At 39.3% G+C, this 110,929-nt stretch overlaps 1 protein-coding gene across 1 annotated transcript; it reads left to right on the top strand.

Moving 5' to 3' along the window:
• Window positions 1-11,917: 11,917 nt before the first annotated feature.
• ABCB1 (ATP binding cassette subfamily B member 1) lies at window positions 11,918-91,685 on the top strand. Its single transcript, XM_081147614.1, has 28 exons — window positions 11,918-12,068; window positions 12,617-12,687; window positions 18,255-18,306; window positions 30,389-30,560; window positions 39,724-39,775; window positions 41,759-41,950; window positions 42,358-42,529; window positions 47,911-48,035; window positions 55,422-55,593; window positions 57,539-57,652; window positions 57,797-57,907; window positions 58,088-58,213; window positions 58,329-58,532; window positions 58,838-59,008; window positions 61,188-61,349; window positions 62,118-62,294; window positions 62,776-62,922; window positions 65,394-65,501; window positions 68,790-68,867; window positions 71,593-71,676; window positions 74,207-74,410; window positions 76,795-76,895; window positions 78,088-78,228; window positions 80,485-80,641; window positions 81,367-81,564; window positions 87,556-87,762; window positions 90,132-90,278; window positions 91,085-91,685. Exons 2-28 carry the CDS (start codon window positions 12,623-12,625, stop codon window positions 91,289-91,291), a joined length of 3,846 nt encoding a protein of 1,281 aa, XP_081003740.1. The 5' UTR covers window positions 11,918-12,068; window positions 12,617-12,622; the 3' UTR covers window positions 91,292-91,685.
• The last annotated feature ends 19,244 nt before the right edge of the window (window positions 91,686-110,929 follow it).

The following is a 110,929-nucleotide window of genomic DNA, read 5'->3' as shown; positions in this document are numbered from 1 at the left end:
GTGAATTAGAAGTGTGTAGGATGGATGTAGAGAAACCAGTCAGGAAGCTCTGATAGTCCAAATAAGAGAGGGTATAGGGGTTTGGACAAGGTTTTTGTCACTATTGAGAAGAAGATAGACCCAGATTGGACATAGAGAGTAAGGCAGAAGGGGTTCCAGGATGACTCCTTGTACCACCCCACCAGGTTTTTGACACAAAGTAAATGGTGGTTCTGTGTACTTAGATGTGCATGTTGAAAGAGAAGCCAATTTGGAAACAAGATCAAAAGTTCAGTGCTCAGCGTGAGATGTGTTGAGCCACCCAGGTGGCAATTTCCACAGCATGATCATTAGAACGACTGTCTTTAACAGTAACAAAGATTATGAGAATGAGGAAAGCTTGATGACAGAGTACTGAGAAGATTCCCCTTTGCCATGTGACGAAACGGTAATAGGGATGAGAGACTGGGCTTGGATAAGCACTATTTGGTTGTAATGCATAGTAATCAGTAAAATAAAAGGAACAAAGCTAGAAACGATAGAAGAATATTAACTGCAAATTAAATGCCAGTTTCTTAAAAGGAGCACTGCAGTATGACTTGCCAGTTAGAAGGAATACAAGTACAAGGTCACGGCATGCTATGTCGGGCAAGAGAGACAATACAGGCAAGTATTTGTCAGAGTTACAGATTACACCCCTGGGAAGGGCTAATGCAAGGGAAACCAACTAAAGATAAGAAAAGGAATCCATCAGTGTCTCACGAAAAGGTCACACCATAAAAGTTTTGCAATTTTCTTTTTTACGTTACTGTGGTTAGCATCATCCCCTCATTTTCTATGTGTTAATGTCACTTAAGGCATTTTAGTAGATAATTTTATTATTAATCACAAAAAATGCAACTTGTAATGAGCAATATTTATTCCATCCTTTGTTGCACAATAGAATAAACCTTGGGCCTCAGTTGGCCAGCTTTAAAATCTTAGATAGTTGGACTGCAGGTACTACTAGGGCAAATAAAATAAACTGGAAAACCTATAGCCCTTCTCCTGGGTTCTGAAGAATGGCAGTTAAAACAGGCTGCTCTGACTGATCAAGGGCAAAAAGAAAATCAAGGCGAGAGAAACTTTACACAAGGGTGAAGTAAACAGCTAGAGAATATGATTGCACCTGTCCCCCTAACGAGTATCCCACACTAGCTGACCTGAAATCTCCAGCATTAGAATCTCCTCTCAACGTGGCAGAAAGAACAGCACACCCACTGTGAGAAAATCTACATTGTTAACCTGATCCTCTTTCTAACTGATTGTGTGGCCTTGGGCAAGTTCTTTAGCATTTCAAAGACTTGGTGTAATGAAGGAACAATATGAAATGTCCTCTGAATACTCTTACAAGCCTAAGCATCCATGAATTCAGAGAGAAACACTGGAGCATGGGAGTTACCCTACAGAAAAAAAAAAACACAAAAACATTTTACAGAAATAATTTTACAAGCTTTAATATTCAAGGATTTCCAAGATCTTTAATACACCATTCAAAACTTTCCTCTGCTCTATTCTGTCTTGGCACAAATTAGGACATCCTACTTAAGATTGTAATCTTCCCTGACCAGCACACCCAGTCTTCCTCTGCTATTTTCCCCCATATCACTTTCCAATTTTTAACATACTAAATCACTTTTTTGTTTGTTTGTTTTCGTGCTTTTATCCATCTGCCTAATCCCACCACCAAATAGAAGTTCTACCTGGGCAAGGAGTTTTGTTTGTTTTGTTCATGGATGTATGCCAAACACCTGGAATAGCACATAACATACAGTAGGCACTCAATACTGTTGAATGGATGAATGAATGAATTCTTAATATAAATTTTAAATGAGACATTGCCACCTTAAATAACAGTCATGAAAGCAGATCTGACCAACTATTCATTGGTCTATTAGCACAATGTTCCTTTCATATGGAAGTATATTTTAAGTAGATTTGTCTTTTGAAATAACACAAACCTTTAAAAAAAAAAAAAAAAGTAGTTCTGTGAACACTGGCTCATTGAACTGATTTGACCTTGTTCCCAGGAGGGAGTTCATTTAAGATCAGGAAAGTTCAAAGTCAGTGAATCATAAAGCAATTAAAAGACTAAAGAGGAAATGACATTTTTTATGATCTCTGCAAATTCAAAGCCATTTAGGGTAATATTATTATGTTAGGAATTCCTCAGAGCTGATGTCTTAGGGCGAAAAGTTTGGCTATAATGATAAATAGATATATACTAGGATTGATCCAACCAAACATGTATTGAACTTCTAAGGCATTTCCCTTGTTGAATAATCTTCAGAACAAATTTACTGAGCACACGAGAAAATTGGGCTCCTTACTTTATAACCATATTTCATTTTTAACTGAAACTTCTCTCAAGTAAGTTGCTCACTGGTCTATAAATAATAATAATAACAAGAACAACAGAAGAAAAGTTTCAGAACTTATACATGCAGGTAGTAAGCTAACTGCTCTACATTTACAAATGAGGAATTTCAGTTGTAGTGAGAATAAATAAACTTTTCAACGCCAAATAACTAGAACTTAAATTCAATCTGCTTAATGCTAAAGTCCATGTTTTTCACAGAAATGCTAGCTTGTCTCTTGTTACTAAAACTTAAATTTATCAGCAAAAGGCAAAATTTGATACTATTGAGAACATCCAAAACATATTTCTGTATATTCTGAAGACAAATACAAAAATAGTTCAAACTACTTTGTTTCTTGGCAGGCCTCCTTGAAATCGATTCATAGCTCCCTTCAGTATTTACTTTACTTTTTAAAAAATTATTATTGATTTTAGAGAGAGGAAGAGAGAGAAACATCAATGTGAGAGAGAAACATCGATTGGTTGCCTCCTGCACACTCCTGATCTGGGATCCAACCCACAACCTGGGCATGTGCCCTGACCAGGAATCAAATCCACTACCTTCCAGTGTACAGGATGACGCTCCAACCAACTGGAGAGGGCAATAGTGCTCATTTTAAATGTAAAAGTTCAGTTTTGTTTGTAAAAAACAAAAACAAAACAATCACCCCGTATACTACAATTGCTGAACACACTCACACAACTGAGGGACCGTGTGCCCATTCATCTTCATATTGTCAGCATCTAGCAGAGTGCCTGCCACACAGTTAGTGCTCAATAAAAATATTAAGAATCAAGAAATATTTGCTTCAGCTAAATTAATTTTTACTTGTGTGAATATGCTTTAAAATGTCAAATAATGCTGTTAATGGGAATTTCTCTCTGTCTATTCAATAATTCAACAGACAGAAATTGAGCACAGTACCTACTATCTCTGCTCCACTTTGTATCAGGCACTAGCAGCACAGGCCCCCTAAAAGACAAGATTCCTACCCTCATAGATATCTGCTCTTCAGGGGAATGACAATTAAGTCCTTAATTGGTCTTCCCTCATTATCTTCCTCAGGTGGAGGTATGAAGTGGGTTAAAGGAAAAGTATCTTTAGATCTTTGATCTCCTGGATGATTCTTTGAGGTTGATATGGAAGCAGCAATTAGATAAAATGCATCCAAGGTACACAGACAGTTAATGGCAAAACCAAAGCTAAAATCATTGTTTCAGTCTGCTATGTATTTTTTTATTTGCTTAAGGATCATCTCTATGTTTATCTCTGTCTTTCTTTTCTTTGAAACATGCTACAGAAATTTTCAGGAATATGAGAATTTTCTAAGAAATGTAAAATATTGGGAGTTTTTAATGTTACTTTTTTCAGCCAGTTAATTTTGGCCTTCACTAAATTTGTTTGCTTTTTAATAAACAATAAATCCCACTGAGAGATGAATAACTGTAATTAGGATCCTGGACCCTCTTCCTTATTTCCATCTCCATGCCTTATAAAAATTTTAATTTTTTTCCATTGTAAAAATAATATACTTTTAATATAGGAAATTTATAAAATAAAGAAATTTTTAAAAAGCACACCGACCTAACTTTCATCACAAAAAACCCATTCTTGTCTATCTACTGAACTTCTAGTGAATCTTCCAAACCCAACTGTGCTTGCTATAAAAAAGAATTTGTCTCATCTTGGTCCAGGATTCCTGGCATGGAGCTCCTAAAGGCTTCAGAATTTCCCCAAGTGATGTCTTTGTTATGCCAATGAGGTGACTCGGGGTGGGCCTCTAGGATGGGGTTTATCACCAGAAAGTCCAACTACATGATTAGAGGATTGAAACTTTGGGCCAGTCCTATCTCTGAGGAGGGGTTATAGGGCTAGAGATTGAGTTTAATCACATGGCCAATGATATAATCAATCATGCCTTATAATGAAACCTCAATAAAAAACCTGGACTAAAAGCTTAGAGCTTTGTGGTTAGTGAACACATCAATATGCTTGAATCGATATACCCTTGCTTCATAGAGGGCACAGAAACCCTGCAGCCATCCCATACCTCATCCTACGTGTATCCTTTATAATAAAGCCACAAGAATAAATAGAAACAAAAACAAAATATTCTTCATATTTTGAAATATTTCTTTCTAGTATTACAGCAATTAATTTGCTTTACATAGCTAATATTATGCAGTCACAATTTCCCCCTGCCTTTTTCCTTGTATATTAATATACGTATTTTCCAATGTTATTACAAACTCTTTGTAAGCACATTTTATATTATACTTTCTTTAAGTGAATGTATCATAATTTACTCAGCATTCATCTGTGGTTAAGGATTTAGATCACTTCTCACTTTTCACTGTAAAGCAGCAATGAACATCTTTTTGCCTGATTTTCCTCCCTGTACTTTGGAATATTTCTTTAAGACAAATTTCCTAAAATCAAATTGAGAAAAACATATTTAAGGTATATGTTGCCACATTGTTTCCTTATTCATTTTAATAATTTTCACTTCCCATCTATTTTACTTCACTTTTGTGAATACTTGATAGTCTCATTTTTCAAAGTGTATCTGCTGTTTTAATTTACATTTCTTTGTAATCAGTGTGAACATTTCACTATCTCCTTCTTTGTTCGCCTTTTGTGTGTGCGTTCTTTTAGTCTTTGAGTTTTTTTGTCCATTGATATGAGCTCTTTAACTATTAAGAATATTAACTCATTGTGCTATTTGCAAGAAATAGCTATTTGGTTAGCCATTGACTTTAAATTTGAATATATTCAAGATAATTTTTATGTTCTTTTTAGCTGTATTTAAAATAATTATTTATAATTATTTCCATATCATTATTTATTTTCAGTACCCATCATTAGCCCTTTCTAGTATTAAAAAACAATATTCAACTGAGTAAATTCGAAGGTTTAATTGGCTTTATTAAGTGATTCATGAATAAGGCAACATCCCATCTAGCGACTAGGAGGGCCCACTGAGGAGTTGTTCAAAATGGAAGGATTTTATAGGAAGAAGGGTGGGGCAGTGGAGATATAGCTGTAGGTGTAGGAATGTGGGAAGAAAGGATTATTTTGGGGTCTGGACGTCTTTTCCTTGGGGGAATAGAAGGGAAGTGTTTTTATCATGTAGATTGCCTCTTCGTTCTATGGGGGACTGAGAGGGCCTATGTGATGATTACTGCTGCTTGACAAGATTAAGATTATGGTTGATTAAGATTATATTTCTGGGAGAGGTTGAAATTGCAATTAGATCATGTATTGAGTCTAGGTTTGGTATCGTAGGCTTTTAGCACAAGTGATGCCATTTTGGGCCCGTGGGTTTTTGCTTTTTCTTTAACATTAATCATTACGCTTTTATTCTTAAATTCTTCCTTTTTATTTCTGTTGTGATATTCCATTGGTCATCTTTGTTAGGGTATCTGGGTAAAAAATACTATTTACTCAATACCAAACACCACTCAAGTCTCACCCGATTTACTTCTTACAAAAACCCTAGGTGGCTTCTGTCATTGTGTCCATTTTAACGATGCAGAAAGGAAGTTATGAAAGGCTGAGTAACCTGTCCAAAGCCACTCAGCTGCGGCACAAAATTGGAATTCAATCTTTCCCGAGCCTCCCTTTATTCTCATTTTTTTTCTTGACCTTACTCCTTTACTCTCTCCCATTAATCCTGTAATTCATTTAAAAAATATTCTGTGCATTTAAGGTAGATTTATTTTAATAGAGGACAGTGACATGCTCAGAGGGGTGATTCTGTAGCGAAGTTTAAGGCTGATGGAGACTATAGAATTTTCCAAGTCCCTAATGATAACTTAGGCAGCTACTCCACTAGTCTAACTTCTATAAAGTTGTCTCTGGTATCAGACTCTTGACACTTAATATTTTCAACAAGCATTTATTGAATCTTTATTTTTTGTAAGTTGTGGTACTGTTAAAATATAAAAAAGAAATTCCTAATCATAAAAAACATTAATAATAAATACCAAATGAGAAGTACAGATAATGAGCAGTAGGACTGGGGAGGGTTAGAAATCACTTCTGACCAGTGTAGACAGGAGTAAAATTCAGGGTTTTATTTGCCCTTGACTTGACATGTGGCTAAATTGCTTAGATTAAGTCAATTTATTATCATCTGATTACCATTTCAATGTTGCAGTATTGGCTAAATAATGTTAAGAGAAATAACCTCTTTGGAGATGATTAGAGTATTATAGTTACACTGAGAGTCATTTTTTTCTCTTAAGTGCACGTGTGCATAGAATCATTCTGATGCGATTCAACGTGAGTTTAGGTACAGTCATTCAATGTCCCTTTACAGTCATCAAGATAATCCCCTGCCCTTTATGTATAAAAATCAATTACACCTAAATGGGTGGAGAGTGTGTGGGGCCTTTATTGTTGTTGCCACAACTGAGTCACTTGTCTTGCCCTTTGGACTGGAAATCTTAGGTATATGCTTTCTTTGACTCAGGTCAATTAAGTTCATCAAGGTGAACTTCTTTCAGAGTATTAAACTTTACTTCAGACTCAGATTGGCTAAGTAAAGAATCTAGGAGAAATAGGGGAAATGAATTACTGGAGTAATCAGGGAAAGAAACACAGGACTTATAACAAAAGAGGCATGGGAAGACCCACCTGAAGAATTAAAAATTCCTTTTTGAGGAGAAGTGGAAAAAGTAGGTGGAAAACATAATAGATAAGTTATACATTTACTAACAACACATTTACAGAAATTAAAAAGGAAGAAATTGGGATTAAGATTCATTTGTGCATTGTTTCATAGACTATAAGATAAAGAGAACTAATGAGTATAGCTAAAACACTGGTGGACCTTCCACATCTAATATCTAATATTTCAATGCACTGGGAGAAATTCACTGTTTATGGAACTTAAATACTCTTTTACATTTAAGATTGTTGTTTGATAGATCTTTGCATATTAGATTTGCTTAAGGTGGGGTAGAGAGGTATGTTTCAGAAAAGGTTAATGTTATTTGGGTGGCAAAAAAGATTCAAAGAAAATAAGGCAACTAGTCTGACAATAGCATTTCTAGAATTCTTACCACTGGAAAAGCACTGTACTATTATGCAAACAAATAAACAAAACACAATTTCAGTCTATCTGGGATTAAACTGATACAAATAAAATAATCTACAATCTCCTTGAAGGAAGAGTGCAATGTTCAAATCATCTACCACTAAAATTTAGCACAACGTTTAGCGTATGGACAGCACTTAGTAAATGTTTGTGGAATAAATATTGACTGAACTGAAGCCTGAATTTCTGGAGAAATATCCCAATAAGTATAAGTTCAAATCATTTAAAATATTTTAAACAGAATACAAAATAAGAACAATGTTCTTAGAATCAAAAACCTTTGTATAATTTTATACTTAGACCATACTTTCCTGGGTCAACCTGCTTATTCATTTTTTTCCATTCATTCACTGCATACATATTTATTGAGCATTTACTATGTGTCAGATACTGTTTCTAGGTGGTTCAAGTAAAATAGCATGACATTTGAGTTAAGACCTGAAAAAAATGAGGAAATGAGTTACACTGTACAGCTGATTTAAGGGGAGAGGGTTTCAGGCAGATGGAATGTTAAATGCAAATGCTCTAAGCTGGGAACATGCTTGGGTGTTTAAGGAACAAATGGCTGATGAGACTGGAACAGAATTAATGAGAAAAGAGTAACAGGAGATGAGGTCAGAGTTAAGAGGGGGCCAGATCATATGGGAATTTAGGAAAAACCTTGGATTTACTCTGAGTAAGGGGGGAAAATGGTTGGATAGTGACAGAATTTGACTTGACTCTCAACAGTAGACCCTGGGGAGGGAGGGCGGGGAGAGACTGTTAAAGGAGGGTAAAGGTGGAAGCAGAGAGACCAGTGTTGATGTTATTGCAATATTCATGGTGACAGATGCTGGGGGAAGGGGCACTGAAGGCATAAAATAGCATTGTATTTGCTCATTTCTTTATTATTTAGGTACTGGTCCCCCCCCCCTCTATTATTCTATTGAAAGTAATAGAGAATATATGTAGCTAAATCTAGGAGGGCTGAAGAATGCCAAGGAAGGCCAAAAACTGATTGAGATGAGGATTTTATTACTGATATAGAGAAATTGTTGATTGTTTAGATGTTTCAGGCACTGCAAAAGTCTTCTAAATACACAAATCACTTAATCTTGCAATAACACTATAAGGTACAATAAGTCCTCACTTAACATTGTTGATAGATTCTGTGCCTTTATGCAAAATAACATACAAAGAAACCCATTTACTGTAGGCTAATTGATATAAATGAGTTAAGTTCCTACAGCATCTCATAAACATTATAGCTAAAGGCTGTGGAATGAAACGATGTTGAACAAATTACGTTATCTGAGAACTTGCTGTACCATTAATACCACCTCTTTACCAAGGAGATAACTGAGGGAAAGAAAAGTTAAGTAACCTGTTCAAACTTACACAGCAAAGCAGCAGAAATGGTGCTGGAATCTAAGTTTGTCTGACTCTAAAGTCCAAACTGTGCAGTAAAGTCAGGTACTAAAAAAGACAATTGTAAATTAATTTAAAGATTTACACGTGGAGCCCAGCCGGGCGTGGCTCAGCAGCTGAGCGTCGACCTAGGGTCCAGGCGATTGGGGTTCGATTCCAGGTCAGGGCACATGCCCGGGTTGCTGGCTTGATCTCCAGTCGAGGGCATGCGGGAGGCAGCGGATCAATGACTCATCATTGATGTTTCTGTCTCTCTCTCTCCCTCTCCTTTCCTCTCTCTGAAATCAATAAAGATATATTAAAAAAAAAAAAAGATTTACACGTGGAAAGGCATAGAGTGAAAAAAAAGAGTGAATCATCTGAGAGGTGAGTTTGGTTGAAATGGAATGAACATGTATGTATTTTGGGGGGGCAAGAGGAGGGGAACATAAAGAAGGGAGGTGGGTGAAGATGGTCAGTGAAGTAATGTGTTGTAGTCCTTAAAAATTAAGTGGACAATCTTAAATCTGATACAGCTGGTGGTAGGGAGCTGTTGCAGGTTTTCTAAAATGGAGTCAAAATATTTCATGGGGCTTGAAAAGGCAGCGTAGTAAAGTGTACTATAATATATACTATAGTGTCGGCTAATCATTAAGAGAGCTTTCAGCTACTTACCCACCATGTGACTTTAGGCAAATAATGTAAACCTCAGTTTCTTCCACTATAAAATGGGCGTAAGAATAATAATACCTACTTGATGGGGTTCTTGTGAGGATTAAATAAATTCATCTCTTTCAAGTGCTTGAGACAGTTTCTGGTACATGGCCAGTGCTTAGTAAATGTTTATTATTATGATGATTATTCCTACAGATAAGTATAGGATAGACTGCAGCAGGGATGCAAACCTTGAGTACTGGGAGAGTACATACAGGTTTGTGAAAGGACTGCATGCTGGTGGAAGACAGGAAGATGCAGAGTTATGAGGAAGCACACTTCAAAAAGGGAAAATAGCCACTTGAATGAAACTTGGAAAGGGACTGCTTGGGTTCCCCTGACGAACTGCTAAGTGTAGCGGTAATGTATTACCAGAAGTGGTGGGCAGTAATGTGAGACAGGACTCAGTGTTTAAAGGTCAAGGACTGTGGCTTGGAAGTAGCTAGCACCGTCCATTATTTTAGGTCCATCATATTTTATATCCATATTTTCATGACAGTGGAGCAAAGAAACTAAAAAATATGTAATAGAAAAACAGAGCTTTATTGAAAACTCTGAGCTGTTCTGATCCTTAAACTATGTATGTCCTTGATAGAGATTTTCACTTGAAGCTCAAGCCTGTAGGCATAGTATAAGCAGAACAATATTATACTTTTAAAATATCTTGCATTGTTTCAGGGAGGACTTAAGGCAGTTTACAAGCATACATAAAATATAACAAGATCACAAACTAAAAGTGGCACAAAGTAAAACAGAAGTGGAAACAGAGCAGAGGCATAAATCAGATTAAAAATCCATGTGATGAAGAGGAAAGCTTTCCCCATTTGCTCCAGGTGGACCACAGGGTTGGCGTTAAGCCTTTAAGCGGTGAACTGCAGCTGTACACATGTGTATCCAATTAGAACACAGAGAAAATTAGTGGCTTGTTAGAAAGTCGAATTAACAGTTTGTAAAGAAAGAAACCTGGTTGAATGGCTAAAAATAAAAATAAATAAAAATCAAGGAAAATTTGGAGTAAAGAATGGAAAGAAAATTATGGCTTTGAAGTATGACTTAAAGAAGCAGGGAAATACACTATGCAATAAGAAATAAAAGGGTTTTCTTTTAAACTTTTGTGCTGAGCTGAGAGGCAACAGGTGTAAGGCAGAGAGTGCAGACTAAAGGTCACTAAAACACTTATTTCCCCTAGGTTTATAAGAAGTATGAAAAACTCTGATGTGAGTAAACACTGCTTTCTGAATTTGAACTGTGAAGATTGCACTTACTTTTTATCAACTTGAGGAAGATAGTGGACAAGAAAAATAGTAAAATGGTAGCAGTAAACATGGAATTCAATTACAACTGAAGTAATATGCTAAAGTATTTAAAATGTAAGAGTTTTGAAACCACTTAGGAAAAACAAGGCCATTGATTTGATGACTGAAAATATTACATACTTTTTAAGTACCATTTCTATCCTAAAATCTCCGTTTCAATTTACATATTAAAATGTTTCCCTATTTATTTCCTTTCCTTTATCTTCAAATAAAAGATGGATGAACAGATAATCTCAGAAACTGTCAAACCTACTGAAGAAAGACTCCTGGAAAAAAATTTCACCTGACTTTTTAAAGGTGTTCCTAGGAAGGAAAGTTTAACTCGTTTTAACTACAAAATGAGCGAGGTCGGAGATTGTTTTATTAACTGTATTATATGCGATGCCAAAGAAAGTTTCCCTTATCAACTCGAGACACGGGGAGCCAAGTGCATATCTATATTTATCATCTATCTCTCTCTCTCTCTCTCTCTCTCTCTCTCTCTCTCTCTCTATCTATCTATCTATCTATCTATCATCTATCATCTGTCTATCTATCATCATCTATCTCTCTCTCTATCATCTATCTATCGATCTATCTATCTATCTATCTATCTATCTATCTATCTATCTATATCTATCATCTATCATCTATCTATCTATCTATCTATCATCTATCTATCTATCTATCTATCTATCTATCTATCTATCATCTATCTATATCTATCTATATCTATCTATCATCTATCTATCAATATCTTCATCTATTTCTGCGGATATGGAGACTTTTCTGGACCTGTAGGGACATAACTCTAAACGTAAGCGCCCCCATGACTCAGCGGGTAGGCGGTTCTCTTCTTGCCCTTCTGAGGAGGGGCACGGGCAGCAAGGACATTCCTCCGGGAAATTCAACCTGTTTCATAACGCGTCGCGCGGGCCGCGTTCCCCGCGCCGGGCGGGGAGCCGTCCTCGCTGGGCCCGCTGATTGGCTGGGCGGGAGGGCCCCGGGGTACAGGCCGCGCGCTCCGGCCGCCGCGCTCCCTTCGCCGCGGGACGCCGGGGCGCAGTCGAGCTTTGGCTCCTCCTAGCTCGCGGAAGCCCGGGTTCCTATTCTCATCAGCCTGGGCTTTCCGCTAAAGTCGGCCCCTTTCCTACCCAAATTCACGTCTTGGCGGACGATCCTGGAAAGCCCGAGGTAGGGGCGTGCGAGGTTGGGGACTGGATGGGGACAGTTCGCTGGAAGGGTAGGGCTCTCCAGTTTTCTTGAGTTTCGTTCCAGTGGGAGAAGGGCTTCGAGGGGATGGAGGGGTGATCCCAATTGGGAAGCCCGAGGAGACCCAGTCGGGGGGGAGACCTAGAGTCGCTCGGGGAGCTCCTGGAGCAGCCCCAGCCGAAGTTTTCGGCGCTAGCCACGCGTCCTGGACGCCGTCGTTCCGAGCGCGCAGAGGCGGGTGTGCGAGCCCGGGGCGGGTGGACGGAGGAGCATTGTCGGCGGCAAGGGGAACCTGCAGGGAGATCCTCCACGGTGGCGGGCAAAGTCCGGGACGCGCCGCTCGCTGCCCTCCAGCTCTGCTCGCCCGCGGAGGCTGGAGGCGGGCGCGCGGGCAGCTCCCCCGCAGCGCCCGGAGCGCCTGGGCGCGGGCCACCGCCCTCCCGCTCGCCGGCTCCGCGCGCGGGCTCAGCCTCCCCTCCGCGCCCCGCGGGTCACCGCTTGGGCTCATCGGGGCTGTGGTTTCTCCGCAGGTCGCGATGGATGTTGAAGAGGGCAGCAATGGAGGAGCAGGGAAGAACTTCTTGAAAATGGACAAAAAAAGGTAGCTATTTTGTTTCAGTTTCATAGTTTACATGGCCCGAGAGATTTGGGCGATCTGCTCGTAGCCTCTAGCGCTGGAATCTGAAGAGGTGATGATGCTGCTGATTTTAATCTTAAACGCCAGCGATCGCTCTGCAGAAGTTCCCTGGCAGAGTTGAGCGCCGCGTTTGCGTTTCCCTCTCTGCCCCGGTGAGAGGCTTCCTCGCCATTTGGGCTTTAGGACAAGGCTCACATCTTCTTCTGTGTTTTATAACCTTCTGCTTTACAAGCCATGCTGCTCGGCCATGTTGATCGTCTCAGTGCCTGAATGTTGCGCCGCTTGTGCTCTGCTCCGTGGTCCTGTCCCTTGCTTCTGGTAAAAGTCACAAGCTTTTGCATGGTTGGTGGCATGGCAGGTGGCACAGAAGGCCAAAACTACATTTAGGTGTTAGTGTTGTTGTTTAAAAGCAAATGAGTATCTGACGCTTGTAGAAGAAATTGTGAAAGGAGAAGACGGCAGTACCAAAGAAGCTACTGGCCTGGTGTGAAATTATCCTGATCTATATAAAACTGGCAGTGTAACCACTCAGGGAAATTAAGTAAGTTTTGGTCGAAGTGCAGCGTCTACGCAGGAAATGTTCAACTTCACACAGTAGGCTCACTGTTAGTAGTAAATTGTAAAATAAAACAAATTAGTAAATGTATTATTATTAGAAAATGAGATTTTTAGTGTAAGAGAAAAGAAATACAAATGTGGACATCAAATACATTTTTTTAAAAAGAATGTTAAATTGCAGTTGAAAGCTTCAGTATTAGCTCATGGTTTTTTTTAATAGTTCAATTTCTGGGACACTAGCAGTGAGCACACTGAGTGCCAGATCTTGGTTTCTAAATACCATTCCTCACTAAAAGGACTGGGAACCCCATAGGAAAATGGCTAATTCCAACCAGGTGTGGGGAAGGAATTAGGGGGCCTGGAGTATCTTGTGCTATGCCAAAACAAGAAAATGGAGTTTAAGTTGTCAAAGGCACAGGAGTTGGCGTGAAGGGGCTTCCAATGGCCAAATAGGGGACAGCATGGGAAGCAAAAAGAATAATGACTGAACTTGATTGTGAAATAGTGAGTAGGGTCCATGAATCCTTAATAAAATTCTGAGAGGAGGAGGAATGCTAAAAGGATGAGAGAGGTATAGAGAATAAAGGAACATTCTTTACAGAAAAATGCCAGTGATCATTTTTGAACCTGCATTATTATAATTGATTCAGGCAAGGATTGTTAATGGATCCTAAACCATTAGAGAAAAGTTGTATCTAAGAATTATCCAAAATTCTTACTAATTGGAAAAAGAAAAGTGTGCTTTTCTAGTGGGAAAGTTTGTAGTTTGTTCTTGAACCAACTAATCAGGCCTGATATCACTCATGGTGGAATACACTGTGTTAGTGACAAGATACCACCTAGGAAGTATGTTAGCAAAAACATTTAGTCTGAGTCCCATCAAGCTTCTGGACTGATGTTGTCCAATAGAAATATAATGTGAGCCACATTTGTTACTGTTTCTAATAGCAACATTGAGAAAAGTAAAAAGGAACAGGTGAACTTAATTTTGAAAATATATTTTAAGGTACCCCGTATATCCAAAATATTATCATTTCAACCTATAATCAGAATTATTAATTAGATAATTTACATTCTCTTTTTCATACACTAGTCTCCTCTTAACTGCAGGGGATATGTTCCAAGACCCCTGCTGGATGCCTGAAACCAAGGATAGTACCTAATCCTATATATACAGTGATCCTTGAACAGCGCAGGTTTGAGCTACACAGTTCTACTTATACTCATTATTTTTTCTGTTGACCCACACAGTTCAAACCTGTGTTGTTTAAGGGTCAACTGATGATTGTAATCCAAGTATGCAGAGGGCTGACTAAAGTTATATGCAGATTCTGCTCAGGCAGTTGGCGTCTTTAAGCCTCCTGAGTTGTTTAGGGGTCAACCATACCATATTTTTTCCTATACATACATACCTGTGATAAAATTTAATGTATAAATTAAGCACAGTAAGAGATTAACAATAACTAATAATAAAATAGAACAATTATAATAATAATACTCTAATAAGAGTTGTATGAATGGCTTTGCAACCATTATTAAATAAAATAAGGGTTACCATGACAGTTGATCTGATAGACAGCTACTAAATAACTAACAGGCAGGTAGCAACACAGTTTGGGGACTCTGGACAAAGGGATGATTCATTTCTACAGTGGGTGGGAGCTAAATTTCACCCCTCTATTCAAAGTGGCGCACAATTTAGAACTTATAAATTATTTATTTCTGGAATTTTCCATTTATTACTTTTGGACCACAGTTGACCACAGGTAACTGAAACCATGGAAAGCAAAACCACAGATATGGGGGGACTATTAAATATTCAAATCTGCTGTGTATTTTATACTTAACCACATATCAATTTGAATTCAGTTTGAAACAGACATATCCAAGATGTGGGACATTCTATGAGATACCTGTTCTTGTTCCTACAAAAAGTCATTGGGGTGAGGGTGAGGAGCAGAAGGATTTCCAGATTTAGAAAAAGAGACTAAAGAGACAAAAACCACTGCATGTTATTGTTATGTGTGAATCAGTTTCATAAAAGGAAAAACCTATGGAAAACTTGCTGTTCATTTTTTTAGAGGTGATAATAGTAGGAAAGCATGTGAAGGGCCATGATTTTGGCAATTTCCTTTAAAATGGTTCAACAAAATATTAACAATGAGTCCTGGCTGAGTAGCTCAGTTGACTGGAGCTTTGTCCCATGCACCAAAAGGCTGCAAGTTTGATTCCCAGTGAGGACACATACTTAGGCTGCAGGGTGGGAGGCAAATGATCGAAGTTTCTCTCTCTCTCTCCCTCCCCCTCCCTCCCTCTCCCTCTCATCCCTCTTCCTCTCTCTAAAGTCAATAAAAACATATCCTTGAGTGAGGATTAAAAAAAAATTAATAATAATATATAAGGAAAATATGGTCAAAATGTTAACAGTTATTGAATCTAGGTGAATGTTATGTGGGTAGTCATTATTATAGTTCAGTTTTTCTACTTAAAAAATTTTTGAATAAAAAAAATTCATATAAACAAAAAGAAAAAAGTCTCCATAGAGTGGGAAGTAGATATTTTCCTTTTGCTTTTAACTTTTTAAAAAAAAAACAAACTTGGTACTTTAAAGGACTTATGACACAAACAAGAATATTGGAGTAAGAAATACTGAGGGTACGTGGAGAGAAATGGCAAAGAAATTGGTTCAGGCCTGCACATGCCTTCATGTTATTATTGGTTCTTATTATAGGCCTACAGACTTTTTTTCAAACTAGATTTTTGTTTTTAGTTAAATTATGCTCATCATCATTGATAGGAATATGTCCTTAATAAAATTATATTCTTTTTCCCTAGTTTTATTGAGATGTAATTGACATACAGCACTGTATAAATTTAAGTTGTACAACATAATGGTTTAACTTACATATATTATGAAATGATTACCACAATAAATTTATAAGTTTAATTAACATCCATCATCTCATACAGGTGCAATAAAAAGAAAAAGCAAAACATACAGTTTTTCTTTTGACTCTTAGGACCTACTTTCTTAACAACTTTTCTAAGTATCATTGTTAACTATAGTCATTGTATTGTATACTACACCCCTGGTACTTCATCTTACAACGCGAAGTTTGTATCTTTGGGCCACCTTTCTAACCCTACTCCCCACCCTGTAACTACAAATCTGATCTCTTTTTCTGAGTTTGGGTTTTTGTTTCTTTTAAACTATATATTCTAATTTGTAATGAAAAAGAAGCATGTAGCTTTGTTAGTAGGTATAACGCTTGGTAGATCGTACCATTTGGAATATCTGTATTTATAAAGATACTTCATTAAAATGAGGTTTGATGAGTGATCTGCCTTTGGTCAGCACTGTGTTTCAAGCTGATGGGGTAGTTGAGCAGTCTGGTAGTGGTGAGAATCATCGTGGAAGTACATGTCCTCGCAGTGCAGTACCTCAGAAGGCTGAGGTTGCACTGAATATCTGGTGTTGAGGGGCTAGGCTTTTCAGTTTAAATCATGGCTTTGTTCTAGCCCTGTGACCTTGGACAAGCTAGTTAACTCCTCTCACCTACAGTTTCCTTATCTTTAAAAGGACAAAAATGTGCCTGCCTGACAGATTAAAATTAAATGACTTTGGATGGTGAGCACGCAATGCAATATACAGATAACATGTTATAAAATTGTATGCTGAAACCTGTATAATTTTATTAACCAATGTCACCCCAATAAGTTTAATACAATTAAAAAATATATTAAATAAGATTATGGATGGGAAGTGTTTACTTAGCCAGAGCCTCAGGAACATTATTCTGTAACTTCTTCAAAGCAGCAGCAGTTTTAGAGAGGTAAAAATAAAAGTTAAAAGCTAAGAGCTCAAATTCAATTATGTGTGGCTACTTTTCTCCTCTCATCCTGGTTCCAGGGTTACTGAAACTGGGCCTCTACTGGGAATAGCGTGGGACCACATTGGAAGAGTTATGTTTGTGTATTTTGTCTGTTTATGTCTGTCTAACATCACTCCAAAGCCAAATTAGGGGAATTTTTTCTTTAGAAGATTTTTTTCTTTAGAAATCTCTTTCAGTCTTTGACCTTGCTTAGTGTAAAGTACAAAGACAAAGATGAATTTTCTTTTTGACCATGAAACTCTGTGTAAAAATAATGCCATTCTTCTCTGAAATAGTCTTTCTTTTGTACATTTGAAAATATAGATGCAGTGGCTGGTGATGGTGTGTTTGCCTGCATGTCCTGGGTGGCAGTTATGTAGAGTGGGAAATGGGTTGCAGTTAGATTCATTTGAATCTAGGCTCAAGATAATAATTGACTTTCTTATTATGCCTAAGGAGAAGGCAGATTTTTTTTTTTTTTTTTTTTCAGTTTACAAACTATCTTCCTTGACCTTGACTGTAGTTTTCTAGGTTGTATTTATTGCCATAATGGTCCATTTAGGGCTCCAGATATCCTTTCAGAATTAGATTTGCTCATGGTGATTTAATTACTTTTCTTTTTAGGTTATTTTATACCCTGCATCTGATTCCCACTATCCTCCATTAGTAGAGAGAATGATTAAGTAGATAGAATATCTACTTGTAGAATCACTTAGATGATAATTAAGGGGATTAGCTTGGGAGAGCATGAACAATTTTCTAATTAGAGTAAAAATAGGAAGCTCTCCTTTTTCAGTATTTTTTTTCTAGTTGCAAAAGTTCTGTGTCTGTGTATGTGTTTATCATAGAAAATTAGGAAATACCAAAGGTATAAGGAAGAAAATATATTGATAAATATCTCAACAGCCAGTGGTAACCACACATATAGATTTCTAAGATACATATAAACATGTTTAAACTTCATAAATGGGATCATACTATTAACCTGATTTTTTACTGAATAATATATTGTAGACACGTTATAAGCTCTATGCTAATTTAGTAACTTAAAATTTATATAATTTTAAAAGTTTTGTGTAATTCTATTGCTATGTTTTTCAGTAAAAAAAAAGAGAAGAAAGAAAAGAAACCAACTGTCAGTGTATTTGCAATGGTGAGTTTTGAATTTATTTACTATTCAGAATACTTAGGAAATTGACTTCTCCTTACCTGGAGAAGAAATATTTTACCTTGTATAATTATTTCTTGGAGAGTATTTTAATGGAGAGGTAAAATGTATTGGTTTAATTTAGCTTATTTTCAGGATAATGCCAATCATGACTTGCCATGTGAATTGAGCCTCAATAGCCACCCCTCTAGTCCTAGATTTCAGTATTCTCTTACTTAGTTATGTCACCAGTGATTGTTATCTTCGGTGAGCACTGGGAGAGGTGCTTGCCATAGATAGCAGATCTCTCAACCACCTGGGTGAGACCAGCCACATAGAGTATGATTCAGATAGGACACAAGATTCCCTGTCATCATTGGCTCTGGTCAGAATCCTGGCAGGTTTGAGGTCAAAGTCCCAGGTACTCAAATAATAAAAGCTTACAATGAATTGTGTATTACTGTGACTTAGTACATGTAGTCATTCCTCTGTTCTGAACAGCTGACAATTCTAGAATTTGGAAACCTTAATATAATTCTTTGTCTCATTTTCTGGTTGCACAGTGGTTGCTTAGAAACTCTTTTTTCATCAATTGGGAATAAGACAGGGGTTTTATAGATATGGCTGGTTGATGGTCTCTCTTTACCTGAATTGAAATTAAATTCATTTTGAGACCAAAACATTTCTGTCTTTTGTAGTTTAGTTTTTATTATTTGTAGCTTAAGTTTTAGAATAAATCTTACATTTTAGAAAATTTAACAGACCTAATACACAGAGGTAACACTATCAATACAATTCAAGCCACAAAAGAATAAAAATGTAGAATTTCAATGTGAGGTAATAATAATAACACACATAAAGCTCTATATGCCATGTATTTTCCTAAGCACTTTATATATAACCTCATTTCTTCCTTACAGAGATAATACTGTTCTTTTGAGATAGATATTATTATTATTCTAATTCGACAGATGAAGAAACTGAGGCCAGACATATTAACTTGCCCAAGGAATACATAGTAGGGCCAGGATTCAGACCTGGGAAATTCATGTTCTAAATCAGTGCTCAGGATGGCATAGAAAGAATGTATTCTAAGCCTTTGGACAAAGTGCTATACTACTAATGTGATGTTTTCTTCTGTCTTTTTCCTGAAGAGTTGACATGAAAACTGCAAACTTAACTTGTATGTAAAACCTATAAACACAACGACACATTAAGAAAGTTTAACAGTAAAATGCTGATGTTATTGCCCTTGCTTATTAATAACAGTGTCCAGCTAAGACAAAAACTCATGTGTGTCAGGGGGTTTCCAAGAACCCCAGGTTTGATGATTCTCTAGAAGAATTCACAGGACTCAGGATATAGTTATACTCATGGTTAAGATTTATTACCGCAGGATACAAAGCAGAATCAGCCGTGGGAAAAGGCACATAGAGTGACATCTAGGAGAAACCAGGCACAAGCTCCCACAGTCCTCTCCCAGTGGAGTCACACTTCATTCCCCCAGCAATGAGTTGTGACAACACATGTGAAAGGCTGTCTATCAGAGAAACTCAGAGACTCAGTGTGCAAGATTTTTACTGGGGGCTGATCCTGGAGGCACAACACATACTAAAATTCCAAACTCACAGAAGGAAGGAAGGTTTTCAGGATACACCACATTGTACAAATAGTTCTGGCCTCTTTATCAGTTAGGGTGGTCATAACCCTCCCCAAATCCAAGTTTTAGATGCCAGCTAAGGGCCAATCTTATATGCAGGCCTTTCTAAATAGCTCATAGCTAACAATGTTAAGTGTTTCCTCTCTGCTAGGCATTTATGAAGCACTCCATATAATTTTATTTAATCCTCAAAGTAACTTGATGATGTAGGCGCTTGTGTTACCCTTATGCTCCCAATGATGACACAGACTCAGAAAGGTTAAGCAATACATTCAAAATCACAAAGCTAGTAAGGGGGTGAGACTAGAATTTTGCCCAGATCTCCATACACTAGAGCCAGAGCTTTTAACAACTTTAATTATTTATGATAGTTTATCACTGGGTAAACTATTATCTGCCTAGAATTAAAGAGTCCTTTGTTGATACTGTTATCTTCTGATCACCTGGTCATTTCTCAGTCATTGAAGACCACCTGGCTTAGTGTCTTCCTTTTCACCCCTGGTGCCCCTACTAGCTTGGGTGACCCTTATGGTGTTATGGATAACCACTCCTCGACTGTCACAGCTGCAATAATCTTTTCCTCCCCTTCACCCCAGCCATCCACTCATATACTCACATCCTGGATTTTGTTATTTGAAACTGTTCTATCTCCAAAGTGACCCACTGAAGCAGCCAGCTTGAATTAGCCAGCCATCTCCTCTCTTTTCAATCTGCTCCCTGTTCTCTCTGGATCTTGAGTCCACTGACCCATCAGTTTCTCTCAGCCCCTTCCTGCCTTTTTTCTTACCCAGCTTAAAGTAATGACTCTAGTTATTCTCCTGCCCAAACTATAAACCTCCTTTTACCTGTCGTTTGTCGTATACAGCCCAGGCAAACGCAGCCATCTGCTTTCTTGGTGCCTGAACCCCTACATCTGATGGGTGCTGGAGAAAATATCCCAACAGGATGTACCCAGCACCGACTGGGCACTGTTTTTCTCCTGTTCTTTTCACCATGTCAAACCTCTACTCTTCCAATTTCCAGTTCTTCCTCCCTCATCCTCAACACCTCCTCTCATCCTTGGTGGATAACCTCTTCTTTTATTTCACAGACAAAATGGAAGCCACATGACAGAAGTTTCTCAGCTCTTCTCTTCCAATCTACAGACATACCTATCTGGTCCCTCTTCCTTCACCCCCCTGTTATAACAGGAAGCATCTGGTCCTTAAAACTCACTACTCACTTGAGCTTGGGCTCCCATATCCTCTGCCTTCTCAAGAACCTTATATTATTTATTATTATTTCTTTTCTGTATCTTCAATCTCTCCCTCTCAACTGGGTCTTTTCCATTGGCATTTACACATCAGGTGTCTTTAATTTTATTAGTGCCCTCCTCAATGGATTGTTTATTTTTATTGTTGACACTATTACAGATGTTCCCATTTTCTCTACCTTTGCCTGCCTCCACCCAGTCCCCTCATCCCCTTCCCTCTGGCTATCATCACACTATTGTCTGTGTTTATGGGTTATGCATATGTGTCCTTTGGCTAATCTGTTCACCTTCTTTCATCCAGTCCCTCCTCCCCCTTCCCCTCTGACAGCTGTCATTCTGTTCCATGTATCCATGCCCCTATTTCTATTTTGTTTGTCAGTTTATTTTGTTCATTATATTCCACATATAAGTGAGATCATATGGTATTTGGCTTTCTCTGAGCGGCTTATTTCACTCAGCGTAATAATCTTCAGGTCCATCCATGCTGTTGCAAAAGGTAAGATTTTTTTCTTTTTGTGGCCAAGTAGTATTCCATTGTGTGAATGTACCATAGCTTTTTTATCCACTCATCTACTGATGGGCATTTTGACTGTTTTCAGATCTTGGCTATTGTAAATAATGCCGCTATGAACATAGGGATGCATATATTCTTTCTGATTGGTGTTTTGGAATTCTTAGGATATATTCCCAGAAGTGGGATTGCTGAGTCAAAAGGCAGTTCCATTTTAAATTTTTTTGAGGAAACTTCACACTGTTTTCCACAGTGGCTGCACCAGTATGCGTTCCCACCAACAGTGCACATCCTAGCTAGCACTTGTTTGTTGATTTCTTGATGGTAGCCATTCTGGCAGGTATAAGGTGATATCTCATTGTGGTTTTAATTTACATCTCTCTGATGATTAGTGATGTTGAGCATTTTGTTATATGTCTATTGGCCATCTGGATGTCCTCTTTGGAGAAATGTCTATTCAGGTCCTTTGCCCATTTTTAAATTGGATTGTTTGTCTTCCTGGTGTTGAGTTGTAGAAGTTCTTTATATATTTTGGAAATTAATCCCTTATCAGATGTATCATTGGCAAATGTGTTCTTTTATAGAGTAGGTTCCCTTTTCATTGTGTGGATGGTTCCCTTTGATGTGCAGAAGCTTTATAGTTTGATATAGTCCCATTTGTTTATTTTCCCCTTTGTTTCCCTTGCCCTAGGAGACATTGGCAAAAATATTGCTACGAGAAATGTCTGATATTTTTCTGCCTATGTTTTCTAGGATTTTTATGCTTTTCATGACTTACATTTAAGTCTTTTATCCACTTTGAGTTTATTCTTGCGTATGGTGTAAGTTGGTGGTCTAGTTTCATTTTTTTGCATGTACCTGTCCAATTTTCCCAACACCATTTACTGAAAGGACTTCTTTATCTCATTGTATGCTCTTGCCTCCTTTGTCAAATATTAATTGACCATATAGGTGTGGGTTGATTTCTGGGCTCTCTGTTCCACTGATCTGTATGCCTTTTCTTATGCCAGCACCAGGCTGTTTTGATTACAGTGGCCTTGTAGTATAGTCTGATATTTGATATCATGATCCTTCCAACTTTGTCCTTCTTTCTCAAGATTGCTGAGGCTATCTGGGGTCTTTTTTAGTTTCATATAAATTTTTGGAATATTTGTTCTAGATCTGTGAAATATGCCATTGGTAGTTTAATAGGAATTGAGTTCAATCTATGGATTGCTTTGGGTAGTATGGACATTTTAATGATGTTAGTTATTCCAGTCCATAAACATGGTATCTGCTTCCATTTATTTGTATCTTCCTCAATTTCTTTCTTCAATGTCCTGTAGTTTTACAAATACAGATCTTTTACCTCCTTGGTTAAATTTATTCCTAGATATCTTACATATATTTTTGCAATAGTAAATGGGATTGTTTTTTCAATTTCTCTTTCTGATAGTTCATTATTGGTGTATAGAAATGCCACCAATTTGTGAATATTAATTTTGTATTCTGCTACTTTGCCAAATTCATTTATTAGATCTAGTAGTTTTTGTGGTGGAGCCTTTAGGGTTTTCTATGTACAATGTCATTTCATCTGCGAATAATGACAGTTTTACTTCTTCCTTTACAATTTGATGCCTTTTATTTCTTCCTGTTGTCTGATTGCTGTGGCTAAGAATTCCAGTACTATGTTGAAGAAGAGTGGTGAAAGCGGACATCCCTCTTTGTGCCTGATTTTAAGGGAAGCACTTTTAGTTTTTGCCCATTGAGTATGATGTTGGCTGTGGGTTTGTCATATATAGCCTTTATTATGTTGAGGTATGTTCCTTCTAGTCCCACTTTGCTGAGAGATTTTATCATAAATGGGTGCTGGATTTTATCAGATGCTTTTTCTGCATCTATTGATATGATCAAGTGGTTTTTATCCTTCATTTTGTTTGTGATGTATCATGTTTATTGATTTGCAGATATTGTACCAACCTTGTACCTCTGGAATAAATACCACTTAATCATGGTGTATGATCTTTTTAATGTATCTCAGTGGATTTTAATCATCATTCCACTCTTGCTTGCTTTCTACACAAAAGTTGCCTTTACTTTCTGTTTCAGTTTCACCTTACAGTCACTTCTTAACATAATTTGGCTTCGTCTCCACCACTCACCGGATTCTGTGGACATGATTTGATTCTGTCCTGACCTGTAAACACTTAACACTGTCCACCATATTCTTTCTTTGGTTTGCTTCTCTAAGGCTGCAGTCTGCTGATTTTTCCTCTCTGCTCTTCAATTTTTTCTTGTGTCATCTTTGCCTGTGAAGTTAAGAGTTCCTCAACCCCTTATCCCAGGAGTCAGGGATGGTGTTGGCATTTCTCTAGTTTCACACAGCTATTTCCTGATTGTTTTCATGCAGAACTCCTGCACAATTATAGTATTTTCTATCCATTTCCAGTGGTGTCCTACTGATTTCTGGTTACTGTGTTCCTCCTTGGAGAACATTGGCACTTGGTTGCCTCTACTTGTTCGTTTACTTGTGCTCTCATTATTCTTCTATTGTGGTAACCTTGTTAATGACTCCCAGGCTCAACATTCTTTGACTTCTTCAGTTCCAACAACCTCCACCTCTACTCTGCTTTAGTAATTTACACTTGTGGACAAGAACCATGGATTTATCACTGGGGCGGACTCCCATCTCTGAAGCTGTAAACTCAAGTGGGTGTCTTCACCCTGATTCCTTCTAGCTTAGCCATTCCTCATTATCCTTCTTCTCTTCAACATTGTGCATTCACTTCCTAATGCTGCTGGAACAAAGTGCCACTAATGTTGTGACTTTAAACAACACACATTCATTGCCTTAGAGTTCTGGGGCCAGAAGTTCTACTGGGCTAAAATCAAGGTGCCAGCAGGGCTGACTTCCTTCTGCAGGCTCTAAGAGAGAATCTGTTTCCTTCCCTTTTGCAGCTTCTAGAGGCTGCCTACATTTCTAAACTCATGGCCCTTTCCTTGGATCACTCCAGCCTCTTAACTTCAGTCATCATTCATTTCTCTTTCTACTGACTTTGACCTCCTTGGCCCCTCTTATAAGGACCTTTGTGATTGCATTAGGCCCACTTGGATAATCCAGGATAACCTGCCAATCTCAAGATCCTTACATCTGCAAAGTTCCTTTTCCCATGTAAGGAAACATATTCCCAGGTTCCTGGGGTGAAGATGTGGACATGTTTGGGGGGAGGAGGGCATTATTCTGCATCCCACACCTGGTCAAGACTTTGTTTGCTCTCTGAACCACTCTCTTTACTGCTAGTCTCCCTATTCCATTTCTGCTGTTCTAAAAACTATTTCATCCATAGAACCACATCAGATCACCTCAGTTCCATCTTTAAAATGCTCTAATGTCTTCTCTTTACACTTAGATGGGAAGTTTAGAGTAGGACCTGAGCTCCTTCCTGTGACTATAAAAGGCCCTCCATCTGACCTCTGTTGCATCTCTGATTTCACTATGGACTCTTTTCCTTCACTCTGCTCTTGTCACACAGTGATAATTATCTTTGGTCCTTTAAACACACCAAACTTATATTCATCCCAGGACAAAGCTTTGCATTTGCTCTTTCTGCCTGGAATGCTGTCTCCAGATTGTCAAATGACTAACTATATCCTTCCTGTCACTGAGGTCTCAGCTCAGATGTTGCCTTCTCAGAGAGATGTCCCTGATCAACCAGTCTAAGCCAGCTGACTGTGGCTATCACTGTGGTCCAAGCTCCATGAAGGCAGGGGTTTTGTATGTGTTCTTCATTGATATACCCTAAGTGCCTAGAACAGTGCCTGGAACTTTAATAAGTACTTGGATATTTTACCTCACTAGAATGCAAGGTTTATGATGGTAGGTATCTTGTCTTATTCACTGTTGCCAGTACCTAGAACCAAACATGACCCTTCTTAGGTGCTTAATAAGTACCTTTTTGAATGTTAAATGAGTGAGTGAATGTATGGATTCACCCTCTCCAACCCAGGCACATGGCAAGGACATATTTGCCATCTAGGCTGCTGAATATTACCTAAGCCACTCTCCTGCCAGCACTTTCTAATTTTTTTTGCCCCTGGGAAGCCCAACCCTTGTCTTTCAGTGCTGATCAACCTTCCTCCTGTGTGGTTCTGGGTCAGCCCCTCTATCTTCCTGATCAGCATCTAACCAAACATTTTCCATTTCCTTGTATTTAAAGGGCTCAGATTATAATTAGTTTATACCTCTGTCTTACATTTCACCTATGTTACAACTTTTTTTAAATCTACCTGCTCCTTCACTGTAAGCCCCCCTGAAAAATCTTATTAACTTTTACATTTCTAAAACCAATAACAGTACTTGCTTTTATTGTATGTTATTATATTATATGCCTAATTAAAGTTTAAGTCTTATTTTTATCCTCATAACAACTGTGTGAAGCTTACTGTGTATATGAATGTTGTCCTCAAATGTAGAAACTGAGGCTGAAGGTTATTAAGAGATTTTTTCCCTCCAAAGTCTCCTTCCTTGTAAGTGATAGAGCTAGAACATTCCACTGAGGCTTTTGTCCTACTCAGCATTATGTTACCACTTTCCTCAAATCTTATCACTTTCTCTCCAGACACCAGTCTTGCCTCAAGTCACAAATAAATATGAGGTTCTGAACTCCCTTAGCTTTGTTCAGAATTTCTAAAATTCTTGAAACTTGTTTGTATCTGTGCTCCTTCTTAGCTTGTTCCTTCTAGCTTGAGATGAAGAGATATACCTTTGCCTATTTGAGAACCATCCTCCCTTTACTAAGTCTTATTATGAAAATTTCTAAACATATAGAAAGGTAGAATAGTAAAATTCACATTCATATGCCTATTGTCTGTATCAAATACTTATTAACATTTTGCTACACATTTCACCTGAATTTATAGATTTCATGATGTTTCATACATAACTACCTCAGTTTATAGCTCTCAAAAAATTTCCTTCAAAACATTTTCGTATAAAACATAATAAATGATCATAGTTAACAAAATATACATAACTCCTTAATATTATGTAATGTTCAGTTCATATGCAAATTTTTCCAGTTATATCCCCCAAAATGTCTTACAGTTAATTTGTTCAAAACAAGATCCAGTCATTGATGACATTTGGATATTGTGTCTTCTGAGTCTAGACAGTTTTCTCCTCTTTTTAAGTGTCATTGATATGTTGAAAAGACTGTACTAGTTGTCTTGTAGACCGTTTCACCTTCTGGACTATTTTTATTGGTTCTTTATGGAGTCATTTATCTTGTTCTTCCATGCCTTGCATTTCTTATATCCTGAAAGTTAGTTCTAAAGATTTTAAGACATTCATGGTAAATATTTTGGTTAAGAAAATTGCCTAAGGGATGCTGTTTACTTCATGTCTCATCACATCTAAAAACACCAAATTTTGGGGAATTCTATTTTTTTATGATACTGAGTTTGATCACTTAGTTTAGGTGATGACAGATTGGATCTCTCCATTGTAGAAGAATCTCTTATCTCCTTGCACCTGTGAGGGAATTTGAAACAGGATATCTTGTTTCACTTAATAGTTTTAGAATCCACTGATGATCCCTCACCGCAGGTTCTTGAAACAATTGTTTCCTTTATTCTCCAGGACATTGGTCCATCTCAGTTTCCTTCCTGTATTTTCACCAATCATCTCTTTGGGTGATTTACCTATAAATATAGTAACTCAAATAGATATCCCTGGACATTGCATCTCCCTCTAGTAACCATCCTCTCTCTTCTTCCTTTCCCCCCAAGATCATCAAAAGGACATTCAACATGCTCTCTCTCTCTTACTTTATTCTCAAATTACTCTTAATCCCACTCACTCTTAATCTCTTCCTGGATGATTTTATCTACTCCCATGATTTCTTTTACATACATATAGTAGCGTCACAGAACTATACCTCAGACTCTGAATTCTCTCCATCACACTTGCTAGACATAACTTCCAGCTTGGGCAATCAAACAGGACCGACTGAGATTTCTCTGCCCTCTTTCCCCCTAAACCCTGCCTCTTCTGATTTGCCCTGATTCAGTGAAGGGTGCCTGTCAGCTTTTTCTTGCTGCTTTCACTCTTCACACCCCAAGTTTAGGAGACCACAATCCTCTCAAAGCACACTGTTATTGTTCCTGCTCTGCTTGATGTTCTTTCTGGCTGGAATGCCTCCTTTATTGCTTTGAAACACTTGCTGAACTTTCAAAGCTGGGAGGAAGTAGCTTCTCCACAAAGGAGGAAATGACTATTTTCTTAATTTTGTGTCTGCTCTGCTCTGTATACCGTGCTGTTGAAGCATGGGCAAGATATACTGTGTTTACTTTTTTTATTTTATTTTTTATAGTTTTATTGATTTCAGAGAGAGGAAGAGGGAGGAAGAGATAGATAGAAACATCAATGATGGGAGAGTCATGGATCGCCTGCCTCCTGCACGCCCCCTACTGGGGATCGAGCCAGTAACCCGGGCATGTGCCCTGACCCGGAATCGAACCGAGATCTCCTGGATCCTAGGTTAATGTTCAACACTGAGCCACGCCCGGCTGGGCTGTGTTTACTTTTTTCTTTGCCTTCCTCCTTCTGTTTGAACACCGAAGGCAAGAGTTCTATCTTTTCTCTTTATCTCTGGCTTTTATCAGTCACTGAGCAGGCATTTAGTAAATGTTTATATTCGTGGCCTGCTTGTTTTTATTATGGCCAGTGATAGTTTTGGAGGTAAAATGTCTTGTGGGGGTGGTGGTGAGAGAAATCCTTGCATGGCAACCATCTTGCCTTCCTCTACTGAGGAGTTTAATATTTTATCCACTTTAATAAAGCCACTGAGAAAAGATTCGTGGCTTCTGCCCATTGCTTCCTCCTTGTTTGTGTTTTTTAATTTATTTAAGGAGGTGGATGAATGCTTAGTTAAGACAAAGTAAATAATGGTAAAATGTAGCCTATGTTTCAAAGAAATATGAAAAAATGCTCAAAACAATCTCCTTTAAAGGTTTTAATTTGTAAAGCAGATGCCGTTTTTAGATTATATAGAGTATATGTCATTAATCCAAACTTAACCTCACTCGATTACATTTTTAAGAGCTAGAAGAATTTTAAATGTGAATACCTAAGTATATGTTGAATATTCTTACCCTAGACTTCAGTTTTCCCTGATTTTATAACTCAGCTTCACTTTTTCTTTTCTGCTTTATGGACTGCCATTCACTATCTCCAAGAACTATTCTGCTCTTTATTTCTCCACTTACCAATTCAATACTTATTCCCATTTCTAGCTACTGTAAGGTTCTTGGTAGTTAACTTTAGGATTGGTTTCTGTTTCTTTGTGGAGTATACGTGAGTTCTAAAATTTCAGTTTCTGATGCTGTCTTTTATCTCGATCTTGATCTTGATCTTTCTTTTGGTTTATATGACCTGCCTAGACCTATGACTTTTTACTCTGTTTCCACCCTACAAACCTGATAATTATATCTACAACTTGAATCCGCACAACCACCACCTGCCATGAACGCCCACAGCTGGTTTCCTCCTGTTTCTGTTTTCATTTTCTTTCACTTGGTTTTCTTTCGGTCCTTAACTAGTTCCTTGAATTATGCAGCTGAAATATTAATTGTTTCCCAAGTGGGCCGTTCAAAGAGCCCCGAGCCCATTTCCCTTACTGTGCCCTCTTTTTGTCACTTTTTAGATCCAGAGAAGTCTTTCTTTTCTTCTCGTGACTGGCCTACAATTAAAGAGATTGTGCAGGTCTACGCTTGTCAGTCATTATGGCCATGTTTTATCTTCTCAAGAAATCTGTTCTTTGACAGGCATACATCTTAATTCATTATTTCCCTCTTTTTCCTCACTATTGAGGCCTAATTACATTAAAATCATTTTTGCATTTATGCTAATGCTATTATGCAGCAGGTCTGTGACCCAAGCCACTTTCTTAGAGCAAAAAAAGTGTTTGCTCAATGGGGCCCTCAGAGGGACCTTTGGCAGTCAAGATTTTTCTTGAGTAAAAAAATTTGAGTTTAAAAAATGGCTTCTGTTCATGGAAATCAGAGCAACAAATACTATATGTCTATTACTATACCATTAAAAATTTTTACAACTTCCCAGAGGAATGTCCCATCCCTCTCATCAAACTTCATGCATAAGAAAAGAAGACATACTGAATTCAATATGAAGAAGTAGGTCAGAGCTCAATAGAAGAATCAAGTGCCCATTTCTTTTTTTTCTTTTTTTTTTATTAATCCTCACCTGAGGATATTTTTTCCATTGGTTTTTAGAGAGAGTGGAAGGGAGGGAAGAGGTGGGGAGAGAGAGAAAAAGAGAGGGAGGAGAGAGAAAGAGAGAGAAACATTGATGTAAGAGAGACACATAGATTGGTCCCACACGCACCCCAACAGGGGCCTGAGATCAAATCTGCAACCCAGGTATGTGCCCTTGACCGGGAATCAAACCGGTGACCCTTTGGTGTTTGGGCCAATGCTCTAAGCACTGAGCCACCCTGGCTGGGGCACAAACACCCATTTCTAATTAGGCTGTTGCAATAGTTTGGCTTGGACCAGGGTTGTAGCAGTAGTAGTATGAAAAATGTTTGGATTTGGGTATGTATGGAAAGCAAAACCAACCATCGGTGAAACTGCTAGTTGTTCTTATTCTCTACATTTTCTCTTTTTTTAGTTTCGCTACTCAAATTGGCTTGATATATTGTATATGTTGCTGGGAACTACGGCCGCCGTCATCCACGGAGCTGCACTCCCCCTCCTGATGCTGATTTTTGGAGAGATGACGGATAGCTTTGCAAATGTAGGAAGGTTTGAAAACATAACTTTTGAAAACATAACTAATCTAAGTAAGTATTATTTGTGGTACTGGTTTTATTGGAAGCTTGGAAAAAAATCAATCACTTGGAATGATATTACTAAATATGCACTAGTGTGTTTAGTGTAGTGAGAGGTGGAGGGGTCTGAGCTGTAGTTCATATTTGTAATGAGTTTGATAAGGTAATATTCATGAGCATTAGAATGCACAGTGGAAGTGCTGGCAGAGCTGTGTAGAAAAAGAGAGAGTTCTCTGAAGTCAGGAATATGCCAGGAAGTTTCAGGAAGAGGTATAGAAACCTAATCTGGACCTTGAGTGATAATTAAGAATCAGTAAAATTCTCTGACATATTGAGTATGGGTGTAAGAGACAGGAGTCCAGGATGGTTCTAAAGTTTATAGCCTGATAAACTGGATGCAGTTACCATCAACTACGATGAAGAAGGTAGGGGGGAGAGTAGGTTTGGGCAGTAAATAACAGAAATTTAACTTCAGACATTGTCACAGATTGGGCTCTTTGGAAACATGCTAAAATGGAGAAATGGAGCCAAGAGAAGGTGTGTGTGTGTGTGTGTGTGTGTGTGTGTGTATTTGGGATGGGAGAAATAATAGCTCGTTTGTGTGCTAATGGAAATGACTTCAAAGAGAGGAGAGTGTGATGCTTTGAGAGAGAGGGAAGAGATTTGCTTGCTTCAGTGATATCCATGAGAAAGGATGGGATCTAATGCTCAAGAAGAAGTATTTGCTTTAGGTAGGAGCACAGGTAGTTCATCTACAATACTAGGTGGGAAGAGAGAGTATTTGAGTGCCAGTGCCTAAAGGCTGGGTAGGTGAGGAGGTGAGAATTTGTGAACAAATTCACTTTGCTCAGTGAGGTAAGAAGCAAGGCATTTGGCTGATAAAGAAAGGAGATCTAAGACAATCTTCTAAGACAGTAATTTTCAACCGATGTGCCACAAGAATTTTTAAAACATGTAAAACATGACTTGAGTCAGGGACACTGACCTCTTTTTCCGTAGATTGTCAAATAAAAAAATGACAACAGCCAACACAGCAATAGCCATCTGGTATGAATGTCCTGTCTTGAACCATAAATATATAGGTCATATAGTAAAGTTGCATCTTATTGGTCATGCCGCATAAAAAGGTTGCGTCTGATAGATTAATTATTGGTACCAGAAATCCTTATATACAAGTATAGGCACCTGGTTTTTTAAAAAGTCACTTTGGAACAAAAAGAATAGGTAATTACTATTATTTATTTTTTGTAAATCAAAATTATCCCTATTTTTTGGTCGGATTGGCAAAAAGTATATTTTTGGGTGTGCCACAGAATTTTAGTAATTAGTTTATGTGTGTGTTGAGATGAAAAAGGTTGAAAATCACTGCTCTAGGAGACTGGGAAAGTGAATGAGATTGTTAGGATACTTTGGGTGTCAACAGATACACTCTCTCACACTTGATTGAGGAGGAGCTGGTTGATAGCTCTGAGCTTCCACTTCAACTTTGGTCAAGAATAGATTAATTTAAACTAAGCTACCCAAAGGTTTAAAACCTGGTGTGCACTTAAGTGGTAGAAATGTTGAAAATGGGTGTTTGAAAATACACTTGAGAATACAGTGATACCAAGTAGCTTTTATAGTGACCCTTCAACCTTTCAATCTTTAAGTCGCTGATGAATGTCATGAATCCTTTCCCCAGAAACAAGCACATAATATTTATAACAATTTGGGGTATTTATGGATCCTTTGATACCTGTCTGTATATCCTAAGAACCCCTTCTTTGTGATCCTGAAGAGCGCATTGTTTACCCTAAAGCGGGACTACTTCAATTTTGTGAATGCAGGTAATGAGTTAGGCCAGAAAGCTTTATTGCATGTTGAGCTATGTAAAATCCTTATTTATTACATCCCTTCATAGAATCCAAAGGGACCTGCCAAAAGAATTGTGCCACCTTTGAACTGGCACGTTTCCTTTCACCAAAAGGCAGGGATTGCATCAAAGGTTTGATGCTGGTCCTAGAGATGAGGGCAAATGAATTCTCTGATGCTTCTGGAGGGAGAATCAGTCTACTGGCGCCCCAGGCACTCTCAGACCTTTTTTCTTCTTGACCTTCCCTAGGTGGGACCTTATAACTTATCTGTGGAGGGTAGACTAGGTACCAGAGCCTCCTTGTTGGACAAGAAGTATTCCTTCTTAAGGAAATTTGGATTTGCTAAGGCTCATGAGAGTCTGAGAGTTTTAAGCTAAACATAGGATTTAACTAGATAGCTCTAAAATCTTTTTGATAGCAGATCCTTCTTTGCTGTGCACTAGGCCCCCCCTTAGCTTGCTCTAATGCCTCACACTATCAGACACCAGCGTTTTTCCTGCTCTTTTTGTTGTGGACCTGATTTCCTGATACCTGACTCCCAACTGTTTCTGTCTGTTTCTAGCATTTGCCTTTGCCTTAAAATCTCTGATGACTTGGGCCTAGGGAACTGCACTTGTGTGAACGGAAAGTAACCACTGTTGAATTTCTGTAGGACTCTTGTCTTCCTTATGAGACTGTCCACTAACTGGAAATGAGCCAAAATAAAGGTGATAGTGATTTTAGGCATTTTGTGTTCAAGGTGACAGGTTGGATACAAGTGTAAATGACATTCAGGCAGTTAAAGAAATAGGACTGAATCTTGGTATAAAGAGTAGGACTAGAGATTTGGCAATATTTGAGTTGAAGGGATATTAAATCTCCTGGGATAGGATATGGAGAAAAGTAGAAGGAATGGGAGCCCTAAGCCTTGAGGAAAAACTCAGTTAACAGTAACTACAGCTGACATTTACTGAGCATTAAATATGGGCTGAGCACTGTTTTTAGTGCTTTACATCTATTACCTCCTTTATTCCTTTCATGTTCAGGAGGTTGATACTATTATCTGTTCTTTACATGTGAGGAAACTGGGCCCAAGGGGTTGAGTACATTTAAATTGCCTGAGTTCATAGAGTTAGCAATTAGTCAGTATTTGAACCCATGCAGACTTGCCCCAGGTGTATACACTGAAGGAAGCAGAGGGACAGGTGGACACTGAGCAAAGGTGGACACTGAGGATAACATGCTAATCCAGAAATTAAAGGAGATGGGGGAGATTTGCCAAGTCTCATAGTGGTTAGCAGTCAGGGATACTCTTTACATAAGTTCTTGATTATTTATTTTCTCTAATGATTCAGTTTCTGGCACATCCACATTGATGGCCTTTCTTAATCCATAACTATATTATGGTTGTTTCTGTTCAGTCTCCTACCAGACTGTGGGCTGAGAAAAGGAGAAACTGAGAGACTCAGATTTTAATATGAGTTAATAATTCGATAAAAAGGGATAGAGTGGAAAGAATCTATTTTTATATTTATTATTATACTTACAATTCCTACTCTAGCTGGTCTAAAACTCACATGAGGAACATGAAAACTATTCGTAAAATGCCATTTCTCAAAATATCATTTATATTTTGCTGCTTAAACTGTGAGTGCATAGATCGAGTGCAGATCTTGAATGTGTATTTCAGGACGTTGGTGTTGTAAGCAAAGAAAACATTGCCCTGTGTGCCCTCAAGGCCAGCATTACGAGTATGCTCCAAACTAGAATTTAAGTTTGAGTTAAAACTTAAAATATGGCTGATTTTTCTAGAATCAGTATAATATAGTCAGATTTTCTTTTTTGGTTGCTATTGAGAGAATGCTTTTTCAGCCAAAAAGTAGAGTAGTTACAACATAATCTCTTTAGTACATTATAAAAACATCAAAAAAATAAAAGCAGTAGAACCAGATTCATTCCAGGTGCTTAAAAGTGGGATGAATAATGCCTGAATTATAGAATTTTGTAGGTGAAAAAGAGCCTAGAAATGATCTGGCCCAAATCCAGAATTTTTTTGATGTAGAAACCGATGTCCAGGAACTTGAAACAATGTGGCCACGATGGAATTGCCTGCTCGTTGACAGAGCTGAGTTCCTGGGCCAGGAAATCTTCCCTTTTAGTCTGTTTTTTTTTTTTCTACTCTACTATTGATTTCAAACTCGGCCTAAAATTGTAGCAGACATTAGCATTTTTACTCGGTCTTTCCTCTCCCTGAGATGCCGTCCTGACTTAGGTAGATTTGCTTATTAGTAAATCGGGTAGGTCAGCCCTGGGGCACAGTTCCTCAGGCCAGAGGTGTGAAGCAACACACACGAGGAGATCGTGGCTTCTGGAGTCATCTTTGCCACCTGCGGTAGGCCCAGCCACACTGAGTGGCAGGCACTAGCCTGAGCAAATGCCACCAGGATTGCTCATCTAGGCAAATGGTCTAAATTCCTGCACAGGAAGACTGGAAAAATTGGAATCATAATATTCCTGAGTTAGAACGGACCTTGTAGATTGAAAAGTCAGGGGTTTACTATCTTCTTTAATCAGAGAACCACCCTATGTAAATAATGCTTGTCATGGAAGCTCACCAGGTAAATAGCTGAAAGAGAGGCTTCCTTGGTTGAAAGTGGTAGAGAGGAACCTAGAGCAAAAATATTCACTGATAGTGTCTCTCCTGCCAGCTGGCAGTGCCAAGGCCACTCCTCAGGTAGCCACCACTTATGTCCTTGGCTACACCTGCGCCTAGGGCCATCCTCACGTCTTGCCTACACAATTTTAATTCCTAAGTCTTCTCTCTGCTTCCACTCTTGCCCACCTGTATCCATTTCTCCACACACTGTCCCACTGAGCATTTACAAGCAAGTCAGGTCACATTTCATAGTGTGGAATGAATACAAATTCCTTGCTTTGGCCTATGTGGCCCACGTGGCCTCCCCCCATCCTGTCACTTGCATTGTTTAATAGGCACTCAGTACAGCCCCACTCACACTGGGCTCCTTTTTATTATTATTATTTTTTAAAATTTTTGTTTAAAATATTACAGATGTCCCATTTTCTCCCCAATGACCCATTCCACCCCGTTCCCCCCCCCTCCCCAGTCCCTCTCCACACTGGCCTCCTTTCCGTTCCATGAACACTCCCTTCTCCTTCCTGCCTTGGGGCCATGCACAACCTGCCCTGTCTTGCAGTAATGGCATCTTATCATTCACTTCTCCCTCAGAAAGAAGACCTTTTGCCCCAACCAACCCCAGAGTCACTCTAGCATCGTTGTTTACTTACTAAGAGTTATTACGCTAAAATGACCTTATTAATTTATTGGTTTACGTGTTTATTGTAGCTTCTCAAATAGGCAGAAAGGCATAAGGGGGAAAAAGAGAAGTTCCTGGGGAAAACTATTTTAGATATTTCAGCAGTGGTACCTTGTACATAAGGTTTGGGGCCTGAAACCAGTGGTATTAGAAAAAATTAGGTTGTATCCCCACTGTCCAGAACAGTTCCTAGCACGAAGGCTATGTGAAAGATGGTTTGAAAGCCACGTTTATAATATAATCTGATTAGGAAATCAGTAAAACTACTGATTTAGTAGTTAAAACTACTAAACTGAAGTGTTTGGGCCATATAAAAATGTAATGTAATGTGATCCATAAATGGTATGGAGTCTTAGTCATAGTGATGGGCACTGTTTAGTAGTTTCTTTGAAGTCTTGCTTGGTTTTAGAAAAGGCTTTCCTTATCAGGTAGTAAGGTAGTGGTCTACTGTATCTTTTTTTTTCAGTCTTAAAATATGTGAGACACTTATATACAAATATTTTGATATATGGTCTACGTGTGTAGTGGCTCTGTGAAACCACTTGTAAATCTTTGGGACAGGCTAGGTTACAGCAGAGAGAGCAGGCTATGGGAGTGGAAGGAGGAGATAGATATAAACCATCATACTTCTAGTATTGACTTAGTAAGTTGAGTCATGTGTCAGTTACGATGGAATTCTGTGACAAGGTTAGTCCTTCTGCCAGGGGTAAGCCATTTGAGAGGAGGTCATATTTGAGCCCCTTCATGGAAGGAGGAGTGTTTTCCAGGAGAAAAATACGGTAGAGGCACTCCAGGTGGAGACAGCAGAATGAATAAAGGCTTGGAGGAAGAAAGTTCTCATCAGTTCTCTACTGCATCTCTTCTCAGTATGTGGAAAATATTTTTAGTCTAAAAGATTGGAACTTAGAAAGAGGTAAAAGACCTGTATTTTGAAAACTATAAGACACTGAAGAAATAAATTGAAGAAGATGCAAATAAATGGAAGGATGTAACTTGCTCATGGATTGGAAGGATTAATATTGTTGAAATGTCCTTACTACCTAAAGATTCAATGTGATTGCTATTAAAATACAAGTGACATTCTTCTCAGAATTAGAACAACTAATCTTAAAATTTATATGGAACCACAAAAGACCCTGAATAGCCAAAGAAATTTTGCAAAGGAACAAAGTCAGAGATATCGTGATCCCTGACATCAAACTATACTGTAAAGCTACAATAAAGCAGTGTAGTATGGTCCTGGCATAAAAACAGATGTATAGATCAATGGAATATAATAGAGAGCCCAGGAATAAATCCTCGCTTATATGGTCAATTAATTTATGACAGGTTAGGCAAGGATATACAAGGGCTAAAGATAGTCTCTTCAATAAGCGGTGCTGGGAAAACTGGAGAGATAATGAAAAAAAAAAAAGTTGCACCACTTTCTTACACCCTATGCAAAAACGAACTCAAAAGGGATTAAAGACTTAAATGTAAGGCCTGAAACCATAAAACTCCTAGAAGAAAACATAGGCAATAAACTCTAAGACATTACTCTTAGCAATATCTTTTTGGATATGTCTCCTTGGGCAAGGAAAACAAAAGAAAAAATAAACAAATGGGACTACATCAACCTATAAAGGTTTTGCACAGCAAAGGAAACTATCAACAAAATAAAAAGACAACCTACTGAATGGGAGAAGATATTCGCCAACGATACATTCCATAAGAAGTTAATATCCAAAATATATAAGGAATTTATACAACTTAGCACCAAAAAAAACCAATCTTATTTTAAAAATGGGCAGAGGACCTGAATAAACATTTCTCCAAAGAGAACATATACAAGGTCAACAGACATATGAAAAGATGTTCAACATCACTAATCAGGGAAATGCAAACTAAAACCACAATGAAATATCACCTCACACCTGTCAGAATGGCTACTGTCAATAAATCAAATAAGTGCTGGTTTGTTAACCAGCAAATCAACAAATAACAAGTTTGTCTTGATTTGGTAGTGATACACACTAGTGACAATACCATTTAGAAACACTTCCTGGCTAGCTAGATAAGATAGGAAATCCCTAATGAGAGATCTTCCAGGACTCATTAGAAGAAAAATCCTTACCCAGGTACTTCATATCCTGTTTTATTTTTAAAAATATGGAGCAGAAATAGCCTCATAACTGGTAAAGAAAAAAATGAATCTAGACACATTTATTGTTGCATTGACATAACATGAAGCAGTCAAGTTCCTTTGCAGCATTTGCTGTCTCTGTGTCTCTTTATTAGTTCCTTACTTTCTGTATTACCCTAAGTGTGGCTTTCCCCAGGGTCCTGTGCTTGGTTGCCATTTCCTCCTTACCTGTCATCCTGCCCTCACTGGTAATTATGGAGGGATAGCTCCCCCCGCCCCGAAATTTAGCTATGGCCACTAGCACATGACTCCTCCTAAGTCTTTATGCCTACTTATTGGAAGTCTTCAGTTGAATGGCCCAGGGACCACAGAGTAAAAATCTTCAAAACTAACATCTGAGCAGACCTGCTGTTTTGACTGACTGACTTCCCACCGTGACATCACCACTCTCCAGATGTTCCCGTTTGAGGTCTTGATTGGTTTTTGTTTTTACTCTCAACTTCTGTCAGTTGCTAGGACCTGTAACATCTCCCTCTGTAAATCTTATGGGCACTATCTGTCTTTTCTGTTGTCACTTAGATCCGCTTTCCTTACGTAATTGCAGTAGCTCAAGTCTCTCAGTCTCTCCCTGTTTTAGTTAATCTCATACCTTGCTGGCAGCTAAGTCATCTGAGACCACACCTGTGATTTTGTTTTTTCCTGCTCAGACCGACCGCTAAATGACTGTGTACTAGTTTTTAAACACCATACCTGTGGGGCCTACATTATCTTTCTAGCTACATATCCACCTCTTCCCACCCTCACAACACAGTTCACACCCCAGCTGAACTGGCTCACTCACTCTTTACACTTGCTGTGGACTTTTGTCTGTGGTGTTCCCTTTGCCAGAAAAAGTTTTCTCCCCCTTTCCCACACCTGTCAAAATCAGACTCATCAGAACTAGGCCCTCATATTATATTATAACATAACTTTTTAAATGATTACAAGATTAAAAGTGTGCCTCCCCAATGTTCCAGCAAACTTGATTATGATAATTTAGTCTATAAAAATATTTACCATATATTCTTATATATGTATATAAGGTGTGTTTAGTGCAGCATTGTTTGTAACAGTAAAATATTGGAACCAACTGAAATAGATGTAATTTTGAAAAAATAGAGGTACACATATAAACACATATACTGACATGAAAAATTGGCCACTGAATATGGACTGTAATTCTATTTTTAAAAATAAGCATGAATATGTATTTGTGTATTTGTATACATGTATGCAGAAAAGAAAATATGAAAAAATATACATCAAAATATTGAACAGTGATTATCATGTGTGTTGATGAAGGAGTATTAAAGGTTTAATGTACTTTATCCAACAATGTTCACATTTGCTAATACTATGTGATAAGCTCTCTGGTGTTTATTACATTATCCTTTGTATTATATATATTTTGAATAAAAATGAAAACTGGAGAAATGCATTGTTAGATTTTAAATACTAAGTGCTTTAGTGTCAAGTATGCACTGATATTTATCAGGACAGAGACCCTGGAAAAGATTTTTCCCAGTCATCTTTGAGTGATATTTCATAAAATACTTTAATTCAAGGATATCGATATTCCTGCCAACAGACTGCTTCTTAGTAAATGTGGGTTTCTTCTTGTAAATAAGCTCCATGGAATTTAGTGTGTGTGTGGTTGATTGCACATGGCCAGCAGTGAAGGATTTGAATGGATGCTGTAATGTTTACACACAGTTAAAACTGAATCAGTTTGAGCTATTTCTGTGTAAATTGTTAAGTGACACAAATGTGATCCATTTCTGTATGCTTATTTTTAATGGAGGACAAAGAGACATAATGGTCTATTTTTTTTGTGTGTGGTGTTCTAGGTCTGATCAACATCACAGATCCCTTCAAAAAGCTGGAGGAGGACATGACCACGTAATTTGACATTTTCCTTACTGTTCTTAAGCTTTTCTGTATCTAGATTGATTGTGGCAATGTTTAAAATTTTGCATGTAATAAAGATTTAAAGTTTTGAGGAGAACAATACTGTTGTTTTCTAGGAAGATATAATGTAGAATTTTTTAAAGAAAATAATGTGCTGCATAGAGATGTACTTAAGTTAGGGTTAAGTCTAGGTTAGATTTGTGTATGCATTGGTAAATATAGAATATCAGATACAGGAAAATTAGATTTCAAAGTGGTCTTTTAAACTGTAGAATTAATGAAGGATCACATTATTTTCAATGGCTTTGTAATTATTAGTTTGCTTCCTGGATGTTTTCAATAATGATTTCGAAAATGAGATCAGTCAACAGGATTTTTTTAAACACAGCATGTAATTCTAAACAATGAAACAAAGCATCCCAGAATAAATATAGTCACTCTAACCTTAACTCACCTCAGGGAAGCGTTCGGTAATGACTTACGTATCTTGAAGTTTGTACCCAAGAATAGTTTATAGAAAATGTCCAAAGTATGAGTTGGCGAATCAGAAGAGACTAATTCCACATTATCCTATAGATTTGAAGAGAATGGAGACACTTGATCAGTTTTTGAAAAATGAGAAGCAAGTACTTCCAATATTTATATGGAAATGCTTTTAAAAAATTTAATATTGGGGAAAATAAAACTGTCCTATAATCATCTTATAAATGCTTAAACATAAATATGTTTTCAGTAATCATAGACTGATGGTTAAAAATATATTCATTGATTTTCAAATCATGAGTTCTACTTGTTAAATAGGATTTCTTTTTAGCTGTGTCTTGCTAGGTCGTTAACACTTGGATAATGATTAATTGTTGAGTTATCTATTAACTGAAATTTAATACTCCAATTACATCTTCCCTGATAAACGTTGTAAATGACAAGGTGTAGCTCTGTGAAGATCTGTTTACCAGGATTCCTGCTGAGTTGTGAACAGTGCAATCAGAGAGTATCTGGTTATTATATAACCATTTTTATACCTTTCGTATGGTTCAAACAAACATATTTATTTGAAGAAGGCAAGTAATGAACTTTAAAAAGATGGGAATATTGTTATATTTCATTTTTAGAATGCTTTTCTTTGACAAAAATGAATTGCTTGGTAAAACCCAATAGTTGTTTGCATTCTTAAATAGGAAGACTCAAACTGAGGAACCATAACTTCAGCATTTTTAGATGTTCAAGGGCCTGGCTTTAGAAGATGCTCATGGTTTTTATTGTTAGAGTTTAAACTGGAAGGACTACCGTTTCATTCATTAAGCATTTTAGGATAACTCATGAAGGCCAGTTGGGCAGATGATGTAAAAATATTTATTTTCAGTTGTCTCTTGGCATCCTAGCCCTGCCAGATTAATAGCAAAAAGGCCAGGGGACCATTTCCATCTCTTGATTTCACTTTCTGGCAAGCTCTGTCACTTCTTTCCATTTGCCAATGTGCAGAAAACAGCACCTCAGCGTGCTCATCAATTGATACTGAGGTAATACAAGCAGATAGGACAACCATGGGAGATCTTACCTGATGCTGTGATGCTCCAGGGTGCCACACAAGTCTCTCACACTCTGTGTGCCTACTATGTGCCCAGCACCCGCCCAAGTATATCACATGCATTACTGCATTACTGTTCTTATCTCCATTTTACCAATTAGAAAACTGAGACTTAGGAAGGTGAAGCAGCTCACCTAAGATTACACATCAGGTAAGTGAAGAGCTGGAATTGGGGCCAAAGCAGAAAGCACACTCTTAACCATCCCGCACTGTACTGGCACAAACATAGTTGGGTGTCGACCATCCACTCTGCTCTTTACAGCCCCTTCTTATTTTTTAAGGATGGCAAGATAGCCAGATAGCTGAAAAAGTAAAAATGAGTGGTATGTTTGGGAAAGATGCATTAATCAGAAAATAGTATCTGCAGCATTTTTGTTGTTTTTCAGGTATGCCTATTATTACAGCGGAATTGGGGCTGGAGTGCTCATTGCTGCTTACATTCAGGTTTCATTCTGGTGCCTGGCAGCTGGAAGACAAATATTTAAAATTAGAAAACAATTTTTTCACGCTATCATGCGACAGGAGATAGGCTGGTTTGATGTGCATGACGTTGGGGAGCTCAACACTCGGCTCACAGAGTAAGTACCTAGTTTTATGTTGAACTCAGGCTCAGACATGGTTCTTATTCTTATGAGGATGAAAGAAATGTCATGAGCTCTGTTAGGAGATGTTAGGAGACTAAATTCCTTCTGAGCAGCGACCATGGCTTGTGCATCTTTTTTGTTCCCAGCACATGAGGTAGGACATGAGGGGGACCTGCGTGACTGGCGCTGAATGAGGAACTGCACTGCTTCAGAGACAAAAAGCCCTCTGAGAGCGTGCAGTAGATCAGAGCATGGTACTTCCTGGAGATACAGCTGAACAAGATCCTGGATGTAAACTGGTTTACCCCCTGTCCAGACAAACGAACAAACAACTGGATTCAGGAGAAAAATTCTGTGTTCACAGTTCTGATGTTTCTCTCTAACACTATTTGTTCTTTTAGTGATGTCTCCAAAATTAATGAAGGAATCGGTGACAAAATTGGAATGTTCTTTCAGTCGATAGCAGCGTTTCTCACTGGCTTTATAGTAGGATTTACACGTGGTTGGGAGCTAACTCTTGTGATTTTGGCCGTCAGTCCTGTTCTTGGACTCTCAGCAGCCATCTGGGCAAAGGTAGGTGAAGCCTGTGAATCCAGACCCTTGACTGTTCCTGCCCCACCCCTACCTGTGGAAGGCTGTTTTTACCCTGACTCTGTACTTGATACTTGGTTTTAAATCTTCTGTTTAAAACCAGTGGGAAACAGCAGGTGCCAACTCATTGAGTTCTACCCCTGCCAGGACTCCATGCTGTCCTGAGCCATAGGGTTATTTGGGGAAGAGCTGAGAAAGAAAGGAGTAACTCTCATATCTCACCCTCTGCCTTCTATGAAAAGGCATGCTCAACTCTTAAAGAGCTGTGTTCTCTAGTTGACAATCTTATACTCACACAGCAAATAGAGACCCAAGTTCAGTGAACCACCCACATGTCCCACTCAATTAGCCTGATTGGTTTTAATGTTTTTGGTTTTGTAGATTTTTGTTTAATTTGTAAATCAGTTTTACGGTTTTATCAGCATTCTAAATGGTTCTATGTTTATATATTTTTAAACCATTGGTATGAAAATGGTTTTAAAAAATACTTCCTAGTCCCACCTGCATACAAATCCTAAAACTGCAGTTCTCTCTCCCAATCAAGGGCAGAATAAAACTTATTTTCCCTTTGAAGGCTGGGCGTGGTATTCGTTTTAAACTGATTAGATGTAAGAGGGTTTTGGTGGAGAGACTGGCCCAGTATGTAATTTCTGTTGGGTTCAACACAAGTTAAAGAAGGTATTACAAATTTGTGTGGCAAAAGGATATCAAAGAGGGGGGCCAAACAAAGCTGAGGCTAACAAAATTAATCAGGCTGTAAGCATTAAGAAGTTTTAGAATTTTATTCTGTAGGATGGATATTGTTTTGTTATTGCAAACAGTAACTACCATTTATTGGGCATGTACTACGTCAGGCAAATGCATGTGTTATCTTTTCTGAGGTATAGCTATTAGGTCATTTTACAGAGGAAGAAATGGGAGTTTTGAGGATTCTGTTAATTTGTTGCTCAGAGTACCACAGGGTTTAAATGGTGTTCTTGGTGGTGAAATTGCACCTCTGTATCAGTCAGCTGAAATATTTGGCAAAAGCTTTCCATTAATTAATTAATTTTTTATGTATTAGAATATCAAGCAAGTCAGGTGGCCAATTCTTCATATCAGTGTTTGTTGATAAACTGTTTAAAATGTATTGATTTCCATTCCAGTTAAGTTGGGAAACCAACAGTAAGTTCATATTTATTACTTAATTATGCATTGCTTCAGATACTATTTATTTGATAAATGGAGCCCTAGGCTTATTCCTGGAGACATAAGCTTTCATCCTCACATAAACTTTGATGTGATTTCAAACAAATTTCTTAAATTCTCTGCTTGTCACCCACTTTAAAAGAAATGTGGTCCAGTCTGGGAAGCCTCTTTGTCCCTGTGAGCCTGAGGCTCTCCTACTCAACCCAGAGACACCAGGGCAAGAAGCAGAATAGGAAGGGACCCAGTCACAGCAAACTTTCTGGTCCAGGAAGCCTTTTAGATGGGCGCTGGCAACTCTTTTCCCCGCCCAGAGACACTGGAGCAGCTGGAGGGCAAAGGTGGGAGCATCACCATACTCTGCCCTCAGCAAGAGATACCTGGTGGTGTGACCTTGATAAACCACTTTCACTCCCTTAGGTAGCAGAAGCAGAGGCCCATAGGAGCCCCAGCACCTCCAGATAAACCACGTTGACCAAAATAATACCACAAACGCTCTGTATATTAAACTGCCATTAGAACCACAGCTCACAAAAGTAGGCCAAAACTAATACGAAATAATGATGAATGTGAACTGCAATTGAAAGTTCTTTTTAAAAATAGTAGGTCAAAAGTTGCATGCTAAACCCAAAGATGGTTACTGTTTGGTAAAATAAAGGTTTAAATAGGACTCAGAGTCTCCTATAATAGTAGACAAAATGTTCAGGATACAGTAAAAATGTACTTGTGACTCTAAGGACCAAGAAAACCACAACTTGAGTGAAAGACCAGTTAACTGACACCAATATTGATATAAATCATATGCTAGAATGATTTGACATGAATTTTGAAAAAGCTATCAGAAAAATGCTTCACTAAGCCGTTACAAATTCTCTTGAAACAGAAAAAATAGAAAATATCAGCAATGGAATAGTTATGAAAAAAGAAAATGACATTAGAGAACTGAAAGATACGACAGCTCTATCTCAGTGGGTGGAGATAATAGGGCAGGATCCGCATATCTGGAGATAGAACAGTAGAATTCATGTATTCTGAAACAGAGAAAATAAAAAGACGCGGGGACCTGTGGGACAATAACAAGATCCAAAAGACAATAACGTTTGTTACCTTTGGAGTCCCCGCAAAAGAGGAGAAAGAGAGTGGGACTGAAGGAGTATTGGAAGAAATAATGGCTGAAAATGTCTACCCAACAACAGCAGGCTATCCTTCAAAAACTGATTGTTAAACAAACTATGGTGCATGGAAACCTTGGATTACTACCGATCAATAAAATGGAAAGAACTCTTGGTATACTTGACCACCCAGATGAATCTCCAGAGAATTATACTGTGTGAAAAAAGCCAATCAAAACAAGTTGCATACCAGTTGATTCCATTTTTGTAGCATTCGTGGAATGACACAATTATAGACAGAGAACAGATTAGTGGTTTCTTGGGGTCAGGGATGATGGGGGAGGGGAGGAGAGGTAAGGGGTAGGCTAAGCGGTGGCTATGGCTATAAAAACTAGGGTAAGGGATCCTTGTAATGAAATTGTTCTGTGTCAGGGCTGTAATCACATGAATCTACACAGGTAATACCATTGCTTAGATCTAAATACATACACACACACACACAAATGCATGTAAAACTGGTAAATCTGAATAGCAGTGATGGCTAATATCAATGTTAAATTCCTAGTTGGGACATTGTTCTGTAGTTTTCCAGATGTTATTATTAGGGGGACTAGGTGAAGGGCACATGGAATTTCACTGTCTTATTCTTTCTTTTTTTAAAATACATCTTTATTGATTTCAGAGAGAGGAAGGGAGAGGGAAGGAGAGAGATAGAAACATCCATGATGAGAGAGTCATTGATCGGCTGCCTAGCCCACAACCCGGGCATGTGCCCTGACTGGGAATCTAACCCCGATCGCCTGGAGCCTAGGTCGACGCTCAACCACTGAGCCACGCCCGGCCAGGCCACTGTCTTATTCTTACTGCATGTGAATCTATAGTTATCTTAAAAAAAAAAAAAAAAAAGTAAAAAAATATATAAATTATCTCAAAATGAAAACCTTCATTGAGAAATGGAACAAAGATGAAGTCAGACTATCCACAGTGGAAAGAAAATATTGCTTTCAAATATATTAGTTTGAGTAATATAAAACTGCCTATATTAGACAGTTTTTAACTTACAGAAATAACAATTTCATATGTGTCAAACTAATACCAATTAAGGTTTGTTAAGAAACCGTCAGCCTTTGGAAGAAGGGATGGGCTAGTGATTCTTCATATAGTTTATATGGGTAATTGGAATTATCACCATTTTATTACTTTAGACTAACAGTGGAGAAGTTCCCTTTTCATATCCCTAAGAATAGTTTGGTAGGATTTTTTTTTCTTTTAACAGACATGGTTACTTAAAAAACAAAGCACTTAATGAAAATTCTACCATAGTTTTGCCTACACATATGCTTATAATTATGGAAGGTCATAGAGGGGGAAAAAGAGCCAAGTTTATTGAATTTGATATGGTACTTGATATATTTAACAGTGTCTTAAAATAGCATATTTTGAAATTCCTAATTCAAAAATATTTCTGGTAATCTTCCTGTTGATGGCTGTGTCAGGTGTGGATGATTGTTGTGGAATGATGTTTTAAGAAAAGCAGAGAGAAAGAGCTGAAGCAGATTGCTTGTACCTCTCATATTATGCAGACGTGTTTGTTCGGGGACGGCAGTGAGCACTCTGGCTCAGACCCATTGTTGTGAATGATTCAGGCAGGTGCAGTGGGCAGCTCTCCTTTTACTCCGACACACAGCAAAGGAAGAAGTGCATTGCTAAAATGAAAACAACTTTGAGCTCTTTATGACAAGAAGGAGTAGACTAATAGTACTTATGCAAGTGAGTCCACAAGTGCCTGTAAATTATTTATGAAACAGTGTAATGTGGTTAATCAGTATTGTATTATGAACTGCTTGTGTGTAATCTTTAGTTAGATGGTTGACTACTGAGGCATTCCAGGTATAAAGAGTAACCTTAGTTTTTTGCCCGTGCCAGGTGATTTGATTTTCATCATAGTGCCCTCTGGGACCAGAGTTCACTTGTCAGTGGCTGATTTCAGAGAGAATCCCTCCAGTGGCTGTTAATTCAGGCTTTGAAGCCATATGGAATCAGGCTCGAATCCTGGATATTTTATTTATTTGTAAAATTATGTAACCTCTTCATCTCTCCATTTTCTCACATATAAAGTGGGGGAAATAGTACCTACTTCACTGTGCAGTTGAGAAGAATAAATGAGATCCTGTGTATATAAAGTGCCCAGTACTGTTTCTCCCGCAGAATAAATGCTCAGGAACCAGACAGAAGGATCAAAGAATATTCAGAAAACAAAGCCCTCCCTGGTGGCTGCATGTATTGTTTTGCTCAGCAGCTCCAGCTTCCCCTGGCATGTGCAACTTTCCTGATGTACTTTCACCGCACAGCACTTCATCCTCAGCATTTTTCTGGCTTCCACGTTGACACTTCTGGACCAGAGTAGCATGAGCAATTGCTGTGTTTCCTTGGCATAATGCCTTTTTTCTACATTTGTTTATAGTATATACCTTCTTTTGTGTAATTTAAGATCTCCCAAAGCTCCTAGTTTTATTTATTCAGATGAGGATCCATGAAGCATTCAGTGAGAAAATAAAAAAAAATTTAATATGTTTTTATTGATTTGAGAGAGAGAGGAAGGGAGAGAGGAGAGAGAGGAAGGGAGAGAGAGAAACATCCATATGAAAGAAACAGATCTGTTGCCTCCTGCACTTGCCCTGCCCAAAACTCAGGCAAGTGCCCCCACTGGGAACCCAACCTGTGACCTTTCAGTGCACAGGATGACGCTCAACCAACTGAGCCACACAGGTCAGGGTGAGAAAATAAAATTTTTGATTGAATTTATTATCTGTCAGTTCAGTCCAAAAGAAGTGAAGCAGCTTACAGAGTGAAAAAAAAAATATACACACACACACACACACACACACACACACACACACATATGCTAAAAATCAGAACATCATGACCAAAAACAAGTAAAAGATTTTGTTCTATGCATATATTAACATACAAGCAGCATTTGTATATATATTTATTTTTATTTTACAAAGGATAAAGTTAACTTGGTGCAAAATTTACACGATCTGAAATTGCATTTTTCAACAGATACTGTCCTCATTTACTGATAAAGAACTCTTGGCGTATGCAAAAGCCGGAGCAGTGGCTGAGGAGGTCTTAGCAGCCATTCGAACTGTGATTGCTTTTGGAGGGCAAAAGAAAGAACTTGAAAGGTTTGACTCTCTGTTTTTAACTTGATAGAAACATTAAGTTCTGTGTCCTCTCTTATGCCCTTCAGGTTGACAGTGTTGATTATAAGGGCTTTCTGCAATATATGTGTTTCTCTAAATAGCTTCATGCACGTTACAGCATGTCTAGTATTCTGGAGAAGCTGTAACTCCAGTTGTACTGTTCTTTTTTTTGTTAATGTCATGCACTTGGGCTTTTTTGACCATTTAAAAAAATTTTCAGTTGCAGTTTGCATTCAGTATTATTCTGTATTAGTTTCAGGCATACAGGATAGCGGTTAGACAATTATATACGTTATAAGTGTTTCTCCCGAGACTTTAAGTACCCACCTGGCGCCACGCATAGTTATTACAGTATTACTGACTATATTCCCTGTGCTGTAATTTACATCCCTGTGACTGTTCTGTTACCTCCTTCCCTCTGGCAACCATCAGTCTGTTCTCTGTATCTATGAGTCTCTTATATCTGCTAATTCAAAGCATTTTCTAGAGTTTTCTAGGTGGGTAGTGACATAAAAATTGTTTCGTAGTGCTGAAACATATTTTATATCCCTGATGATAATTTTTCCATCAAGTAAATTATTTATTTATTTATTTGCTATAATTGACATATACCATCCTTGATTCTCTCAGATTGAAGGAGTATTTTGTGTAAGATCTATGGGGACATGTTAATCTGTGGTTCATTTCCCCTCTTGCCTGACCCCTAATCGGTAGTTATGCTCCATGATTTAGAAAATAAAAATATAACTAAAAAGCACATTTGTGCAGAAGCTCAGAATCTTTTTTACTGTGTGTTGTTTAATATTTTCCTTGCAGCTATTTCCTTTATTAGATTTCCGTGAGTATAGATAGTAATTTGTTGAAATTTGTAATATCAGATCCATTGATTTCTGAGCAGCAACAGAATTTACTTAAAATAACATCTGATATTATAGTATTTTAGGTTATAAATATATATATTTTTGAAAATAGGAAAAACTAAACTATATTGTTAGGGAGATTATACATTGTTTGGTAAAGCTGTAAAGAAAAACAAGGGAATTTCTGTAAGCCAGAATAATGATTACCTGTTCAGGAGATGAAGAACTATGGGTTATGAGTGGGAACAGAGCAGGGAGTTTCTGCAGAGCTGGAGGTGTTTCATTTCTTGACCACAGTCATAGTTACATGGTTGTTCACTATATAATTATCTTTTAAACTGTACATATGTGTTTGGAGCACTCTTTTGTTCATATGCTATATTTTACCCCACAGAGATGTCTTCTGTGAATGATTTGTGATGATGATATACTATAGTCCAAAGGGAAGACGTATCTTGATTTTTTTGCTAAGGTTTTTGCTCTTCCCTTAAAATATGTCTGACTACTAATCTAAGAAGTCTTCCTTAATGACCAGGCAAACATCCGCCTCTCTTGGAGCTTAAATTCTAACAGGGGCAGTGGAAAGGCATAGACAACCACAGAAAACAAAATACCTAACATACTAGGTGGGGTAAATATTATTGGGAAATAAAATACTTTTTTAGAGTTATAGGGAATTCTATGTAGAGATATTATTCAGAAAGTCCTTTCTGATTAATCATTGCTTCAGCAGGCACAGAATGAAGTTTTAGACTTGGGATTCTTTCCAGTTTTTCTCAATGGAAAGATGGACCAGAAAAATAATGTCCACCAACCTAGGGAGACAAGCATCGCTTACCTGCTTCTACCTAGTTTCTGAGCTGGGGGAAAGCATCTCCCATAGAAATCAAAATCTGAGGCCTATGCCTTATGTGCAGTTCGGGTCTGAATTTGTAGTACTCTGCAGGCCAAGGAAACAAATAAAGAGAGAATAATAAACAAAAATAAAAGAAATAAAATCAATAATGGTTGGAAAATAAGAAGCAAAATTTTCATTATTCACAGATGATATGATTGTAGGCATTGGAATTCCTGTAGACTCAGCAGACTAACAACGTAACACAAGATCTGAGTACCTGGTCATGATTCAGAAAAAATGGCATTCCTGTGAACCAGCAGTGACCAATTAGGAAATAGATAGTATTGCATCAGTTCCAAGGTGCACATTTTTCTGTTACAGCTCATCTCTGACATTGAGATACATCCTACAAGCAGTGCCTTCTTACAATTGCTATCGATCTGGATGGAAGTCAATTCTTCCAGGTGGGATTTGGGTTTGCACCATTCACTGGAAGCACTACTAACCTGAGACCACCTTCCATTAAATTCTATGTCTACACTGGTAGTATGAATTCATATTTCAGACCTGCGTGGATACTGCCTTATGGTTCAAATTCCCAGGGGAGGTGGTTTTTTTCCAGCCTTTACCTGGTGCCAAGGCTGAGACACACATGTTCTCCTGCTGTCACTTTCCATGGGGCATATGCCTATTACTCTGAGGCTCCAGCCCTTTGGGTCCCAGCTGTGTAAGAAGTGTCCTATTAAAATCCTTTCTTGATGGTACATAAAATCACAGAATAACAATACTTCTTACAATTAATGACATCCTAAATTTGAGAAGTATGATACTTCTGAAAGATATTATTATTAGCAACAAAACTATAATGAGATATGGGATGTAACCTGGGTAGAAGGGAAAGGGCATTATGGGAGTCAAGTCCAATATTTAGAAATTAAATGAATCTGATCATTTTAGTTCACTAAAAGTATAAAGGAATTAAGATATTTTAAAAAATTATTTTAAATATGTTTTAGTTGATTTCAGAGAGAGGAAGAAAGAGGAAGAGAGAGATAGAAACATCAATGATGAGAGAGAGTCATTGATGGGCTGCCTCCTGCACTCCCCCTTCCTGGGGATCGAGCCCGAAACCCAGGCATGTGCCCTGACTGGGAATCGAACCGTGACCTCCTGGTTCATAGGTCAATGCTCAACCACTGAGCCACGCCAGCCAGGCAAGATATTTTTTAAATGGAGTGCTTTAATTTGTAGGTACAGAATGATTTTTTCCTAGAGAAGGTGGTGATCAACTTTTTATTATAAGAATAAACAAGTGGGCTACATAGCTCTATTCAAAGATTTATTTTATGTGTGGAATCATTTCCTCAGAAGATAACAGTCCCTGAAATGTATCTGAGAGGACACTCTCCCCTGGAAAATTGGAAATTAGTTTTGCCTGGAGATTAAGAGTTGACTTAGGACTGCAACCTGAAGGCTTAAGGTTCTTTCCACCTTGGCCATTTCTGGAAGTTTCATTTATTCAACAAATTTAGCCAGCATCTACCATATGACAAGCACTGTGCTAGGCTCTGGATTCTCTGTGAATCGGAAATAGGGGATATTTGCCCTCGTGTAATCCTTAATCAAAATAGTAAGGTAGAAAAAATGGGAAGAGGGGAGGGAGGAAAGTAAGAAAAATTTAAGAAAGACATCAAAGAAACGAATTAAATTATAGATTTTTAAAATATACTATGAAAGAATCAAAGAGTGTGCTGGTGAAGGTGAGGAAGGCACCTTCTCTTCCCTCTCTGCTTTCAAACAGACAAGTAACTAAGGAGGTTTCATCTAGGCTGAGACTTGAGGGATGAGAAATGGCCTTCCAGGGTGCAGGGAGGGATAGAAGAGTCTTCTGGATTTCCTGAGGTGGCAATGACTTTGGTATGTTCTAGGAAGTATAAGGCCTGAGTGAGGTGAGATTGAGGTGAAGAGAGGCTGTTGAAGGTGGGTCGGGCTGTCACGTGGGGGGAATTGCAGGCTATGGTGAGGAGTTGGAATTTTATTCCAAGGGCATAGGGAAGGGGTTGAGGATCTTAAATAAGGGAATAAGTGTCCACATTATGTTTAAGATTATTTCTCTGTCTGTAATTGGTCTGGTGAGTAGATGAGAGCAGTTAGACAGGCTGCAGTAGTGTCCAGGTGAGAGGGCTTACTGTGGCCTGGTCCAGGCTGCTGGCAGGAGGTGGGTGACAAGTACATAGATTTGGGAGAGAATTTGGAAGTAGAATTGAAAAAACTATTGTGAGACCAAATATAACCCTTCAGTTTTCTTTCCAGCTCCTTCCCCTTCCATTCTCTACTTCCAAAGAGAGCAACATTTAAGGTCTCTCAGTCTTTCTCTTCACATTAGCAGGTGCATGAGGAAACTGGCTTTCTTAAAATGAAAATTAACCAGAATTTAAAGTGAATTTAATTAATAATAGAGTATGTTATTCTCCTTAATTAAAAGTTTTCTGTGAGTCTTGTAAATGTTTACCTATTGGTATTGATTTTTATTTGCTTAATTAAAATTGTTCCTTGCTCTTGGAAATGGCAGTTGCATCACTGATAAATACTTTTGTAATATTTATGAAGAATAATTTTCTAAATATCAATGTTTTTGTTATGTGACATTAGTCCATTTTAGGAACTCCTACTTTAATTACCACTTTCATACTAATGCTTTTAGTGAATTTAATAGATGATTTTGTACTGTGACATTTTTATGGAAATGCTAATCAAAAAGTAAAAGCAGTATTGTTCATATTTCCCCCTCTTTACGCCCTTCTTTTCTTCATTTATCTTTTCTGGTTCTAAATGATTTTCCTCCTTGTTGCTTCTTCCTGTGCAAATGTTTCCTCTGGCTGCATGGGACAACAGCTTGTCAGTGAAATGATTTCTACATTAGTCTCGGTAAGCAAGAACTGAAATAAAGGAGATAACAGGGTTTGAGTCATAACTGTTCAAGTTCCTTAAATGTAATCGTGTAATTTATGCCTAGTAGTACCTCAGATCAACTCATGAAGTGGGAGATATATATATATATTTATTTAACCATTGAAACATGTTTCTCAAAACTAATTTTTTGTTCAAAGATTATAACTGGCAAGTTGGAGATTGACATCTTTGGAGGAAGAAACTCTAATAATATGTTACTATTTTATCACTATAAAGTTCTGTTTAAGTTTGGTCTTCAGCAAATGTGGGGTTCATGTAAATTTCATGTAAATCTCAGCACTTCTAGAACCCTAAAGTAGCTAGTTAAAAAAAGTCATGAAGCCAGAAAGGAATGCGTGCTCACATCTGAGCGGGGCTTGAACTCTGCTGTACATACTAATAGAACAAACCTCCAAAGAATATTAATATAATATTTATATAGTCGTGTTTTGTGGTTTAAAGACCTCAAAATATGAATTTTAAATGGAAGTAAACTCTTTTATCTCAACAATTATGAACTCCTTTCTATAAGGCAATGTTCTAAGTTCTATAAGGTTCTGTGATTAAGAGGATGAAGACAGATTTAAAACGTAATTATAATTTGTCCTATTTCCCTAATATTACCTTGATTCTGTATTTCCAAAGATCCTTCTTTTTCTTTAAATTTCGTCCCATTATCTTATCTCTACATCTGTCTTCTTGAGCAAAATTGCCTTCTGTGTTCCTTTCAAATGAAGATAAAGTTACAGACACCATGTCCTTTAACTTCAGCATCAGAAATGAATTGCTCTCCGAGGGTTTAAAAAGTACTGGAATTAACATTTAGGAGTGAGCTTTAAGTCATTAGAACTGGAGAGAGAAAATCTGTTAGTGGACCCCAACATTGCTTTAGTTTTTTGTTTGCTTCCTTGTTTTTGCTCCCTTTTATGTAATTTGAAGTGCTATGTAACACTTTTTACATGGAAAGAAACTGTATAGTTTATCTTATTTCCATAGATATTTATTTTAAAAGTCACTGACTTGAAATTTGCTGTATTTTCTGTGAGAAGCATTAATAGGTATTCTCCAAGTTTGGCTAATATAGTAGAGACCTTTGTACTGCGAGCAGGTTACAGGGTTCTAGAAGTGCTGAGATTTTTATTTTCTCAGTTCTTGAGGCAGCCAGAAAGCCTTGGGTGGCCCGAGCCACCAGGCCAGAGCCCCTTCCTCCAGCAGTGGGCAGCTTTACGTGACCACGTTGGAGACACTGACAGAGGGAACAGGATGTAGGCAATGTGTGGCGAGACTAAGGAAGGGGACACTGAGACATAATGAGGGATTATTGTATATTTTTAAGCCTGATAATTTTTTCAGGTCAGTGATATTTAAAATAAATGTCTATGGAAATAAGATAAACTATACAGTTTATTTAAATGTAAATTGTATTACATAGCAATTCACAGCTCTCAAAATGCTCTTACACATGGGTTGAACCAACTCAAAGAGTCGGGGGGCTTTACTAGAAATAAATGACAAAGATTTACTCAAGGGTCTTAGAGTATGCAAACTAGAAACACAGCTAGGCAAAAAACCAGAAGTGTTCTGAAGAGGAAAGAAAAGTTAAGGGTTCTTAAAATAAAAGTCACATGCTTGAGGATAATCAGTCCTGCATTCTTTTTTTTTTTTTTTTTTTTAAATATATCTTTATTGATTTCAGGAAGAGGGAGAGAGAGAGATAGAAACATCAATGATGAGAGTGTCATTGATCGGCTGCCTCCTGCACGCCCGCAACTGGGGATGGAGCCCGCAACTGGGGATGGAGCCCGCAACCCAGACATGTGCCCCAACCGGGAATCGAGCCATGATCTCCTGGATCCTAGGTTGACGCTCCACCACTGAGCCAGGCCCGGCCGGGCAGTCCTGCATTCTTAGCCCTAGGATTGTTCCAGAACGGTTATCAGTCAGATGTCGGGTGTGGATGATGGATGCCAGCTGGTGTGGAGGATTGGCACCAGGAGGTCTGGTCATGGCTTGAGTTCTTTAGGGGATAGTCACAGGGCTACCTACAGGTAAATAAATGTCTGGGCATTGATGCAAGACTGGGAAGTTCAAAAGTTTAAGTTTCCCAGCTAGTTAAAGCAAGAACAGAAGCATTTCCTGAAGCCTCAGCCTACTTGATTTCAGTAATTTAGCAGCCTGACCATAGTGACTCCATTATGTTACTTCACTCTTTTCCTCACTTGTCTCCTTTCAGCTGATCCTTCCAGTAGTCCCAGAGGGATGCAGGACGGGGTCTCCAAAGCTTCTGGAATATTCTGAGATTTAAAGGACTTATCTATGTTGGACACTTTCTAGCATTATACCTTTGTTTTATTAATAAATTTAAAAAGCATGCAGTTTTTAAAGGGAAAGCATAGTGTTCATAGCATCTATTTTGTCTTGTGTATGAAACAATGCCAGTTTTAGAAGTTTGCTAAATATTACTCCACTTATTTCACTATTGCTGAGGCCAGAGAAGAGGCTTTTACTTAATCTCTGTAAGCCTCAGTTTCTTGTTCTACAGGAAGGGATTAAATAGTACTAACGTCATAGGGTCAGTGTATGAACAAAAGGAGAAAATATGTGTAAAACACCTACCATGGGGCTGGGCACATTGTAAGTCCTCAGTAAGCATCATGCTGTATTGACCCATTTCACAAGTTTATGAGTACATGTGATAATTTTTGTTACTCCTCCCAGGTACAACAAAAATTTAGAAGAAGCTAAAAGAATTGGGATAAGGAAAGCTATCACAGCCAACATTTCCATAGGTGCCGCTTTCCTGCTGATCTATGCATCATATGCTCTGGCATTCTGGTATGGGACCTCCTTGGTGCTCTCAGGACAGTATTCAATTGGAAAAGTACTCACTGTAAGTGATATTATATTAAGAAAAGAATCACTATTAAAAACGCCAATGAAATCACAGTATGGTGTTGGCTTGACTGTTGGAGAATGTATTTTGAAGAATGAATGAATAACAAAGAGACATGCATTACTAGGTTAAAAAGTGGTAAGGAAATTAGATGTATGCAGCAACTAGTTTTTGTCTTTTTTATAATCCCCCTTGCAACATTTATCCTGTGGCCTAAATAATATTAACATCACCAGGCTCTATAGTGTCAACTTTTCATTAGTTGTGATTATTTCTTTGTGCCAGACACTATGCTGAGCATATTACTTTTATTTTCTGATTTACTATTCATAACAATAAATGGCAAAGTCCGCTTTAACTTCTTTTCAAAATCTTTTGAATGACACCTAGTACACCTCACCGATTTATGGAAGCGTTAAAGTGCTACTCCTCCTAAAAGAATGTGCTGTTTGGAGGTTTTCTGCCTGATAGGTCTTTGTACAAGTATAGAAGGCTTGCCATTTGATGCTGTCCTTTCGTATTTAAATACAAGGACATAATTCACTAATCAAGCTCAGTCTACATCTTGATCTAATAAAGTACCTATTGTCAGAAGTGTCACTCGGTTCCTCTATCATAGGCCAAGCTTAAGTATATTCAGTTAATGACAAGCCGTATTTGGTTGAGTCCCTTAAAACAGTTCCCTTTTTCAGGAAAGAGATTGGTAGTGTGGGTCCGAGCATTGTGTCTCTTGTTTTTTCAGACTGTTGCCTCACCCACAATGTATGGGGCTACTTAGTTACGAATGGTTTTATTTATTTGTTTGTTTGTTTATTTATTTTACGAATGGTTTTAATCAAAAAGCTTTTATTAGGATAGTGATACTGTGGGTGAACCTAGGTTGTGATAAGAGAAGTATTCTGCTTAACCGTGACGTAGATAATCAGTTTTAAATCCAGCGTTCACTGAGCTCAGATCTGCCCTACATACGGGAAGCATCCAGAATAGTGAGTGAACAAGCACAGGGTTTGATACCAGGCCTACCTGGTCCAAATCCCAGCCACGCAGCTTTTAGCTGCATGATTTGGGACGGTGGCCATCTAGACTTCAAGCCATCATACCTTTTTTACCAAATAGAAATGGCAGTGTTGTAAGGACTATATTCATGTTGATAAAAATGAATATAGAATCACTTAGCAAAATTCCTTTTATGTAAATTACTGGGTTCTAAAATGACTGTGTGGTTTAGAAAGGAAAGAATAGTGACATTAGTTCTCTCTAACCCAGATGAGAAACAAAGTGAAAACCAAATCTTTATCAATAAGAAACTGATTTGGGCAAAATGAAAAAAATAAAAACCTGTTTATCAGACCTCAAAGAGAACACAGTTTGGTAGAAGGGATAAAAAGACAACCTGATAAAGGAGAATAAGCTTTAGGGGTATGTGCTTTATAATTTACAAAATATTGTTATATGTACTGTTCCACTTGATACACCACCTCTAAGGTTGCTGGGTAGGGAAAGCAGAATCTTGCCTGTTTTTGCAAATAGAGAAATTAAAGCCCAGAAACTCTAGAAGAATTACCTGAAGACATTTAGCCAGTTAGGGCTTAATCCAGGATTCAGACCTGGACCTTCTGTGTCTCCTACTAGGGTTTATTTCCACTATCCTCTGCTGATGATCTAAACCAAAATTCTTGGCCATTGAAGAAATATTAAAATATTTTGTTATAGTATTTTGGTCCTGTAGAACTTGCAACATTGTTTCACTGAGGAAGTAAGACTAATTTTGCATTCTAAATGGAAAAGTACTTAAATTTTTAAAAATATTTTTAACACCCAGTATTCATATGTTGCCTTGCCATTTTAAAATTTAATCAGTTTTATTAAAAGAAAAAGAAGTATGAAACAATTGTATTAAACACTACCTTAATAACTGGATGGTTTCCTTCACATTCCTCAGGTCTTCTTCTCTGTATTAATTGGGGCTTTTAGTATTGGACAGGCATCTCCAAGCATTGAAGCATTTGCTAATGCAAGAGGAGCGGCGTATGAAATCTTCAAGATCATTGATAATGTAAGTCTAAGCTGGCTATTTATTCAGCTGCCTAAAAGTTTTTCTAGTTTAAAGTAGATTTCTTTATTACTTGTTCCAGCTTTCTACAAACATCACTGAAAGTAGTTGTAACCTTGTAATCTTCTGAAATTTTATTCTGTTTAGAAGCCAAGCATTGACAGCTATTCGAAGAATGGCCACAAACCAGATAACATTAAGGGAAATTTGGAATTCACAGATGTTCACTTCAGTTACCCATCTCGAAAAGAAGTTAAGGTACATGATAAATGGTTAATCAACGATTCAACGATGTATTGGACAAAGAGTTTCTGATACTTTCCTTTAGCAACTGTGAAAGAATATGGTTATTTAAACCCCGCTTTGAATTCAGCTGCCATTTCATAGCCCCAGGATCTGTGCATTGCTTTTAAGTTTCTTTCTCATTCATCCTGGTAGGTCTTGAACGGCCTCAACCTGCAGGTTCAGAGTGGGCAGACGGTGGCCCTGGTTGGGAACAGCGGCTGTGGGAAGAGCACGACCGTCCAGCTGATGCAGAGGCTCTACGACCCCACAGAGGGCATGGTGAGAGGGCGCTTGCTGACCTAGACGCTGCAGGGACCCGCAGTGACCCGCAGTACCATTGCAGACACACAGCAACTCCGCGGTGTATGAGATTCACACTCACTTTTTATTTCAGGTCAGTATTGACGGACAGGACATCAGGACCATAAACGTAAGGTATCTGCGGGAAATTATTGGAGTGGTGAGTCAGGAACCTGTGCTGTTTGCCACCACGATAGCTGAAAATATTCGCTATGGCCGTGAAAATGTCACCATGGATGAGATTGAGAAAGCTGTCAAGGAAGCCAACGCCTATGACTTTATCATGAAACTGCCTAATGTAAGTCCTTCTTGATCTTTGCCATGCTAGAGGTTCAGAGAATAGAATGCTGATCTAAGGCATAACAAGTCAGGAAACTTGAAACTGGAGAAAGCCCCGAAGAAGGGAAATCTAGATTACTTCAAATTTTTAAGCTATAGCTGCAATCATATTTTTAAAAATTAGAGTTGGTTTTTGCTAAGCTTTAAGGAACTTGGATCATATTACTTGTAAGGGTGGCGTTGTTTAGGGGATTCCTTCCCATCTTTACATGGGAGCTGAGATAGCGTTTCTTTCACTAAACCCTCCTATGTTTTCTGTTGTAGAAATTTGACACTCTGGTTGGAGAGAGAGGGGCGCAGCTGAGTGGGGGACAGAAACAGAGAATCGCCATCGCTCGGGCCCTGGTTCGCAACCCCAAGATCCTGCTGCTGGATGAGGCCACCTCAGCCTTGGACACGGAAAGCGAAGCAGTGGTTCAGGTGGCCCTGGATAAGGTCTGTGAGCCTCTATTCAAACCAACGTGATTTATAAGCATGAGAACATTGCACCATAAATTGTTCTTAGTATTATTTTTATTGTTTTGTTTTTTGTTTTTGTTTTTTTGAGAGAGAGAACAAGGGGGAGAGAGAGAAAGACAAAAAAACATCGATTTGTTGTTCCACTTATTTATGCATTCATTGGTTGATTCTTTCATGTGCCCTGACTGGGGATTGAACCCATAACCTTGGCTTTATCAAGACGATGCTCTAACCAACTGAGCAACCCAGCCAGGGCCTTAGTATTATTTTAAAAAAAGGAAATTTCCAGTCTCTTCTAAAGTGATTCCTTCCACTATCAAAATAAAATAATCAAGCCTCTGGATCTGTTTGTTTAATTTCCGTTTATTTCTTTTTTTTTTTAAGTAGAGATGAATAAACTTTCATTGAAAGGTTACTTGCAAATTTTTAAAATTAAACAATGAGACATATAGACTCAAAGGAAAATTCGTCTTCATTGTAACCTTGAAAACATAGCTTTACAGATAACCAACCCCTCTCTTGAGATTTTGTGAGTTTTTACTTTTGTTGACAAGAGGAAAATATAATCTGAAGGTTCACATTTAATTTCTAAGATGTTAAACACCTGTTGAAGACTCTGGGACATGAGAAACCGCTTATCCCCAGGAGAGGGGCCATGAAATGTCCTTAACTATCAACAGGGTTTGACCTTCCTGCAATTCTGAGTCCATGCGACTCATTCACCAAATCAGATTTGAGCACTTTTTCTGTGCTGGGCACCAGGTGCTGCGTCCCTGGCATATGATGGTAACCAGGCCAGCTCTGTGAGGACCAGGAACGTGGAGACCTTTTAACCCGAAAGTGCTCTGAGTTGAAGTGTCACAGTGGAATTCAAAGATGAACTCATATTTGTTCCAAGTCTTCCCCTGTCTAATAATAAAACAACACTGCGTGTTCCTTTAAACATCCTGTCATTGTGCTTAATAGATTGTTGAGGGAGGAAAAAGGTTATAAAAATCGTGTGATCCAAAATTGTGGCGTTTTCCTCCTTCACTATGCTTATCTGTAATTTCACATCTGTGTTTTCTTATTAGTCTACAATAGAACTATGTATTAAATTATAAATAAAAACTATTTTAAAAGGGTGCATTTAAAAATACTTTTCGTTATCTTTTTCTTGAAAGCATCGAAAGAACTGAGCCATTGTCTTCTCTGCTTTCTAGTTGCCACCTGCTAATTTTTCTACATGTATTTTTTTCCCGTAGAGTTTTCCACTTTTTCTCATATTGATCCTGATACCTTCTTTTATTTGTTTGTTTTGAGAATTGTATTGCTAGTTCCTGGAGAAAAATATGGAATAACAAAAACCATAAGCCTTGGGAAAGTTACAGAGCCTAAAGAGCTTTCAGACAAGTTCTGGTTATCTGGGTGTGTTTCATATTAAAATAAAAATGAGATTGGCATTTAAAAACATTGATATAGCTCTTCACCTAGGCAAAGTGCCATTTATTTAGTACTTCCTGTGCGTACGGCACAATGCTTCCTGTGCATTATTTTATTTGGTCATCACAGTTACTCAAAGAAATAAGTACTATTGTTATACTCATTTGGCCAATGCCTGGGCTCTAAGGTTTTTTACTTTGTACCATTTTATGTTTGAATAAATTGAGCCTCACACTGGTTAAAAGATACAACCCTGGAATTCATAAATGCCAGAACTAAGATTAATGTGCTGCTGAAGCCTGTCTGGACTGTGCTGCCCCCTACTGTCTGTCTGTCTTGATCATTCAAATATCCTGTGAAACAGCTACTGTGCGCCAGTGTGTCACACTGGCCTGTGTCTGCTCTGACTGGCCAGTGCCTGGGCTCTAAGGTTTTTCACTTTGTATAAGCCCCTGATTATTACTGTAAACTTAGATTGATAGAGGTTAAGTGAAATGCTTAGAGGTGTACATAATATTAATAGTGACTGTCATATTTGTACTTATCTTTAATATAATAAAGTAGCATTTAAACTATTATCAGTTGAATATTTATTAAAGCCAGAGACTACTTTATGTAGCTTAGATGGTTTTACAATGCCCAAGGCATTGATACTCAGTAAATACAAGTTGAATGAATGAATTTTTGCATTCAATTATTCATGTGTTCAAAAGTCAGATTTTTCTCCCTTTAGGCCAGAAGAGGCCGGACCACCATTGTGATAGCTCATCGGTTGTCTACAGTTCGTAATGCTGACGTCATTGCTGGTTTTGATAATGGAGTCATTGTGGAGAAAGGAAACCATGATGAACTCATGAAAGAGAAGGGCATTTACTTCAAACTTGTCACAATGCAGGTATAGTTTAACTCTGGATTTTCCTAAAGCATCTCAGGTATACACTAATTTTGCTGTGTTTAGTACTATAAATAAATGTTAGTTTACTTGATTATCTTGAGAAGTGGGAAAAAAATACTTGAGGGATTCAGGATTAGACCACTGTTGTGGATATTTTATTTTCTCTTTAAAGGAGGGGAAATGAAGAAGGATAATTAAAGAAAGTTAAAGAAAAGTTTTAAAAGGTTTAAAGGTGAGCCATACGCTGTGGTGGCCACATGTGGCTATTGAGCAGAACAGTGGTTAATCTGAATTGAAGTGTTTGTTAGTAGGAAATGCATACCAGATTCTGAAGACAGTACCAGAAAAGAATGCAAAATATCTCAGTAAACTTTTTCATCAATTACATGTTAAAATGCTGATGTCTTGGATACATTAGGTAAAATAGATAATTAAATTTGATTTTATTTTTAATGTGGCCACTGAGAAAATTTTAAATGACAACTGTGGTTCACAGTATGGCTTGTAGTGTGTTTCTGTTGACAGCACTAGATCAGCTATGTGGAGTGGATGTCATGTTATTTCAGCATATTTAGTGGGAATCCTTCTTATTTAGTGGTTTTAATTTTCAAATATACTATATTACAAAAAAAAAAATAGCAGTTTAACTTCATCCTTTCCTGCATATTTACTCAGATTACCATTTTCCTTGATGTCTGATAGTCAGTGATTAATTTTCATTGGTTAACTGAGCCTAACCAGCTTATGCATGTACCTTGTTTATTTTAGACAGGAGGAAATGAAATTGAATTAGAAAATGAAATTAGTGAATCCAAAGGTGAAATGGATGCCTTGGAAATGTCTCCAAAAGATTCAGGATCCAGTCTAATAAGAAGAAGATCATCTTGCAAGAGTATCAGTGCACCAAAAAGCCAAGACAGAAAACTTAGTGAAAAAGAGGCCTTGGTACGGAGCGGGATTGAGGGCTAGGACTGGGGTAGGAGTGAGAACAAGAAAAGGTTATCCAGAATTCTCCTGTCCTATCCCCCAGAGCATTCCACAAACCAAAATCTCAGCATTTTAGACTTGGGTTAGAATTTATGAATGATAATTTATTGGTCAAGAATTATAGAATTAAAATTTATAATGTGAAGAAACAGATTATAACCGGTCTTCAAATATAAATCTATTCTTTTATCCCTACTTGCAAATATTTTTGTCATGTTTGTGGAAATATCATTTATTTCTTTAAAAATAGAGGAGTAATGTAGCAGAATCTTTTGGTGTTTTATTATTATTTTTTAAAGCTAAAGAGCCATCAATTGATAAGAATTAGATATATTCATTAAATTTTTTTTTTTGCATATGGAAGAACTGTTCATCATTAAATCAATTAAGTATCAATTCTTTTTCCAACAAGCCTGTTGTAATGTTTTGTGTTTGCCAGGGTGAAGATGTCCCTCCAGTTTCCTTTTGGAGGATTCTGAAGCTGAATGCTACTGAATGGCCTTATTTTGTGGTGGGTATATTTTGTGCCATTGTAAATGGAGGCCTGCAACCAGCATTTTCAATAATATTTTCAAAGATCATAGGGGTGAGTGTTTACATTTACTTTCTGGATTTACTTGTGAGTCCTGACAAAAGAATGAATTGTTTGTGTTTGTAACGGTATACAAAAGCCACAAAAAACATGTACCTTCATATGAAACTAAGCAGCTTGGAGATGTAAGAATAGAAGACTGGTTTGGGATAGGAAAGCTCCTTTTTTTAATCTCCCTTTGTTCTGGCAGTCAGTTTCTACTAGGGCCCAGGAGACCAGATCCCTGAAAGAGTCAGTGAAACTGCCAAGGTGACTGTCCCTTACCTGCCATCACTAGGCTCTGAGTAAACCTCATGAGCTGTCATATCACCACTGTGCAGAGAGAGTTCCTTGTGTATTTGTCATACTGGCTTGAGAGGGAGCTCTTCACCCACATACCCACTTATCAGGACGTGAGCAGGCCTAGCTTGCTGCCTCCATAAGCTGCCCATCTCATTTGTTAAGATGCAAACAAATGGAACAGGCTTCCTAAAGATTGAGATTGATATACATTGGTTGCACCTGCTTTTAATGATGGCATTTTCAACAATAAAGTTACAGTCCAGGCAGGAATGCTTTCTGTTTAGTGACAGATATTCAAACCTCAAGCTGAGGATACCCTTCCCCTAACTTCTAGAAACACTGTGGGAAAAGAGATTAATCACTACGTAAAACATAGGCCAAAACACTAACTTTTGATTGAATCACAAAACACCAAAAATATTCAGGTTTACCCCTGCCTGGTTGATATTCATATGTTTAATATATTCATTCAAAAAATATTTTTTCAGTGTCAGCCTTGTGCCAGCTACTGTTCTAGGGGCTGAAAAAGTAGCAGGAAGGAGATAGTGTCCAGTTGCATGGAGCATATGTTCTAGGTCAGGGGTTAGCAAATATTTCCTATAAAGGATAAGAGAGTGAATATTTTAGGCTTTGTAGGCCATGTGGTCTCTGTGGCAAATACTCAACCTTGCCATTGTAATGCAAAAGTAATCATGTTAAAATGTTACATAAACATTTGGCTGGTGGCCCACATTTTGCCAGTTCCTCTTCTAACATTGTCTTGCAGGCTGAGAGGGAGACAGTGGCATCATTAGGAAAAAATGAAATTGGCAAAAACTCAACTTCAGAATTTTTTTGTTTCTCTCATTCCTTACATAACAATAGATCTAAAAGCAGGTGGTCCAGGATTGACACATTAGCTCCTAGATATTAGGTAGGCAACCAGCCATCTCTGCCTCATTGAAGGTTTGTAACACAGAATTTAAGGTTGTAGGCTCAGAGTTAGATTGCTTGAGTTTATAGCCTTGGATCGTCACTTGCTTGGCTGTGTTACCTTGAACAAGTTAATTAACCTCTCTGTGCTTCAGTCTTCCTCTGTGTAAAATAGTGATAATAAGACAAACTTCAAGAGATGGTTGTGAGGATAAAAGGAATAGTATACATGGCTTTGCTTAGAATAGTACCTGGCACAGAGTAAGAGCTCACTGATTGGTAGCTGTTATTTTTGTTGGAATGACTAATCAAGAAAAATTAATTTAATTTTTTCTAAAAAGCTTTTTTCTTTACAAAGGGTAAAGTTGTCTGGGTTGGCTTAGGAATGTGACTGTTACAACACTGGTTTCAGCTCACTGTTTAGGGTGGCTGGCTTTCTTTCCCCATGGAGCGGTTATTCTCTGTTCCTAGAGTCCAATACATCCTAGTAGCTCTTCTGACCATCTCTGGAAATGTCTCCGTGTGTGGTGTTGGGTCAGCTGGCTGTAGTTCCCCACAGGCTTTCTAACTAGCCATCCGACGAAGAAGGTTGGGTCAAGGAAGCACCTCTCTTTTTTTTAAATTCTCACATGAGGATATTTTTTCCATTGCTTTTCAGAGACAGTGGAAGGGAGATAAGGGGAGAGAGAGAGAAATCGATTGGTTGCCTCCTGCATGTGCCCCAGGGCCAGGGATCTTGCCTGCAACCGAGGCTGGAATCAAACCTGGGACCCTTTAGTCCGAAGGCCGATGCTCAAACCACTGAGCCAAACCGGCCAGGGCGGTACCTCTCTGTTTTTGTGCTGAGTGAACGACCACTTTTCTCTGGTTGTATCAAAATCCCATCAGCAGACTTGTCTCCAGACACCTTGGGACAATTTGAAATGTCCAAATTGGAAAGCAGTGAACTGCAGTACAGTGTCGTTTCCCACCGAAGGAGGAACAGAGTGTTTGTGATGGGTTCTGCTTGACCTAGTGGGTGTGGCACTCATTGCCCCAAGAGGGAGCGTGAGCAGGGAGTGTTGGGTCCCTTCGGGAATGGCAGCCCCATTATCAGCCTCAGGAAGGGAATCTACTTACACCTTTAAGCTGGGGGTTAAGAAGCCAACCTGACCTCCATTATACGGAGGCTGTCTTGACCCCCGAATAGTGTGCTAGATGGGAAATGGGTCTGACCCCGAATCACTTCTTCAGCGATTGACTTCAAAACCCTTTAATTATTTTCTTAACAGATTTTTACCAGAGACGATGATCCTGTAACAAAACGACAGAACAGTAACTTGTTCTCGCTGTTGTTTCTAGTCCTTGGAATTATTTCTTTTATTACATTTTTCCTTCAGGTAAATGTTTATATTTTTACTTTATTGATTTTGAGAAATGCATCACGATTCCACTGTAGGAATTTATAAACATCTCTGTAATTTCCTTTTTAGTAGAATTGCTCCTATATTAACTGGGCTATTAGCAGCCAAATTTCGTTGGATATTTTTTAAAAAATGTTTTGCTTCTTCTGGCTCCCATGCTTACCTCCTCTTCAGCTGGGATGTTAGTGAAATCAGAGGGAACAGGGCAGAGGAATTAGATGCTCTGAGAGATTAGTGTGGTAAGGCGTTACGGGTTTTCGTGTTAGACCTAGGTCGAGTACAAGTTGAACCAGTTTTTAATTTTGTATCCTTGGGCAAATAAGTAATTAAAACATTCCTCATCTGTAAAATAGGGATCATTATCTGCCTGTAGATGATTAAAAGAGATAATGTGACTAAGTGCCCAGGCCTGTGTGAGGCACTTGCAAACACTCAATCACTTGTTGAATGAACAAATTATTAGCCGCATGTGACTTTTTATTTTTTTTAATTAATTTATTTTTTAAAAATATATCTTTATTGATTTCAGAGAGAGGAAAGGAGAGGGAGAGAGAGAGATAGAAACATCAATGATGAGAGAGTCATTGATGGAGCCCTCAACCCGGGCATGTGCCCTGACCAGGAATCGAACCCCGATCGCCTGGATCCCAGGTCAATGCTAAACCGCTGAGCCACGCCCGGCCGGGCAACACATGTGACTTTTTAAAGATGGAATTTTGAATAGGTCTCTTTATTTAACATGTTGTAAGCCTGTATTGATATATATATATATATATATATATATTAATATGTCTTTATTGATTTTCAGAGAGAGGAAGGGAGAAGGAGAGAGACAGCAGCATCAATGATGAGAGAGTCATTGATCGGCTGCCTCCTGCACGTCCCCTAGTGGGAATCGAGCCCGCAACCTGGGCATGTGCCCTGCCCTGGAATCAGACCTTGATCTCCTGGATCACAGGTTGATGCTCAACCACCGAGCCACGCCAGTTGGGCTGTATTGATATTTTTAATAGAACATTGTTCTGGACATTGTATCAGGGGTATGAAAAAAAGACTGAACTCTGTCATTGCTAAGTACTTCGAGTCTCACTGAGGAATTCGACCATGCTATACATAGATGTGACATTCTGGCTATATGCAAGATTGCCGTAGCAAGCCTTAATGCCATAGGAGTTGGGAGAAGGTAAAGATCGCTGGGAGTGAAGTTGGTTAAGGAATTTGGAGGGAGGTAGGCTTTGATGCCTTAAACTTGAGAGATTGGGATCAGCGAAACCAAGGCAGTTGAAGCAGTACCTTTGTAACATTATGATGCATGGGGAAACGAGCCTGGCTTGCCTGGCAAACCAAGACGGGAATGAGGCTCTGAATTATAGGGCCTCAGAATTGTAGATATGGCGCCAAGCATAATGTTAGAATGCCCACCCCTCATTTAGAAACATGAGGAGGAGCTCCGTGGGTGACGAAATCTCAGGCTCTGGTCCCCACTCTGCTAAGGATTCTGGTAGACCGCGATTCAGATGTCACTGTGCCACCTTAGAACTGTGGCCTCTGGCAATTTAGCAGCCTCTCTAAATCTCAGCTGCTTCTATAAGGTGGTGATTATAGGGTTGTCATGAGAACTTAATGAGATAACATGCATAGTGTTGGAGGAAGCACTTAACAACAGCTACTCTCCGTTGTTATATTGTCTCCATGTGAGAAAAGTGATGTTCCTGTGGTGGGTGAGGCATTTCACAGTTCACTCAGTCTCATAGCAGAAACCTTACCCTGCTCATTTCCAAGTAAATGTAACCATTTTAGTAACTTCAGGCTTACATTCAAATAACCTAATTCTCCCTACCCTCCTTCTCCCTGGGTTGGCATCTGCTGGCAGAGGGGTCATGCAACATCACAGCGCAGGGTGGAGGGCAATGGCCTGCTTCAGGCTGCGAGCCGGAGGGGTGCATGGCCCCATCTGTCCTTCAGTTACACGGCCCAGCCTGGCTGTCCCCTTCATCAGGACCACTTAGAAGAATTGGTTCTTTCTTCACTTGTGTTCTTTGCATCTGTTTCTTCCCTCTCCCTCAATAGTGTCCAAAACGCTACTTGGGAGCACAGTGGAGACGTGGTTGCCTTCCTCCACTTTTCTGATTCTGTAGGCGATACGGGCTGTTAGTAGGGCCTCTCCTCTCCTGATGCCCCATCCAGCCATTTGCACTCTGCTTTTACCATGCCATCATGTGGCAGGCGTCATCTGTAACCTGCCACTTCCCAGCACTCCAGAAAGACAGGGGAGCACTGCCTCCTTTTAGTCCTGTACCCCCAAACTCATTGGGGTGAGAGTTCTGTTGCCCTGCCCCCAGATGTGGCCCAGCATGGCTGCACAGTCACAGCTTACTCTATTCTTTCCCAGTAACTTCCTTCCTTCCTTCCTCCCAGATACAGAAGCTTATATTTTTGGGGAATGCAGAAGAATAGTATAGAAAATTCTCAGTAAGGCTTCTTCCCCAACCTATTTTTCTCCAAGGCTTTGGCTTTTTTAAACTTAGAAACCAAGAATTTGAATTTGATATCTTTATTTTCTGCATCCTTTATGGCTGGGATGACCGTATATTCCCTTTTTACACCTCAGGTCCTGGTTTAATTATTAACAGTACCCCTTTTCACTCTCAAAAGTGTCCTGGTTTAGATGATACATTATATAGCCACCCTGTTTAGAGTGCCCCTACCTTGGGAACAACTCCAGCTTCCTGAGTGACAGACCCCGGTTCACTGGGAGAAAGAAGCAGGGCTGGCCTGCCAGCTAGCTGGGGAACGGCAGTGTCAACTTCAAAACTGGGCTTCCCTGGCGGTGCCATCATAGTATACAGTACTCAAAACATAGCCAACTCTTTATTTTTTTAATTTTTTATTTAAAAAATTTTTGTTAAAAAATGTATCTTTTTTTATTTCAGAGAGAGGAAGGGAGAGGGAGAGAGAGAGAGAGAAACATCAGTGATGAGAGAGTCATTGATCGGCTACCTCCTGCACGCCCCCCACTAGGGATGGAGCCCACAACCGGGCATGTGCCCTGACGGGGAGTCAAACAGCGATCTGCTGGATCCCAGGCCGATGCTCAACCGCTGAGCCACGCCGGCCGGGCCATAGTCAGCTCTTGAAGTCAGGCTGTCTGTCTTTGCCGCGTGTCCTCTGTAGCAGTGACATCCAGTCCCCCTCCTTTTGTGTAACGGGTGCCTCAGGCTCTGACGAGTCCCCTTCCTTACGGTGTGTTCTCATTCTTCACAGGGATTCACATTTGGCAAGGCCGGAGAGATCCTCACCAAGCGGCTTCGCTACATGGTTTTCAGTTCCATGCTGAGACAGGTATTTCTATTGAGGACTGTGCCCCGGGATGCGCAGGACACCCGGGCTCTGTGGACCCAGGGCTGGGAGCGACGCCAGGCTTCTCAGAGAAGCTCCTGCGTTGCTCTCCCCTGGGCCTCATCGCAAAGATGAGGCTGAATGCGCAGAGGCCGTGCCCGTCTGCTGTGGGTGGGCACAGGGTGGCGGTGGGACGGTCTCCAGGGCACACTCGCCTCCAGCCTTAGTCAGCTGTAAGCAGCTGTAAGCAGAGTGGGCAGAGGTGACCATCGGTACCCTTCATCCCTTTCCTCTCTTTCTTTCCTCCTTTCCCCTGGGAAACCCAGGATACTGGTGTTTCTTCCCACCAACGGATGATGCCCTCTTTGACCTTTCTTTCCACAAATAAAAATGCATCGCCACAGCCCATTTATTCACTGCCCAGTTTGTTTGCTGGGGCTAGACTGATAAGACTAATTTAAGCTGAGTGTTACTAGCTGACAGTGACTTAATTTAATGCTGCTCGCATTTTACATCTTCAAAACCCTCACAGACAGGTGCGCTGTTTTCCTGGGGAAACGGGGACAGGAGATTCAGGGAATGTAGCCCAAAGCGCCCAGTTCAAACAGGAAAGTTTCTTTAACAGTCATAAAAATTTTGTACCTGACTTTGTAATATAATTTCCCACTGATCGTTGTCAGTAAATAAAATGATGCTCCAAAGGATGCCCCAGACATGCCGGGGCACTTGAACCTTGGCTGAGAAGCATCCGTTTGCTGTGTTAGTATCTCTGGATGACATTCACATTTTCCCAGCTGCCTCGGCTTCCTCAGTCCTCTCCCACTCCTACCACTCAATGCCGCTTAAAAAGACACAGTTATCAGAATTGTTAGTTAGTGACCAACAGAGAGCCAGGGCTGAATCTAATGAGTGACAGAACACTATTCGAAGGAGGGCCCTGACCTAGGGCTCTCAGTCAGATTTTGATAGCTGAGATTCCTCTTAGGCACAAGGCTGACCTTGGTCTAGGGCCAAGTGCCACATTACCCCACCAGCCCCCAGGCCAACTCCTGGGTCCATTACAGTTTGGAAGCTGAACAGATAGTTTGTGTAAAGCCCTCTCCATAAATGATTAAGTCCAGATATCATACATTTAAGTGCCTCTGCTTACAGTACGTAGGATTATAAGTCATTCAAACACAAATGGACCCTGTCTTCGAAGAAGTTATATTCCAGTGAGGGAGGCACTTAGGGACTTAATAGTTTTAAAAAGCAAATTGATACATGTTATAATGTTATAATGCTGTGTTTTTTTTCTTAAATATTTTGGGGGAAAATGATAGATACTGCTTTAATACAAATCACCAGTTCAGATAACTTCTTAAGACCATAGTTATTTTTGTTACAGACATAAATGCATACCTCAAACATACAATTACTTCAATATTTGTGTATTTTAAAACGTGGTTTTACAAAGAAAATCTTATGTTGAATGTGAATTTTTACTCTAGACTTCTTTTGTTGAGTTTTTAAAGACCCAATTCATTTGTTCTGCCCTGAACTACAGTTACCTAGCTGAATAGCAGTTCTCTATTTGGATGTCTAATAAACATTTCATACTTATTTCCAGAATTGAACTTTAGACTTTCCCCTCCCCACAGGGTCCATTCCTTGTCTAGTCTTCCCCTATGTTAGTAAATAGCATCTTCATTCCACCAGTTGTTTAGGCTAAAAACCTCAGAGTCATCCTTGACTCCTATCTTTCTGTTTAACATTACAATAGCCTCCTAACTGCTTTCACCACCTCCATTCTTATTGCAACCCAGTAGGTTCACCTCCCAAGAGCCAGAGTCATTCTTGTAAAATGAAAGTCAGTTCACAGCCTTCTGCCCCAACCTACTGGAAAGCTATCCATATTTCTCAGGATAAAAATCTGGAATCTTTATAGTTGCCTGTAAGGTCACACATGGTGTGATCCTCCCCGCCCCACCCCCTTACCTCTCAGACCTCATCACCCACAGCTTCTCCTATTTTTTGCTACATAGTTAATATATGCACTGACTCTCTGAATAAAGGTATGAGAGTAGAGGAGGGTCTCAGAGAGACAAATGAGAAAGGAAATCTGTCTAGAGGAAGTGGCAACTTGTACAAATTCACACAAAGGTGCTTTTAAGGCCAGTGGCGGCCCTTAAGACTTTCTTGCTAGTGCATGAACAGATAAAGTATGTCCTTGCCACAGGGCCTTTGCACATGCCAGTTGTCCATTCTCTCAGATATTCTCATTCTTCTGTTTATTCAGATCTATTCTCAAATGTCACCTTAGAGAGGCCTTCTCTGTCGCCTCCCTAGTCTATAAAATAGCACCTTTCCTCATTTTTATTCTTCTTACCCTGCTCTATTTTTCTTCATAGTATTATTACCACCTGGCATAGTATGTATTTATTTATTTGTGGCTTTCATCTCTAGAATCCAGGCTTCATGAAAGCAGCAACTTTGTCTTTTTTTGTTCACTATTGTATGGATTGAACACTTAGAAATCATGTTTGGAGCAAATGAGGCATTCAAAAATAATTTGACAAATTTATGTGTTCGTCTATCAAGTCCCTTTTCTTCTCTGTTGAGTGTCAAATCCTGAGTGCTAAGTGCAGGAGATATAAATGATAAACAGAACTGATCCTCTCATTGTCTTTGGAGCTCAGAGTCTTATAAATAGGGCTTTAAGGTAATAAGATCATTTTCGGTGCCACAGGATGTGAGCTGGTTTGATGACCCCAAAAACACCACTGGAGCATTGACGACCAGGCTGGCCAATGACGCTGCTCAAGTTAAAGGGGTAAGTGCCTTCTTTCTGTTGGTGTTTGTCTTAATTGTCCATTTTAAATCTTAGCATGAAACTAATTTTCTCATTACAGGTGTTAGTTCCCATTATATTTAAGAAAGTGTTACATAACCATATAACCTACACAGTACTGTAATATCATGTGCCTTATAGCAAGAATGCCAACTATTTAAATATCATATACTGTTCAGTGTATTGATAACTTACAAGCTTTCTTTTGTTATTTGCTATCTTGTTTATGCTATTAACAATGTACCCATGGAAAGATAATTATTTAGCAAAGGAAGTATTTATCAGCATATCACCAGGATCAGTCTGTTTTAATGTTCAGTGAATCAACAAAATTTTAATTGCCTCCAGAAAAAAAAAAATGGAATGTGTGTAGTTGCTGTAAGAAAGTTTAGGGGCACTAAGGTTCAGAGGGCAGGGAAGAAAACCTTAAAAAAAGGTTGAAATAAATGAATTGGAAGCACAGTAAAAAATGAAAGCAAGGATAGAACAACATTAACAGATTATAAAGCTAAATTTTGCTACTGTATGAATCTCTTTAATTGACATAACTAGAAACTTGAACCAGGACGTTTTGATTTATGGATGAAGTGACAATTTCTTCTTCTACACCTATAACTGTTTATAGCAAAAATATGCTTTAATTCAGTAAGAACAAATATTTTAAAACTGGATTTCAAGCAATATGATGGTGTTTTGAGGAGGAAATAAATATCAGGAGAGGGAGAAACAGGGAAAGGTGAGGAGAAAAATAAGGAGAGAAAGTGAGATACAAATACATGTAAGCGCAGTGGAGAGATTGTGAGGGGTCTGTGGGTTTCAAGTGGTCAAGCATTTTTGTCTTCCCTTGCTTCACACTTGGGCTGTGGTGTCCAGAGTGTTGCCTCCTCTCAGCCCTGCTTTTTGAAATTAAATTAAATTAGGCCAAGGGGCTCAATCTCCCCACGTCTTTCCCAACTGAAGGATCTAGATCTTTTACTTCGTCTTTCATGTGCATAACAGACGACTTCATCATCTTTGATCCATTTTACTTATTTCTGTGGCCTTGACTAATATCCAAAGCTAAATATTGGTATGTGTGAAAGGTTATATGCCCAGATAACTCATTGGCCCTGAACTTGGGGGATCATCTGAGTGCTCCTCTCAGTCAGTTGCTGTGGGAATGAGTTCCGAGTAGGACCTGCAGATACTGAGAACAGGAGCAATCCACATCCTCCCTGTGCTGCAGGCTGTCTCCGGGTTGGAACTTTTGACTTGCAAAGCAAAAATGTGTAAATACAGAGAGCTGGCTTTGAAGGCCACTCCACTCTGACTTACGCCAAATTTATCTAAGCACCCCTTTGCTGGAAGCTCAATGACTGCATCAAATACAAATAAATGTTCTATTATTTATGCTGTCTCTTGCACCCCTGGAGCAGTTCCCTGGTGTGGAGTTTAATGTGTAGAGGCTGCTTGGTAGTTGTAGCACCCTTTCCCCCAAATTACTGGTCTATTGTTTATATCACATAAGTGTCGAATGAATTTAGAGAGCCAGTATTGGGGAAGGGGGTGCTGCAAAGGATTCTGTCCTAGATTCACAGCTGAGAGAAGCTTTAGTTATTAACCAGTGTACCTGCTCACTTCGGGGTAGGGAGAAAGTTGTCCAAAGTCACAGGGTGGCGGTGACCACCCTGGACTGTACTCCACCATAATTTTTACCTGAGACCGGCCCCACTCAAGCAGATGGAATTCTGGGAGTGGGAAAGAGCATGGGCCCTTTCCGGACAAAGCAGATCTGGGGGCCAGAGGAGGAATTTGGAATGGCTGGAGGACACGGGTTGTTTCCCGGGCAGAGGAAGAGAAGTATGGAGGGGTGGACTGAATTGGCTTTCCAGTTTGTCTTCTGGTTTTAGAGTTGGATGGAAATCACTGCATGCTACTGAAAGTCATGCTTCAGGCCCCCTCTGGCATTCAAGTAGAAGGATCTGATGCCTGCCTAATATCCTGAATTGAATTCCATAACTTTCATCTCTCTTTATTTTTTCCAAATCAAATGCAGATTAAATTGAACACCGTAAGCATCCCAGGTATGCTGACGTACATTTGAATATCCTCAATGACAAATGTTAGGCTTAAATTATAAGTAATTCTGCATCTAACATTGGAAATTTCCAACATTCCCAGTTTGATGTAATTGTCAGGCTCCTTTATCTTGTTAATTTGCAGAGCTCGCTTTAGTGATCATGATTTGATTCATGAAAACTTTATTGGTATTAAAAAATCAGAGGAAATAGAAATATGCAATTGAATCCTGCATTATTGACCTTGTACTTTCAGTATTTATTCTGAAGTCATGAAAATCTTCATTTTACAAACCAAATAAACTTACAAGTAAACCTTAAATTTTTTATTCTATTACTGAGAAGATAATTATAGGTTTTCATGAGGCCGAATTGTCACACTCCTAATGAAAATGTAAGCATGAATTTTAAAGATAATGTAAGTGTCCATCTAATTTATTTTGTTTGTTTTGCAGGCAACAGGTTCCAGACTCGCTATAATTGCCCAGAACATAGCAAATCTTGGGACAGGCATTATTATTTCCTTAATCTATGGCTGGCAATTGACACTTTTACTCTTAGCAATTGTACCCATCATCGCAATAGCAGGAGTTATTGAAATGAAAATGTTATCTGGACATGCACTAAAAGATAAGAAAGAGCTAGAAGGTTCTGGGAAGGTGAGTCCAACTAAGTTAATTGCCTACCTAAGTGGAGTAAAATATTCTAATCAGTGTTATTCTGTTACTATAACTCATTACTACTTATAAGCTCAAAGAATGTTTTTATAAGCATTCCTCAAAGCAATCCTATAACTCTCAATAACAAAAAAACAACAACAATATGGACAGAGGGTCCTGGCTGGGTGGCTCAGTTGATTGGAGAGTCGTCCTACACACAAAAGGTTGTGGGTTCAATTCCCTGTTAGGGTACATACCTGTATTGCAAATTTGGTAACCAGTCGGTGTTTCTCTCTCTCTCTCTCCTTCCCCCTTTAGTTTCTCTCTCAAAATCCATAAAACCATATCCTCAGGTGGGGATTAAAACAAATTTGTTTTAATGGGCAGAGGACATGAAAAGACATTTCTCCAAAGAGGACGTACAGATGACCAATAGACATGAAAAGATGCTCAACATCACTAATCACCAGGGAAATGCAAATTGAACCACAAAATGAGATATCACCTTATACCTGTTAGCCTCTTCACTGCTGAGGGGAATGTAAAGTGGTGCATCCACTATGGAAAGCAGTGTGGAGGGTTCTCAACAAGTTAAAAATAGGACTCCCATATGACCCAGTAATTCCACTTCTGGTTATTTAGCCAAAGAAATCCAAAACACTAATTCAAAAAGATATATGCATTCATATGTTCATTGCAGCATTATTTATAACAGCCAAGACATAGAAGCACTTAACTAGTTATTGATAGATGATGGGATAAAGAAGAGGTGGTACACATTTACAATGGAACATTACTCAGCCATAAAAAAAAAGAAAGAAAACTTTGTTTTAAAACAAAGATGTTTTTATTGATTTCAGAGAGAGGAAGGGAGAGGGAGAGAGAGAGATAGAAACATCAATGATGAGACAGTCGTCATTGATCGGCTTCCTGATCGGCTGCCTCCTGCATGCCCCATACTGGGGATTGAGCCCAAAACCCGAGCCATGTGCCCTGACTGGGAATTGAACTGTGACTCCCTGGTTCATAGGTCGATGCTCAACTACTGAGCCACACCAGCCGGGCAAAAAATGAAATCTTGCCATTTGTGACAGCATGGATGGCCATAGAGGTTGTTATGCTAAGTGAAATAAGTCAAATACATATGATTTCACTTATATGTGGAATCAAAGAAACAAAACAAATGAACAAACAAAAGAAAAACAAACTCATAGATACAGAGAATAAACTGATGGTTGCCAGATGGGAGGGGGGTGGGGGAATGAGTGAAAAGGGTGAAGGAATTAAGAAGTACAAATTGCCAGTTATAAATATAGTCAATGGGATGTAAAGTATAGCAGAGGGAACATAGTCAATAATATTGTAATAACTATGTATGGTGCCAGGTGGGTACTAGACTTAGGGTGATCACTTAGTAAGTTATATAAATATCTAATCACTATGTTATACACCTGAAACTAATATAATGTTGTATGTCACCTATAATTAATTTAAAAAAATTTTTTAAATAATAAAATGATAGAAACTCTCTGGAAAACAAATTGATAATATGTGCCATGTTTCTTACAAATTAGTTTATTCTCTTTGACCTAGGAATTTCACTTTGAAGAAAATAATCATGGACAAACATTTATGTACAAGGATGATTATACAGCATTATTTTTACTTTTAAAAAATATATAGAAAACCTTGTTCAATAGTAAAAAATTCTTAAGTGGCTGGGATATTAAGTGGCCCTTTACATATCCTATTATTAATGTATATTTAATGACCTTAGAAACTGCTCTTGATATTTGTTAAGGTAAAAAATAATGCTATACGACCAAATATAGAATTATATCCCAATTTTATTAAATATGTATATGCTTAGGAAAAAAACCTGTAAGCTGATATGTAAAAGACACCAATATGTAACTTTGTATTATTTCTATGCCTTTTTAATATTTTCCAAATATTCAGTTGTCCTGAATGATAAATATAAAGAGAAAAATATGAACTTCACATTTAAAAAAATATAAAATTACTATAAACTTAAAATGTGACCATCATAGAAGAAATGGCACTGCAATAGGTGTAAAATACTGAGTTCTCAGATTAATTTTGTCACTGTAAAACTATGTGGCTTTAGGTAAATGCCTTTATCTGTTTAAGCCTTAGCCTGTCTTTCTGTAAAAAGGAGATTGAATTAGTGGACCTGTCTTCCAGATCTAAAACCCAGTCTGATAAATTTAGTTTCCTTTTCCATAGCAAAGAAGCTCATAGGTCATAATAAGTTAATAATGGTAATTTTATTATCACATATTCTTTATCTCTTTTATGGAATTCAAACTATTTGCCATCGTTTGTCTTTGTGCCCCTTGGTGACTGGGTGCTCTCTGTTACAGATCGCTACCGAAGCAATTGAAAACTTCCGAACTGTTGTTTCTTTGACTCGGGAGCAGAAGTTTGAATATATGTATGCACAGAGTTTGCAGGTACCATACAGGTAATAGCCACTGAAGAGTGGGAGTTTTTCAATCATCAGAGTGGTTTTCAGGAGGATTACTTTGGCCAAAGGTAGGGAACAAGTAGAGAAGCTACTAGAAGGGATCCATTTGGGAAGTACTTGTAATTACCCAGGAGAGAAATCACAAGACCCTGACCTGAGACTTGCATCTCTGAGGTAGAAGCTGTAAGAACAGATGACTGATGCAAAGGGGTGGGAGGGAGGATATTGAGAATGACTGTCTGATGCCAAGTTTGGATACTATTTGCTCTCGTTGGAAATTCATTCTTTGTGGAACATGAAATTTGAAGTATCCAGGTGGTGCTTCCTGAAGGAGGCCTTTTCTTCTCTTTACTCTGCTCCAGGGGAAGCGTCTGTTCTTCCTCTAATGAGCTCATCCAGTGAGAGCTCTAAGAGCCATCTAAGCATAAGTAAGCCCACCTTCTGAGTCTCAGTTTCTTCTATGGTAAAAGGAGAGACCTCGACCTTATCAATGGGTTTTCAAACTTTTCTTTTACAATAGTAGAGCCTTTTTTTGTGGAAAAAGTTTCATTTGATATCCCAATATATGAAGTAGATAAAAGCAGAGTTGATCTGGTTGAAGCAGGAGTGGGAGGCCCAGAGGGCTGTCCACTTCTCAGCCTGCTGTTACCATTGCCCAGTTCCAGGTGGTTCAGAAAATGTTAACTCCTTTGTGAAACGTCTAACTGCCCATAACATATTATTCATAAGGTACCTCTATTGCATAAACTCTAATCCAACCGACTCCTGGGTCTCTGAGGGCAAGAACATGCCTGGTTGCCCACATGGTCCCTGCAGCTTGTAGGTGTTGGATAAATGTGTGTTGTGTGAATGTTTACCATAGTGTACATATGTTATATGTCCAAGAGTGGGGGGAAAGGGGAGGGACTTCCATTTATGAATCCCTAACAGGTCCTTGGCCTATTTCAACTTTTCCTCAATACTTGAAAGTGTGGTTAATCCTTCATTAAAGATAAAGACACTGAGGATCTGGGATTAGGCAGTTTCCTAAATTCTCACAAGTGGTAAAGTGAGGACCAAAGTTAGTTTTTTGGAGACTAAACCCATTTTTGCCTGCTGTGCTTCATGCCCCACCACTAACTTACCAAAGATTATGTTTTAAGGACTGAGAAATGAAAGCCAAGTAAGTTTCCAAATGTCTTCTTTTCAGAAACGCCTTGAGGAAAGCACACATCTTTGGAATCACGTTTTCCTTCACCCAGGCAATGATGTATTTTTCCTATGCTGCCTGTTTCCGGTTTGGTGCCTATTTGGTGGCACATAGGGTGATGGACTTTGAGGATGTTCTATTGTAAGTATTGGATTAATATTTACACATAAACTCTAGAAGTAAAGCTGAGGTGAGCATGCTTCATGCCTGCATGGAAAACCTTTACTGTGAAGCTTCAGGATGAGATTTGAGTGATTCGGGAGGTGTCATTTTGCCTCTGGGTCTCCATGTATTGTCACTGAAGCACCGTTTCATTTGGGGAATCATGACTTCCCCTCACCACAGTGCTGACTCACACATTTGACCTTTTCTGTGGCTAGTTGGGGTGGTGATTCAACAAGGGCTGTTCAGAGACCTTGGCATTTGGGAAGAAGCCTAACCCTGAACCAAGGATCTGGCTCCTTTGAAAGGACTCTGAACAGGGCAGCTAAAGAACAGCTGTGGAGCGCTGAGTCCTGCTAGCCCTCGCACGCTCCAGGGTAAATTTGCTGTCTTTGATAAAGAAGAGAAGTTAGAAGGTAAGAGCTGGAGAATTTCAGAAAAAACAAAGGAAAGCTAGACTGGGATTTCTGCTATCTCTCTCTGAATGTAGAAAATTGTACCTCGGTCAGAGGATATGGGCCTGAACTTCATTAAACTTCTAAATTACTCAGATATGCAGTTTGGTATTGAAAAGTGTGTGTCTTTCTGAGTGTATAGTTTTCTTAGGATGACCCCAATAGAAGATTCAAAATTTCCATCAGGCAAATGATATGCCGGTGCTATTTATGACCATGACCAGGAGAGGCATCATTGGCATTGGGGCTTTGATTAGATAATCATTTGACATATTGCTTTACTTCACAGTAAGGCATTGAATTGATGAAAGTTGCTAACACTTGTGCTTTTAGATTCATAAAATCTGTCTCCCAAGTAAAGGGAAAGGGAGACCTGTCTGATCAGAGAGCAGGCCATTTTGAAAAGATCCTCAGGTCTAAATGAGAACAAGCCTACGATTAACCATCTGTGTGATTTATTTAGAGCTATTATAAAAAAAGATGCCGTGTACTACAGTAACACAGGCATAGAGGCTGGACTCTGGAGGAGAGGCAGTGATGGCTCACTGTATTAATCTGTGAGCCCATCACTTCCCAAGTTTTAGGTCAGTTCAGGCACGCTGTTTAAAAAGGCATGTTGATAAATGTGTCCAGAGGAAGGCAGCTGGGATGTTGAGAGTGAAAGGAGTTATCAAAGAAGCAGATTGTCTACACTGTACCTGTGTTGTAGCAGAAATCCCAATCTGGCTTTCCCTTGTCATTTTCTAAAATTCTCCAGCTCTTACCTTTTACTGCTCTTCTTTTTCACAATATTCTAATACTTGAAGGACTGTCTTAAGCAAAAGGATATGGATTTTTCTTCAATTTGAACTTTTTAACAGTAGACTTAATCAGACTTGCTACTTGTTAAAGCAGAGGACAGAAATCAATTTAGGGGAAGTGCTTGGGCATAAACATTGAGAGCTGGACTTGATATTCTGTCAAGTCCTCCTGAACTTGAAGCTGTTGTGATTCCCATGTCATAGATGAAGAAGGTTGATGCATTTGGGAGCAGCATGATATCTGGGTCTGGAAGGAATTCTTTCTTTACTGTACAGCTCATAGGTTTTCTAAGACTGATATTATTCCAGCATCACTGCCTATATCCATTATTGACTGCCACAGTAATGCTGCATACCAACCAACCATTACAGTGGTGTACAATGATAGCCATTTATTTTCTCCCACAAGTCTATGAGCCAGCTTTGCAGTTTTGCTGATCGACATTGGGCATGACAGAGCTCAGCTAGGCTCACTCATGTTTATAGTGAGCTAGTTGGCCAGGACCTACATGCTTCCCTTCATCTGCGCCTTGTCCTCCAACAAGCTAGCTGGGCTTGTGGTAGTGGCAGAGTTCAGAGGGAGAGATGGGGAGAGAAATGGGGAGAGAGACAGACAGACAAACAGACATACAAGGCTCCCTGAGTCATAGGCTTGGAACTGGTAACAGTCACTTCCACCACATCCTGTTGACCAAAGTAAGTCACAAGCCCAACCCAGATTTAAAGGGTAGGAAAACAAATTTGACTTCTTAAATGGAGCTGCAAAGTCACGTTGCAAGATGAGGGTACAGAAAGAGATGGAAAATGGGGCTGTTTTATTACAGTCAGTCTGTTACACTTACATGAACTTATAAAGAAAAGTGGGTTTTTAACTTCTGTTTGTAATGTTTTGATGGAATGCTCTCTGGTTGTAGAAGTGCCAGCTTTCGAGCTTTGCAGTTATAATTATTTGCACACATTTTGTCTTTGTTTTTTTATAGGGTATTCTCAGCTATTGTCTTTGGTGCCATGGCCGTGGGGCAGGTCAGTTCATTTGCTCCTGATTATGCCAAAGCCAAAGTGTCAGCAGCCCACGTCATCATGATCATTGAAAAAACCCCTCTGATTGACAGCTATAGCACAGAAGGCCTAAAGCTGGTGAGTTTGATGTTTTGATTATATGATCTGTGCCTAACTGATAAATGAAAGTATTCTGAGAGGAGCCCTGGCCTGTGTGACCCAGTTAATTGGAGCGTTGTCCTGTACACCAAAAGGTTGCGGGTTCAATTGCCAGTCAGGGCACATACCTAGGCTGCAGGTTCAATTCCAGGTCAAGGGTGGTACAGGAGGCAACTGATCGATGTTTATCTCTCTCTCTCTTTCTCTCTCCCTCCCGCTTCCTCTCTATCTAAAATCAGTTAGCAGGTGAGGATTAAAAAATAAAAAAGAAAGTATTCTAAGAGGAAATTTAATAAAATCTGTGCGTTTTAAAATTTGCTGATGATAAAATGAAACTTTCTAGATCATGGGTTCATTTTAACAAATGTTAACAATATATATTAACATCCAGTACTTTGTATGACAAAGTTGCAGGGAGATAGGAATACTGCCCACTTTATAAGCAAACCCTGTTAATCAGTTTTTATTATATGTAGGTTATTCCTGGGGAGCAGATTGAGTTGTCACATTTGTATTGTGTTAACAGTACAGGTTATAAAAACACTGACTCTTGGAGATTTTGTTTGTTAAATTCTAGCAGTTACAAATAAAACCAAATTATAATACAAGTTCACTACCTTTGACGCTGGGCTAGAGGGGGTTGGCTATACAATGTGTTTCCAGGATCACAGCAATCAAGTTCATTGGTATTGTTCTGATTTTAGAACACACTGGAAGGAAATGTGACATTTAATGAAGTCGTGTTCAACTATCCGACCCGGCCCGATGTGCCCGTGCTTCAAGGGCTGAGCCTGGAGGTGAAGAAGGGCCAGACACTGGCCCTGGTGGGCAGCAGCGGCTGTGGGAAGAGCACGGTGGTCCAGCTCCTTGAGCGGTTCTACGACCCAATGGCCGGAACAGTGGTAAGTACACTTTTATATTCAGCTCACTTGAAGTTTTTCATCATCTAAAAGCCTGGATGTATTTAATTCTTCACTGTAAGCCATGGTTTTTCAAACCTTTAAACAACAGCCCCACTTGAATTCTGACATCCTAGATACAGTCTCCAAGCTGTGTCATCTGCCCCAACCAACATCTCCAGCCTCTCTGTCAACACTGCCCCTCTCCCTTCCCTCAATTAGGTTTCAGCTTACATGAGAAGATCCAGCAACAATTTAAGGTGCCGTAAAGAGAGAGGAGGGGTGCTAGGAGAGACAAGGTGGGAGCCAAGGATGGGGAGTGTTTCAAGAAGAGGAAGGTAGTCAGCAATGACAAAGATGATGGGGAGGTAGGGTAAGGATTTGGCGATCAATGGGCTACTTCTGACCTAAGGTATTCTCCTTGAAGAGGTGGTGCTAGAAGGCAGTTGAGCAGGGCTGGGGTATGGTTGGGAGGGGAAACAGAGACTGGGTATAGACTATCAAGAATATCAAAGATAAAGGAAGGGCAAGTAGGAATGGCAGCTTGAGTGGGGAGGCAGAGTCCAGGGAAAATGGTGAGGGGGAATCTTCAGCATTTTTATGACTGAGGGTGAGATAAAGCCGTTGATGGAGAAAGAGCATTGAAGCATCTTCTAAGGGGAAAAAAAAAAGGTAAGATTCTGGATATGGATAAAGAAGATAAAGGGATTCCCTTTTGTTTCCTGAACTATAAGAATAAGTGAATGATCATATTTACTTATTCAACATTCAGCAAACCTTACTGAGTACCTGTCAGGGACTATCTTAGGTACCGAGAATGAGATAGAGGTCTTGAAGAGAGTAGTAAAATTTTAAAAGATTATAATGGAGAATAGGAAATGAATCAGATTAGGGAGGAATAGAATTTATAGCCAAGAAATGTTCATTATGTAGGCATTTAATTATTGGTTGCACTCAGAGGTGATATTAAAAATACTTAACAACTGGGATGGCATGGCACTGACCAACCAGAATGGACACCTGTTCCATGCAGTCAGATTGATGCCCATCAGCCCCATATGGGCCCTACTTGTATTAATGACTGACATGAAAACAGAATTTTCAACCTGTAGTCCAGGGCATTTTTACTTCCCCACAGCATTCATGGTTACTCAGTAATATGTTTTGTATTCAAAGACAGGTATGCCTTTATTTAGTCTATTCTTTCACAGCCCCATAAGCCTTGTTTCTTATTTTTACTACCTTGTTTTATGTTTTTTGTGAATTCTGACTTTGTGCTTCAATTCTGTGGTTAAAGTTGAACAAAGGACTCTAAATGAAGACCTAGCTGACAAATGAGGCAATCGGAGGAGGGATTGCTAGCTAGCAGACACTGATTATGGCCATTAATGGACATTCATTCAGCAGTGTGTTAAATGTTGAGCTCTAATGAGTTATAGTATATGGTGTCTGCCCTCAGCTGCAGAAATGGGGCATATTCTCCCCTGAGGTAGATTAAAGGAGGAGATAGGTTTGAGCTGGTTCTTAAGGGATAAGTAGAGCTGGTTGCATATCAGTGTGGGGGTGAGCTGTCCGTCAGATGCCACTTGGTGCAAGAGATTGTGTGAGCTGTGGTTGATAAGGGATTTGTTCCCAATGCCTGTATAGGCCAGTTTGGCTAAAATAGTGGATTTAACCAGAGTTGTGATTCTCATACTTTTTAAAATTATAATCCATTTAGGAAGGACAGAAATTCTCATGGCCTTAGCACTGCACTTATAGTCACTGTAGTGGAAGAAGCACTTGATAACAGAGTTGAGTTGAAAACAACAATAATGGTAAACAGTACAATAGTTAAATAAGAAGAAAGTAAAGACATTAATAATTATTCTACACATACAGAAACAAAAGGGAGCATAATTACAAACATGGACCGTATCAGTGATGATTCAGTGTAGGAAACAGAAACTGCTTTAGGTATTTCAAGCAGATAAGTATTTCATAAAGGGAATTGGGTGCTTATAAAATCATTGGAAGGGCTGGAAGAGTAGAAATAAAAAGTGAAAGAAAGTAAGTGCTCTAAGACAGTCAAATCACAGCACTGCAGCTGGGATCATGTGGCCAGGAAGTTGTACAAATGGTGCCAATGTCACAGCTACTCTAAACTGGAAGACATAAGATCAGAGTGTGGGTTTTGCAAAAACTCGCGTCTGCTGGAACACGTGTGTTAGCTTACCACTGCTGCTAAAGAGAATTGGTCTCTGCCTTCCAGATTTTGCACAGGGCACCTCAATGATAGAACCTCAGTTACTTCCAGAGCCAGAAGAGAGTCTGGGAAATAATTTTTAGCCTTCCAGTCCCTTGATTTATGGAAGGGCAGACACAGAATAATATGGCAATGAATGCTGAGTGCATAAGACAGTAGCCATCTCAAGATGACACTGATAATGCAATGAAAGCAAAGTGTCCTCATCTATTGTAGGGATGCTATTATCTGCTCCTATGCATTTGCACTAGAACTTTGAAATACTGCCAAGTGGTGCATAACAGCCAGACTTAGTGGAAGTGTCACCAGTAAACACTAGTAAACGTGCCAAGTTTTACTTATGAATATCAATTAGTAACCCTTAATAACTCAGTTAGTAGGTTCCTAGTAATTAGCTCGTATTACTATGTAAAAATGCATATGTGAATTTAAGCATCATTTGATCATAGAACTGAAGAAAGGCCTTGACCCTGAGATCAGGAAATCCTCATGGCCATCAGTGGGCATTGTATTATATTTTGAGAAACATTGACCTGAGTGGTGGTTCTCAAACTGGTGTGTATCAGAATGGCCTAGAGAGCTAATAAAGAACACAGCTCATTGAAGTAAGTTAGGGCCTGGCCTTTTAATTTTTACAATTTTCCCAAATAATTCCCAAATGCCAATTATAGTTTGAGAACCACTGAACTGATGCATTTGAAAGATTTTGGTTAAATTGTGGAGAGTGTTGAATAATGAAGCTACAGAATTGTTTTGTGAAGCCTGAAGGTTATACAATTTTATGGACTCTACTTAAAAGAATACAAAGTTATGAATACAAAATTAGGCACAGAGGTGAATATTTGTTTGAAATGAAAAAAATCACAATAAAATACTAAAAACTTAAAGATTCTGGTACCTTCTTTAGGCAAGTTATCATAAATACAATATTTACCTGGAAGAGCTTCCTGACTATAGCCTGGCCTTCCTCCCACCCAGAGCACTGTTCAAGACCCAGCATTTACCTGCAGTTGAGGGCCTTTGAAGCTTAAGTTCATTAGCTTCACTATTAAATTGCCTCTGGTTTGTGTCTTCCCCTCACCTTTCCTTTCCTTTCTGGTCCATCCCACAGACCCCCATCTGAGTCCTCTGTACTTCTTAGGATACAGTTAGAAGCCTGTTGTCATTGGGTATTACCCAGTGGGTGCCTGGGCTAAGATGGGGGGTATTCTTCTTTTGAGGCAGGACAGAAATGTCTTTTAATTATGAGACACTTGTATTACCAAAACCCAACCTGTAGTATGTATATCCAATCCTAGCTCCCCAAATTACTATGTGACCTTGCACAAGTTACTTAACTTTGCTCATTTCTTTGCCTATAAAATGGGGCTTAAAATGACACCTCCCTTGCAAGGGTTGTTGTGAAGATGAAATGAGAATTCATGAGACATGCTTATTAAACAGGACCGATAGTATAGTCAGTGGTCAATATTTTATCTATAATTGTTATTTCAGAGTAAATTCATATAGTGGAATAATACATATTTAAAATTTAATTATTTGTGCTAATGAAAGCAAGCAGTAGATTTAACAATCTAAATAGAGATAGCCAGTCATTTTAGTTTGGCCTTACATCATTATTACCATTCTGTTTAATGTCCTAATTAAGTTTTTATTTAAAACAGTATCTTTTGAACAGTGCTCACTGATCTCCCAGAATTCCTTGGTCTTCCCTGAGACCTCCACCCAGACCTCAGCCAAAGAAGCTCCACATTCATCTGTTGTACATTTGGGCTTCTAAACATGTTTTCCCTAAAAAAGGATTCTTCAGCTAACACAGATTTTAAATAGTTTGCAATTCTGGTGTATCGTGTGGGGAGGGGGAGGCGCAAGAGTGTTATTGTGTTCATTTAAGCTTGCTGGGATTGTTCAGATTTGTCTGATTATATTGGGCAGTGTCTATTTTCCTTCCAGGGGCATGCACCTGGAAAAATTTTTTTAAATAAACACAGCTACCCCTTCTTTCCTTAGGTTTCCATTTCTCGAGTACAGTGTTCCATTTAACAACATCTGCTATTTCACCACACATTTGTATGGTTTTTCCTGCCTTTCTCCACCTTCACTTCCCACTATAAGGAAGCCTGGGGCATAGATGCTCGGAATAGTCTCCATGGCAACTGGGCTTGGTACCAATAAGGTCATGGCTGTTTTCCATTCTGCATCTGCACGCTTCACAAACAGAAGCTGTCTTCCTGCAGCAGAGATTGTAGCCTACCCTGGTCTGCAAGAGGCACCCACCCAGGCACACAGGATACAGAGTATAGATGGCTCGGTATACACTCACCACCGTTAATAGAAAAGCTTGAAGCTGAGTCACTCATGTCTTCTTCAGAGGGATGAACAGTTCTCTCACTTGAATGCCAGAATTCTCTTGCAAAGTAGATCTTCTGCGCAGACATATCCACATCAGAGAGTAAGGATTTTTATCAGCAAAGCTGTAAGGGGCACCACCCTGGGCTCCTGCAGCATAATTCAGGGAGCCAAGTGACTAGAGAAAGGCCAGCTTCTCTCTCCTGCTCCTTTGGCTCAACATTGTAGATGTCCGTCCATCCTTTCATCTATCAGCCGTCTACCCATCCTTTGTAGTTCCAAGTACAACACACACACAGAGACACAAATTGCTGGCAGTCCTTGTGTGCATCCTCTGTGCCCAGCAACTGTGCTAACGGGTCCATACATGATCTTGTTTAATCCTTAATTCTATGAGCTTAAGAATTATAACAATTCCAGTTTTACCCACAAGGAAACTCTCAAGAAATTACATCATCTTCGCAACATCAACAACTACTAAGTATAGCAGCCACCCTCTTCCCACACTCACTTCTACTCCATTTAACTGCTGCAGCCCATTCCTCAAAAACCTGATCCTAATGAACTCAGTGCAGATCAGAACCTGACCTGCAAACCTATTATGTGGTCATAGTAGTTATTTATTTCCAATATAATCTCAGCTACTTTTCCTATGAAAAATTGATACTTTAAGAGTAAAGATGCCAGGAAACATTCCAGAAATATAAAGCATTGTGTTAGTTTCCTGTGACTGCTGTAGCAAGTTTCAGCAAATTTAATGGTGTAAAAACAACACAAATTTATTATCTTACAAATTCTGGAGGTCAGACGTCCAAAGTGGACCTCACTGGGCTAATAAAATCAAGGGGTCAGAAGGGCTGGGCTCCTTCTGGAGGCTCTAAGGGGGAATCTTTTTCTAACCTTTTCTAGCTCCTGGCCCCTTCCTCATCTTCAAAGCCAACAATGACTGAGTCTTTCTCCTATTGCATCACTCTGACACTCTCCTGCCTCCCTCTTCCATAGTTAGGGACCCTTATGGTGACATTGGGCCCACTTGGATAATCCAAGATAATTTCTTTATTTTGAGATCAGCTGATGAGCAACCTTATATAGTTCCCCTTTGCCTCGTGACAACATTCACAGGTTTCATGGATTAGAGCATCAGGATCTTGGGAGTTTGGGGAGGGGGCATTATTTTACCTACCACATGCGTGTATCATTACTAGGGTTAAAACAGAACATGACAGCTCCTCAAAGCATACAATTATGACCTTACTTAATTATCCTTGGTAATCCAAAAAACAACAACAAAAATTTAGTCTCAGTAATTTGGCCATTTTAATATGTGAAGTAATGATATTAATTTTGCTAAATTCAAAATGTGCTGGCCCTGAAGTTGATCTGTGAACTTCTGTTTTCAGCTCATTGACAGCAAAGAAGTAAAGCAGCTGAATGTCCAGTGGCTCCGAGCACAAATGGGCATCGTGTCCCAGGAGCCTGTGCTGTTCGACTGCAGCATCGGTGAGAACATTGCCTACGGAGACAACAGCCGGGTCGTGTCACAGGAAGAGATTGTGCAGGCCGCCAAGGAGGCCAACATCCACCACTTCATTGAGACATTGCCTGATGTAAGTCTCCCTCTGAAGTAGGCTTCCAGGAGCCTGTGGTAGCCTCCCTGACCTATAGTTTGATTTCTAAAGGGCTGGTTAACAACTGTAACACACACACCTATATACAAGCATCTGGCCACACTTCCTATCCCCATTCGCTGTTACATTAACTGGATCACCTCCTGACTTTCCCTGTGAACAAGCCTGAGTACATATGTTTGGGAGGCCTTTTCCTTCAAGTCTAAGTGCAGTGCCCAAAGAAGCAGGCATGACCCTCCTTCCCCACTCCTCTCCCAGCCTTCCTTCTGCCTCCTTGAAGCTCTTCCCAAGCCTGAAGCCTCCCTGTGGAGTCAGACTAGGGAACAGGACCCATGCCAGAAAGAAGGTTCTCTCTGAATAGGGCTGAACCTTTGGGATGGCAGTGGTGTCTTGTAATCTCTCACCATTGCACATTTCATGGGCCCCAAGCTCTGCTTATAGGGTTGCTTACTGCAACCTTCCCTGGGCTGTTGTCCTATGACTGTTGTCTGAATTCCTCCTAGGAAGCTACATAAACAGAACTTCTCACCCTCTTTAAGCCCCTTACGTCCTATATTTTAAAGTGCATCTTGATGTAACTCATCTCACCCTCCTCCCTCTTTATTGTAAGGAAGTATCCCCTAAAAATTAATGCTCAGTAGCCTCAAACCATCAGAGAAGGCAATCTCTTCATGGGGAAGGATGACAATACCAGGTGGCCCTCTTTCCCAAGATTTTCTTTTCCTGAGGCTCTTTGGATAACTGCCCCCACCACATCATAGACCCCAGGAAGGGGCATTATCTCCCTTCCAGCCTTTAACCTTCTAGCCCAGCTGTGAATAATTGGCCCATTCCAAGGCTTGCACATTTTAAAATATAGTTTCAATCCCCTTTACTAATGACAAGGTCAGGGTTCTCAACATTATGGGCATGGACCAGCACATCAGCATCCCCTGGGAACTTGTAAGAAATGAAGATTTTTCAGGCCCTAACCCAGACCTGCTGAGTCAGAAACTCTGAAGGTGGAGTCCTGCCATCAGTGTTTTAGTAGCCCAGGTAATACTGATGCAGGCTCAAGTTTGGGAACCACTGGGCTAGGGATTGACAAAGACAAACACAGAGAATAGCTATTACTTAGCTTGCCACTAGGACCCCACCTTTCCGGGCTCCTGGGCTCCATCTGTCACACTGAGCGCACCTGTGGACCGTATGATTCTTTGTATCAGACAAGGAAGGAGAAGGCAAATCCCTTAAGTCTGCTGTCTAAGGAGCACTTGTCCCCAAGTGATTTGTACTAGGATTTACCTCGCCCTGCGGGAGGCTGGTTTAATTACCTCCTTCCTTCAGGTTTTACCTGCCTCAACAGGCTCAATACTTTATCAGTACAACCTGTTCACCCCTACACTCACATGGGACACAGTGCTCCTGCCTGTCAGGCAGATGTAGCCCTGGGGTGGAGCCAGCCCCAAGCATCTGCCGGAACCTTACCTGGAGTCTTATTCCATCTGCAGGTAGAGTCCTCGTTCTGAGTAGGGGTGCCAGATATAGCAAATAAAAATAGGAAATGCTATATAGAACATACTCTGGGTGTCAGAATCAGAGCCTACAGTCTGACTAAAATTTTAGCCTGGCGAGGGCCTGTAAACAGTAAGATAGTATTGTTTTCTAGCTTACACATGCTATCACATCCTGTTTTGGCTCTGCTCTATGTACCCTTCTAACTCCTAACCCTATCATCATATTAAATAGTGACAGTTATCTAATATGGGCAATAAATATGTGAAAAATTTGGGGAGAATTCTAAAAACAAAAATTAAAAAAGGAGATTTCAGCTTTCAAAGTTAGGTATCAAAATAGAATTCCTTAGCATCCATTAAAATTACTGAAACATTGGAAATAGTTTTATAAAAACAGACACCAAAAGGCTAGCATCCCAAGAATTTCTTCCTTTCCTCACATTAAAATAATGCAGAGAGCGTCACCTGCTGGTTACAAATAAAATGAGTTTCAGTTATTTTATTCACAGCCCATTGAAATCAAATTTCCTTCCTCCTACCAATCTTTGTCCCAAATATAATGAAATCAGAAGACTGGAAAAGACGAACATTGTGGCAATATTCTCCCTCCTAAACATGCTGACCTGTTTATACTAAAACATATTTTTTAAGACACAAGTCTGTTTTCAAGAAGAGAGATCAAACCTGCCATTTAGAGCTGTGCCTGTCTTTGTTTAATTCTCTAGTAACCCATTCTTATTCTGAACCTAAACTTTTTTGTACATATGGGAATGGTTATCTTATTTTCTGTAAGCAAACTTTTTTTTTAGAATCTCAGTTCTACTTTTCATAATAACTCAACCCTATTTACAGAAATATGACACCAAAGTAGGAGACAAAGGAACTCAGCTCTCTGGTGGCCAGAAACAGCGCATTGCAATAGCACGTGCCCTCGTTAGACAGCCTCGGATTTTGCTTCTGGATGAAGCTACATCAGCTCTGGATACAGAAAGTGAAAAGGTAAGAATTTAAATTGGACTTATTTACACTTGTATCTATTGTATGTAAGATATAATTTATGCTAACTTCCACAGTAGAGAACAAAATTCAGCCACATATATTGATTGATACTTATGTTACCTTTCAGTGGAATTTAAACGCTTTCTGTAGCTTTTATTAAAGAGAACTAAGATAAAACCAGGCAAATTAAGTCTCTTCATGCTTATGTTCCAAAAAAAAACCCTGGATCACTTTGTACTGACCTAAGAAGCTTCATTCAGAAGACATATTTTTGTTTCCACTGGCAGCATTTCCTCAGCAACTATAAAAAGAAGTGGGAGAGCACTACAATGTTAAAAGTTGATGGTACCTTAAGATGAAATTAGTAATCATTTTCAGCTTGAGAAAAAGTTGAGTATTCAGGCACCTGGAAGACAAATTAATGTTTCCTGTCTTAAAAATACCAAATGCAAGGAAGCTGTCTTCGTGCTCAGTCTTCCTGAATTTGCTGGAGAGCTGGACCAGAGGGCTGCTTTGAAGGATGTTGTGTGGCCATGCACAGCAGTAAACGTTTTTAAATGATCGAATGGGCTGTATTTATCATCATAACTTTGAGAATAGATCACTTGTACCTCAGAACTAATCCAAACTAGTATTCAATTACCTTCTGATATGCCAAATCCCGTGCTTTGTAAAATCTGTTATATTTCACTGATACCGTTGTTAAAGAAGGACTATTTTTGGATAAATTAAATTTGAGATTATGGAAGAAGAATTAAAAGGAGAGGACTGTATTACCAGAATTAATTTACATGATTATTGAATAGGTTGTCCAAGAAGCCCTGGACAAAGCCAGAGAAGGCCGCACCTGCATTGTGATCGCTCACCGCCTGTCCACCATCCAGAATGCAGATTTAATAGTGGTGTTTCAGAACGGCAAAATCCAGGAGCATGGCACACATCAGCAGCTGCTTGCACAGAAAGGCATCTATTATTCCATGGTCAGTGTCCAGGCTGGTGCCAAGCGCCAGTGAACTGTGCCCAGATAAGCTGTTAAATATTTTCTAATGTTTGTGTTAAAATATGACATTTAATCAAAGTTAAAAAGTGAGCGCTTACTGGAAAAACTATGTAGAGTTACCTGTTTAATATTTCCTGACGCAAGATCATTCCACCAAGTTCAGTCGTCAAAGACTTTATAATTAAAAGAATTGGAAGAAACATCATCAGATAGAATAAAGTGATGGTTTTAATTGCATTAGGAATTTATATAATTCAAAGTAGATTTTGTTAATAAAACGTGTAACTTTTGTTTATATTTTCTTATTTGGACTGTAACTGACTGCCTTGCTATAAGTATTATAGAAGAAGCAAAAAGTATTGACTGTTTGCATAAAGTGCCTATAATAAAACTAAGCTTTTATATGACTGGAGTCATCTTGTCTAAAACACTTGTAAATATATTTATTACCTCCCATTTGGAATATTGAAGACCCCATCAGTATTTTCTTAAAAAGAGTCCTTTAAAAATTTCCATTAATTTTTGTGATAATGGTTAAATAATGCAAATAATTCCTATTCTACATGCCTGTTTTTTGTTTTTTGTTTTTTTAAAATATATCTTTATTGATTTCAGAGAGGGGAAAGGAGAGGGGAGAGAGAGAGACATCAGTGATGAGAGAGTCATTGATCTGCTGCCTCCTGCACGCCTCCCACTGGGGATCGAGCCTGCACCTGGGGCATGTGCCCTGACTGGGAATCGAACCCTGATCTCCTGGTTCATAGGTTGATGCTCAACCACTGAGCCACACCAGCTGGGCTCTATACGTCTTTTCACATTGAGTCCTAAAGAACCATCTCCCTTCATTCTTCTTTAAATTGACCCTGCTGATTCTTGCATTTCCACATAATGGAGGGCTCTCAAACTAAACACACAGATCAATAAAGATTTGGGCCTCGGGTGGGGCAGAGGATGTACAATTATGACATGTATACTCTGATGTACATTAAGTATTTTGCATTGCTCTTATAAAGGACTCTTACAGGATTTTAATATTTTTGTACTTAAAATACAATTACTCTTTTTCTGTTTCAATAATGAATCACTTTTCCCAGTAGTTGGTCTCTCCCAAAGTTGATCTTTTTGATGGCAGATGTTTAAAATGTTGCATAAGCCCTAGCCAGTGTGATTCAGTTGGTTGGAACGCCTTCCCGTGGACCAAAAGGTTGCTGGTTTGATTCCTGGTCGAGGCACATACCTAGGTGGTGGGTTCAATCCCTAGTGGGGGAGCATACTGGAGGCAATTGGTCAATGTTTCTCTCTCATATTGTTTCTCTCTCTCTCTCCCCCTTTCCCCTTTCTCTGAAAAAAAATAAAATAAAAAAATAAAAGGTCTCATAAGTTTAAATACATCATCATGCAAACATGATGAAAAAATAAAATACCAAAGAATGATACTCTGACTACAAAAAAAAAAAAAAAAGCCAAAAAGCAGTATAAACAAGATTGAAGAACAGAATCTGGGAGCAATATTTGCCATATTTGTTATAAACAGTTGATATCCTTAATATATGAAGAATTTTAAAAGGAAAAATGCCATCACCTCATGGAAAAATGGACAAAGAACATGGTCAGCTAATTCCCAAAGAAGAAATACATGACCAAAAAAAATGCACAATCTCAAAGAAATGCAGATTAAAACAACATGTCCTTTAGAAGTAACGTCAGCCTCATGATAGAATAAGATATCCCTTGTTTTGCCCTTAACAACAATAATTGGGCATCCTCCACAGACAAAAGTGCCTTTGGGGGAATTGTGGGATCTGGTACCATATGCTGAGGCACCTGAGAGGAGTCTTACCCGATGTGTGTCAGGTAATCGGCATACAGACCTTGGCCCTGGCTGTGGACCCTGTTGTGGCGTATGAACTGCCTTCAGCCCCTCTTGGCCTAGCTCCAGGAGTCCCTGAAATTCACTGTCTTAGAGAATCACCCACGGATGAGAGTGTAGAATTCCAAGTTTCAGAAGAGAAGCTCCAGCATATCACTGGAGCAGAAAAACAGGAGAGGGTAAGAGAAACAGCTTGACTTACATCACTCCTCCCTTAAGGTGACACAGCTTAGGGCCAAAAGAGATCTCAGTCTGTGATTGCCCTCATGGGGGAAAGTACAAGTGTGTAAGTGAGCACCTGGCCCCCCAACTGTGGGGGACACTGCTAAAGAAGCTCAGTTGTGCCCTGCTGGTGTGGCTCAGTGGTTGAGCATCGACCCATGATCCTGAAGACTGCAGTTCTGTTCCTGGTCAGGGCACATGTCTGTGTTGCAGGCTTGATCACTATTAGGGGGGCATGTAGGAGGCAGCCAGTCAATTACTCTCATCATTGATATTTCTATCTCTCTATCTCTCCCTCTCTCTGAAATCAGTAAAGACATATTTTTTTAAAAAAAGAAGCTCATTGTTCTCTCACCCCACCTAGAGTACTGATTTGTGAGTTGTATGACTGGGAGGGGCAGGGAAAAACTGGGAGAGTGGCAGATAGATCTCTTAGAGGGCATTAAAGCTATGTGGAGCCTACTAACTACATTGTGGACTCTTATCTAGAGGCCTGTCCACAAGCTGCTGAGAACACCTTACCTGTAGATCTTCCCAGCTGACCCACAGGCACCCCCAGTGCTCAGTGTGCCTCACCCACACACACTTCTGACCCTGTGACTGGATCTCTATGTGTGCTCCCAATGGTGATAGCAAGAGCAAGATCTGGCAGACAGCTCGTAAGCATTCACAGGAAGCGATCCCAAGTCTGCAGGCCAGGAAGAGACCACAAACTTAAGCTTTAATGCCAAATTTGGAAAAATAAAAGGGAAGCAGTCAGTACATGGCCTGGTGCATAGTGGGATCAAGAGAAGGCATACAAGCTTGAGGATTCTGCCACAAGAAGTAAGAAGCGTGGATCAGGTGTACCCATAGTCCTGGGAAACCTCATGGTCAGTAGTACGGTGATGGAAAATATTTCTCGCCAGAAGGAGATGACTGTTACTTCAAATGATTCAACAGCAATGCAAAACTTCAAGGAACATGATAAGTCAATGACACGTGATACCACCAAAGGATCACAATAATCTTTCAGTATCCAACCTCAAGACATGGAGACCTGTGATTTATTTGATAATTTAAAATAGCTGTTTTAAGGAAACTCAGTGAGCTACAAGAAGACATAGAAAGAAAATTCAACAAAATCAGGGAGACAAAATGAGAAGTTTAATAAAGAGATGGAAAATATAAAAAAAAATTCTAGAGCTGAAGAATACAATGAATGAAATGAAAAGTGTAATAGCATCAACAGCAGAATAGATCAATCTGAAGACAGAAACCTGAGGAAAACAAAACAAAAAGAATGAAAAATAGTCAAAGTCTATGTGGTTTATGGGATACCATCAGAAGAACCAATTTGTGCATTACTAGAGTTCCAGAAGGAGAAGAGAGGGCAGAATGGTTATTTTTTTTTTTTTAACAGCTGAGAAGATCCCAAACATGGAGGGAGATTTGGATATCCAAGTTCATGAAACTCATAAGTCACCAAACAAAATCAACTTAGAGAGCTCTTCTTCAACACACATTATAATAAAACTGTCAAAAATTAAAGACAAGGAGTCTTAAAAGCAATACATGGGAGGAAAGCATATAACTTACAGGGCAACCCCCATAAAGATATCAGTGGATTTCTCTGCAAAAACCTTACAGGCCAAGAGAGGGTGGGATGATATATTTAAAGTGCTAAAGGAAAATAAAACTGCCAACCAAGAAATCTGTTTGGCAAAGTTGTTCTTTGAGAAATGAAGAACAAAAGCTGAGTGCATTCATCACCACCAGACCTGCCTTACAAGAAATGCCAAAAGGAGTTCTGCAAGCTGAAATGGAAGGGTGCTAATTAGTAACATTAGGATGTAGGAAAATATACAACTGGTAAAGCTAAGTACATAGTCAAATTCAGAATACTATAATATGATGGTATATTAATCATTTAACTAAAGTTTAAAGGACAAAATTATTAAAAATAAATATAACTATAATAGTTTGTTAATAAATACACAATATAAAAGGTAAATTGTGACATCAAAAACAAGAAAGATATCAAAAGTTATTGTTTTTGTATGAAATTGAAGTTTTTATCAGTGTAAAATAGATTGTAAAATCAGTAAAATGTTTTATGTAACCCTCATCGTAACCACAAAGCAAAAACCTACAGTTGATTCACAAAATAAAAAGAGAACCAAAGTATAAAACTACAGAGTATCATCAATTCATGAAGGAAAGGCAGCGAGAGAGGAAGAAAGGAACAAGGGATCTGGAAAATAGCCAAAGAACTATGAATCAGATGACACTAGTAAGTCCTTACCTATCAATACTTACTCTAAATGGAAATTATTAAATTCTCTAATCTAAAGGTATAGGATGGGTAACAAAGCAAGGCCCAGCTATATGCTGCCTACAAGAGACTCACTTCAGCTTTAAGTACACACAGGCTCAAAGTCAAGGGATGGAAAAAGAAATTCCATGCAAATGGAAACCCAAAGAGAGCAAGAGCAGCAATGCTTATATTAGACAAAATAGACTTTAAGTCAAAAGTGGTTAAGGATAGCCCTGGCTGGATGGCTCAGTTGGTTGGAGCACTGTCCCATACACCAAAAGGTTGTGGGTTCAATTCCTGGTCAGGGCACATACCTAGGTTTCGGGTTCAAGCCCAGATCAGGGCATGTAGAGGAGGCAACCGAAAAATGTTTCTCTCTCACGTCAATGTTTCTCTCTCTCTCTCTCTCTCAAATCAATAGAAACATATCCTCAGGTAAGGATTAAAAAAATGGTTAAGGAGACCAAAAAACGTCATTATATAATTTTAAATAAGGTTACACATACACCCTACCAAGGCTGACACACGAAGAAATATAAAATCTGAATAGACCAATAATGAGTAAGGAGATTGAATCAGTAATCAAAAACCTCCTAACAAAGAAAAGCCCAGGAACAGATTATTTCACTGGTGAATTCTACCATTTAAAGAAGAATTAATGCCAATCCTCACACTCTTCCAAAAAATTGAAGAGGAGAGAACACTCCCAAACTCATTTTAAGAGGCCAGTCTTGTCCTGGTACCCACGCCAGATAAAGACAGTACAAGGAAACTGCAGACCAGTATCTCTAATGAATATAGGTGTAAAAATTCTCAAAAGAATGCTAGCAGACTGAATTTAATAGCACATTGTAAGTATCATACACTACGATTAAGGGGGTGTATTCCTGGGATGTAAGGGTGGTTCAACATATGCAAATCGACAAATGTGAAATACCATATTAATAGATTGAAAGATAGAAATCACATGACCTTAATAGATACAGAAAAAGCAGTTCACAAAGATACAACATCCTTTCATGATAAAAACAACAAATTGGGTATAGAGGGAACATACTTCAACACAATAAAGCCCATGTAGACAAGCCCACAGCTAACGTCATCCTCAGTGGTGAGAGGTTGGAAGATTCTCCTGTATGATCAGGAACAAGACAAGGGTTCTTGCTCTCACCAGTTCTAGTCAACCTAGTGCTGGAATCGTAGCTGGAACAACCAGGCAAGAAAAAGAAAAAGCGTCACAACCAGAAAGGAAGAAGTAAAATTATCTTTGCCAATGCTAATTGTGTGTGTGTGTGTGTGTGTGTGTGTGTGTGTGTGTGTGTGCGCGCGCGCGCTCTGTCTGGCTTATTTCACTTAGTACCATGTCCTCCAGATTCATCTGTATTGTCACAAATGGGAGAATTTCCTTCTTTTTTATGGATGAATATTATTCCAGTGTGTGTGTGTATCACATTTTCTTTATGCATTCATCTGTCAATGAACACAGGTTGTTTGCATATCTTGGCTATTGTGAGTAATGCTGCAATGAACATGGTGTTGCTAATTTAGTGTCCTTTGGATCTATAACCTCTATTCTGTTTTCCATAACGTTAACCCACCAATTTTATGGTAATTTGTTACAATAGCCTTTGGGAAACTGACACAAGCCTCAAATCAGGGAAGCTAAATGAGATGCTTTTATTTTTTGTTAGGTGTGAGGGTAATGAGGCCCTGAGTTGGGCTGAACAAGTGTCTGTGAGAAACATCCAAAGCTTAGACATGAAAGGTGGAGGGATGGTTAAAATTGGTAGTAAAATGCTCTGACATGATGGAGATGAACGGTTTTAGGAGGGAGGTGATTTGTTTATATGGCTTGACGGTGACATTATAGTAGAAGGCATTTTAAAGTGTGGCCTCAGGTACTAACCAAACACAGATGGGTCCCAGTGTGTGCTGTTTGCTTGAGTTCAACTCTCTTTTATTTTCTTAGTTCCATCCTAGGATTATTTGGCTATATCCAATTCTAAACAATGATGACCTTTCTCTTTGGTTCACAAGAATCAACTTCTGAATTTAGCCAAAATGTGTTTCAACCTATTTTGCAACACACAAAGCAGCCATTTGTTCCCAGGTTTCAATAATGTCTTTTTTATTCATTTTTCTTACTCACATCTCTGTTTCAGATGCTTGCTCCCATCTGTGAACCATTTGAGCAAAGGACTGTGTCTTTGCATCACTTTGTTCTTATGTTTGGCAAAGTCCTTAACATATAGCAGAGATTCAATAAGTGTTTACTCTTTTGCCCAGTTTTTGATCTAGTATGTACCTTCTTCTGGGTCAGTTTTGTCTTATCACAAATTAACATCTGAAAAGTCTTTTGTTAATATGGTACATTAAAGTGATTCTTATGTAAGGCCATATAATTTTATGTACCCATCATTACCATAAGACCTGTGACCCAGCTTTATCTACTCAACAAAATAAAAGGGAAAGCCTTATGGGAATTATATTCATAATTTTGTAAAAGAAAAAAGTATGTTTTTAAGAAATTAGAGTAGTCTGGTAAGAGTATTGTACCAATGTCAGTGTCCTAGGTTTGATACTGTACTGCAGTTACTACCTCCTATCATTCAGGGAAGCTGGAGGAAGGGTACATACGACTACAATTTTTGCAGTTTCCTGTGAGTGTATATTATCTCACAACAAAGCATTAAGAAAAAAAGAAATAGGAGAATAGAATGTTAAACTTTACTGAAATATTTGCTTCCCTTGAAAGGATAATTTGGGCTGAAATCTGACAAATGAGAGGGAGTTATCCAGGAAGTTGTGGGAATGGAGAAGACAGGCTATAAGGGAAGGAGGGACAGCATTTCAGGTATAGGAAATAGATTTGAAAGAGCATTTGAAATACAGAAAGAAGAAAGTTGTGGTTGGGCCTGGCTGAGCAAGGAATAGTGGCTGAGACAGCTGGTGGGGAAAGTGGAGATGCCTGCTTTCCCCTGAGAGCCATCCTGACAAAATGGAGTTTGGGAGAGTTTTAACCTGAGCACCAGATCCTGAGCTACAATCACTCTTCTCTCTCAGAACCCAGCCACCATGCCATAAGAAGCCCAACATGCCCTGGATGGTGTGGCTCAGTTGGGGGGAGCATCATCCTGTACACCAAAAGGTGGCGGGTTCAATTCCCCGTCAGGGCACATACCCAGGTTGTGGGTTAGATCCCTGCTCGGGATGTGTGTGGGAGGCAACTGATCGATGTTTCTCTTTCACATCCGTGTTTCTTTCTCTCAACACATGGGGAAGCCCATGCGACTTGACTCAACTGAGTCTCGCCCCCATCTCACAACCAGCATCAAGTGCCAGCCATATGAGTGGGTACCTCAGACATCCAGCCCAATCAGCTTTCCGTCAGTTCCAGTTCCAGTCAGCATCTGCCTGTGCTCTCATCCCTCAGCTGAGTCCAGAGAATCCACAGAACTGTGCAAGATCCTAAACACCATTGCTTTAAGCCAATTGATAACTAGAACAGGCAATAGCCCTTCTTAGTTTCAGAGCCTATAACGGGCTTTCACTTACCTTAAAACACTCTTGGTCTTCAAAGCATTCCCTTAGGCTGCAGTATCTCAGTGGGCACTGGTTCACCGTTGTACTCCAATACCTCTATCCATTCCTGGCACATTGAAAGTCCTCAATAAAAACATATGTTAAATGGGAAAAAAGGGGTTTGTTGCTCTTTTAAAAAGATCAAACAAAGGATGTCAGGGAGCACCTTCTGCAACTGACTTCCTCTGTTTCACATGGAACGTCTAACACCAAGGTGAAAGGCCTCTGCCCTTGGATTCTGGAGTAATCAGACTATCAAAGAGAAAAGCAGGAATGCATACAGATATGTGCAAGAGGCAAAGATATCCTGTATGATTTTCACCTGTATTCTTTCAAAAGGGTCAGTTTGAGTTACAAGGAAAAGTGGCCTTTGAGTTGGAAAGCCAACGTTTTCACTCTCTCCACTGGGCAGCCACTTGAAGGTAACTTACTGATTGCCACTTGGTGTGGGGAGAAGCACCTAGGTTCTCCAGTCAGAAGAGCCTGGGTTTCTCTTTTTGGTTTGGGTTTGCTAGCATGTATGATTCTTTGGGCAAGTTACTTATTTTCTTTAAGACTTTACTTCCTCTTTGGATTACTTGAGTACTAAATATTATAATAAAGTTTTTAGGATGCTTCTCAATACACAGAACATAAGCAAAGAAAAATGTTGATTGCCTTCACTCCATGTTTTTCTTGCTCTTCTAGGCCACCAATTCTCTTGCATGAAAAGAAAGTTTTATTTTGTATTTATTCATTTAACAATTATCTTAAGTGCCTACTGGACTAGATACTGGGAGCCTGATGATAAGACAAGAAGCTCACAGTTTAGGAGACAGGAAATACTTTTAGTAATGTGTACTGGTGCCATGATGTGAGACTTCTTGGGGAATCAAGAAGATATCCATCACTTCTGAGAGCAGTTTAAGGGTTAAAAAAAACTTCCTGGAGAACTGAGTATCTACTTGTCAGATGGGCAGTAGAGAAAGGGTATGAATGTGGAGAACGGTATAGAAGAGCCTGGAAGGCTAGAATCGGAAGTGAGTCAGGGTGGTTCGAGTTTCAGGTGTTGGATGTGGGGAGAATTGGGTGGTGGCCACCACAGTAACGAACCTGGGAGGCCGAGTAGGACCTGGGCCTGAAAGGCCTGGTGTACTAGAATAGATTTGTTTTCATTCTTGCAGCTGTTTATTTGAAATAGTGAGTGTTGAGATATACCTTACCCAAGAATGTCCACATTCCTAAAAAGGTATATGTGCAGTGAGATTTTATAAAAGAAACCACATTTAAAATTTTAATGTTCATTATAAAGATAAAAATATAACCCTTCTACAAGCTCCATAAGTAAAGGAAGACTAGAACAGTTTAGAAACCTTCCTTGCAACTCCCAAGCCTGTGGGTAACCCACAAGAGAGTTTCAGTGGCTATTGCATTTCAACCCTGAGCGAGACACACAGTATCCTATCATCTTAGGCAGGAAATCACTCTTTTTTGGGGCGATGAGGGGAAAAGGCAAGGTGAGGGAAGGAGGATTTTTTCAGTAAAGAGATAGAAAGAGAAAACTAAACTATATTATCAAGGGCATAATTCTCATATTTTGTTTCTATAATCAGTTTGCAGTTGCGGCTTTCTTATTCTATCGGAATTTGAATATGACAATTTCTTCACTTCCAAAAGAGTTCATTGTCCCTCTTCAATTCTCTCTTATGCAAGATATGTCTATCAGAGTGGGCAATGGCCTCATTGCTCCCACTCTTTAGAGTTTAAATAGGTGACTCAGACAGGATTTATCCATGGATTTTCTACATTACTTTGCTTTAGGAAAGCACCAGTTCCACCTCAAGTATGGCTGAGACTACCTAAATTGTTTGAAAAATCCTATGGCCACAATATTCTACCTCCCTAAACAAAAAAAGATGTAAAATTCTTTGGGGTCACAGAGCCCAGGTCTGCCTGGAACATGTGCATATAGACAAAACGTGAAGAGAAATATGCCAAAATGGCAATGGTTGGGTTAAAGTGGAAAAAAAAAATTATGGATTTCCTCTATGAGAACAACTACCTAAAAGGGTATTTAAGACTGTTGAAGGCTAAATAGACATATGAAAAGATGTTCAAAGTCACTAAGCATCAGAGAAATGCAAATTAAGACCACAGTGAGATATCCCCTCACATTTGTCAGAATGGCTACTATCAATAACTCAGCAAAGAACTTGTTGGCAAGGATGTGGAGAAAAGGGAACCCTCATGCACTGTTGGTGGGAGTGCAAATTGGTGCAGCCCCTATGAAACAGTATGGAGGTTCCTAAAAAAATTAAAAACAGAACTATCTTATGACCCAGCAAGTCCACTTCTGGGTATTTATATGGAAAAATCCAAAACACTAATTCAAAAAGATACATGTATCTCTATGTTCATGCCAGCATTATTTACAATAGCCAAGATATGGAAGCAACCTAAGTGTCCATCAATAAACAGTTGGATACAGAAGAGTCGTACAGCACAGCTGGAGTGCTGTGGCTCAGCAGTTTAGCATCGACCTATGATCCAGGAGATTACAGTTCAGTTGCCCTGGTTGCAGGCTCAATCCCCAGCAGGGGGCATGCAGGAGGCAGCAGATCAAACATCACTGATGTTTCTATCTCTCTTCCTCTCCCTTCCTCTCTCTGAAATACACACACACACACACACACACACACACACACACACATACATAGAGAGACAGAGGGAGAGAGAGAGAGAGGGAGAAAGAAAGAGTGGTACATATATACAATGGAATATTACTCCATCATAAAGAATGCAGTCTTACCATTTGGAATAACATGGATGGACCTAGAGAATATTATGCTAAGTGAAATAAATCAGACAAAGGGAGACAAATACTATAGGATTTCACTTATATATGGAATATGAAAAACAAAATAAACAAAACAGAAACAGACTCATAGATACAATGAACAAACTGATGGTTGCCAGATGGGAATGGGTTTGGGGGGCTGGGTGAAAAGGGTGAAGGGATTAAGAAGCACAAACTGGCAGTTACAAAATAGTCACAGGGATATAAAGTACAGCATAGGGAACAGAGACAATAATGTTGTAATAACTATGCATGGTGCCAGATGGGTACCACACTTACAGGGGTGATCACTTTGTAAATTATATATGTGTCTAACTACAATACCATACACCTGAAAATAATACAATATTGAATGTCAGACGTAATTGGGGGAAAAAGAAAAGAAAAAAGTACAGCAGAGGGAATATAGTCAATAATATTGTAAAAAAAAAAGAGTGTTGAAGGTTAAATATAAAATGCTGGGCGTTTCACAAAACTTAGGATTCATAAATTAGTCTTTTGCATATACTTCTATTCTGAAAGTAAATTTTTGTGCAGCTAAATTTTTATTATGGGTTATTATTGGCTATTAATAGATGAAATTAAATTGCAAGTGCATTTTAAATTCTCAAAATTTACATTTATACCAGAAAGGCTACTTTAGCTAACTGTTTTACATACTAGTATTGCATATCAAAGCTAAGGTCATAAGTTAGCTACACAAATTCTCTGCACCAAACTCCCATGTTTATGTTTCACACTGTATTCTAATTATTTGTTAACTTTCTCTCTGTTTATAGCTATTTTGCATACCTGAAGGTGGGATCTCTATCATATTGTCTTTATGCAATATCTTGACACAGTAGGTGTTCTCTTCAAAAGTGTTTCAGGAATCAGGAACAGACACAGCGAGGCAAGAAATGGTAGAGTTAAAATATCTTTTGCCAGTTTCCAGATTTTTCCACCTTGAGACAGGTGCCAAATATCTTCCTTTTGCCCTTCCATGTTTACTCATTACATTTCTCTCCACATTGCTGTATGTTCTAGGAGGTTGACTTCTGTGGGTTCAGCTGAGGGGAGCCTGGGAGACAGTTGGAGGGGATCCTGTCCTTCTCAAAGCAATTTGCTCTATGTGACACTCAATATGGGTCCTGCTAACTGCTTTCTCCCCTCACCATATAGGCCTAGGGAAAGCAATGGCCCCACATTTTTGTGGCCCCAACATACTTCACGGGATAAACACTATACCTTATGTTCTGCCCATACTTTTGCATAAATACTCTTGAATATCCTAATTTCAGTGTGACATTTCTCTCCTTCTGGGACTTTGAGTGACAAAAGACAGTTCAAATTATTTCAAAAGGAATCCACCATTCTTGACAAGTGTAGTGATTGCTTTCTAAAAACCTCTCAACAAACTCTGTACATCTAAATTCCTACTTAATGTTTAAAACCTCTTACATATCCCACCACATTTTTATCTGCCTTATGCCTCAGTCAAATTAAGATCATATGTTTATTCCAGGGCTCCACTCTTCACTCCAATCTGTTTTTTGCACTATTTTCCTGCTCTTGGAACTTTCAGAATTACTTCTCTTGAAAGTAGCTTCCTGTATAAGGTTAAAGAGAATACGAACACTGTGTTTTCAATGGGTATTGTGGGGCGAGGGTAGGGAGGAAACACGGGTAAGCAAAGTTAAATGATTTTTTACTATAGAACTCTCAAAATGCATGTTGTGCATTGTGACTCTCTGAGAGAGCAGCGTGGTAACCAGCATTTCAAAACCTTTTTTGACCACAGAACCCTCGGTATCTACCAAGCACCTGCTGGCATTCCTGAGGCTACAGTTTGGAAAACCTTGCTCTAGGGGTGTACTTTTAACTCCATCCTTCTCTTCCTTCTTAAATACTTATTGAACAAATGAAAAAATATTGACAACATTGGTCAGGACTCGAGGAGAGGAGAGGAGAGGAGAGGAGAGGAGAGGAGAGGAGAGGAGAGGAGAGGAGAGGAGAGGAGAGGAGAGGAGAGGAGAGGAGAGGAGAGGAGAGGAGAGGAGAGGAGAGGAGAGGAGAGGAGAGGAGAGGAGAGGAGAGGAGAGGAGAGGAGAGGAGAGGAGAGGAGAGGAGAGGAGAGAAGAGAAGAGAAGAGAAGAGAAGAGAAGAGAAGAGAAGAGAAGAGAAGAGAAGAGAAGAGAAGAGAAGAGAAGAGAAGAGAAGAGAAGAGAAGAGAAGAGAAGAGAAGAGAAGAGAAGAGAAGAGAAGAAGTAGAAGACAGGGTCCCACAACCCCTTCCTTTGAATCCCTTGGTGCCTGCTGTGTCAACATCTTCAGAGATGTGTGGGGTGGCATGGGGGGTGGCCAGGACTTCCCGCAAGATCTAGTCTGAGGCACTGATTGGTAGTACCTGGCTATTGATTCAGAGGTTTTCTCCAACCCTTTAAGCCTGGATTAATTGTAGGAGCTGTTTCTCCTCTGGACTGCCTGCCTTGATTCCTGAACTAGCTGGCGGTGGAAAGGAGTGGGCAAGAAAGGGAGACTAATATTTATCAGGTGCTTGCAACGTGGCAGGTACTGTATTTGGATCACCCCCATTCCTGAAGGAGCTCACAGTCTAGAGGGTAGGAAAAGATATAAAAATAAATGTAATTAATATAACGTAACATAACAAACAACGTAAGGCTATATGAATAACTAGCTTGTACTTCGGTTTCTTTAATGCTGCCTCATACTCTTTTGTGGCAAGGTCTATAATTATTGGCATTTGACTTTGTTTTTATTACGGAGTAAGCTTAATGCCGGACAGACACAATGTCCACCTACCCTCGTATATTACGTAGAAAAATATACAGATTTTTACAAGTAGTCATAATGGACTGGATGTTACTAAGAAAGTGAGAGTGTGGAGGAGGGAAATGAGCAAATAAGTTAGAGAAACCTTTTTGTCTTCTGTTGACGAATAAAGATTAGCTAATTGGGTTTTAGAATCTCCTTCCTCTGCCTCTGCACCTCTTAGAGGAGATGGACATGAAAAATCAAGCACCAACTTCCAAGAAGATGGAATAGATACATTGGAATAGATACATTTTTTTCCCATTCCTCCTGCTCAGTGCAGCTAAAAACACTGAACATTATGTATAAAACAAGCATAAGAAGATTGAAAAGTGGAGAAAGCCAAACGAGCGAAGGACCTTGGAACCCAGAAAATGACACAGTGGTGAGTCTCCCGTTTTTGCCTTTGCCTTTGCCTTTGCTTTGTGCTGCTTTATTCTTGCCTCATACACCTCAGGCTTGGAGCTGCAGAAGGCAAAAACCCAGAAATGTCAGTGTACACAGATGAAAAGGAGCCCAGACAAAACCTCGCTCTCTCTAGCCAAACAAACAAAACAAAAAGCAAACACGCAAAAAAACCAGGAAGGGACACCTAGCAAGATAGTAAGTGATTAGAAAACAGCTTCTCTACTCTAGCCAAACATTATCAAACAAACAAACAAAAAACCCACACAAAACAACAGCAGCAGCAACACAAAAAGACTGTGGCACCACCCAGGCCCATGCGCAAAAGGCTGCATGGCAAGCCTTGACTTACACATTTGCTAGGTTGTGACAAGGCACCCCAACCTCACTGCCTCCTCCCACCAGGGTGGTGTCAGAGGAAGCTAACTAGGGGGCTGTCTTTTCATCCCCAACCGTTAGGAATGAGGCAGCTCTCTCCCTCACCTCCAGAACGGTGTAAGAGGGGGAATCAGGACTTTCACCACTGCACAGCAGTAACAGGGCCACCTCGGACCCTTGTGGTGTTGGTGGAGACCATGTGGAGAGTGGTAATGATACACTCCTACTCCTCCCATCCAGGAAGGTATCAGTAGAAGCTTAGTGGGAGTCAGAACTCCTGCCTCTGCCCAGCAGGAACAAGGACCCCCTTCTACCTCAGGTGTCAATAGAGACCAAGTGGGGAACCTGGACTTCTACCCCAACTTGCAGCAATAAGCCGATAATGACACCCCTTTCCCTGCTAGAGCAATGTCCAAAAATCAAGGAAAACAGAGGTTTAAATAAGATCCAGAATCTCATAACATAATACCTCAAATGTCCTATTTTCAACCAATGTCACTCAACAGACCAAGAACTGGGAGGATCTCAAATTAAATGGGGGAAAAAAAGGCAATTCATAGATGCCAGCACCAAGATGACAGAGATGTTAGAATTATCTGACAGAAGTTTCAAAGCTACTATTGTAAAAAGCCTTCAAAGAACAATTATGAGCATGCTTGAAACAAATGAAAAACATAGAAAATATTAACAGATAAATAGAACTTATAACGATGGACCAAATGGAAATTTTTGAACTCAAAAATACAATTACTGAAATGAACTCAATGGATGGGCTCAACAGCAGAATGGAAGACAGAACAATAGAAAATGCCCAATCTGAATAACAGTGAGGATAACAGGCTGAAAAAAAAATTTAACAGGGCCTCAGGTATCTGTGGAACTACAACAAAGACTTAACACTAGTGACTTCAGAGTGCCATAATGAGAGGAGGAATAGAGTAGATCTGAAAAAGTATTTGAAGAAATAATGGCTGAAAACGTCCTAAATTTGGCAAAACACACAAAGTTACACATTCAAGAACATAAGCAAACCCCAAACAAAATAAACCTAAAGAAATTCATGCTAAGACAAATTATAACCAGACTTCTGAAAACTAAATACAAATAAATTGAATCAATAATTTATAACCTTGTAAACAGAAAGCACCAGGACCAGCTGGGTTCACTGGTGAATTCTACAAAACATTAAGAAAAAAATTGTATCAATTCTCTACAATCTCTTTTGAGAATAGAAGCAGAGAGAATTCTTCCTAACTCATTCTGTGAGGGTAGCATTTCTCTAATACTAAAACCAGACAGAGACATTAGAAGAAAAGAAAACTGCAGACCAATCGCTCTTGTGAAATAAATGCAAAAATCCTCAGCAAAATATTAGCAAAGCAAATCCAACACTGTGATCAAGAATTATGCACTATGACCAAATGGGACTTAGCCCAGGTATGTAAGTCTGTTTCAACATTCAAAAATCAATTAATGTGATCCATTACATCAACAGGATACAAATAAAAAATCATATGATCAGATCAATGGATGCAGAAAAAGCATTTGACAAAATCCAACACCCATTCATGATAAAAACTCTCAATAAACTGGGAATAGAAGGGAACGTCCTCAACTTGATAAGGAATATCTACAAAGAAACCTCTACAGCTTGCACATACTTAATGGTGAGAAACATGAAGCTTTTAAGTTTTGGAACAAGGCAAAGATATCTCCCCTCACCACTCCTTTTTAGCATTATGCTGGAAGTCCTAGCTAATGAAATAAGATTAAAAAGGTAGACAAATTTGGAAAGAAGAAATACACTGTTTTTGTTCATGTATATTTTCTACATGTATAATGGTACATGTAGAAAATCCTAAAGAAACGACACATACACATCCCCCCGCAAACTCCTGGAGCTAATAAGTGATTATAACAAGATTGATACAAGGTTGGAGAGGAAACAAGATGGTGGCGTAGTAACAGCTGTCCCCGCCGCCTCCGCAACCACATCAAAATCACAACTAAAATACAGAACCACCGTCACTCAGAGCCTCCTGAGATCTGGCTGCACAGAAGCCCCACAACCAGGGAGCTGAAGGAGCATCGAGACCGGTAGGAGGGGCGCAGACGCGGGCGGATAGGGGCTGAATCTCGGAGACGCGGCCGTGGGCCCACACCCGGTGCCGAGGTTGAAACCCGGGAGGACATCTCAGGGGTGGCGGTTTCCCAGAGGAGAGAGGGGGCCCAGCGCCACTGCAGGCCCCCAGCCCAGGGCTCCGGGGCCGGGAGGAGAAATCCCCACAACTCCGGGCTGTGAAACCAGCGGGGTCTATCTCTGAGGGTCGCTCGGGGAGGCTGCAGGAGCCCCAGGCTTTCCTCTTAAAGGGCCCGGCACGGACTCACTCAGACACGCTCCTCTGAGCCCCCGCGCCGGGCAGCAGCCTGAAAGGACCTGGGACACTCGGGGAGGAACTAACCTGCCTGGAATCCGGGCGAGAGGCGGAGGGGCGGCTTCCTCCCAGGCAGAAGGGCTGGCGGAGGCCGTGGCTCCTTTGGCGAGTCCTCCCCGCACACAGCCGGCAGGCAGGCGCCATATTTGAATCGCCAGCACCTGACTCGCACCTTTGGCCCCGCCCCGGGATTCCCGGAGGCCCCGCCCCTCCCCGCCTGCACTTCATCCAGGCCATTTCCAGGGGCTTTTCTATGCAAGTGGCCTCTCCAGCCTCATGCTTAGGACTTTCCTAAAATCTCTCAAACAAGCAGCAGCGTGTCCCATATGTCTTGATAAGTGGCCCCAGGCCTGGCACTAGCGGCAGCCTGCGTTGGCTCATAGCTGGGCCTCTCCTGGACACCTCCAAGCCCAGCACAAGTAGCAGCCAACTACGGTTTGCTGTGTAGCTCATGCTGGGTGGCCCTGGGCAAGGAACTGGCAGAGGCTAACTTTGCACCTCTCAGGAGGCCCCAGAGACAGTGCACCTGGTGCTCAGACTCGACCATGCTGGATTACAACCCTACCACATCCACGAGTGACACACTCAAGGGGTGCACTTGGTGAACACCAAAGCTCCACTGAAGTAAATCCTGCTCCATAGGGGTGTCTCCAGCACAGCAGCTCTCTGGCTGTAGTTGCAGCTGGTCCTCACAGCTGATTGGTCTGGGGGTCAATTCCTCCCAGGGACGCCAACAGCAACCAAGGCTCAACTACGACAGGTCAGTGCACACAGCCCACACAGGGGAGCACCTAAAAGGCCCAGCTCAGGTGACTGGGGAGGCTGAGCCACTGGACCCTACCAGACACCTACTACAAAAAGCCACTCTACCAATTCCAGGAGACATAGCAGCTCTACCTAATACAAACACCTGGAAGCAGCCAAAATGTGGAGGCAAAGAAACATGTCACAAAGGAAAGAACAGAAGAAATCTCTAGAAGAGGAACTGAAATAGAACCAAGCAAGCTAACAGATACAGAGTTCAGAATTTTGTTTATAAGGATGCTCAACCATATTAGTAAGAGTATTACAAAAACAGCTGAGACCATCAATGACATAATAAAGTACCAATTTGAAATGAAGATTACATGAACTGAAAGGAAGAATAATTTACAGGGAATCAAAAGTAGAGTAGAGGACGCTGAGAATCAAATCAGCAATTTGGAACAGGAAGTAACAAAAAACACCCAACCAGAAGAACAAAAAGAAAAGAGAATCTAGAAATATTAAGATAGTATAAGGAGCCTCTGGGACAACTTCAAGAGGCCCAACATTCATATTCTTGGGGTGCCAGAAGGAGAAAAAAGAGAGCAAGAAATTGAAAACCTATTTGAAAAATAATTACAGAAAACTTCCCCTACCTGAGGAAAGAAATAGATTTACAAGTCCAGGAAGCACAGAGGGTCCCAAACAAGAGGAACCCAAAGAGGCCCACACCAAGACACATCATAATTAAAATGCCAAAGGTTAAAGACAAAGAGAGAATCTTAAAAGCAGCAAAAGAAAAGCAATTAGTTACCTACAAGGGAGCACCCATATGACTGTCAGCTGATTTCTCAACAGAAACTTTGCAGGCCAGAAGGGAGTGGCAAGAAATATTCAAAGTGATGAAAAACAAGGACCTACAACCAAGATTGCTCTACCCAGCAAAGCTATCATTTAGAACTGAAGGCCAGATAAAGAGCTTCACAGAGAAGAAAAAGCTAAAGGAGTTCATCACCACCAGACCAGCACTACAGGAAATGTTGAAGGGTCTTCTTTAAGAAGAAGCTAATGAACAAAAGAATCTGACAAACTAAATAGATCCAGAGACATTGATGCATGCAACAGATGATCATATTTCAGAGGAAAGAGGGAAGGGGGATGGAGGGTGGGAAGAAATTAACCAAAGAAGTTATATGCATATATGCATAACCCATGGACACAGTCAATAATGGGGTGAAGGCATGGAGAGGAGGTGGGAGCAAGGTGGAGGGGGTCAATTGGGGGGGAAAATGGGACACCTGTAATACTTTCAACAATAAATATAAATTTAAAAAAGAGATCGATACAAGGTTAATAGAGCAGAATGAACAAATGAAATATGAACTTAAAAACACAGTAACATGTACATTAGCATCCTACAAAATGAAATATTTAGATATAAGTCTAACAAAATATGTACAAGGTCTGTATGAGGAAAACTATAAAATTCAGATGAATGACATCAAAGAATAACTAAATAAATGGAGAGCTATTCCATGTTCATGATAGGAAGGTTCAATAATGTCAAGATGTCAGTTCTTCCCAACTTGATCAATAGATTCAATGCAATCCCAGTAAAAATCCCAACAGTAACTACACGGTTGTAATAGGCAGTAACAAATTATTTTGTAGATATAGACAAACTGATCCTAAAGTTTACATGGAAAGGCAAAAGACCTAGAATTTAGACACAAATACAATATGTTACCATTGGAGACACTAAGTAAAGGATACAGGCATTACTGAATTACTCTTTTAACTGTATGTAAATTATAAGTGCCTCAAAAGAAAACATTTAATTAAAAAATAAAGACAGCAAAAAAGGGAGATAAAGAGACTCATAAATTTTATCTATATTAGTAGAGTTTCAAAACTGATGTACAGATGATTATAAAACCAAGTTAATTTTGCTTCAGTAGATTCCTGAACATTTAACAACACCCTTGTAAGCGAAGAACGCTTAGGATGCCGCAATTCTAGGGCTAAGAAATAGTACTATGAGTAACTCAGAACTGACATCAAATGCAAACCTG

This window comes from Miniopterus schreibersii (genome assembly GCF_964146895.1).
Source record: "Miniopterus schreibersii genome assembly, chromosome: 9".
Taxonomy (NCBI): Eukaryota; Metazoa; Chordata; class Mammalia; order Chiroptera; family Miniopteridae; genus Miniopterus; species Miniopterus schreibersii.
This window is presented reverse-complemented; position numbering and strand designations above follow the sequence as displayed.

Coding starts and splice junctions, on each gene's coding strand:
- ABCB1 (XM_081147614.1), top strand. CDS start 12,623: ATGGATGTTGAAGAGGGCAGCAATGGAGGAGCAGGGAAGAACTTCTTG. Junction 62,295..62,775: donor TTAGTGAAAAAGAGGCCTTG/GTACGGAGCGGG, acceptor TGTGTTTGCCAG/GGTGAAGATGTCCCTCCAGT. Junction 65,502..68,789: donor TTATTACATTTTTCCTTCAG/GTAAATGTTTAT, acceptor CATTCTTCACAG/GGATTCACATTTGGCAAGGC.